Below are 125,000 nucleotides of genomic sequence, written 5' to 3' on the forward strand. Positions count from 1 at the left end.
TTTGAAGACACTGTTTTACGTGTTAGTGGTTTGAGGGAGTGATTTGAAGACACTGTTGTACGTGTGTCAGTGGTTTGAGGGAGTGATTTGAAGACACTGTTTTACGTGTGAGTGGTTTGAGGGAGTGATTTGAAGACACTGTTGTACGTGTGTCAGTGGTTTGAGGGAGTGATTTGAAGACACTGTTTTACGTGTGTCAGTGGTTTGAGGAGAATGATTTTCAGAAACAATTTTACGTGCAAAAGTTGTTTGAGGCGAGTGATTTTAAGACTGTTTCACGTGCATAAGTTTGAGGGGAGTGATTTTAAGACACCATTATACGTGCGTTAGTGGTTTGAGGGGAATGATTTTATGACACTATTTCACGAGCACTAGTGGCAGGTTAGGGAATGTTTTAGGGGGGACACTGTTGTATCAAATTGGCTTGTTAGAGAGTGATTTTAAGACACATTTTCTAAATCAAAAATAGTGTCTTACAGTGTTTCCCAAGCAAGTCATTTGTCCACGTGCACTGATGTTTACAAACGGAAGGCCCAAATTAATGTTAAAGTGTGTATCTGTGTGTGAGTGTGTGTGCGTGCGTGTGTGTGTGCGCGAGTGCATGTGTGTTTGTATGTGTCCGTGTGCTCACGCGTGTGTGTGTATATGTGGTGTGCACGCGCGCGGGCGCGCGTGTATGTATATGGATAGATTGATAGATAGATGCGATAGATGTGTGTGTGCACGCGCGCGCGTATATATATATATATATATATATATATAGATATATGTGTGTGCGCGCGCGCGCGCACGCGCTTTTGCGCGTGTGTGTGTGTGTCATCTAACGGTGCACGGCTTGCACGTGCCTTGCAGGTGGACATCACCAACAGGACGACAGACGTGGACCTGTCTAACTACGTGGTCAACGGGGAGTGGCAGCTGGTCTACATCCGGATCGTCCGCAACGTCGTCCGCTATGCCTGCTGTGACGAGCCGTTCCCTGACGTCACCTTCCACATCAAGTGAGTGTGACGTCACTTCTCTCGTCAAGTATGTGGGCCGCGCTTCGTTTTGATGTCACGTTCTGTATGTGGCGTGATTGACCTGGTTCATGACGTCACTTTACACATCAAGTATGTGGGCCGTTTCCTGTTTAAAAAAAAAAATCGAGCACATTACCTTGACATTTGTATTGGTTACATGAAACATGGAACATGTTGATGTGTCCCCACGAGGTTTCCTGAAAACACACGTCTTGTCCTTTCCTGACGTCACGTGTTATGTACGTGGAGTGTGTGACCCGGTTCATGACGTCAGTTTCCTCATCCATTATGTGGGCCGTTTCTCGATGTCACGTGCTCTGTACGTGGAGTGAGTGACCTGTTTCATGACGTCGTGTTCGTGACGTCACTTTCCATATCACTGTCCATTTCCTGACGGCATTTCCTGCATTCAGTTGGCGCCCATTTCATGACGTCACGATTTTCATTGAGTAAGTGTCCGTTGCTTGACGTCGTGTTCCTGATTTACTGACGTCTTGATTTGTTTTTCGGTATGACGGGAGCAACAGCCGAGTGGCTAAAGCGTTGGACTTTCAATCTGAGGGACCGGGTTTCGAATCTCGGTAACGGCGCCCGGTGGGTAAATGGTGGGGATTTTTCCGATCTTCCAGGTCAACATATGTGCAAACCTGCTTGTGCCTGAACCCCCTTCGTGTGTATACCGCAAGAAGAAGATCAAATACGCACGTTAAAGATCCTGTCATCCATGTCAGCGTTCAATGGGTTATGGAAACAAGAACATACCCAGCATGCACACACTCTAAAAACGGAGTATGGCTGCCTACATGGCAGGGTAATACAGGCATACACGTAAAAGCCCACCCGTGTACATGCGACGGGAGTTGCAGCCCTCGAAAGAAGAAGAAGTTTACGGCATGTTCTGTTGAAGTAAGAGACGTGCTGTTCGGCATCAGTGTTCTCTGCTGGTTCCTTTCCTTCATCCATGTCACGTGTGTTTTTGCTGCTGTCATATTTTATCTTTTGCTGGGAATCTACTTCACCTGACGCCTTTTTTTCACATGGATTAAGTCGTCATTGGCATCATATACATATCAGGTAGAACTGCCATGTATTCATGTCGTTTTCATGTATGTTGAATCACCATTTTCCGTGACTCAGTTATGTTGATTAAATCAAATGTGGGCCTGCTGACATAACTTCACAAATCTCGTTTCGTGTCATTTATTAGTGTAATTTTCCAAAATAAATAAATCACATTCCTTGACATCCGAATCCATTCCATGGAAGCCGTCATATTTATGGACATATTTTTCGTCATCACGAAAAAGTATCATTTCTTACACTGACTTTCCACATTACATCGAAATAACATTCCACATCAAGAAGAATACCAAATTCTTATATAATAATCCGCGTCAAGTGTTTACCATATCTTGATATCTCTTAATTTCCATGCCAATTCCCAGGGTCAATTTTCACGTTGATTGAGTGAACATTTTTACATCACTAAATTTTCACAGTCAAAGATTTTCTAAGGATAACTTTCCGCGCTAATATAAAAAAAAATAATTACCATTAGTAAATTGCAATTTCTGAATTTAGGTAACTGAATATCCATTGTACTTAGGCTTTGCAAGTATTACCATCCATTTCAACATGTCATGCCCATTATTTTCCGGACCTGCAGAATTCATCGCGGACCTTGTAGTGGGAATTCATACACAGCTGTTGTTTGTGAAGGACTGTGACACAACTGTGAGGCAGGATTGCACTGACTCTTAGTGCTGCAGCCCAAGACCGACTGTCCTACAACCCTCTTGGCCGAGAGAGTGGGGATGTAACTTGGACACGACACTATCCACCATAATCAAATTCTGACCCATAGAGTCGGGACAGCAGTTACCTCCCCTGCTTGTTGTGGTGATCACAGTCGGGCACGATTGACTATCATACAGATACATGTAACTTTCCATTTGAACCGAGTCATTCACCTTTTATTGTCCTGGAGGAAAGTGGCAGAATGGTGAAGACGCTGTCCGCCAATACAGACAGTCCGTCAGTACAGACAGTCCGTCAGTACAGACAGTCCGTCAATACAGACAGTCCGTCAGTACAGACAGTCCGCCAATACAGACAGTCCGCCAGTACAGACAGTCCGTCAATACAGACAGTCCGTCAATACAGACAGTCCGCCAGTACAGACAGTCCGTCAATACAGACAGTCCGCCAATACAGACAGTCCGTCAATACAGACAGTCCGCCAGTACAGACAGTCCGTCAATACAGACAGTCCGTCAGTACAGACAGTCCGTCAATACAGACAGTCCGCCAGTACAGACAGTCCGTCAGTACAGACAGTCCGCCAATACAGACAGTCCGCCAATACAAACAGTCCGTCAATACAGACAGTCCGCCAGTACAGACAGTCCGTCAGTACAGACAGTCCGCCAATACAGACAGTCCGCCAATACAGACAGTCCGTCAGTACAGACAGTCCGCCAATACAGAGAGTCCGCCAATACAGACAGTCCGCCAGTACAGACAGTCCGTCAGGGTCTGCCTTCCATTCCCGCCATCGCCCTTTCTGCCATCTTTGGATAATTGAACTCAGCGACTAGTCGTTCGGATGAGACGATAAACCGAAGTCCTGTGTGCAGCAGGCACTTTGCGCACTGAAAAAGAACCCATGGCAATGACAGAGTTGTCTTCTGGAAAAATTGTGTAGAAGAAATCCAGTCTAATAGGTACACAAATATATATCTGTCTGCACTCAAGACCTGACTAAGCGCGTTGGGTTATGCTGCTGTCCGGCAGCTGCCTGTCGGATGAGGTGTTAGACGTATATGGATTTGTCCGAACGCAGTGACGCCAGCTTGAGAAAGTGAAAAGTGAAACACTGAAACTGTCCCCAACGTGCAGGATTCGTCGACGAACCCTGTACTACATGTACAACGTGGTGTTTCCCTGCGTCATGATGTCGGCCCTCACCCTGCTCGTCTTCTGCCTGCCCCCGGACTCCGGGGAGAAGATCGCCCTGGGCATCACCGTGCTGCTGGCCTTCTCCGTCTTCATGCTGGCCGTGGCGGAGAACCTGCCCGAGACCTCGGAGTTCGTCCCGCTCATCAGTGAGTTGTGGGGGGCCTTCTGTAGGGAGGTCCCTCCACGGTTACTTGTTTGTTTCTGTGTTGGTTTTTTCATCCACAGACATGGGCACATACACAGTCACAGACACGCACACGCACACACAAACACACACACGCCCGTCCGCGTGCACACACACACGCATACACGCGCGCACTCACACACACGTACACAAACACGCGCGCACACATGCACACACGCGCGCGCGCGCACGCACACATACACAATCATACGTGTACACGCACCTACATATGGAACACACCCCCCCCCCCTTCCCACTTCCCTCAGTACACACACACACACACACACACACACACACACACACACACACACACACACATACATACACACGGGCATGTCTACATTATCAACATGCAGACCCCCCTCCCCCCTCTCCCCCCCACACACACACAACCAACCCACCCCGCCAACACACAGACGCTTTGGTTTGCATTTCCTTCGCCCTTGGTCTTCACGATAAGCATGCAAAGCTAATGGACTTTCTCGTTTAGGCGGGGGTGGGGGGGGGGAGGGCTTGTTTTGTCATTTGGATGGGAGTGGCGGGGTATGGGGTGGAGGTGTGGGGGGTTAATAGGGATCCTGCAGGTTGCTGCTGTTACTGCTCTGTGTGTGTGTGTGTGTGTGTGTGTCTGTATGTCTGTGTCTGTGTGCGTGTGCTAGTGTGTGATGGAACAAAGAGCAGGGCAAGTCGGAACGAATAAAACTGTTAGCAGATATATACCACTGTCGGCACTTGAACAATGTACGCGGACTAACGCCCTGGTACACTCTCTCTCTCTCTCTCTCTCTCTCTCTCTCTCTCTCTCTCTCTCTCAAATTAATGTTTATGTACATGACAGTACAAGTTTCTGTTCAGAAGCGATGTTATCACCAGCTGATTAGATCTTAACAACTAACAACAGTGTGATCGGGTATATGTCATCACGCTTTAACTCACTAAAAAAAAAAAAAAAAAAAAAAAAAATTATAAAAAAATAAAAATAAAAAACAACACTGTGCAGGTATTTACCTGACCATCGTCATGTCGCTGACGTCAGTGTCGGTCATCATGACCGTGTTCGTCCTCAACCTCCACCACCGCGGCCCCAACAAGCGTGCCATCCCCGTCTGGCTCCGCAGCCTCTTCCTGGGCACCGTGCCGTCCCGGGGGGGCTCGCTGCTCGGGGCCAGGGACCCCTGTGGAGGCTACACCCCCCACTCTCTGGCCGCCACGGGCACGGGGGACGGGTCGCACGGCTTCATGCGCAACGTGTCGCTGAAGGTGACGCTGGAGAACCTGGCGCACGAGCTGCGCGAGGAGCTGCACCTGGAGAACGGGGGCGTGCTGGAAGGCCGCCGCGGGGGCACCACCACCAACTCCTCGGAGCCCCCGTCTGCATCCCCCGTGCTGTCGGCGCAGCAGCAGCAGCATCACCAGCCTGGCTCCCCCCATCCTCCTCCTCCTCCCCCTACTCCTTCCGCACCTCCCAGTTTGTTCGTCGCCCCGCCTCCTCCTGCTCCTCCTCATCCACCAGCCTCTCCGGCTCCCTGCGGTAACATGACCAGGTGCGTGGACTTTTCTCACTTAGAGACCGGTGGTGGGGGTGGGGGTGGGGGCCACGCCCAACAGCCCCCTCCCTCCCCCAACTTTAGCACGCCGGAGGCCCTGGCCAGTCACATCCTGCACCAGGGGCTGGGGATGGGTGGAGGTGGTGGAGGAGGAAGTGGTGGTGGAGTGAAGTCCCCCCACACCCTCTCCTCCCAGCACGGTGGTGGGGGCAGCAGCGTGAGCGGGCGTGCGCGGAAGAACAACTACAGCTACGAGGACGTGCTGCTGTCGCTGCTGCGCATCCTGGAGCGGAACGAGCGGGAGGAGAAGGAGTACGAGGCGGTGCAGGACTGGCGTCGCTTGGCGCAGACTGTGGACCGCATCCTCTTCTTCTTCTTCCTCTTCCTCACTGTGGGCTCCACGCTCGCCGTGCTGGTCGTCTGGCCCTCCCTGCAGGAGTGACCTTCACCTTGCACCGGAGTGGCCCTCAACTTGGTGACGTCATCGCGTGGGTGCTGGTTGGCTCGTGATTATTTTTCTCCAGCCTGACTGACAAGAACGAGGATATTGCCAACATGGCGACGTAATCGTGAGGCTGCCGGTTCCTTTACCTGTCTGACAAGAAGGAGGGTAGGCCAACATGGCGACGTAATCGAGAGGCTGCCGGTTCCTTTACCTGTCTGACAAGAAGGAGGGTAGGCCAACATGGCGCGCCGTGGCCTGTGTAAAGAATCAGCGTTTTGGTTTTGTGAAGCGGGTGACACTCGGCATGATGTGTGTAACCTCAACGCCGTCCTGTTTTGATAGATGGGTGTTGGTTAACTCGCACTGTTGACAACTCATGCGTTGTGTTAGTGAAGTGACGGAGACAGACCTGACCACACTGTACAAGTCTTGAGCGTACTGACTTCAGTGCCAAAGTTAAAGTATCTATGACCGAGGAAACTCTCAACGAAAACAACATGAAAGGACATTGGTAAAAGTGGCATCACGGAACTGCCAGATTTGTAACTCAGAGTGCATAGTTCATGGCCCTTAACGAGGATCATTTTGAAATGATGGGGGCGTGGCTAACTCATGGTGACATTCCTCGATGACCCATGATGACATAATAGATGTTGAAACGTTGTGTTGTTGTTTTTCTTATTGTGTTGATGGTTCAATGTCCAAGCTGGCATACTAGCTCTTTACAAAAAGCCCTTCTTGTGCAGTTTTCTGTTATCAAAGTGTTCGTGTTCGTTTCTTGAATCAGTCTGGCATTGTAACTGGGCATCATTTGCGTCACTGGCCCTAGCTTGTGAAGAAGACATCTTTGCACTGACAATCTTTGAAACAGGCAAGAGGAGAATCAGACATGCCGACAAACCAGTGCTGTGTGCATGCATGTGTGTGTGTGCGTGTGTGCGTGATTTCACAAGGGAGTCTGGTGATACAGACATTGAAACTGAACTTCCAACGGCACGGCGATGATCCGATGACAAACACCCAGCATGACAGGGAGAAGGACTGATGGAATGTCAGTTCAGAATGGTACCCAAGTGCTTGCCCAGTGGCTGGAAACGTAAGAAATTAAACGGTGAGATCGGAGACACTGGAAAGAGGCTACAAAATACTGTTTCAGAATGCGCCAGAAGTTGAAGAGAGTACTAAAACATAGCGTGTTATGTACGTATCATGATCAACTACCTGGGGAGGAGGCGCTCTTTATTATGCATAATTAATCAGAACAAACTTCATGCAACACAAAAATCCTGTAAACATGTACAATCAGAACGAATGACATGCAGAAACAGTCTCCTTCAGAATATCCATAGCTGCCTACGCTCAACTATCAAAATACGCGATTTACTTTTGTGTTAACGGTTTAGAAAACAATGAACCGTTTCTCACTTTCCTATAACCACGCTTTCCACGAAGCCATGTGACGAGTGCTGAACTGCGGGGAAAAAATCAAGCTGTGGAAATGAGATGCTATCGAAAGATCTTGGGCACTTCGTATCTGGAACAGACATCACCAACAAGCAAGTTCACCAGACCATCACTCAACATACAGGGCCACACGACGACCTGCTGACCATCACTCAACATACAGGGCCACACGACGACCTGCTGACCATCACTCAACATACAGGGCCACACGACGACCTGCTGGCCATCACTCAACATACAGGGCCACACGACGACCTACTGGCCATCACTCAACATACAGGGCCACACGACGACCTGCTGGCCATCACTCAACATACAGGGCCACACGACGACCTGCTGACCATCACTCAACATACAGGGCCACACGACGACCTACTGGCCATCACTCAACATACAGGGCCACACGACGACCTGCTGACCATCACTCAACATACATGGCCACACGACGACCTGCTGACCATCACTCAACATACATGGCCACACGACGACCTGCTGACCATCACTCAACATACAGGGCCACACGACGACCTGCTGGCCATCACTCAACATACAGGGCCACACGACGACCTGCTGACCATCACTCAACATACAGGGCCACACGACGACCTTCTGACCATCACTCAACATACAGGGCCACACGACGACCTACTGACCCTCGTGAAGAAACGGAAACTGAAATGGTATGGTCATACCACAAGATCAAACGCCTTGCCAAAGTCATCCTCCAAGGAACGGCAGAGGGGCAGAGAAGAAGAGGCAGACAAAGGAAGAAATGGTCTGACACAGACAAAGGAAGAAATGGTCTGACAAACAAAGGAAGAAATGGTCTGACAAACAAAGGAAGCAATGGTCTGACAAGCTTGAAGAGTGGACAGGGCACTGTCACTCACACATGATGGTCCAGAATGGAGGTCAGTGCACGAGTCAGCATCGCGCTGCCCCGACAGTTCCCCACGGAGCTGAGGGTCCATGCAAGAACAAACGGCCAGACTGAAGATAGGGATTTGTCATTGGTGCACGCAGACATTCATCATCATCCATAAGTTAACCATTTGATAATGTAAGAAACAGAAACGACAGTGTGGAGTTTTCCTGTCACTAAGACGGGTGTCTTTTGTTTTCATAAAACAGAAATGGTTTTGCTTCTCTTTTTTTACGAGTCCACAAGGTGATGATGGGAATGCTTGTGAATTTGCCTCTTCATCCTGTGTTTTGCCCTCCATACTCATTACAACACATACACAGCCACAGTAAGGTACATGATATCACACCTCATTACAACACATACACAGCCACAGTAAGGTACATGATCACCTCATTACACATACACAGCCACAGTAAGGTACATGATATCACAACATTACAACACATACACAGCCACAGTAAGGTACTTGATATCACAACATTACAACACATACACAACCACAGTAAGGTACATGATATCACACCTCATTACAACACATACACAGCCACAGTAAGGTACATGATATCACAACATTACAACACATACACAGCCACAGTAAGGTACATGATATCACACCTCATTACAACACATACACAGCCACAGTAAGGTACATGATATCACACCTCATTACAACACATACACAGCCACAGTAAGGTACATGATATCACAACATTACAACACATACACAGCCACAGTAAGGTACATGATATCACAACATTACAACACATACACAGCCACAGTAAGGTACATGATATCACAACCATTACAACACATACACAGCCACAGTAAGGTACATGATATCACACCATTACAACACATACACAGCCACAGTAAGGTACATGATATCACACCTCATTACAACACATACACAGCCACAGTAAGGTACATGATATCACAACATTACAACACATACACAGCCACAGTAAGGTACATGATATCACAACATTACAACACATACACAGCCACAGTAAGGTACATGATATCACAACATTACAACACATACACAGCCACAGTAAGGTACATGATATCACACCTCATTACAACACATACACAGCCACAGTAAGGTACATGATATCACACCTCATTACAACACATACACAGCCACAGTAAGGTACATGATATCACAACATTACAACACATACACAGCCACAGTAAGGTACATGATATCACACCTCATTACAACACATACACAGCCACAGTAAGGTACTTGATATCACAACATTACAACACATACACAGCCACAGTAAGGTACATGATATCACACCTCATTACAACACATACACAGCCACAGTAAGGTACATGATATCACAACATTACAACACATACACAGCCACAGTAAGGTACATGATATCACACCTCATTACAACACATACACAGCCACAGTAAGGTACATGATATCACACCTCATTACAACACATACACAGCCACAGTAAGGTACATGATATCACACCTCATTACAACACATACACAGCCACAGTAAGGTACATGATATCACACCTCATTACAACACATACACAGCCACAGTAAGGTACATGATATCACAACATTACAACACATACACAGCCACAGTAAGGTACATGATATCACAACATTACAACACATACACAGCCACAGTAAGGTACATGATATCACACCTCATTACAACACATACACAGCCACAGTAAGGTACATGATATCACACCTCATTACAACACATACACAGCCACAGTAAGGTACATGATACCACACCTCATTACAACACATACACAGCCACAGTAAGGTACATGATATCACACCTCATTACAACACATACACAGCCACAGTAAGGTACATGATATCACACCTCATTACAACACATACACAGCCACAGTAAGGTACATGGTATCACAACATTACAACACATACACAGCCACAGTAAGGTACATGATATCACACCTCATTACAACACATACACAGCCACAGTAAGGTACATGGTATCACAACATTACAACACATACACAGCCACAGTAAGGTACATGATATCACACCTCATTACAACACATACACAGCCACAGTAAGGTACATGATATCACACCTCATTACAACACATACACAGCCACAGTAAGGTACATGATATCACAACATTACAACACATACACAGCCACAGTAAGGTACATGATATCACACCTCATTACAACACATACACAGCCACAGTAAGGTACATGATATCACACCTCATTACAACACATACACAGCCACAGTAAGGTACATGATATCACACCTCATTACAACACATACACAGCCACAGTAAGGTACATGATATCACACCTCATTACAACACATACACAGCCACAGTAAGGTACATGATATCACAGCTCCCGAGAGAACAGTGATCACGGAGTTGTCAGCGTCTGGTCGTCCGAAGTCCACCTTCCGAAACAGACCCTGCCCTGCACATGGCTCACTTCAATGATTTTCTGCAGTAACTAAACAGAAGCAGGACACCACCCTGTCAGCCTCAGACGATGGTCTTTCCCTGTACCTACCACATCCAGAACTGGCGACGTGTCACTGCATTCCTGTGAGAAATGCCCTTTAGTAAAAACAGGACTCCATCGTGGATAAGGGTTCCAGTCCCGGAAGTTTCCACGTGCGGGGTTCCCTTTGAAGGAGTTCCCATGGAACCAGTGGTGGGCTGCTGAAGGGAAACATGGGAACGGGTAAATGTCTGCCTCTGAGCTGTCAGCGTGTAGCGTCTGTGGGAGGGGGCTGTCTGAAGTGGACAGCTGGACAGCAGACACCATCACATGCTGAACGTCACACGATCGTGCTTTGGTAACATCATTTACATAGTTGTCAGTTTGATTGTTTGGAGTTTGTTTGGATTTCCTTTTCTCACCCTCTTTCCTTTTCTCAAAATAATATTCTTACTGCTCTCTTTCGTACTAAACCTGAATTCATACTGGGTTTACACACAAAAATAACCTCATTAGGTCTTTCGATTTTTTTCCTGTTTATTAAATCAATAATTTGATTCCTTTTTTTTTCACTTGTTGTTTTGATTTTGTTTGTTTTTGTTTTCTCGTTATTAACTGACATGCACTTTTCTGCAGGACGTTATTTCTGTTCTCCCATACACTCATTGCGATCTTCAATAGGTTTGTTTTTGTTGAAGTTTTTATTGTAAACTGACGTTAATTTTCATAAAATGAGTTAATTTTGCTCAGTCTTTGTGTGTGTGTGTGTGTGTGTGTGTGTGCGTCTCTGTGTGTGTGAGACTGGGTGATGGAGAGATGAGATTATATTTAAAGGAAAGCGTGTTCAACTACCAGTGAAACAAACAAAAATCATTCTTCAAAATCAGTCTCGTCGTACAACATCGTTTACTGCCTTCAAGTTAACGTGATACGGAAAGATTTTTCTGTGTAAAACCAATTACATGCTCCACAAATCATGTGGAAGAAGTCACACTGATCAGAAAAAGCGAACAGTTTAAAGTATGTAAATAGCTTTATTTTCACGTGCTCTGTTCGGATAAGAACACAATTATTTCCGAGTTGTCACTTGAATGGCGTCATCCACAGTCTTCACTTTGAGTTTCCCTCACTTCTTCGCGAACGCACGCAAACACACACACACACACACACACACACACGTGCAAGGTGCTATCCAAAACGCATTCAGCAACACGGCACAGCAGCTTTGAACTCTTTCTCTGTGGCTGAAAATGTGTGTGTGTGTGTGTGTGTCTGTGTGTGTGTGTGTGTGTGTGTGTGTGTGTGTGTGTGTGTTTGTGACGTAAGAGCACAATGAATCATACAGACACAGTGTGACACAGACAAGCTCCACCAAAAAAACTGAATCAGATGATCATACATTAACAAGTGCAGATGTTTAAAAAAAATGTGGCAAAGGTGTGTTTTTTTAACTCGACCTTAATGTAATCGAAATCGCGTAAGTGTCGGGGCATTTCATTTATCATTTTTAAAGACTCATGTTCACAAATCCCTCTGCAGTTCTGGACACAAGCATTTCAAGGTATCAACAGAACAGCTGCAGCGAAGAGCACCGCAGTAAGGGTTTTCAACCCCTTTGGACAACAGATATATCCCGGCAGCACAATGCAGTGATTTGGCCAGCGCCTGCATGCGTTGTATTGTATTGTGTTGTCTTGTCTTGTATTGTATTGTATTGTATTGTATTACTCTTGTCACAACAGATGTCTGTGAAATTCGGACTGCTCTCTCAAGGGACAGCGGTTTAATGTGTCATCCGAATGACCAGCATCACACCACTACTCAATGTCTATCATGGAGGGACCAGCATCACACCACTACTCAATGTCTGTCAGCATCACACCACTACTCAATGTCTATCATGGAGGGACCAGCATCACACCACTACTCAATGTCTATCATGGAGGGACCAGCATCACACCACCACTCAATGTCTATCATGGAGGGGAAGGAAATAGTGGCTCGTGTGGGAACCGAACCACTTCGCTCAGATTCTCTCCTTCCTTGGCGGACGAGTTAACATCATCCCAACACTTCGTACTGCACAACATGCAGAGCGTGCAAATCGTGATTTACATGACGTAGCTGTCGTTGGGTGCACTGGAAGACGGTGGTGGGATTTACATTCAGCAGGGCTGGATGTGTGGAGCAGTGTGTGCGGGCAAGTGATTGGTCAGAGTAAATGCATACACGCTGTTTTCTAACCAATCAGCTGTCTGGTTTCATTCGTGTGTTCAAGCAACATTCAGTTTCTCACCAGGCCTGAACGCGACCGTTAGCTGGACAATGGACTGAACACACACTGACCACGATTTGTTTCTGTGCAACAGCAAAGCAGTAAGTGAATGGTTTCAGCATCACAAGTTGTCTGGTTTAAAAATGTCTTCATCATCGAACGCAGTGACGCCTCCTTGAGCTACTGAAACTGAAACTCATCAAACATGAAAACCAGGTAAACAGCAAATCCAGAGAGGGTTTGTGCAGGCTATTCACAACACTGCAGGCTGCCCTTCGTCTGAACAGGAGACCGAAGACCAAGGGAAGAGTTGGGCGCTCGCCCCTTTCTCCGGAAGACGTCACAGCCCAGAGAGCACGGCGACTCTGTTGGCACAGGTGAGCAGGGTGGTGGCACGCTGGTTCAGTGACTGCTTAGCATCAGAAGTGAGCATAGTATGGTACAAAATGAGTCGAAATGCACTGAAAATGGGTTATAACATCTAATAGTAATATCGTTTCATACATGCACAAAAAGGTGCGATGATTTAGGATGCTACAATGGCACTTAACCAGTTGGTTACTTCGCGAACAAAGGAAAGGCAGAATACAGCCTACTTCCTCACTCTTTGCAGCACAAGTTCAGATTTGGTTACACATTTGAAACGGCATATTTTCCATGTGTGTGTAAGCATGTGCGCGCGCGCGTGTGTGTATGTATATGTGGTTGGGGAATACTGTTCAAGGCAATGTTACAGTGGGATACCCTTTAGTCGACACTCCACTGGACAGTGATTTTGTGTGGAGATTGGTGTCAGTCAGTCATGGATGTACCGACATCACAGTAGTTTTACACTGTACGGCGGTTTACGTCATGTATAAGTCTGGGAGAGAGAGAAACTGCTGTTTCTGTGTGAATATGTGTACATGTTTGTACGTATGCGCGTAAGTGCGTGTCTGTGTGATAAGTAATCACGAGGTCGATACAAAACGCGCACGTACGTGTGTGTACTCATTGTGTGATATAATCAAATACATGTCTATTTTTATCAGCTCTATTTTTATCGTATAACATCTATTTTCAAGGGGGGGGGGGAGGGAGAAAAAAAAATAGTATGTCTTGAATTAATTGTTTTAGGTGTGGTTGAAGTTTAGGAAGTTTTTGACCTTGGTGGGTTTGTTTTTGTTTGTTGTTGTTGTTTTTTGGGGGGTTGTTGGTTTTTGTTGTTGTTGTTTGTTTGTTGTTGTTTGTTTTTGTTTTGTTTTTTTGGGAGGGGGTTCTTGTTTTTTGTTGTTTTTTGTTTTTGTTTTTTGTAACGAAACTAACTTGACCTGCCGACCCCTCCGTGAAACCCGAGCCAGGCACGCCCTCTTGTGACCTTGCCCAGATTTCCGTCAGGGGACATAACGCCAGAGCAGATTGTCAAGAAACCATGCTCGGCACAGTTGGGTGAAAAGTGGCGGTTAGGAAATGAACTGGACTTGGTTGGGATGACAAAGGGTATGACAAAGGGATAATAAATGCTTGACGATGACTTATCCGTGTGTGTGGATGAAGCTACAGCGTCCACTTAGATGAAAGTCGGGATATGCATTGACCTATATCCGTTTGTCAAATTAGTCTTTCAAAGAGCACTCTTGGTCCGGTAATGAAGAAAGGTGTCGACTGACGTGAAAGTCGACTTAAAGCAGTAGTTGACTTAATAGTATCGATGTGCATTCTGAAGTTCATTTTGTATGAGCGCAGGACATAGAATAAGCTTCCTGACATCCTGGTTAAGTGGTCATAACATCAGCAATACAGTCCTATAAGCCTGCAAGATTAACTAATGGAATGTCTTCCTTTCTTTCCCCCACCTTTCACTATTTGATCAGTGATTCTGCCATTGTAGTAACGGTGTTAACGGTTAATGAGAGCGGAGATAGCCACCCGGAAGATCAGTGATTCTGCCATTGTAGTACCGGTGTTTCCGGTTAATGAGAGCGGATATAGCCACCCGGAAGATCAGTGATTCTGCCATTGTAGTACCGGTGTTTCCGGTTAATGAGAGCGGAGATAGCCTCCCGGAAGATCAGTGATTCTGCCATTGTAGTACCGGTGTTTCCGGTTAATGAGAGCGGAGATAGCCTCCCGGAAGATCAGTGATTCTGCCATTGTAGTACCGGTGTTTCCGGTTAATGAGAGCGGAGATAGCCTCCCGGAAGATCAGTGATTCTGCCATTGTAGTACCGGTGTTTCCGGTTAATGAGAGCGGAGATAGCCTCCCGGAAGATCAGTGATTCTGCCATTGTAGTACCGGTGTTTCCGGTTAATGAGAGCGGAGATAGCCACCCGGAAGATCAGTGATTCTGCCATTGTAGTACCGGTGTTTCCGGTTAATGAGAGCGGAGATAGCCACCCGGAAGATCAGTGATTCTGCCATTGTAGTAACGGTGTTAACGGTTAATGAGAGCGGAGATAGCCACCCGGAAGATCAGTGATTCTGCCATTGTAGTACCGGTGTTTCCGGTTAATGAGAGCGGAGATAGCCACCCGGAAGATCAGTGATTCTGCCATTGTAGTACCGGTGTTTCCGGTTAATGAGAGCAGAGATAGCCACCCGGAAGATCAATGATTCTGCCATTGTAGTACCGGTGTTTCCGGTTAATGAGAGCGGAGATAGCCACCCGGAAGATCAGTGATTCTGCCATTGTAGTACCGGTGTTTCCGGTTAATGAGAGCGGAGATAGCCTCCCGGAAGATCAGTGATTCTGCCATTGTAGTACCGGTGTTTCCGGTTAATGAGAGCGGAGATAGCCTCCCGGAAGATCAGTGATTCTGCCATTGTAGTACCGGTGTTTCCGGTTAATGAGAGCGGAGATAGCCACCCGGAAGATCAGCGCGAAATACCAGGTGCAGGGTGGGCGAGGAATGGGGAACTGGCGAAGGAGGGGGGGGGGGGGGGGTACATGGGCAGTGTGGGGGTGAAGTGGACAACGGGTATCATTACATCCGAGATTGAAGCAGATCTGGAGAACGACAATCTCTCGCATAACAGGAGAGCTGACTGATGTGGCATTTTGGCAGGTTGTGGCTGGTATACCTAATTCTGAAGGAAATGGCTACGTCGGCCCTCTCATAAAAGTGAAGAAAGGTTTCATTAGCTGATGTAAAACTGTTTGTTATAAAATAATCCCTTACAAGAAGTAGCAAAACAAAATCCATTCTCATACTCACTACCCACCCATATTTGGGAGAGAGTAGGGTGGGTGAATTGGCAAAGGGAGGAAACATTCGTGTTATGTGTTTGACCACCTTCCTCCACCAGCTCCATGCCCTATTGAAGGTGACAGCTGCTGTCCCTGGTCATGTTACGAAAACGGTGGTTTCCATTTGAACTTTCTCTATTCTCTTTCTTTGTGGGGCTTCTATCCGGGGAAAAAAAAGTTGCCTTTTTCCCCATATCTGTAAGATTTCTGGAGCTGTTCATGACGGCTGTTCAATATTTCATTCTAGAACAGTGTACGACATCGCGAGTCTTCTGTATTGCATTTCATAAAGCGAATATCTCTTTTGTTCAAAAGGAAATTCTTTGGTGTTGTCATTCTCCTCTCTTGTCCTGTTTCTGGTTGTTTGCTGTTTAATTCCCACCTTACAGGAAAAATGACGGTGGAAGAGTCGGGTGGATGACGATACAGAACGTTCAATACAGCTTATATTAGGCTATTCACTGTCAGCTATAACTGGGTTAACACAAATGCGTGTTTTTAATACGCCCTCTTTCTACTTGTAAGCTCACGATATGTGTGCATATATACGTCTTCAGATCCTCTGCTGTAAGTGCCATTTGTGGGTGGTGTGCTGGCTGTTCGAGCTTTCCGACAATTCAGGATGGCAGAGGGGTCACTCGGGAATCATGGCTTTTGAAACGTCCAAAGTGCCCTGTTTCAGTGAAGCTGCTTTCAAAGAATTCAGAACAAAAAATAATGATAGTAATAATACTACTAACAATAATAATGATAACGATGATGACTTTTACAAAAAGGTGCGTGAAAGTGTTGTGTGTTCTTGCATGTGTTTGATACCAAACGTACCCACTTCGTCAGAGTTCAGGTATTCCATGGGCCATTATTCCATTTTGTTTTAGAGAGTGCAATAGAGACGGCAGTCTCAGAGATGGATGGATGCTGACTTCTTTTCCACACTCAAGGTGGATAGAACACACACTGCTGACTTCTTTTCCACACTCAAGGAGGATAGAACACACACTGCTGACTTCTTTTCCACACTCAAGGAGGATAGAACACACACTGCTGACTTCTTTTCCACACTCAAGGATAGAACACACACTGCTGACTTCTTTTCCACACTCAAGGTGGATAGAACACACACTGCTGACTTCTTTTCCACACTCAAGGTGGATAGAACACACACTGCTGACTTCTTTTCCACACTCAAGGACAGAACACACACTGCTGACTTCTTTTCCACACTCAAGGTGGATAGAACACACACTGCTGACTTCTTTTCCACACTCAAGGACAGAACACACACTGCTGACTTCTTTTCCACACTCAAGGAGGACAGAACACACACTGCTGACTTCTTTTCCACACTCAAGGAGGATAGAACACACACTGCTGACTTCTTTTCCACACTCAAGGAGGATAGAACACACACTGCTGACTTCTTTTCCACACTCAAGGAGGACAGAACACACACTGCTGACTTCTTTTCCACACTCAAGGAGGATAGAACACACACTGCTGACTTCTTTTCCACACTCAAGGAGGATAGAACACACACTGCTGACTTCTTTTCCACACTCAAGGAGGATAGAACACACACTACTGACTTCTTTTCCACACTCAAGGAGGATAGAACACACAATGCTGGAAAGCAAACTGGATTTCTGAATGAACGCAGGTTCTTTTCACAGCTTCTACAACCCACTTGAAAAATAAAACATAACCTTCAGTGTTTTTAACGCCGACGTAAACCGTAAAGAAAAGATCTATGGCACAGTCACCAGCGCTCTGTCATGATCTAAGATCTCTACAAGTCACAGTGTGAAAATGAAACAGTTTGTAGAATGGGGAGGTGAAGGGTGCAGTCGGGGGGGAGGGCTAAGGGGGGCTATGAAAAATAACAGAAGCCGGGAAAAGGTGGTGTGGCCGGGTTGTCAGATGGACACATCCTGCACAGCCCCATCAGCCCCTCACCTCACCACCACTTTCACAAGGGAACGGCGCCGTCTTTCATGTCACTTCAGTGACCACCATGAGAGTCAAGACCAGACAGACAGATCAAAAGACACCCCCAGGAAGTCTGTCAACATTTTGTCATTTCAGAAGTCGGTGACATATTACCGATCATCGTAACTGAAGACACGCCGAGACCCGAGCTTCAAATTGCCGCTCTGAGAACAAGGTCAGTCTTTACGTCCAACTCACTGCAGACTTTTATTAAAGACTGTGACTGACAATGCGGCCATTTTCGATGTAAACTAACATGCATAATGGATACAACCTGCTAAAATCAGTCTGAGAACTGACATTTTTCAGTGCGAATCACATCGCTTGTCTACGGACATCCCGAGTTTTAATCAATTATGTAATATTTCCCTTCATAGTAAATGTTTGTTTTTGTTTTGTTTTGGGGTTGTTTTTTGTTGTTGTTGTTGTTGTTGTTTTTTTGGGGGGACTTTGATTATACATGAGAAAGAAAATGGAAAATTTTCAACAGACATTTCAAACAGAACAGAAAAGAACCATCATTGTTGTGCAGTATGTCTGGGGGAAAAAACTGGGGAGGGAGAGGGTACCATCTGGTCACCGCTAATCATGATAAAGGGTGTTTCTTCGTGTGAAAAGGGTGACATTGCAAATAGCAAATAAGCACACACGTTTCGGAAAAAGTGAAAGTTTTGTACTCACTGATTGTCGCGAGATGGATTACATTTTTTTTACCTTTTTCCTATTTCATGTGCCTGTGTGGGGATGGATTTGTATAATGTATAAACTTCGAACGCCTGTTGTTTTTGTGTGCTTGAGTTTCATATAGTGTCATTTCTTGGGATTTCACGTGCTGGGTTTTTATTTTTCCATTAAGCTGTACTCAGGGCAGCATCAGCTGAATTTTTAAAACTGGTTTTTGGAAGTCAGACGCGCGGCAGAGCTCTCAAGAGTAACATCCATGTGGATGTTCTGGGTGTGGCAATATGTATTGCCCAGTTGTGTATAACACCTGTGTGTGTTGAGGTCGGGTTTTCCTGACTAGCCAAGTCCACCAGGGGAACAAGTTGTTCCATGTAAGTAGCCAATATTTATCTTCAGTTAAACGCTTAAATGTTCTCGTTCTTTTTTGTGTGTGTGAATGCTACATTGGATAAATAGGAAGGGGTCTCTTTCGAAATGATTCTGTAAAGTGTAAAAGTGGTTGGCTAGCTTGATGTTATACGTGGTTAATTGATTTTCTTGCTGCACTGTATTAAATCATTACTCATCTTAGTATTATGGGGGATTTTGAGTAAAATTCATTGTTGTAATTTTTCCCGTATTGTAATAGGTCTCGGATAAGTTCATTTCCTAAGTAATGGTGGTGGTAGTGCCAGCAGAAGTGGTAGTGGTGGCAGTAGTGGTAGTAGTAGTTATTGTTTTGCATTTGGTTGGGTTTTATACAAACCACTTATTGGAACTGAGCCGTGTTTGCCAAGTGCAGTGATTAAAGCAGATTTTCTTATTACGTAATTGAATTAAGTCTTAAAATCGTTATTATGATGTTTATGCTAGTTTGTGATATTACTGTCATAGTAATATTGGCCTTTTAGGCCTGTCCCTGTTCCTGTCCCTGTTCCTGTTCCCTCCCTTTCCCGCCTGAGTCCGCTGGGACGACAGACTGGCAGCATCCCTTCGCCAGAGTCCAATAGCATCCTGGGTTGAGCGTGGACGTTACAGCCCAGCTATTCCCTTTCGTCCCTTTTCCCTTGTTTCCCTTTCCCAGCCCAGTTGCGTCCTTCGACCCTTCCCGAACATCACCCGTTCGTCCATCTTCTCATCGTCGCCCCTCGTCGCAGCATCGTCGTTTATCATCTTGTGTGGAACTTCATCACTCCAGCTTTTCCGCCAGCCCCCTCAACAGTGCCGCTCACCGTTTGCGGTAGGGGTAGGTGGGAGAGGTCAAGATTTGTGTTTGTCCCCTCCCCTTCTTTCCCTCACGTTCCCAGAAGGGACATCGACTTTAATCATTCGTCATCACTTGAGATCCAAGTTTGTGTGTGTGTGTGATCATGAGTATGTGTGTGTATGTGTGTGTGCGCGTGCATGTGTGTGCTTTGATTGCATGAGGGTTGTATGCCATAGTTTGTGACAGTATACTTTTTGTTTGGGGGGTTTCTTTATTGTCATTTGTTTGTATTTGCAATTGTTTGTCGTGTAATAAAACTTTATTTACCCTTTCAAGTTCCTGATTCCTTCTGTGTGAGAAGGTAGGTCCCGTCCCAGGAGGGTCGGGGCGCGACACTGATGAAAAGAAAACATTGATACCCAGAGACGAAAAGGCGACACGTTCCGTATGTCAGTCACGTTCAGCGAATTTCGTACCTTCTCATTTATCAGACTATCAGAATGTTCTTGTTCCTAGTTATGTGAACCAAATTATTTCGAACGACACTTAAGCATATACTCCATTCCGTTTTCTGATTGTGCTAAGCACTGGGAAAAATAGACAAATATTTTAAAACATTTAGGTCACACCCAGGCATGTTGAACAGGAAAGCTGGCTTTGTTTTGAAATTGATTCCTTTTGGGGATGGTTGTTTTTCCGTAACTGGATTTTTGTTGTATTTCTTTAGCTGGTTTCTGTTTGTTCTGCTGCACAGTATACTTCATGGCGCTACTCAACGGGAATCCCCATTGCACAGACACAACACACAAGCTCACCTGCTGCAATCCCAGTGAGAGGAGACCACGAAGAGCTGTTAGCGTAAAGTCACCACTGGGACACCAGAGGAGACCCTGCACTGCTGCTGAGTCACGTTGTGGTGAGTAGTGCTAGTTCTGATTCAGCATACTCGTGAAACTGGCCAAGAATCACCCACTAATAGTATGTATCGTTTAGTCACGGTGATTGCCTCCCATGTATCGTTTAGTCACGGTGATTGCCTCCCATGGAGTGGAGACCAGCAGCTCCCACCAGACAACCACGGATTTTCCGACATCGAACACTTCGACACACAGACCAGAACATTGGAAATGGGATTTTCCGACATCGAACACTTCGACACACAGACCAGAACATTGGAAGTGGGATTTTCCGACATCGAACACTTCGACACACAGACCAGAACATTGGAAGTGGAATTTTCCGACATCGAACACTTCGACACACAGACCAGAACATTGGAAGTGGGATTTTCCGACATCGAACACTTCGACACACAGACCAGAACATTGGAAATGGGATTTTCCGACATCGAACACTTCGACACACAGACCAGAACATTGGAAGTGGGATTTTCCGACATCGAACACTTCGACACACAGACCAGAACATTGGAAGTGGGATTTTCCGACATCGAACACTTCGACACACAGACCAGAACATTGGAAGTGGGATTTTCCGACATCGAACACTTCGACACACAGACCAGAACATTGGAAGTGGGATTTTCCGACATCGAACACTTCGACACACAGACCAGAACATTGGAAATGGAGAGGAAATTGGAACTGAGTACGCCGAAAAATGTTGCATGGAATGAGGATATGGGTCGATGTGTTGTTTTGTTTAGTTGTTTTGTGTTTTTGGTGTGTTTTCGTGTGTGCGTGTTTTGTTTGGGGTTTTTTGTTGTTTTTTCGCCATGGAGAAGAAAGATGACTGTGCAGTAATAGAGATTCGTTGTGGGATGTAATAATGATTTTTTTTTTTTAATTGGCGAGGCTTTGCTGTACTCTTTGTTCAGTTGGATATTATCAGATGAAGCGTGCGTTTTTGAAACTATACGTAATGTTTTGTTGGTGTGTTGTTTTTTTGTTGTTTTTTAATAAGTATATGAAAGAAAGAGGTTAACAGAAAGATTGAAATATGAATGTATTCCGAGTCCAAATTGTGATTCTGTGGAATATGTTCAAGAAAATGGTTTAACAAATTGATTTTGTTTAAAACTCGGGGTTCTTTGCGATCTACTTTTTTTTTAATCTCTCAGATGCGATGATACTAGCCAGAGCAATATGAAATCATATTAGAGAAGATTATTAATTTAAAACAAGCAAAGCAATGTTTTGGTATAAATTAGATAGCTTCGGGACAGCTGATGAAACCAAATTTCTAAACATACTGAATAATTGATCCAAACCTGGACTTGATTAACCAAGTTAGTCGAAATCTTTGGATATTTTGACGAAAGGCCGTAAATATTAGATTAGCTGAATAGCACCACTGGAAACAGACCGTAATCAACCGCAGTTCTTTCATATACAAGAAGGAAAAGACTTGCAAAGAGCACGTTATAACTGAGATTTTCAAAAGGCTGTGAAGCCCATAAACGACCATGCTATGATTTTAAATCATGACAGAACAAAACATGCACGTAAAACTGGAGACATGTGAAACTGGAGAGTACATCGCCGAATAATGATATCATAAATAATTTGCTGTATGTGTGACACGTATTTAATGTTTATCAGATCAATTATCGATGGATGATATAGCTGAACAGTACATAGCGATCATGTTGATTCCCTACATGGTAGACGTAGTGATCTACCCAAAATTTGACTCAAAATCAAGAAAACAAAGGAACTAATCAATTTGGCAAACCTGAGCTTGGTAGATAAGAAATGTGTGGGTACATGGTTATCTGGATAGGTGCTGTTCTCGTACACTACATAAGGCACGTGCAGCAAGTCGGCAGACTACTGTCCTTCGCCTGTCTCGCCCCCCAACCCCATCAGAAGGGAAAAGAAAAGCAAACCGTAACTGGTATCAGTAGTCAATGGTGACTATTTCTGTGCTCTTTTTGGACTCCCTCACTGTTTTATCCACCCCCGACGTTCTCATTGATTAGAAAACCATACACCACTTCCCCCTGCCTCCGGTGGTTCAGCGGCCAACCAGCAGACCCCGAAGTGTCTTCTGTACAGCTTCGTTTTGCTTTCATCATGAGGAGGCTGGGGGGGTGGAGAAGGTGGTACCTCCCTTTGGAAAACCATTAAAACGGATCAGGGATTCGCAATGTCCTTGCCCAAGAGGCCGAAAGTGGCAAGGCGATCTGTTTTAGCGCGGCTGATCAGATTTGCTCTGCGACGATGGCTGTGGAAAGAGAAAGGGAATCCGTCTAAACGGGACGTAATTCACTTCCTCCGGACAGAACCATTTTAGTCTTTCTCATTAGACTGACACGTGAGATGGTTACTGAGAGATCCAACAGTGACTGCCACAGGAAAGAGATTTTCGTTTTTTCTCTCTGATGTCAGCAGCTGTAAGAAGGAATTCATTACTGCAGTAGACTTTCGACGATCGTTCTGTTTTGGTTTTTCAGTATCGTTTTGACATATTTTCATTAATTTACTGTGAAAAGACTTGTACGGATAGAGACGGAAAGAAAACATGGGAAAGGCAAGTTAGGGAGATGAAAGCGAAGAAATGTATGTGTGCGAGTGTGGGTGGGTATGTGTGTGTGTGGTGTAAGTTTGTGGCGTCAGAGCTATTCTGATTTTGATATGTAAAAGGATATTTTGGCGAAATAAATATGTATATGGTGTACCTTTGTAAAGAACATTACCGATTTTGATAAAACCATGGGTAACAACGAACATGAGGACAGCGTATTGTTAGATATTGAAGAAACAGTTGGACAGTGAGGGAGTTTGTAGTCTGATGACCATCCGATTCACAACACCAGTTATTTATCCTAAAGATTTCATTTGGTCAATCTAAGTGTACGCGACAATTGAAGTTTATGGTTACCCAGTGCCCAGAACTACAACAGATACTTATGATTGTGTATGTAGTAACCCCCCTTTTCATGGATGGACGTGCAGATGTCAGACCAAGGACTGTTTGCCTTGTTGGCATTGTAAAAATGAGTAGACAGAATTGATCAAGTGAGAATAGTCTTGTATTACTAAAAGTCATATCCCGTCATCGATCGACATTCAAAACTGCAAACAAGGGAGATAATAGCACGGAGAAAAATACATGCACACGACTTGTGAAATTTGTTGTATAATGGATGCTAGCCAAAATTTTAAAAATTGACAGAGGCTGAGATTATTTTTTCAGAAGGTATTCAGCGTCGTTTCAATGAGTAGAAACGTTTGACAAACTTTAGCGTCGTTTCAATGAGTAGACACGTTTGACAAACTTCAACGTCGTTTCAGTGTGTAGAAACGTTTGACGAAGTTCAGCGTCGTATCAATGTGTAGACACGTTTGAGAAACTTCAACGTCGTTTCAATGTGTAGAAACTTTTGACGAAGTTCAGCGTCGTATCAATGTGTAGATACGTTTGACGAAGTCCAGCGTCGTATCAATGTGTAGACACGTTTGAGAAACTTAACGTCGTTTCAATGTGTAGACACGTTTGACAAACTTTAACGTCGTTTCAGTCTGTAGAAATGTTTGACGAACTTTAACGTCGTTTCAGTCTGTAGAAACGTTTGACAAACTTCAACGTCGTTTCAATGTGTAGACACGTTTGAGAAACTTAACGTCGTTTCAATGTGTAGACACGTTTGACAAACTTTAACGTCGTTTCAGTCTGTAGAAATGTTTGACGAACTTCAGGGTCGTTTCAGTGTGTAGAAACGTTTGACTAACTTCAGGGTCGTTTCAGTGTGTAGAAACGTTTGACAAACTTCAGGGTCGTTTCAGTCTGTAGAAACGTTTGAAAACTTCAGGGTCGTTTCAGTCTGTAGAAACGTTTGACAAACGTCAGGGTCGTTTCAGTCTGTAGAAACGTTTGACAAACGTCAGGGTCGTTTCAGTCTGTAGAAACGTTTGACAAACTTCAGGGTCGTTTCAGTGTGTAGAAACGTTTGACAAACTTCAGCGTCGTTTCAATGTGTAGAAACGTTTGACAAACTTCAGGGTCGTTTCAATGTGTAGAAACGTTTGAGACAAACTTCAGGGTCGTTTCAGTGTGTAGAAACGTTTGACAAACTTCAGCGTCGTTTCAGTGTGTAGAAACGTTTGACAAACTTCAGGGTCGTTTCAGTGTGTAGAAACGTTTGACAAACTTCAGGGTCGTTTCAGTCTGTAGAAACGTTTGACAAACTTCAGCGTCGTTTCAGTGTGTAGAAACGTTTGACGAACTTCAGGGTCGTTTCAGTCTGTAGAAACGTTTGACAAACTCCAACGTCGTTTCAGTCTGTAGAAACGTTTGACAAACGTCAGGGTCGTTTCAGTGTGTAGAAACGTTTGACAAACGTCAGGGTCGTTTCAGTGTGTAGAAACGTTTGACAAACTTCAGCGTCGTTTCAATGTGTAGAAACGTTTGACAAACTTCAACGTCGTTTCAGTGTGTAGAAACGTTTGACAAACTTCAGCGTCGTTTCAGTGTGTAGAAACGTTTGACTAACTTCAACGTAGAATGTTTGACAAACGTCAGGGTCGTTTCAGTGTGTAGAAACGTTTGACAAACGTCAGGGTCGTTTCAGTGTGTAGAAACGTTTGACAAACTTCAACGTCGTTTCAATGTGTAGAAACGTTTGACAAACTTCAACGTCGTTTCAGTGTGTAGAAACGTTTGACAAACTTCAACGTCGTTTCAATGTGTAGAAACGTTTGACAAACTTCAGCGTCGTTTCAGTGTGTAGAAACGTTTGACAAACTTCAGCGTCGTTTCAGTGTGTAGAAACGTTTGACAAACTTCAGGGTCGTTTCAGTCTGTAGAAACGTTTGACAAACTTCAGGGTCGTTTCAGTCTGTAGAAACGTTTGACAAACTTCAGTGTCGTTTCAGTGTGTAGAAACGTTTGACAAACTTCAGGGTCGTTTCAGTCTGTAGAAACGTTTGACAAACTTCAACGTCGTTTCAATGTGTAGAAACGTTTGACAAACTTCAGCGTCGTTTCAGTGTGTAGAAACGTTTGACAAACTTCAGCGTCGTTTCAGTGTGTAGAAACGTTTGACAAACTTCAACGTCGTTTCAATGTGTAGAAACGTTTGACAAACTTCAGGGTCGTTTCAGTGTGTAGAAACGTTTGACAAACGTCAGGGTCGTTTCAGTGTGTAGAAACGTTTGACAAACGTCAGGGTCGTTTCAGTGTGTAGAAACGTTTGACAAACTTCAGCGTCGTTTCAGTGTGTAGAAACGTTTGACAAACTTCAACGTCGTTTCAATGTGTAGAAACGTTTGACAAACTTCAGCGTCGTTTCAGTGTGTAGAAACGTTTGACAAACTTCAGGGTCGTTTCAATCTGTAGAAACGTTTGACAAACTTCAGTGTCGTTTCAATCTGTAGAAACGTTTGACAAACTCCAGGGTCGTTTCAATCTGTAGAAACGTTTGACAAACTTCAGGGTCGTTTCATTGTGTAGAAACGTTTGACAAACTTCAGGGTCGTTTCAGTGTGTAGAAACGTTTGACAAACTTCAGGGTCGTTTCAGTCTGTAGAAACGTTTGACTAACTTCAACGTAGAATGTTTGACAAACGTCAGGGTCGTTTCAGTGTGTAGAAACGTTTGACAAACTTCAACGTAGAATGTTTGACAAACTTCAGCGTCGTTTCAGTGTGTAGAAACGTTTGACAAACTTCAACGTCGTTTCAATGTGTAGAAACGTTTGACAAACTCCAACGTCGTTTCAGTGTGTAGAAACGTTTGACAAACTTCAACGTCGTTTCAATGTGTAGAAACGTTTGACAAACTTCAGCGTCGTTTCAGTGTGTAGAAACGTTTGACAAACTTCAGGGTCGTTTCAGTGTGTAGAAACGTTTGACAAACTTCAGTGTCGTTTCAGTGTGTAGAAACGTTTGACAAACTTCAGGGTCGTTTCAGTGTGTAGAAACGTTTGACAAACTTCAGGGTCGTTTCAGTCTGTAGAAACGTTTGACTAACTTCAACGTAGAATGTTTGACAAACGTCAGGGTCGTTTCAGTGTGTAGAAACGTTTGACTAACTTCAACGTAGAATGTTTGACAAACTTCAGGGTCGTTTCAGTGTGTAGAAACGTTTGACAAACGTCAGGGTCGTTTCAGTGTGTAGAAATGTTTGACGAAGTTGGAGGTTCCCCCACAGCGTCCGGACTTGCCCAGTGTGACATTTCCACGCACTGCACTGCTTCCCACTCACTCTCAAGCTTGGTGGTGACTTCATTTATCACGAAAGGCCGAAGAACCAACGACACCTGGGATGGTGCAAACGAAACGGGGCTCATGCCCTGTTCGGGGAAGTGACCTTTCACCTTCCCTCTTTCCTCACCTCCTGGTCCCCCCTCCACACACACACACAACACACACAACACACCACACACACACACACACACAACACACCACACACAACACACACAACACACCACACACACACACACACACACACAACACACCACACACACACACACACACACCACACCACACACACACACACCAGCACACAAAGAACACACACACACCACACACAAAGAACACACACACGCGCGCGCAGCACATATAATTCACATAGCTCCAAGTTCAATTCACTGCATTAGTGATATCATTACCGCCTTTACCGAGAAAAATAAAATATTGCGGATCGATTTACGTTTTGTTGAAAGGTTTAAAGATTCAAAGAAATTTAATCCGTTTGCCCCTTTTTGGGACGTGGAGGATACAGTAACAATGTGTACACAGTGAATCACAACTGCTGGGTGAGCTGACGACTTCATCTAGTTCCCTGTACATTTTAGTATTGTGTTGTATTACACTTTGACGCAACGTATCTCTCTCTGAAATTCTGCTCTCCCCTGGCATAGCGCGTCGCTACAGTGCCTGCAAGTGTATTTATTTTCCTATCATTGTGTATGTATGTGAGAAGGTGTGAACGATTTTCCAGGCCTGACAGAGCCTTAGCGATTGACTGAGCGGACTGCAGAAGCTGTGCAAGGGAAATCCCATGTTACGCTGAGCGCGGACCTACACACGACTTGGTTCAGCAGCGCAAAACGGCTGTGGGGTGTGATTGCTCTTTGCACCCGCCTTTCACAGGCCCTTCTGTCGTGTCTCGGGGCTCAGTGAGATCAGTCTCGGGGCTCAATGAAACCAGGTACTGAAATCAAACTGCAGCATTGATATTATCCCTTCTGTGCAGTTTTGACTGTCGACTGATGACGAGATACATGTATGCCTTTTTAGTTATACACATGACTAATATTCTCACTTGATCACAACTGTCTGCTCAATTTTTTTTTTCAATGTCAGCTAGGCAAACACTCCTTAGCCTCACACCTGTGCAGATCGGTCCCTCCACAAAAAAGGGGGTTACTTCATACACAATCAGAACAAGTTTTTGATTATCACGATTTTACAACTTGAAGAAAGTATTTTTTTTTTTATAAACAATTTAAAAAAAAAAAGGGGGGGGGGAGCGGAATACGTATGTATAGATAGTAATTTCTGAATACCGGCCCTGCTCACTGTGTCCATGTCCTTGCCCAGCTGTGGCAGGCAGGTAGTTTTGCGTCATGTTCCTAAGTCTGCGTCGCTGATTGGGAAATAATCGCGGTCTCTGTGTTTTGGAGAATGTTCTGTCAGGAAGAGGGGTGCGGGGGAGGTAATTGCTTTAGGTCTAAATGTGAACAACACAAAACAGTTTTGTTGTTGCTGTTGTAAACTGAATGAGTAGTGGCAGTAGAGTATGGTAACCAAAATCTACTCCTATGCTTGCTCAAGAAAAATGACATCATACTGCGTAATCATGCTTCAGAGATATTTTCAGTACTCGTGCACAAAACAGGAACGTCAAACCCACAACACCTGCACAGAGTGAATTTCACTGTGGCTGAAGTGAGGGGGAGGGGTGGGGGGCGGGGGTGGTAATAGAAGACTTAAGAGCTCTTGCACAGCTGAAAGGAACAGAACTGATGAGTTTGGTTAACCAAGGTCACACTAAGCAGGACAGGGGGGAAGAAAACCGCAGAACAGAATAGAAAGCTCAGATGAAGTGGTACCTCTTCCAGGACACAGCTGACAATGGCTCACCTCTGTATCTCTCTGCATTGTCTTTAAAATCATTCAGCCAAGAACTGTTTCAGTTTCGTCTTTCAGGCACAGTCTGCATTCATTCCCCTCCCTCTCACATAAATAAATAAAAACTTGAGAAATAATTTCACAGCAGTAAGATTTATTTCATAAATTATAAACATTTTAAAAAATACATTTAATAAAAAATTGAGGTGGACACTACACAAGAATAACGTACATTTTTATTCTCTTGAATTTCTGCAGAAACTAACAGGCATTACACACATGTACATGGGAAAAAAAAACAACCGCCCCCACCCCACCCCCTTCTACAAATCAGAAATGACTGGACCTCTCCAGGAAAAAAAAAAGACATACCACCGGTCTCAATCCAAGAAAATAGTTACTATCAGCCAGAAGTGGTAACTTGATATAAACATGATTATCACATTCTGGTATACAGCAGTTCTAACAAAAAATGGAAAGAATCAAAACTGGAAACTACACTGAACAAACCACAGTTCCCAGTTTCAGCTTGTGCTCTGTGGCCTTGACACTTCAGGACATGTTTTTTTTTTTTCATCACATTCCTGACACATTCTATATGTGGTTAAGGAAAGTTCAACAGCACAATGTTATTGTCTTACAGTTCCAGCATTAGCAAACTGCATGCATGTGATTGAAGCTGGCGAGGTCTGCATTCAGAGGAATGTCTAGAAAAAGTTTTCTGCTTAAACAGTTGACCCCTGGGCTGAGCTGCATGGAAATCTTTGCAGTGCAAGGTTTGCTTCATGTTCAGAACATTCCTAACATCAAACAAACATTGTGCTCATGCAACCCAGGCTAGTTTCTCAGATTTGTTGCAGTCCTGTGACACAATCAAATATATGAAAACAGTTTCTACTTTGTTTTATTATAAACACAGCAGACAACAACAAAAAACATGATACTTATATGAAGTAAAAAAAGTGACAAATATTCTTTGCTTGTAGAGTAACACCATTTCCAATTGTGATCAGTATGTAACAGTTTTTTCCATTTTTGATTTGATTGTACGTATCATAACGCAACTCATTCACATTATCCAATTTAAATATTTTCATACTATGAAAATTCCACTTGGAGATAAAGCGTGGACTGCAGGGGTGACGCAGTAGTGTTCCAGACAGTATGTAAATGTTCCCATGAAATCAAAATGCACATTTTTTTTGGGGGGGGGGGGTACAAGGATCAGTATTGTTTTTTCATTCCCAGCATCGCACTGTATTGTCTGCCTGGTTACAAGCAACAAAGAGTACACTCAAAATCGGAATCATCCACTGCCGAGAACTTATTTCGCACTTTACTGGTGACTTCTTTTTTCAGTATTGGTTGTGATTTGTTTTTACAAAATAAGAATAAAAAAAAAAAAATATATAAAACAACGGGGGAATTGTCAAGGCTTCAAGTTGCATCGCGAAAACAAAAATGACAAAATAATCCTTTAACAAAACTCTTATGACGAAAACAGCAATTCTGCATAGTTTGAACAGATTCATGGGCTACAATGGAAATTCTTTGCTAAGTACTTTACCTTTGAGACCTTTCCTTGTCAAACTTTGATATACATAAACGCACATCAAGAAATGTTCACTGTGATGCAAGGACATCTTTGGCGACATTTATCACAGTAACGGCTCCCCCTCATTCACCAGCACGTAACACATTAAAAAATACATTTACTGACATTACATATTTTCAAGTATTTTTCATTGCCCTAAAATCGAGTGAACACAAGTCCAGAAACACCCCTCCACTACTGTTCAGTCAGGAGATTGTCCCACAACATGATCACAAATTTCTGCACCAGTCAAGATGAAACAATGATTCTGCAGCATCCATACATACCACACATTTCTGCTTCACTCACACCCCAAAAGATGAAACACATTTCTGCTTCACTCACACCCCAAAAGATGAAACACATTTCTGCTTCACTCACACCCCAAAAGATGAAACTGATGAAACATATTCCTGCATCACTCACACCCAAAAGATGAAACATTCCTGCATCACTGTCGATATGATCACACTTTGTCAATTGAGCAACAGTGCACTAAACATGTACTGGGAGCAATAGTACAGTTTATAATGGGGGGGGGGGGGGGGAACGGTCAGAATGCAATGGTCATGAGGGGGGGGGAGGGAACGGTCAGAATGCAATGGTCATGGAGGTGGGAGGAGATCCTCTCACCAAGCATCATACAAACACTTGACATCTTGTGGAATGCAATACATATATAAATTGCCAAACGGTTCTGAACAAGTCCACAGAAAGACCACATCCCTTAGTTCAGTCATTAAAAAAAATATTGTAACAAGTGGTCAAACACTTGTCATCCATAAAATGCAGATATGCAATCGGGATTTCTTTCTTCCACTCTTGAAAAATCCTGCAACCAATGCTGCCTTAATCAATAAACGTGCAACGCTAAGCTTTTCTAACTTGGAGAAAAACAAACAAAAAACGATCCAATGTTGTCTGTTCTGTAAACTTGTTCCCTTCTTACTGTGCCCATGACTGAACTGTTCACGTCGTGACACTCAAATGTAGGCACTTTCCTTCACCACTCTAACTGCACTTCACATGTCTTCAGTATCAAAATGTAAGCCTTTTCCTTGTCCCTTGTTGTCACTGCACTTCACACTCCATAAGGAACCACCACTGGCTTCCTTCTAAAATCTTGCCTGAACATACTGTCCAGCTGACGCAAGCCCAAAGACTGTCCTTGCAGAATGGGCCAACAGACACCCCCACTGTGCAGTCCTCTTCCACTTTAAACATCCCACTATGTCAAAAATATATATATATATATATGAAAGCCTCATCTGCAAATGGATTATACAGAAGGCAAAAAATATTGGGTAAAAACATCTAAAATAACATTTACCAGGCAGTCTCTGTCACCGTTCACATGAACAAAAATATTTACAACAGAAAAAAGCATTCAGAAAGAGCTGTATTAAAAACAAAGTGGAAAACGTGGTTACAGGTTCAAGAAAAAGTAAAGTCTACACATGCAAACATTTCATACTATTACTACAAGACCTTGTAAGAAAAAAAAAAAAAAAAAATAGAATGCAACGGAACCCGTATTTTTTTGTGAATGAACTTGTCATGACAACTCTTATCCATAGTCATTCATAATTCATGACAACTGTCACAATATAATGACAACTGTCATATCCAAAATTCATGACAACTGTCATGTCAGATGAAATGGAGTATCAGCCAGTGACAGAGACAGCCATCAAAGAATCACCTTAACAATGCTGAACCACATGTGGTGACAGAGACAGCCATCAAAGAATCACCTTAACAATGCTGAACCACATGTGGTGACAGAGACAGCCATTAAAGAATCACCTTAACAATGCTGAACCACATGTGGAAATATCCCCCAGTACAGAACCAACACCAAATGTACCACAGTTGAAAACATTCCATACAGCTCCATGGCTTTGAATGCTGACAGATTACAGTGATCTAACAAACTGTCAACCTTCCACATGAAAAATCTCCAAAGAATCATGCCAATCTTCTGGCCCTTTATTTTCCCCAATCAACAACTGGCCCACTACAACCAAGAGGACAGGGAGACGATCATCATCGGAAGGTGGTGAAAATGGACTGGGCACACCGTGCAAAGAGACGAAGGTGACATCACCTGAGCACCTCTTCAGCAGACACCAGAAGGTAGAGGCAAGAGAGGAAGGCCAAACACCTGGCACAGAACAATCCAAAGAAGGTAGAGGCAAGAGAGGAAGGCCAAAGGAACACCTGGCACACAACAATCCAAACAATTTGCCACCCCAAAGTACATTTCTCCCATTCCGGGTCTGGCCCGAAACAAACAACAGTAGCAGTTCTTTGTTGCTACCTGAAAGGGCGTAACGGGCAGTCAGTCAGTCATACCCAAAATTCATGAGAAACTGGCAAGTCTCCCAAACACCGGATTCACATTTAACTTCTTACAAGCAGACAACAAAATTTCTCCCTATCAGATCCAACAGTACAATGACTAGAATGACACTATCACATACCAAACACAAACAACGCACATTCATTTATGAAATAAACAGCATGCAAGTTAATTTTCATTTGGAAAAAAAAAAAAAAAAAAGAGGACGGACAGGTCATATCAAACTGAACCATGAGAAAGGAACCAAAAAAAGTGTAACAATTATTGCGCAGCAGACCAAAACTTGGTCTGATTCCTGATTCTCTTTACTGTGCAAAGAAATACAACAGTCGCTAATTTTAATTATTTAACGCTTTCGATGCTGTAGACTATTTTTCATGTTGTCACTTGAACAGTGATTACCTCCCTTGATTTCTGTTCAGTGTGGGAAGGTGACAGGGCACACAAAATGTTTCCAGTGTCTGAGGCAGACAACCATAACTAAGCTGCAACCAGCTCAAAAACAATTATGCCAGGCACCTAAAAAATGAAGCATCATTTCTGACTGTCTCAATGTACTCTCAATAACAATTCATGCATCACATTGGAGCCCTGTTGGAGCACGGCAGATAAAACCTGAGATAAAACCTGAACAGTCTGGTTAAAAGTTTTTATTGCTCGTTTTTCTTAAATCATTTTTGAACGATAATCCTTGAACGATCATGAAAAGTTTGTCTGGCTATGTTTTCCTTGCATAATTAATCTAGGTATTTTCTACACTTAATTACCACCCTTAAAAATAGTCAGTAAAATACCAACATTAAGAACCTACTCTCTTAGTTATACTGACATCAACGAAAAGAACTGGTCCATGAGAAGTCTTACTTTGACACGTGTGAGAGTGATGACAAGACATTTGAGAATCATGGTAATGAGACAGACGCAGCTGCACTGACCTGTATTATTTACACTCAGACCAGACATGCTTCCCTTCCATGATCCTCACACCACATGTTTCATCATCCCTTCCATGATCCTCACACCACATGTTTCATCATCCCTTCCATGATCCTCACACCACATGTTCATCTTCCCTTCCATGATCCTCACACCACATGTTTCATCATCCCTTCCATGATCCTCACACCACATGTTTCATCATCCCTTCCATGATCCTCACACCACATGTTCATCTTATGTTCATCTTCCCTTCCATGATCCTCACACCACATGTTTCATCGTCCCTTCCATGATCCTCACACCACATGTTTCATCATCCCTTCCATGATCCTCACACCACATGTTCATCTTCCCTTCCATGATCATCACACCACATGTTCATCTTCCCTTCCATGATCCACATGTTCATCTTCCCTTCCATGATCCTCACACCACATGTTTCATCTTCCCTTCCATGATCCTCACACCACATGTTCATCTTCCCTTCCATGATCCTCACACCACATGTTTCATCATCCCTTCCATGATCCTCACACCACATGTTTCATCATCCCTTCCATGATCCTCACACCACATGTTCATCTTCCCTTCCATGATCCTCACACCACATGTTTCATCTTCCCTTCCATGATCCTCACACCACATGTTTCATCTTCCCTTCCATGATCCACATGTTCATCATCCCTTCCATGATCCTCACACCACATGTTTCATCTTCCCTTCCATGATCCTCACACCACATGTTTCATCATCCCTTCCATGATCCACATGTTCATCTTCCCTTCCATGATCCTCACACCACACGTTTCATCTTCCCTTCCATGATCCTCACACCACATGTTTCATCATCCCTTCCATGATCCTCACACCACATGTTCATCTTCCCTTCCATGATCCTCACACCACATGTTTCATCATCCCTTCCATGATCCTCACACCAAATGTTTCATCTTCCCTTCCATGATCCTCACACCACATGTTCATCTTCCCTTCCATGATCCACATGTTCATCTTCCCTTCCATGATCCACATGTTCATCTTCCCTTCCATGATCCTCACACCACATGTTTTATCATCCCTTCCATGATCCTCACACCACATGTTCATCTTCCCTTCCATGATCCACATGTTCATCTTCCCTTCCATGATCCTCACACCACATGTTCATCTTCCCTTCCATGATCCTCACACCACATGTTCATCTTCCCTTCCATGATCCTCACACCACATGTTTCATCATCCCTTCCATGATCCTCACACCACATGTTTCATCATCCCTTCCATGATCCTCACACCACATGTTCATCTTCCCTTCCATGATCCTCACACCACATGTTTCATCATCCCTTCCATGATCCTCACACCATATGTTCATCATCCCTTCCATGATCCTCACACCACATGTTTCATCGTCCCTTCCATGATCCTCACACCACATGTTTCATTGTCCCTTCCATGATCCTCACACCACATGTTCATCTTCCCTTCCATGATCCTCACACCACATGTTTCATCGTCCCTTCCATGATCCTCACACCACATGTTTCATCATCCCTTCCATGATCCACATGTTCATCTTCCCTTCCATGATCCTCACACCACATGTTTCATCGTCCCTTCCATGATCCTCACACCACATGTTTCATCTTCCCTTCCATGATCCTCACACCACATGTTTCATCTTCCCTTCCATGATCCTCACACCACATGTTTCATCTTCCCTTCCATGATCCACATGTTCATCATCCCTTCCATGATCCTCACACCACATGTTCATCTTCCCTTCCATGATCCTCACACCACATGTTCATTTTCCCTTCCATGATCCTCACACCAAATGTTTCATCATCCCTTCCATGATCCTCACACCACATGTTCATCTTCCCTTCCATGATCCTCACACCACATGTTTCATCTTCCCTTCCATGATCCTCACACCACATGTTTCATCTTCCCTTCCATGATCCACATGTTCATCATCCCTTCCATGATCCTCACACCACATGTTTCATCTTCCCTTCCATGATCCTCACACCACATGTTTCATCATCCCTTCCATGATCCACATGTTCATCTTCCCTTCCATGATCCTCACACCACACGTTTCATCTTCCCTTCCATGATCCTCACACCACATGTTTCATCATCCCTTCCATGATCCTCACACCACATGTTTCATCATCCCTTCCATGATCCTCACACCACATGTTCATCTTCCCTTCCATGATCCACATGTTCATCTTCCCTTCCATGATCCTCACACCACATGTTTCATCATCCCTTCCATGATCCTCACACCACATGTTCATCTTCCCTCCATGATCCACATGTTCATCTTCCCTTCCATGATCCTCACACCACATGTTCATCTTCCCTTCCATGATCCTCACACCACATGTTCATCTTCCCTTCCATGATCCTCACACCACATGTTTCATCATCCCTTCCATGATCCTCACACCACATGTTCATCTTCCCTTCCATGATCCTCACACCACATGTTCATCTTCCCTTCCATGATCCTCACACCACATGTTTCATCATCCCTTCCATGATCCTCACACCACATGTTCATCTTCCCTTCCATGATCCACATGTTCATCTTCCCTTCCATGATCCACATGTTCATCTTCCCTTCCATGATCCTCACACCACATGTTTCATCATCCCTTCCATGATCCTCACACCACATGTTCATCTTCCCTTCCATGATCCACATGTTCATCTTCCCTTCCATGATCCTCACACCACATGTTCATCTTCCCTTCCATGATCCTCACACCACGTTTCATCATCCCTTCCATGATCCTCACACCACATGTTTCATCATCCCTTCCATGATCCTCACACCACATGTTCATCTTCCCTTCCATGATCCACATGTTCATCTTCCCTTCCATGATCCTCACACCACATGTTTCATCTTCCCTTCCATGATCCTCACACCACAAGTTCATCTTCCCTTCCATGATCCACATGTTCATCTTCCCTTCCATGATCCACATGTTCATCTTCCCTTCCATGATCCACATGTTCATCTTCCCTTCCATGATCCTCACACATGTTTCATCATCCCTTCCATGATCCTCACACCACATGTTCATCTTCCCTTCCATGATCCACATGTTCATCTTCCCTTCCATGATCCTCACACCACATGTTTCATCTTCCCTTCCATGATCCTCACACCACATGTTTCATCATCCCTTCCATGATCCTCACACCACATGTTCATCATTTACACCAAACAGACAAATCTTTTCACTTTTCTGTCTTCCCTTCCATGATCCACATGTTCATCTTCCCTTCCATGATCCTCACACCACATGTTCATCTTCCCTTCCATGATCCTCACACCACATGTTTCATCATACCACATGTTTCATCATCCCTTCCATGATCCTCACACCAAATGTTTCATCATCCCTTCCATGATCCTCACACCACATGTTCATCTTCCCTTCCATGATCCACATGTTCATCTTCCCTTCCATGATCCTCACACCACATGTTTCATCATCCCTTCCATGATCCTCACACCACATGTTCATCTTCCCTTCCATGATCCACATGTTCATCTTCCCTTCCATGATCCTCACACCACATGTTCATCATCCCTTCCATGATCCTCACACCATATGTTCATCATCCCTTCCATGATCCTCACACCACATGTTCATCATTTACACCAAACAGACAAATCTTTTCACTTTTCTGTCTTAAAAGTTTAAAAAGCGCTGTGCCGTTTGAATTAACCCCTTAACAGCTGAATGATCATGAAATGAGATCAGTTCGAAGTGCAGTTATTGCTTTTTGTGGGCTTTTTCAATGATATGAACCAATTTTGTTGAACGAACAAAATAAAACAATACTGCAATCCATGGAGGAAGAAGGCAAGGCAAAGGCCAGCAGCTGTCATCCTGACCTGTAAGTTCCGGTCTCAGTGAGGCCACACAGCCAGTCACAGACAAGCACTCACCATCAGCAGTCAAGGGGTTAAAACGCCTATTCACATCATGTGAGCTGTGCTGTCCAGCAGAGTGAAGAACAAGTTGAGCAAGTTCAGGAGGGGGGGCAGGGGGGGGGGGGCTTTTGGGCTTGTTTTTTTTTGGGGGGGGTGTGGGGGCGGGGGGGTGTGGGGGTGGGGGGGGTTTCTGTTTGTGCTGGCCAAACACCTGCCCCCTGCTAGTGGTGGTCATCACTCCCACTCCGCCGCTCATCTCCAGCCCCCCCCCCCCCCCCCCCCCACCACACAGCAGCCACACCTAGGGGGAGGAGCTGTGGGTGGGTGTGGTGTGCTGGGGGGGGTGCCTGGAAAGCTTGGGCACCACGGCCATGAAGGAGTCGGCCAGCGCTTTCTCCACCATCTCCACTTGCCGCAGAATCCTCATGTCCACGTGCATGCAGTTCATCATCTCGTCCTCATACCTGCCAACAAAACCAGCACCACCATCAACAATAACAACAACAATAATAAAGTTCACCATACCGTCCTCATACCTGCCAACCAACCAGCACCACATTCATCAACAACAACAATAATAAAGTTCACCATACCGTCCTCATACCTGCCAACCAAACCAGCACCACATTCATCAACAACAACAATAATAAAGTTCACCATACCGTCCTCATACCTGCCAACCAACCAGCACCACCTTCATCAACAACAACAACAACAACAACAACAATAATAAAGTTCACCATACCGTCCTCATACCTGCCAACCAACCACCACCACCTTCAACAACAACAACAACAATAACAACAACAATAATAAAGTTCACCATACCGTCCTCATACCTGCCAACAAACCAGCACCACCTTCATCAACAACAACAACAACAACAATAATAAAGTTCACCATACCGTCCTCATACCTGCCAACAAACCAGCACCACCTTCAACAACAACAACAATAATAACAACAATAATAAAGTTCACCATACCGTCCTCATACCTGCAACAAAACCAGCACCACATTCATCAACAACAACAATAATAAGAGTTCACCATACCGTCCTCATACCTGCCAACCAAACCAGCACCACCTTCATCAACAACAACAATAATAAAAGTTCACCATACCGTCCTCATACCTGCAACAAAACCAGCACCACATTCATCAACAACAACAACAATATATAATAACAACAATAATAAAGTTCACCATACCGTCCTCATACCTGCCAACCAACCACCACCACCTTCAACAACAACAACAATAATAAAGTTCACCATACCGTCCTCATACCTGCCAACCAATCCAGCACCACATTCATCAACAACAACAATAATAAAGTTCACCATACCGTCCTCATACCTGCCAACCAAACCAGCACCACCTTCAACAACAACAACAATAATAAAGTTCACCATACCGTCCTCATACCTGCCAACAAACCAGCACCATCTTCAACATCAACAACAATAATAACAACAATAATAAAGTTCACCATACCGTCCTCATACCTGCAACAAAGCCAGCACCACATTTATCAACAACAACAACAATATATAATAACAACAACAATAAAGTTCACCATACCGTCCTCATACCTGCCAACCAACCAGCACCACCCTCATCAACAACAACAACAATAATAAAAGTTCACCATACCGTCCTCATACCTGCCAACCAAACCAGCACCACCCTCATCAACAACAACAACAATAATAAAAGTTCACCATACCGTCCTCATACCTGCCAACCAAACCAGCACCACCTTCATCAACAACAACAATAATAAAAGTTCACCATACCGTCCTCATACCTGCAACCAAACCAGCACCACCCTCATCAACAACAACAACAATAATAAAGTTCACCATACCGTCCTCATACCTGCAACCAAACCAGCACCACCTTCAACATCAACAACAACAATAATAAAGTTCACCATACCGTCCTCATACCTGCCAACCAACCACCACCACCCTCATCAACAACAACAACAATAATAAAAGTTCACCATACCGTCCTCATACCTGCAACCAAACCAGCACCACCTTCACCAACAATCACACAGGGGGGCTCCGAGCGGCTGACAATTAACCCCTAGAGTGCTGTATACTTGTGACTATAATTATGTGTACTGACGTCACTGATAACATCATCAAAAGAATGGAAATAATTCTTGAACACTGAAAATTCACACATCTGATCTGGAGTGATATATCTCCACATCATTTTCTCAGTTTTTGGCAGAGTGTTCTGAATATTCATTTTTGGCTTGAAACACCAATGTCAATTCTCTGTTTTTCCCTGGGACTCAAAGGAATAACATCAATGTGGGTGGGTGGGTGGGGGGTTACAAAAATCAACACCCACAGTGCTCTCTAATCCACAAACAAAACAAATCAAATTGTGTCATTGACAAAGAACACACACACACACGCACGCACACACACACACATACACACGCCAATGCCTGATTTCAATGAAAGCAGATTTTGTATAAGATACCCATGAAGGTGGATTTGTACAGATGTCTGGAGACCAGATCTGTAGTGAGATTTTGTTTCAGCACAGCAAATCTGCCAGGGAAGTCCATTCCATATGACAGGACCATTGCATGGAAAGACATGCTGTCTTTGTAACTTCTTTACGACATGGAATACAGAGAATGCATCAAAGAGCAAATGATCGCAGCTCGTTATCAGAACCAACTAAACACAAGACAAAATAAAGGACAATAGTTAACATTTTTGTCTAGATTAGTCCCCCAAATTTTTGTCTAGATTAGTCCCCCCCCCCTCCCCCAACAAGAATCCACATCAACACAAAAGCTGTCCCTGGCAAAACTTGATATAAATATCCACAAAAGGAGACAATTCAACATCCCAATACAGACAAGAAAAAACACGTAACTGCACTGTGGCCGAATTATAACAACATAGTCTCCCACTTTCGTTTGACATCGGCAACCTCCTTCATAGCAAACATTTCACAATGATGTATGTGATCCAAAACAAATGTTTAAATATGTGACCCGATGATAACATTCACTGGCACAGACAGCAGATCTGATGGTAGTGGTTCATCACTCTTGTGCTTTTCCTGTTTCATGCTGAGAGAGAGAGAGAGAGAGATACATGTACATTGCATTACATAATTTAAATGGTGAGCCATGTTCATTCATCCAAAGCTATCCACTCTCCACAAAAGAGACAGGTGTAAATCAACCATGCCACAAGCAAAGGCATTCATAAAACTGTACACAAGTGCAAGTACTGTTCTTGTGGTTGAAAACAGAAAACAAATGATATGAAGGACTGATGAACTAATGTGACAAAATGTGGGGAGAGGGGGGTGGGGACAACAACAACAAAGAAAAAGATAACTGCACAAACACCCCAAACTTACAATGGAATCTTAGCCTGCATGCAATTAAGGTTCAAAAAAACAAATTTTATTGCACATTACATGACAACCAATAAATACATCTAACAACTAAATAATGTTCAACAGGCATCAAATACCAATACAACTCTAGGGCAGAAATAGTGAAATTCATCACATTTTCATTAACTCGAAGTCTGCCTTGGAACGTGTGACTTACCCTTTTGTTGTACATTTGTATTGCCACAGGACTTAACTCTCACGGCCACAGGACTTAACTCTCATGGCCACAGGACTGAACTCTCAAGTCCAAGTGTCATCAACAATTCATGGTTCATTGTTAAAGGGAAACAACCTACTTTGTTTCTCCCTGTCTTCAAGAATGTTTGAAGATTGTTTACGTCCCTTGGACTTAGCATCTTTACTGTGCAACTCAAAGGCAGTGGGAAATACCAGAGTCAGACACAGTTGTTCAAAATGGTGTTGTCTAGCAAAGATAAATCTCAGCTCATTTCTTTAATGTTAACAGCCTTAAAGTGGCTATGCAAATAGTGGAAGATATGGAGAGAGGGGAAGGAAATGTGTGTGGAGGTAAGGGTGGTGTTTGAGGTTCAGATCTGGCGTGCGATGACAGCAGTCACAACCCACTTCCTGACACACCGTGAAAGAAAAAGTGATGCAAGACTTCTGTCTGAGACTGGTCAGTCAACATGTGTGAAGCACAGCCAGGATGAACTCATTCTGGACGAAGGGACCCACACGGGGCCCTACTGTTTACAACTGTTTCAGACAAAGGGACCCACACGGGGCCCTACTGTTTACAACTGTTTCAGACAAAGGGACCCACACGGGGCCCTACTGTTTACAACTGTTTCAAAGGGCCCCAATCAGGGCCTTTGACAGTTTGCAATTTTTGGAGTGGCACCTAATTTCCATAATGACGTCATACGCTAAGAATATCTCAGCGACCTTTCTGCTCTCCACTGCAAACAATAAATGCAGTGTGTGTTGCTGTGCTCGTTGGCAGACAAGTTTATTTCCATGGTGACTAATTCATGTGAACAGTGTGTGTCAACAATGGTGTCTGACCCAGTTTTGTCTCAGTCACAAGAATTAGAAGGGGCTCTATCGTGGCTATATAACATTCTGAATTTCATCTGTTTCAAACTCTTAGTGCTTTCCTGAATTTGTTTACAAGTCACTGGTGTGTGCAAATTTCAAACAAATAATATGGATACTTTCATCATCTCACTATATGATAGCATAAGAAGGGAGGAAGTTTTTTGGGGGGTTTTTGTCCCCAACTAACTCATCACATTACTGATCAGTTTGGAAGTTTTCAGTTCATAAATTCTAACATTTGTTTTTTGGGGCAATTTTATTTCTTACCCAAACAGATGGGTTGTCTGTAGAGAAAGTCCTGGGAGAAACTGGCACTACTGAGTTAGTTAAAATAACAGTGAACATGAACCAGTTGTTGCTGTCACTCCACATCATGTGTAGGCTGAAAGAGAAGGGGGCTTTATTTCATGGAAATTTTCTTTGACTCAAGACTGAAAACAACAATAACAACACTTACGAACAGGAATTATAATAACTTTATCACCTACTTAGTACAATGTATAAGCAATCATAATGCAAAATTTCAAGTAGTGGATATTTCTTTGCACTTAGGTGGAGCCCTGAGTTTTTCCTTGCCACACAGGAATGACAGAATTGTTAAAACATTTGGCAGGCAGGGGTTTATAACAAAAACGATAATGAAAAGTAACCACCAGTTGTCTTACTTTGTAAAGAAACTGACTTTCATTTCCATTTCTTTTTTCCATCCCCATGGGGTCGACTTATCCATAAACAACCATATACTGGCCCCAACAGGGCGTGTCTGGTATCTTTCCACTTGTAGATTTCAAGACAGTGTTAAATTAAGACTGTTGTTTTTCTATAGTTCTGGTATACTCGTTTTTGAGATATGTTTCCTTGACAAAGGAGTAGTCCCTGGTGAGCTATGTGCAGTTTTCTTCCCTTGAGTAAGTGGTTTCTCTCTGCTCAGCACTCAGGATCAGTTAGCAAGCATTTCTCTCTGCTCAGCACTCAGGATCAGTTAGCAAGCCTAAAGAGCATTACACAGTGCCAAACAGCTGTCCCTTGCTGTGCATACCAACCTTCCTCTTCAAGGTACATTGGGACTAATATGAGCGTCAGTGAGAGCTTTTTAAAACCATTACCCCACCCCAAAGTTTTAAAGGTGAAAAGTTTAACCAAGACTGTTTTTTGTGCTGCTTTGCTTCTTCCACTTCTTTATGGAAAATGAAGACCTCTGGTCTGGGATTTATTATTCAATATATATATATATATATATATATCTACATAGACAGACAATCGTTGTATCATGAATCAGGAAGTGGAAACAATTTACAACATTCACAGTAACATCACAGCCATTCCAAACCAATCAATAATATCAATAATTATAGTAAAGAAAAGAGAACTGGAAACTGTTCACGACAACTGTCATTTCACACTAAGTAGCCTTCACAACCAGAAACAAAAGAAAACACAACTTCATTTAGCCAGGGGTAGTGAGTAAAGCAAATGTAAATGTTTTCTTCCCACCGAGCCCTGAAATGAGAGGGACTGGCAGCAGCCCTGCAAACAGCCACAGCAGACAGATACTCACAAGAAGAAGAAACGCGTGCAGACATGGGCAGCATTGGTACACAACCAGATGTCGGCATTCTTCTTCACCAGCTCATCGGACTTGATCACTGACAAAACACAGAAAGGTCACCCTATAATAACCAAGACAGGCTTCACCAGCTTCAAACATGCTGTTGAGTAATGTCCAATTTTTGTAACCTAAATTCAGGGACCTATTCAATATCGACTTTCATACAAAGATGAAAATATATAACCGTTAGTAGATATTCTAACTCATTCTTAGTGGGGTTTTTTATTGTATTCTAAGGGTTTTTGTTATCAATTCTGATACTGACTGCTTAACTCAATTCTTCTTCTTCATGGCATTCACAGCTGCACCATCAGTCCAGCTCTTGCGATGAATGACGTCGTTTTCTCCAGCTCTTGGTGGCTGCCATGTAGTTTGATGGTGAGTGGAGTGTCTACAGGCCACACATCTGGTCTTGCTTGTTTGAACAGGGGGCAGCTTTGGAAATCATGCTCCACTGTCTGGTCTTTCTGTCCACAAGGACAGGTCAGAGATGGCACCAGCTTCAGGTTTTGGTACATGTGACAGTTGAGTCTGGTGTGACCAGTGTCAAGTCTCACCGGGACCCTTTGCTGCTCTCTGGGTAACGTGTGGTGGTCATCTGATTGCTGTGGGCACCATCAGTGCCCTGATGATGGACTTCATCTCTCTGGGTAACGTGTGGTTGTCATCTGATTGGTGTGGGCACTGTCAGTGCCCTGACGAGGGACTTCATCTCTCTGGGTAACGTGTGTTTGTCATCTGATTGCTGTGGGCACTGTCAGTGCCCTGATGAGGGACGTCATCTCTCTGGGTACCGTGTGGTGGTCATCTCTGATTGCTGTGGACACTGTCAGTGCCCTGACGACGGACTTCATCTCTCTGGGTACCGTGTGGTCATCATCTGATTGCTGTGGACACTGTCAGTGCCCTGATGATGGACTTCATCTCTCTGGGTACCGTGTGGTCATCATCTGATTGCTGTGGGCACTGTCAGTGCCCTGATGATGGACTTCATCTCTCTGGGTACCGTGTGGTCATCATCTGATTGCTGTGGACACTGTCAGTGCCCTGATGATGGACTTCATCTCTCTGGGTACCGTGTGGTCATCATCTGATTGCTGTGGGCACTGTCAGTGCCCTGATGATGGACTTCATCTCTCTGGGTACCGTGTGGTTGTCATCTGATTGCTGTGGGCACTGTCAGTGCCCTGATGATGGACTTCATCTCTCTGGGTACCGTGTGGTCATCATCTGATTGCTGTGGACACTGTCAGTGCCCTGATGATGGACTTCATCTCTCTGGGTACCGTGTGGTCATCATCTGATTGCTGTGGGCACTGTCAGTGCCCTGATGATGGACTTCATCTCTCTGGGTAACGTGTGGTCATCATCTGATTGCTGTGGACACTGTCAGTGCCCTGATGATGGACTTCATCTCTCTGGGTACCGTGTGGTCATCATCTGATTGCTGTGGGCACTGTCAGTGCCCTGACGAGGGACTTCATCTCTCTGGGTACCGTGTGGTGGTCATCTCTGATTGCTGTGGACACTGTCAGTGCCCTGATGATGGACTTCATCTCTCTGGGTACCGTGTGGTCATCATCTGATTGCTGTGGGCACTGTCAGTGCCCTGACGAGGGACTTCATCTCACTGAAGTTGACGCTGATGGGTTCTCCCCTAAGGTGCCCTTCTTGGCCAGCCCATCAGCTTGCTCATTCCCAGGGACCCTGCATTGGGCCGGGATCGACTGGAGGACCGCCCTTCTGCTTCTCGCCACTCTCTGTAGCACTGCCCACAAGGGTTGGAGCTGCTTGTTCTGAAGGGCTCACAGCACTGACCAGCATCTTTCAGGAAAACAACTTGGTTGCAATAGCTGTTGGAGTCCTGAATCATGGAGGCAGCCTGCATGAGTGCTTCAGTCTCTGCATGATCAGTTGGTGCAGTGTTTGCCTGTGATTTTTCCCACTCCAACACTCTCTCGTACCTCCCCATCCTCTTCTTTATGTCTTTTGATTTTCATCAGTTTGGTCACATCCCTCTCCCTCCCCCAAAACTTACAGGTATCTGGAAACATATTACTCTGTGTAGCATGAACGTAAGTTCATACACACACACACGCACGCACGCACGCAGGCACCCACACACACACACACACACACACACACACACACAAACTGACACAGGGTGATTACTCAGACTTTTCAGTGTTTACAAAGACCCAAACGCTTACACATGTATCTCAAATCATGTCATGCTGCTGAGCAGAAGTGTATGTGCACATCAACTAGGTGGTGCATGAAGAAAGAAAACCAGCAACAGTTTGGCAGACTGGGGAATTGTCCAGGAGAGTTTCCTCTGAAAATCGGCCAGGGTCCTGGGGATGCTTTAGGCCAAAAACAAAATTAGGGATTTTTAAGAGGTTTGGGGGGCCTCTCCTGAAAGCTAAAACAATAATTCACAGTTTCTTTTCTGATACCAAAAAACTTTTTTTTCCAACCATTTGGTAATTTTCTTCCTTTTTTTCCCCCCCTCTGTAAACATTTTTTTCCCCTCTGAAATCAACTGCTCTTCCACTGAAAATAGCTGATCAGCTGAGAGCTCCCCAGCCTGAGTTTGGACAGATAAATATTACACAGAAGAAAAATCTCCTGACAGGTGCAATAAAGATCTCACCTTAAACACATCAAATCTTCCTGATTTAGTATAATGAAAACACATCAAATCTTCCTGATATTGCATAAAAATGGGCCACAAACTTCTGTGTTTGTGATCACATCAGCACAAAATCTTACGAAATTTTGACTGTTTCTTTCCATCCTCACTATCTCCCCTGTGAATTTGGACAGGTGACTGTGATTCTGACCTACAAGTCAATTTTCTGTTTTCTTTGATATTTGCTGACGGGCATGATGTGAGCCAACAGATAATTTTTTTTTTGGTTGAAGCAGACAATAAGTATTTTGAATTGAATTGAATAGAATACTGAAAACACATCTATTACATGAGACAGAGTGTTGGGTTGGGTCTTGCATTCACTTGTGAGAGAAGAATCACCAAATTTGAGGCATACATCTACAATCAGATAGATGCTGACAGAATTAACGTTCACTTTTCTTTTCCTCTTAGTCTAAACAAATGTACAGCTTCAACTAGTAACCCTCAAAACAGTTTGCCTTTTATCAGAAGACAAGAAATGACAGAAATGACACTTGTTTGTAAAGCGCTTAGAGCTTGGTCTCTGACCAAGGAGAGGTGCAACATAGACTATCCAAATGGTATCAATCCATCAATTAAAAAAACAAAACGAACCATCCATAAAAAGGTTTCTTTCAGTTCCACTTACCTTCACACAAGGCTATGCACATGACGTTTTTCCCCTGAAGAAAACGATTCATCAAATCCACCTGGCCCTTGGTTTGTGGAGGCTGTCAGGGGAAGAATGAAAGGAAAACTGAGAGGACTGGGTGGCACCTACAGCAAGTGCACTGTGCTGATTCTGTGCACTAAGCAGCTGTTGTTGCAAACTGTGCATTTGTACAAAGAACAACTGTGTATTGAGGATCTGATTCTGCAACCATACCAACATATTTCAAAGGTTAAAAGTCCCACAGGCATTTACACCCATCTGGGCAGTCTATTCATATCAACTGTCTAGGAGGTCTATGGCCTTTTTACTGTCATCTAGGCGATGAATTCACATCAGCTGTGTCCAGGTCCTACAGCTTTTCACAGTCACTGGGGCAGTGCTGTGTGTGCATGTGTGTCAACAGAAATATTGATGACTCTTCAACTATTAACTGGACTGCAGTCACTGGGGCAGTGCTGTGTGTGCATGTGTGTCAACAGAAATAGTGATGACTCTTCAACTATTGACTGGACTGCAGTCACTGGGGCAGTGCTGTGTGTGCATGTGTGTCAACAGAAATAGTGATGACTCTTCAACTATTAACTGGACTGCAGTCACTGGGGCAGTGCTGTGTGTGCATGTGTGTCAACAGAAATAGTGATGACTCTTCAACTATTGACTGGACTGCAGTCACTGGGGCAGTGCTGTGTGTGCATGTGTGTCAACAGAAATAGTGATGACTCTTCAACTATTAACTGGACTGCAATCAAAGTTCACAATATTAGTGTCATGTGAATAAACTACCAGTCTGCTATATGTTGGTGATTACGGAGACAAAAAGTAACTGTTTTTGTGATAAAATAAAGCAATTTGGAAACAAAAAACACAAGCATGCATTTCATTATAAAACTGTGAGACATAAGAGTAATGTGAAAAAAAGCAAAACACAATAAACGTAAAAGAAATTTAACTTGTAACAATGTAATCCATGCAAAAAAAAGCTTGCACTGAACTTATTTTGATGAGCACTGTCAATTAACGCAAAGCTCACCACACAGTGTACCAATGTTCCACTCCAAACAATGCTACTCATCATTCTTTCTTGTACAATTCAGTACCACTGTTCTACTCCAAACAATGCTACTCATCATTCTTTCTTGTACAATTCAGTACCAATGTTCCACTCCAAACAATGCTACTCATCATTCTTTCCTGTACAATTCAGTACCATTGTTTCACTTCAAACAATTCTCCTTATGATTTTTCTGGTACAATCCAGTACAAATGCTCTACTTCAAACAAATTCTTCCAATTATTCTATCTTATACAATATAATACCAATGTTTCACTTCAACCTATTCTACAGATGATTCTGCCTTGTACAATCTAATACCAATGTTTCACTTTAACCAATTCTACGATGATTCTGCCTTGTACAATCCAACACCAATGTTTCACTTCAACCAATTCTACGATGATTCTGCCTTGTACAATCCAACACCAATGTTTCACTTCAACCAATTCTACGATGATTCTGCCTTGTACAATCCAACACCAATGTTTCACTTCAACCAATTCTACGATGATTCTGCCTTGTACAATCTAATACCAATGTTTCACTTCAACCAATTCTACGATGATTCTGCCTTGTACAATCCAACACCAATGTTTCACTTTAACCAATTCTACGATGATTCTGCCTTGTACAATCTAATACCAATGTTTCACTTTAACCAATTCTACGATGATTCTGCCTTGTACAATCTAATACCAATGTTTCACTTTAACCAATTCTACGATGATTCTGCCTTGTACAATCCAACACCAATGTTTCACTTCAACCAATTCTACGATGATTCTGCCTTGTACAATCTAATACCAATGTTTCACTTCAACCAATTCTACGATGATTCTGCCTTGTACAATCCAATACCAATGTTTCTTTCACTTCAACCAATTCAACTAAAGATTCTTACACAACCTTACAATAATGACTTAGCAGTGAAAGCAAAAAACAAAAGTACCGTACCTTTGACACTGCAGCTGGAAGAACTCTGTGGGAGCCATGTCCCATCAGAGCGTAGTGTGCAGACAGAGTGGCAACCGGACTGAGATAGATTCCTTTCCCATGAAAAGCTCCATTCATCTGAAAACACAAGATTTTTTTCCTTCTCCATGGCAAGCAGCGGGAAACAAATGTCCTTTTTCAATATTATAAATATACAGGTAAAAAAAAAAGAAAAGAATGTGAGGCAGGCAAACAAACTGGCCAAGGGACTGAAATATACTCCTGCACTCAAATTCATCTCAAAAAAATTTTTTTCCCTTCTCCAAGGCGCAATGGGAAACAAGTGTTATTTTTAATTGCTACAAATCAAAAGAAAAAAAAAAGAACAATAAAGTGAGAGGCAAGGGAAACAGGCACTGACTGTCTGGGCCTGAGTACGTTACCACTATCTTTCGCCTGTCAACAGCACCTGGATGAAGCACAGTAAACTACCTGCACAGCACTTCCATGTAGGCCACCTGTACTCCCCTCTCTGCCCAAGAGGTGAAACAGACCACAGACCACCTGACCTATCCCAGCACTACAGGGACCTAAGAGGTCTGAGGAGAAACAGACAACAGACCACAGACCACAGGACCTATCCCAGCACTACAGGGACCTAAGAGGTCTGAGGAGAAACAGACAACAGACAACAGACCACACGACCTATCCCAGCACTACAGGGACCTAAGAGGTCTGAGGAGAAACAGACAACAGACAACAGACCACAGGACCTATCCCAGCACTACAGGGACCTAAGAGGTCTGAGGAGAAACAGACAACAGACCACACGACCTATCCCAGCACTACAGGGACCTAAGAGGTCTGAGGAGAAACAGACAACAGACAACAGACCACAGGACCTATCCCAGCACTACAGGGACCTAAGAGGTCTGAGGAGAAACAGACAACAGACCACACGACCTATCCCAGCACTACAGGGACCTAAGAGGTCTGAGGAGAAACAGACAACAGACAACAGACCACAGGACCTATCCTAGCACTACAGGGACCTAAGAGGTCTGAGGAGAAACAGACAACAGACCACACAACCTATCCCAGCACTACAGGGACCTAAGAGGTCTGAGGAGAAACAGACAACAGACAACAGACCACACAACCTATCCCAGCACTACAGGGACCTAAGAGGTCTGAGGAGAAACAGACAACAGACCACAGGACCTATCCCAGCACTACAGGGACCTAAGAGGTCTGAGGAGAAACAGACAACAGACAACAGACCACACGACCTATCCCAGCACTACAGGGACCTAAGAGGTCTGAGGAGAAACAGACAACAGACCACAGGACCTATCCCAGCACTACAGGGACCTAAGAGGTCTGAGGAGAAACAGACAACAGACCACAGGACCTATCCCAGCACTACAGGGACCTAAGAGGTCTGAGGAGAAACAGACAACAGACCACAGGACCTATCCCAGCACTACAGGGACCTAAGAGGTCTGAGGAGAAACAGACAACAGACAACAGACCACACAACCTATCCCAGCACTACAGGGACCTAAGAGGTCTGAGGAGAAACAGACAACAGACAACAGACCACACGACCTATCCCAGCACTACAGGGACCTAAGAGGTCTGAGGAGAAACAGACAACAGACAACAGACCACACGACCTATCCCAGCACTACAGGGACCTAAGAGGTCTGAGGAGAAACAGACAACAGACAACAGACCACACGACCTATCCCAGCACTGCAGGGACCTAAGAGGTCTGAGGAGAAACAGACAACAGACAACAGACCACACAACCTATCCCAGCACTGCAGGGACCTAAGAGGTCTGAGGAGAAACAGACAACAGACAACAGACCACACAACCTATCCCAGCACTACAGGGACCTAAGAGGTCTGAGGAGAAACAGACCACAGACAACAGACCACACGACCTATCCCAGCACTGCAGGGACCTAAGAGGTCTGAGGAGAAACAGACAACAGACAACAGACCACACAACCTATCCCAGCACTGCAGGGACCTAAGAGGTCTGAGGAGAAACAGACAACAGACCACAGACCACACGACCTATCCCAGCACTGCAGGGACCTAAGAGGTCTGAGGAGAACAAGCTGTATGGACCTGTGCAGTCTCAACAGAGGACCATCCCAAGGTTCCCACAGATGTTGCCAAACAAATTCCCTTTTTTTCCAGACCAGACTGAAAATATTCCATACCAAAAAACAAAACAAAACTAAATGTAAAAAATAGTAATAAAAAAATAAATCTGCTGATGGGTTTTGATGGGACAGTCCATGCTGACACAACAGTAGTGTCTTCAGTACCACTGTGATGGGACAGTCCATGCTGACACAACAGTAGTGTCTTCAGTACCACTGTGATCTGACAGTCCATGCTGACACAACAGTAGTGTCTTCAGTACCACTGTGATCTGACAGTCCATGCTGACACAACAGTAGTGTCTTCAGTACCACAGTGATGGGACAGTCCATGCTGACACAACAGTAGTGTCTTCAGTACCACAGTGATCTGACAGTCCATGCTGACACAACAGTAGTGTCTTCAGTACCACAGTGATCTGACAGTCCATGCTGACACAACAGTAGTGTCTTCAGTACCACAGTGATCTGACAGTCCATGCTGACACAACAGTAGTGTCTTCAGTACCACTGTGATGGGACAGTCCATGCTGACACAACAGTAGTGTCTTCAGTACCACTGTGATCTGACAGTCCATGCTGACACAACAGTAGCATCTTCAGTACCACTGTGATCTGACAGTCCATGCTGACACAACAGTAGTGTCTTCAGTACCACTGTGATCTGACAGTCCATGCTGACACAACAGTAGTGTCTTCAGTACCACTGTGATGGGACAGTCCATGCTGACACAACAGTAGTGTCTTCAGTACCACTGTGATCTGACAGTCCATGCTGACACAACAGTAGTGTCTTCAGTACCACTGTGATCTGACAGTCCATGCTGACACAACAGTAGTGTCTTCAGTACCACTGTGATCTGACAGTCCATGCTGACACAACAGTAGTGTCTTCAGTACCACAGTGATCTGACAGTCCATGCTGACACAACAGTAGTGTCTTCAGTACCACTGTGATCTGACAGTCCATGCTGACACAACAGTAGTGTCTTCAGTACCACAGTGATCTGACAGTCCATGCTGACACAACAGTAGTGTCTTCAGTACCACTGTGATCTGATAGTCCATGCTGACACAACAGTAGTGTCTTCAGTACCACTGTGATCTGACAGTCCATGCTGACACAACAGTAGTGTCTTCAGTACCACTGTGATCTGACAGTCCATGCTGACACAACAGTAGTGTCTTCAGTACCACTGTGATCTGACAGTCCATGCTGACACAACAATAGTGTCTTCAGTACCACTGTGATGGGACAGTCCATGCTGACACAACAGTAGTGTCTTCAGTACCACTGTGATCTGACAGTCCATGCTGACACAACAGTAGTGTCTTCAGTACCACTGTGATCTGACAGTCCATGCTGACACAACAGTAGTGTCTTCAGTACCACTGTGATCTGACAGTCCATGCTGACACAACAGTAGTGTCTTCAGTACCACTGTGATCTGACAGTCCATGCTGACACAACAGTAGTGTCTTCAGTACCACTGTGATGGGACAGTCCATGCTGACACAACAGTAGTGTCTTCAGTACCACTGTGATCTGACAGTCCATGCTGACACAACAGTAGTGTCTTCAGTACCACTGTGATGGGACAGTCCATGCTGACACAACAGTAGTGTCTTCAGTACCACTGTGATCTGACAGTCCATGCTGACACAACAGTAGTGTCTTCAGTACCACTGTGATGGGACAGTCCATGCTGACACAACAGTAGTGTCTTCAGTACCACTGTGATCTGACAGTCCATGCTGACACAACAGTAGTGTCTTCAGTACCACAGTGATCTGACAGTCCATGCTGACACAACAGTAGTGTCTTCAGTACCACTGTGATGGGACAGTCCATGCTGACACAACAGTAGTGTCTTCAGTACCACTGTGATCTGACAGTCCATGCTGACACAACAGTAGTGTCTTCAGTACCACAGTGATCTGACAGTCCATGCTGACACAACAGTAGTGTCTTCAGTACCACTGTGATGGGACAGTCCATGCTGACACAACAGTAGTGTCTTCAGTACCACTGTGATCTGACAGTCCATGCTGACACAACAGTAGTGTCTTCAGTACCACAGTGATCTGACAGTCCATGCTGACACAAGAGTAGTGTCTTCAGTACCACTGTGATCTGACAGTCCATGCTGACACAACAGTAGTGTCTTCAGTACCACTGTGATGGGACAGTCCATGCTGACACAACAGTAGTGTCTTCAGTACCACTGTGATGGGACAGTCCATGCTGACACAACAGTAGCATCTTCAGTACCACTGTGATCTGACAGTCCATGCTGACACAACAGTAGTGTCTTCAGTACCACTGTGATGGGACAGTCCATGCTGACACAACAGTAGTGTCTTCAGTACCACTGTGATGGGACAGTCCATGCTGACACAACAGTAGCATCTTCAGTACCACTGTGATCTGACAGTCCATGCTGACACAACAGTAGTGTCTTCAGTACCACTGTGATGGGACAGTCCATGCTGACACAACAGTAGTGTCTTCAGTACCACTGTGATCTGACAGTCCATGCTGACACAACAGTAGTGTCTTCAGTACCACTGTGATCTGACAGTCCATGCTGACACAACAGTAGTGTCTTCAGTACCACTGTGATGGGACAGTCCATGCTGACACAACAGTAGTGTCTTCAGTACCACTGTGATCTGACAGTCCATGCTGACACAACAGTAGTGTCTTCAGTACCACTGTGATCTGACAGTCCATGCTGACACAACAGTAGTGTCTTCAGTACCACTGTGATGGGACAGTCCATGCTGACACAACAGTAGTGTCTTCAGTACCACTGTGATGGGACAGTCCATGCTGACACAACAGTAGTGTCTTCAGTACCACTGTGATGGGACAGTCCATGCTGACACAACAGTAGTGTCTTCAGTACCACTGTGATCTGACAGTCCATGCTGACACAACAGTAGTGTCTTCAGTACCACTGTGATCTGACAGTCCATGCTGACACAACAGTAGTGTCTTCAGTACCACTGTGATCTGACAGTCCATGCTGACACAACAGTAGCATCTTCAGTACCACTGTCACTTTGCTTGCTAATACTAGCATCAACAGCAACACTATCATCATCATGTCATAGACAGTGGATTTAATGTTAAGATTTTAATTTTCTTTTAAATTCTAATTCTAAAAAATTGTTAACTTCACTACTGATAAAAGAGACTGGACGATATCCTGGTATCACTAAATTTTCATCACCTTGTTTTTCCAACTAAGTTTGTTGGGTTTTTTAAATTCAGTAACCACTTTGTTGAATGAAATGGCTAAGGGCTTTATTAAGGTTCCAATATTTTTCTAAGGGCAAAACATGTTTTTCTGAGACTTCTCCAGCCCTGAAAATGGTTCTCTCACTTTTCCAAGACATTTCAAGACTTGATGACTGTATGAACTATCCTTTTCAAAACTAATCTTCAAATTTAATCAGCGAACAAAAAAAAAAAAAACAAAAAAAAAAGTGAAAAAGACAGAGGGCACACACACACAAAAGAGAAGAAAAATGTGAAATGAAAAAACCAACAATTGATAGTGATGGGGAGGAATACACTTGGGAAAGGAATGGGAAACACTGAAATGTGTACAGACTCATTCATGTTTGTGACAACTCAGGGAAATAAACCACTGTTACAATAACACGCTCCTTTGCGACGTCAGCATTATCTTCACAACTTTTGATAAACACTGTGCTTTGTCTGTTCATTGTGCACACACACACACACAAACGTGCACACACTCACACACACACACACACACACAAACGTGCACACACTCACACACACACACACACAAACGTGTACAAACTCACACAAAATATTATTAACAAAAATGAATTTTTAAAAAAGAAAAAGGGAGGGCAGTCTTTCGACAAACAAATACATTATGCACAGATTTCATCTGACCTGAAATTTGGTCCCTGTCGCCACAATCAGACCGTGTCTGACAATGGAATGCCAGTTCTCTATCCGAGACCCACTGCAAGTGATTATTTCATCATCATTACCGTTAATTCAATGAGGACACATTTCATTTCATCATGATTACCGTAAATTCAATGAGGATGTAAATTTCATTTCATCATGATTACCATTAATTCAATGAGGACACACATTTTATTTCATCATGATTACCATTAATTCAATGCTGTGTGACTACACACTCACTGCAATGAGTGACTGCTGTGTGACTACACACTCACTGCAATGTGTGACTGCTGTGTGACTACACACTCACTGCAATGTGTGTCTGCTGTGTGACTACACACTCACTGCAATGTGTGTCTGCTGTGTGACTACACACTCACTGCAATGTGTGACTGACTGCTGTGTGACTACACACTCACTGCAATGTGTGACTTCTGTGTGACTACACACTCACTGCAATGTGTGTCTGCTGTGTGACTACACACTCACTGCAATGTGTGTCTGCTGTGTGACTACACACTTACTGCAATGTGTGTCTGCTGTGTGACTACACACTCACTGCAATGTGTGACTGCTGTGTGACTACACACTCACTGCAATGTGTGACTGTCTGCTGTGTGACTACACACTCACTGCAATGTGTGAGTGGTGTGTGACTACACACTCACTGCAATGTGTGACTGCTGTGTGACTACACACTTACTGCAATGTGTGTCTGCTGTGTGACTACACACTCACTGCAATGTGTGACTGTCTGCTGTGTGACTACACACTCACTGCAATGTGTGACTGACTGCTGTGTGACTACACACTCACTGCAATGTGTGACTGCTGTGTGACTACACACTCACTGCAATGTGTGTCTGCTGTGTGACTACACACTCACTGCAATGACTGACTGCTGTGTGACTACACACTCACTGCAATGTGTGACTGTCTGCTGTGTGACTACACACTCACTGCAATGTGTGACTGACTGCTGTGTGACTACACACTCACTGCAATGTGTGTCTGCTGTGTGACTACACACTCACTGCAATGTGTGTCTGCTGTGTGACTACACACTCACTGCAATGTGTGTCTGCTGTGTGACTACACACTCACTGCAATGTGTGTCCGCTGTGTGACTACACACTCACTGCAATGTGTGTCTGACTGCTGTGTGACTACACACTCACTGCAATGTGTGACTGCTGTGTGACTACACACTCACTGCAATGTGTGACTGCTGTGTGACTACACACTCACTGCAATGTGTGTCTGCTGTGTGACTACACACTCACTGCAATGTGTGACTGACTGCTGTGTGACTACACACTCACTGCAAGGTGTGTCTGCTGTGTGACTACACACTCACTGCAATGTGTGACTGACTGCTGTGTGACTACACACTCACTGCAATGTGTGACTGCTGTGTGACTACACACTCACTGCAATGTGTGTCTGCTGTGTGACTACACACTCACTGCAATGACTGACTGCTGTGTGACTACACACTCACTGGAATGTGTGACTGTCTGCTGTGTGACTACACACTCACTGCAATGTGTGACTGACTGCTGTGTGACTACACACTCACTGCAATGTGTGTCTGCTGTGTGACTACACACTCACTGCAATGTGTGACTGACTGCTGTGTGACTACACACTCACTGCAATGTGTGACTGCTGTGTGACTACACACTCACTGCAATGTGTGACTGACTGCTGTGTGACTACACACTCACTGCAATGTGTGACTGCTGTGTGACTACACACTCACTGCAATGTGTGTCTGCTGTGTGACTACACACTCACTGCAATGTGTGTCTGTCTGCTGTGTGACTACACACTCACTGCAATGTGTGACTGCTGTGTGACTACACACTCACTGCAATGTGTGACTGTCTGCTGTGTGACTACACACTCACTGCAATGTGTGACTGTCTACTGTGTGACTACACACTCACTGCAATGTGTGTCTGCTGTGTGACTACACACTCACTGCAATGTGTGACTGCTGTGTGACTACACACTCACTGCAATGTGTGACTGACTGCTGTGTGACTACACACTCACTGCAATGTGTGACTGTCTGCTGTGTGACTACACACTCACTGCAATGTGTGACTGTCTGCTGTGTGACTACACACTCACTGCAATGTGTGACTGTCTACTGTGTGACTACACACTCACTGCAATGTGTGTCTGCTGTGTGACTACACACTCACTGCAATGTGTGACTGCTGTGTGACTACACACTTACTGCAATGTGTGTCTGCTGTGTGACTACACACTCACTGCAATGACTGACTGCTGTGTGACTACACACTCACTGCAATGTGTGACTGCTGTGTGACTACACACTCACTGCAATGTGTGACTGCTGTGTGACTACACACTCACTGCAATGTGTGACTGACTGCTGTGTGACTACACACTCACTGCAATGTGTGACTGTCTGCTGTGTGACTACACACTCACTGCAATGTGTGACTGTCTGCTGTGTGACTACACACTCACTGCAATGTGTGAGTGGTGTGTGACTACACACTCACTGCAATGTGTGTCTGCTGTGTGACTACACACTCACTGCAATGTGTGTCTGCTGTGTGACTACACACTCACTGCAATGTGTGACTGCTGTGTGACTACACACTCACTGCAATGTGTGACTGACTGCTGTGTGACTACACACTCACTGCAATGTGTGTCTGCTGTGTGACTACACACTCACTGCAATGTGTGACTGACTGCTGTGTGACTACACACTCACTGCAATGTGTGACTGACTGCTGTGTGACTACACACTCACTGCAATGTGTGACTGTCTGCTGTGTGACTACACACTCACTGCAATGTGTGACTGCTGTGTGACTACACACTCACTGCAATGACTGACTGCTGTGTGACTACACACTCACTGCAATGTGTGTCTGCTGTGTGACTACACACTCACTGCAATGTGTGACTGCTGTGTGACTACACACTCACTGCAATGTGTGACTGTCTGCTGTGTGACTACACACTCACTGCAATGTGTGACTGCTGTGTGACTACACACTCACTGCAATGTGTGACTGCTGTGTGACTACACACTCACTGCAATGTGTGACTTCTGTGTGACTACACACTCACTACAATGTGTGTCTGACTGCTGTGTGACTACACACTTACTGCAATGTGTGTCTGCTGTGTGACTACACACTCACTGCAATGTGTGTCTGCTGTGTGACTACACACTCACTGGAATGTGTGACTGCTGTGTGACTACACACTCACTGCAATGACTGACTGCTGTGTGACTACACACTCACTGCAATGTGTGTCTGCTGTGTGACTACACACTCACTGCAATGACTGACTGCTGTGTGACTACACACTCACTGCAATGTGTGACTGCTGTGTGACTACACACTCACTGCAATGACTGACTGCTGTGTGACTACACACTCACTGCAATGTGTGACTGCTGTGTGACTACACACTCACTGCAATGACTGACTGCTGTGTGACTACACACTCACTGCAATGACTGACTGCTGTGTGACTACACACTCACTGCAATGTGTGTCTGCTGTGTGACTACACACTCACTGCAATGACTGACTGCTGTGTGACTACACACTCACTGCAATGACTGACTGCTGTGTGACTACACACTCACTGCAATGTGTGACTGCTGTGTGACTACACACTCACTGCAATGACTGACTGCTGTGTGACTACACACTCACTGCAATGTGTGACTGACTGCTGTGTGACTACACACTCACTGCAATGTGTGACTGCTGTGTGACTACACACTCACTGCAATGTGTGACTGACTGCTGTGTGACTACACACTCACTGCAATGTGTGACTGTCTGCTGTGTGACTACACACTCACTGCAATGTGTGACTGACTGCTGTGTGACTACACACTCACTGCAATGTGTGTCTGCTGTGTGACTACACACTCACTGCAATGTGTGTCTGCTGTGTGACTACACACTCACTGCAATGTGTGACTGACTGCTGTGTGACTACACACTTACTGCAATGTGTGTCTGCTGTGTGACTACACACTCACTGGAATGTGTGTCTGCTGTGTGACCACACACTCACTGCAGTGTGTGACTGTCTGCTGTGTGACTACACACTCACTGCAATGTGTGACTGACTGCTGTGTGACTACACACTCACTGCAATGTGTGACTGCTGTGTGACTACACACTCACTGCAATGTGTGACTGCTGTGTGACTACACACTCACTGCAATGTGTGACTGCTGTGTGACTACACACTCACTGCAATGTGTGACTGCTGTGTGACTACACACTCACTGCAATGTGTGACTGCTGTGTGACTACACACTCACTGCAATGTGTGACTGCTGTGTGACTACACACTCACTGCAATGTGTGACTGCTGTGTGACTACACACTCACTGCAATGTGTGTCTGCTGTGTGACTACACACTCACTGCAATGTGTGACTGCTGTGTGACTACACACTCACTGCAATGTGTGACTGCTGTGTGACTACACACTCACTGCAATGTGTGTCTGCTGTGTGACTACACACTCACTGCAATGTGTGACTGCTGTGTGACTACACACTCACTGCAATGTGTGTCTGCTGTGTGACTACACACTCACTGCAATGTGTGACTGTCTGCTGTGTGACTACACACTCACTGCAATGTGTGACTGACTTCTGTGTGACTACATACTCACTGCAATGTGTGACTGTCTGCTGTGTGACTACACACTCACTGCAATGTGTGACTGCTGTGTGACTACACACTCACTGCAAGGTGTGTCTGCTGTGTGACTACACACTCACTGCAATGTGTGACTGTCTGCTGTGTGACTACACACTCACTGCAATGTGTGTCTGCTGTGTGACTACACACTCACTGCAATGTGTGACTGTCTGCTGTGTGACTACACACTCACTGCAATGTGTGTCTGCTGTGTGACTACACACTCACTGCAATGTGTGACTGTCTGCTGTGTGACTACACACTCACTGCAATGTGTGTCTGCTGTGTGACTACACACTCACTGCAATGTGTGACTGTCTGCTGTGTGACTACACACTCACTGCAATGTGTGTCTGCTGTGTGACTACACAGTCACTGCAATGTGTGACTGCTGTGTGACTACACACTCACTGCAATGTGTGTCTGCTGTGTGACTACACACTCACTGCAATGTGTGACTGCTGTGTGACTACACACTCACTGCAATGTGTGTCTGCTGTGTGACTACACACTCACTGCAATGTGTCTGCTGTGTGACTACACACTCACTGCAATGACTGACTGCTGTGTGACTACACACTCACTGGAATGCAAAGGTGCTGCCGTACTCTTCCTTGGCTTCCTGGAAGGATTTCTCCTGGGCCGGGGGACTGCTGAGCAGAATGAACTGATGGGGAGTGGCCATGCTGTGCAGTTGCTGCAAGTGCAAGACGCACACCACCGTCATTGACAAGCCGTCAACTCATGATAATAATAACTGTTTATATAGCGCTGAATCTTGCGCACAGACAAAGCGCTTACAAACCGGTCAGTCACATACATGCACAACTTGTCATTCACATAAATAAATAACATTTTAAAAATTTAAAATTAATGAAAACAGAAAGTCAAACTGTAGATCAGGAAGAGGCAGGACTGGAAGGGGAAGGGGGGGGGGGGAATGGAGATATTTTTTTGTGAGTTTTACAGTCAGACTTCAAAGAGCCGAGTGCACAGCCATTGCAATTTCCTCATGTCCAACAGTGCTTTCCACAAAGTCATGCATCGAAAAACAGGATTTTCATACTGTGTTCTAAGTCCTCTCCTATCAAACATGCCTACCCACAAGATTTTACCATCAGGAACTGATGATTTAAAAATCACAAACTCATATTTTTTCAAAATCGTTTAAGAACAAACTAGAACTAAGTTTTTCTTTTTTGATTCAACACTGACGATCACAATCATTAGGGCCACCATGACCGATGGAGAATTCACACTTGCAGAGACGCACAAACTAAAGATTTCCCTTTCAGAATTTGGGAATTAAAATATGCATGTACACATGTACACATGCACGCACACACACACACACACACACACACACACACACACACACACACAAGTCTGTATAAAATGACTCAGTCTTGTCCCACCCTCAATCAAAAGACCTTTTCAAGTGTAATTCTTTTTTTTCTTTTTTTTTAATTAAGGAAAAAGGAAGCCTACAAAAACAGACATCTTACACCAAAACATTTCACCTTGCTAACATTTCCATACTGACCTTTTCGGGTGGCAGTTTTACAATGTGGGAACGGTTACTGTAGATGATCCTGTTTAAAGGAAAAACAAAGCAAACAAAGCAGGAATAAATTAGAATAAAAAGAAAAAAAAATCTAAAGAATTTGCTTGAGAGACTGCAGACACCAATGCCACATTTTTTTACAGATCAGTATGGCAAATTCTTGTCGGACCAATATACACAAACTGTGTTTGCATTCATGATAATACAGTTCAGCAAATTCCTGTAGAACTAGTTCAGCTGTGTTTGCATTTATGATAATACACTACAGCAGATTCTTGTTCGACACATTCTGGATGTGTTTGCATTTATGATAATACACTACAGCAAATTGTTGTGGGACCTGTACACAAAAACTGTGTTCACATTCCTGATAGCACAAAACACTACAGCAAATTGTAGGACCTGTACACAAAAACTGTATTCACATTCCTGATAGCACAAAACACTACAGCAAATTGTAGGACCTGTACACAAAAACTGTATTCACATTCCTGATAGCACAAAACACTACAGCAAACGGTTGTAGGACCTGTACAAAAAACTGTATTCACATTGCTGATAGCACAAAACACTACAGCAAACGGTTGTGGGGCCTGTACACAAAAACTGTATTCACATTCCTGATAGCACAAAACACTACAGCAAATTGTAGGACCTGTACACAAAAACTGTATTCACATTCCTGATAGCACAAAACACTACAGCAAATTGTAGGACCTGTACACAAAAACTGTACTCACATTCCTGATAGCACAAAACACTACAGCAAATTGTAGGACCTGTACAAAAAACTGTACTCACATTCCTGATAGCACAAAACACTACAGCAAATTGTAGGACCTGTACAAAAAACTGTACTCACATTCCTGATAGCACAAAACACTACAGCAAATTGTAGGACCTGTACACAAAAACTGTACTCACATTCCTGATAGCACAAAACACTACAGCAAATTGTAGGACCTGTACAAAAAACTGTACTCACATTCCTGATAGCACAAAACACTACAGCAAATTGTAGGACCTGTACACAAAAACTGTACTCACATTCCTGATAGCACAAAACACTACAGCAAATTGTAGGACCTGTACAAAAAACTGTACTCACATTCCTGATAGCACAAAACACTACAGCAAATTGTAGGACCTGTACACAAAAACTGTACTCACATTCCTGATAGCACAAAACACTACAGCAAATTGTAGGACCTGTACAAAAAACTGTATTCACATTCCTGATAGCAAAAACACTACAGCAAACGGTTGTGGGGCCTGTACACAAAAACTGTATTCACATTCCTGATAGCACAAAACACTACAGCAAATTGTAGGACCTGTACACAAAAACTGTATTCACATTGCTGATAGCACAAAACACTACAGCAAACGGTTGTGGGGCCTGTACACAAAAACTGTATTCACATTGCTGATAGCACAAAACACTACAGCAAATTGTAGGACCTGTACACAAAAACTGTATTCACATTCCTGATAGCACAAAACACTACAGCAAATTGTAGGACCTGTACACAAAAACTGTATTCACATTCCTGATAGCACAAAGCACTACAGCAAATTGTAGGACCCGTTTGCACAAGCTGTGCTGGGTTCATGATAAACAAGATTTCAGCAAATTCTTGAAGAAAGAACAGCTGTGTTTGCATTCATGATAACACAATACAGTACAACAAATACTTGTAGGACCGATATGCACCAGTTGTGTTTACATTCATGTAAAACAAACATGACAAACAATACTGTTACAGCACAGCAAATGCTTATATGACCAGTACACGTGTTTCCTTTCATGGTAACACAATTGACATCAACAACCTTCAAATTCTTGTATGACTAGTACCCACCAGTTCAGAAGGGGGTAGAGCAACTTGTCCTTAGCGTTCAACGTCTTCTGGAGATTGGTGCATGAAGTGCTCAGCAGAGTTTTCATGGGGGGAAGTGCCGTCAGCAGAGTTTCCAATTTCCTGAAATCTTTTACCTGCAAACCAACCACAGTGTACAAAATAACAACTTAGGACACAGCGAAAAAAACTTGTTCCCTGCTTCTCCAGTTCATGTGTTGTCAATCCTGTAGTACTTGATATGTTAGTACAGCAATGAAATCAGTCGTGGATGACTAAATGTTCTTTTTCAATTTCCATAACATCAAAACAAATCTAAGTGCCAAGAGCAAAAGACATGAGAGGTGTGAGCTATTGAAATATTTCATTATTATTGTTGTTATTAAACACACCAAAGAAAGAGACAGGCCATGTGAGGAAACCCACCTCCTCATTCATGGCCAGTTTGTCTGTTGTAGGGAAGTGTGGGTCCACAGCACACACACACACACACACACACACACACATCGTCCTCCACTCCCCTGCCCACCCCCTCCCAGGTGACCCACCCTGTCAGAGAGGGCCAGTCTTCCTGGCTCCGGGTGGTCTGGGTCCACGATGTTGGGGTATGGACTGAAGATAATGGCTTTGCGTGACGAGAAACACGCCGCTTTGGCAAACGTGATCAGCAGGTCCACCACCTGTGTACACATGCAGCACATAACCACATGATGGCACACATGTTACGATCATTCTACACACACACACCAACATACATGCGCACACACATAACATGTACACATACACACATCTACACACTCACGCACTGTGGCACACACACACACACATGCGTAACGATCACATTGCTATTTATTTCTGCATACACATGTAACGATCATATTGCTATTCATTTACACACACACACACACACACACACACACACACACACACATCTACAAACACATGCACTGTGACTTACACATGTGTGTAACAGTCCCATTGTTATTCATTTCTGGACACACACACACACATACACACACACACCCAGAGTCTATGTAAGCATGGTAAAATGTGATGAAATCAGGTGATGAAGTGAGCCACACCAACAGTTGATGCAGTTAAAGACAATCGACATATCTCCAATGAAGTGAGCCACACCAATGGTTGATGCAGTTAAAGACAATCGACATATCTCCAATGAAGTGAGCCACACCAACAGTTGATGCAGTTAAAGACCATCGACATATCTCCAATGAAGTGAGCCACACCAACGGTTGATGAGTTAAAGCCGATCAACATATCTCCAATGAAGTGAGCCACACCAACGGTTGATGCAGTTAAAGCCGATCAACATATCTCCAATGAAGTGAGCCACACCAATGGTTGATGCAGTTAAAGCCGATCAACATATCTCCAATGAAGTGAGCCACACCAATGGTTGATGCAGTTAAAGACAATCGACATATCTCCAATGAAGTGAGCCACACCAACAGCTGACATAGCCTCAGCAATAAGGTGTGGTGGTGGGGGAGGAGGGGGGAAGCATTGACATCACATTCTATGAAAGTTCATCTTCAGTCACGAATTCTTCAGAGACGAATGTGGGTGGCGCTTCTTACCATTTGCTCTGTGTGTGTGCATGTGTGTGTGTGTGTGTGTACATGTGTGTTTAAAGTTTCGTGGTGTGCAAAATCGTAGCTTTTCTTAACTCGGCCGTAGTGCTGTTGTCTTTGGGCTTGAATCATAGAAATGACAGACAAATCATAGTAGCGGGCAAGTTACACACACACACACACACACACACCTCTAGTCAACAAATTATCATTTTGATTTCCATGACTACCATCGCTGTTATTATTGTTGTTATCATTACTGCTACTACTGCTATTTTTCCAAACTACGCTATAGACCTTTCATCTTCTCCAGGCATACTGTGACACTTTTCTGTGAATATCCGTAACCTGATCTGATATTCATAACTATCTTTGGTCTTGCCTAATTCCACTGTTCACAGCCCCAGAAGTAGGACCTATGGTCAGAAATAACTTTCCTGTCAAATTTGGTCTTATTTCACCACCCACCTTGTATTTTTGGGTTTTTGTATTTCTACAGACTTTCCTCCTTTGTCAGTTTTATATTCTCAACAGTCATTTTCTGTTGTATCTTCTGAACAAACCATGGTTTATTCATAAATAAAAATTTTTTTTAAAATGACAATATACGAAAAACAAACATTAAAAAATAAAGGAAAAACTGACTTCAGCTCCAGTGGCAATGTCGGCCATGGAATCTGCCATCACCCCAAGAGTTTGGAACGAAAACAGGCACAGTTCGCGTGAGCAAACTGAAGGCTGAAACAAACCAAAACAGTTATGAGAATCCTCAATCACTGGTGGATATACACAGTCAGGGAATAGGATTCAATATCACATTCTGTGTACAGTGCATGCGTGTTCATGACAATCTATCTATCACATACACTAAAGCTAGTTTCAACTGATTTCAGTTCCTCCAAACTCATTTTCTCACACATGATTACACACACACACACACACACACACACACACACACACAAAGCACAGAACCACCTAGTAATTGCCCAATACTATCATGTATCCATACAGTATACTAACACAAAAACAGCAGGCATGCTGAAGGTAGATATTGAAAAAAAAAAGGAAATATTTCTGGCTTCTTTATTACTGATGGCGCCCTTCCCAGAAGTGCAATGTCATCACAATCAGAAAGCATGGAAAAGGACGGTTTTCAAGCCAAATTCAGTGTCAACAGTCTGAAGTATTTCCAGAGAAAATGAACTCGCTAAAGTTAACTACGGACACATACACACATACATACAGACAATCAAAACACAGGGTTATCACATAGACTTGCGCTGTGTGAGCACAAACATGACAGACTCATCAAACAAACAAGAACACAACTACGAAGTAGAGTAACTCAGTTTACCATCAACATGGCTCCACTGGCATGAAAGACGTGGGAACGATCGCAGACAACGCAGAACTCATTTACCGTAGGAACTCTCTGGAGGACGTATCTGTACAGCTGCAACCATTCAATGAATGTGTGTAACAGTGCACACTGTGAGGAACACAAGAACATATGTGACATAACCCCATACCGCTACAGAAGGGCAGGGGAGGTGGGGGGCCTGGGGGGGGGGGAGGACTTGGGGGAAGGGGAGGGAGAGAAAGAAACAGTCACCATGGTTGACAAGTATTTTTTTTTTAACTTTATAGGAGTAACTAACTACCTTTATGATAAAAAGGCAAACCAAACAAAAACATAACTCCAAAGTCTATCAGAATTTCCCAACCATGTACACAAAGGTAGCATCTGTGTCACACGATCCTGGCTGAAGGAAACATGGCTGTCTTATGAAAGGAAGTACAGCACGCCATCCTGGCTTAAAGGAAACATGGCTGTCTTATGAAAGGAAGTACAGCACACCATCCTGGCTGAAGGAAACATGGCTGTCTTATGAAAGGAAGTACAGCACACCATCCTGGCTAAAGGAAACATGGCTGTCTTATGAAAGGAAGTACAGCACGCCATCCTGGCTTAAAGGAAACATGGCTGTCTTATGAAAGGAAGTACAGCACGCCATCCTGGCTGAAGGAAACATGGCTGTCTTATGAAAGGAAGTACAGCACACCATCCTGGCTAAAGGAAACATGTCTGTCTTATGAAAGGAAGTACAGCACACCATCCTGGCTAAAGGAAACATGGCTGTCTTATGAAAGGAAGTACAGCACACCATCCTGGCTTAAAGAAAACATGGCTGTCTTATGAAAGGAAGTACAGCACACCATCCTGGCTTAAAGAAACATGGCTGTCTTATGAAAGGAAGTACAGCCCTGTGTGAAATCACCTCATTTTTTTTATGCATCATTAATTGAAAAAAAAAAACATGCACACACGCACACACACACACACACACTACTGAGATCAATCTATCTATGAAATCACATCATATCATTGACATTCAACAGAATCGGAATCATAATTCATTAAGGCCAAAGCCCCGAGACTTGCTTTTAAAATGAAGAAATTCAATTAATTCACACCTAAACATGAAAATATAAATATCAACTTGGATGTCACATAGGCAGTGATTATTTGTATTCCACAGTGTGATTACACAGTATCATGGTGACACCATATCATTTGTATTCCACAGTGTGATTACACAGTACGATGGCGACACCGTATCATTTATACTCCACAGTGTGATTACACAGTATGATGGCGACACCTTATCATTTATACTCCACAGTGTGATTACACAGTATGATGGCGACACCGTATCATTTATATTCCACAGTGTGATTACACAGTATGATGGTGTCCCACAGTGTGATTACACAGTATGATGGTGTCCCACAGTGTGATTACACAGTATGATGGCGACACCGTATCATTTATATTCCACAGTGTGATTACACAGTATGATGGTGTCCCACAGTGTGATTACACAGTATGATGGCGACACCGTATCATTTATACTCCACAGTGTGATTACACAGTATGATGGCGACACCATATCATTTATACTCCACAGTGTGATTACACAGTACGATGGCGACACCGTATCATTTGTATTCCACAGTGTGATTACACAGTATGATGGCGACACCGTATCATTTATACTCCACAGTGTGATTACACAGTATGATGGCGACACCGTATCATTTGTATTCCACAGTGTGATTACACAGTACGATGGCGACACCGTATCATTTATACTCCACAGTGTGATTACACAGTATGATGGCGACACCATATCATTTATATTCCACAGTGTGATTACACAGTATGATGGCGACACCGTATCATTTGTATTCCACAGTGTGATTACACAGTATGATGGCGACACCATATCATTTATATTCCACAGTGTGATTACACAGTATGATGGCGACACCATATCATTTATATTCCACAGTGTGATTACACAGTATGATGGCGACACCGTATCATTTGTATTCCACAGTGTGATTACACAGTATGATGGCGACACCGTATCATTTATATTCCACAGTGTGATTACACAGTATGATGGCGACACCGTATCATTTGTATTCCAGTGTGATTACACAGTATGATGGCGACACCATATCATTTGTAAAGAACTGACAATTTCTCGTCCCTTGAATGCTTGATATACCAACATTACACAAACAGAAAGGAAAAGACACCACTGACAGGGAGAGAAGGGAGAGAAGAGAGAAGGGAGAGAAGTGGAGAGAAGGGAGAGAAGAGAGAAGGGAGAGAAGTGGAGAGAAGGGAGAGAAGAGAGAAGGGAGAGAAGTGGAGAGAAGGGAGAGAAGAGAGAAGGGAGAGAAGAGAGAAGGGAGAGAAGTGGAGAGAAGGGAGAGAAGAGAGAAGGGAGAGAAGTGGAGAGGAGGGAGAGAAGAGAGAAGGAAGAGAAGTGGAGAGAAGTGGAGAGAAGAGAGAAGGAAGAGAAGTGGAGAGAAGGGAGAGAAGAGAGAAGGGAGAGAAGAGAGAAGGGAGAGAAGTAGAGAGGTGGAGAGAAGAGAGAAGGGAGAGAAGTGGAGAGAAGTGGAGAGAAGAGAGAAGGGAGAGAAGTGGAGAGAAGTGGAGAGAAGAGAGAAGGGAGAGAAGTGGAGAGAAGTGGAGAGAAGTGGAGAGAAGAGAGAAGGGAGAGAAGTGGAGAGAAGTGGAGAGAAGAGAGAAGGGAGAGAAGGGAGAGAAGTGGAGAGAAGAGAGAAGGGAGAGAAGTGGAGAGAAGTGGAGAGAAGAGAGAAGGGAGAGAAGTGGAGAGAAGTGGAGAGAAGAGAGAAGGGAGAGAAGGGAGAGAAGTGGAGAGAAGAGAGAAGAGAGAGAAGAGAGAAGGAAGAGAAGTGGAGAGAAGAGAGAAGTGGAGAGAAGAGAGAAGGGAGAGAAGTGGAGAGAAGGGAGAAGGGAGAGAAGAGAGAAGGGAGAGAAGTGGAGAGAAGAGGGAAGGGAGAGAAGTGGAGAGAAGAGAAAAGGGAGAGAAGGGAGAAGGGAGAGAAGAGAGAAGGGAGAAGGGAGAGAAGTGGAGAGAAGTGGAGAGAAGGGAGAAGGGAGAGAAGAGAGAAGGGAGAGAAGTGGAGAGAAGGGAGAGAAGAGAGAAGGGAGAGAAGGGAGAGAAGTGGAGAGGAGGGAGAGAAGTGGAGAGGAGGGAGAGAAGAGAGAAGGGAGAGAAGTGGAGAGAAGGGAGAGAAGTGGAGAGGAGGTAGAGAAGTGGAGAGAAGGGAGAGAAGTGGAGAGAAGGGAGTGAAGAGAGAAGTGGAGAGGGGGGAGAGAAGTGGAGAGGAGGGAGTGGAGAGAAGGGAGAGCACTGCTCACCATCACCAGGAACCCCTCCTCCAGTGAAGGCATCCTCTTTGCGTGGAGAAAGCTGGACGACTCGATCACGATGGGATTCTCTGACCCCTCCGATAAGTTGGGCTGCGTCTGTGACATGCTCATGCTGCGAGTGATGCTCTCACTCTTCTTGCTCTGGAATGTCTCGGGGGTGGACAGATGGCGTTTTGAAAATCTGGGTGCTTTACAAGGGTTTCTTAGAAAACTGGATGATGCCTTCTGTGATTTTTCAGAGGCATCTTTGGACTCTTTTTTGGCTTTTGTTTTTGGTAATGGTGTCTTACTTTGAGAGGCAGTGCTGGAGTCGTTTGTAGCTTCATCGCTGAAACACACACACACACACACAGTATAGAAACAATGACAAAAATACATGATACCTTGGTTATATATTATGCTGGTTGTTTTTGGTTTTTTTGTTTGTTTTTGTTTTTCTTTTTTTTTCTTTTTTTTTTCTTTTTGTTGTTGGTTGTTTTGTGTGTGTGTGTGTGTGTGTGTGTGTGTGTGTGTGTGTGTGTGTGAATATGTGGACATAACCTGTATATCTTATGCTTGTCCACATCAACACATCTTCCTGTAGCGTCACACATAGCTGGTGATCTATGTCAAGATGGGAGGCCTGGAGTAGCGTCACACATAGCTGGTGATCTATGTCAAGACAGGAGGCCTAAAGTAGCGTCACACATAGCTGGTGATCTATGTCAAGACAGGAGGCCTAAAGAAGCGTCACACATAGCTGGTGATCTATGTCAAGACGGGAGGTCTGGAGTAGTGTCACACATAGCTGGTGATCTATGTCAAGACAGGAGGCCTAAAGAAGCGTCACACATAGCTGGTGATCTATGTCAAGACGGGATGTCTGGAGTAGCGTCACACATAGCTGGTGATCTATGTCAAGACGGGAGGCCTAAAGTAGTGTCACACATAGCTGGTGATCTATGTCAAGACAGGAGGCCTAAAGAAGCGTCACACATAGCTGGTGATCTATGTCAAGATGGGAGATCTGGAGTAACGTCACACATAGCTGGTGATCTATGTCAAGATGGGAGGCCTAAAGTAGCGTCACACATAGCTGGTGATCTATGTCAAGATGGGAGGCCTAAAGTAGCGTCACACATAGCTGGTGATTTGTGTCAAGATGGGAGGCTTTGGAGTAGCGTCACACATAGCTGGTGATCTATGTCAAGATGGGAGGCTTTGGAGTAGCGTCACACATAGCTGGTGATCTATGTCAAGATGGGAGGCCTAAAGCAGTGTCACACATAGCTGGTGATCTATGTCAAGATGGGAGGCCTAAAGCAGTGTCACACATAGCTGGTGATCTATGTCAAGAAGGGAGGCCTAAAGTAGCGTCACACATAGCTGGTGATCTATGTCAAGATGGGAGGCCTAAAGCAGCGTCACACATAGCTGGTGATCTATGTCAAGAAGGGAGGCCTAAAGTAGTGTCACACATAGCGGGTGATCTATGTCAAGACAGGAGGCCTAAAGTAGCGTCGCACATAGCTGGTGATCTATGTCAAGACGGGAGGCCTAAAGCAGCGTCACACAACTGTGGGTGCAGAGCATGTCTGAGACTGTCACTCTTCCCCTGGCCCTGAAGCCTGAGCACTTGGTGTTGTGGACCTGCAGGTCCAGGTGGCTGGATGACTCAGACTGATGATATTCAGACTGCATGGATGGTGGAACAGCAACAACTCCCCCCCCCCTCCCCCCATCCCCTCCTCCCCCCCAATCACCTCCAAAAAAACAAAAAACACCCTAAAATATAAGAGGAAAATTCAAATGAAATCAAATTAATGTTGCTCAGAGACAAGCTGACCACAAAAGGAGCCATTTCAGGGCTGAAATCAACACGGTGAATAGCAACAATCCTGAGAACAACCCACCTGCTTGCCATGTTGGACAGCATTATGGAGGCCTCCATCAGGTTGTTGCTGTTGAGCAGCAGGGCGGAGCGGGACTCCATCTCCCCAAAGCCCATCTCCTGCAGGTGCTCCAGAGCTGCCAGGTTCACCCCGTCCTCCGACATTGCCGCCCTGAAAAACATCCACACTTTTACTATGCTCATGGTAGTGGTGCTCAATGGAGCTGTGCTCAGTGGCAATGGTGGGAGCTGTGCTCAGTGGCAGTGGTGCTCAATGGAGCTGTGCTCAGTGGCAGTGGTGGGAGCTGTGCTCAGTGGCAGTGGTGGGAGCTGTGCTCAGTGGCAGTGGTGCTCAATGGAGCTGTGCTCAGTGGCAGTGGTGGGAGCTGTGCTCAGTGGCAGTGGTGCTCAATGGAGCTGTGCTCAGTGGCAGTGGTGCTCAATGGAGCTATGCTCAGTGGCAGTGGTGGGAGCTGTGCTCAGTGGCAGTGGTGCTCAATGGAGCTATGCTCAGTGGCAGTGGTGGGAGCTGTGCTCAGTGGCAGTGGTGCTCATGGAGCTGTGCTCAGTGGCAGTGGTGGGAGCTGTGCTCAATGGCAGTGGTGCTCATGGAGCTGTGCTCAGTGGCAGTGGTGGGAGCTGTGCTCAATGGCAGTGGTGCTCATGGAGCTGTGCTCAGTGGCAGTGGTGGGAGCTGTGCTCAATGGCAGTGGTGCTCATGGAGCTGTGCTCAGTGGCAGTGGTGGGAGCTGTGCTCAGTGGCAGTGGTGCTCATGGAGCTGTGCTCAGTGGCAGTGGTGGGAGCTGTGCTCAGTGGCAGTGGTGCTCAATGGAGCTGTGCTCAGTGGCAGTGGTGGGAGCTGTGCTCAGTGGCAGTGGTGGGAGCTGTGCTCAATGGCAGTGGTGCTCAATGGAGCTGTGCTCAGTGGCAGTGTTACCACTCCCTCATCAATGAATCGCCCGGAGACCAGGCCTTCTATATGGATCAGCGGAGACAAAGTGGAACCCACAACCACCACCACCAGCAGCGGAGCCAAGGCCAATGTTTGACTTCCACCATGCAGAATCAGGGTAAACCTTTATGCCAAGCAGAACCAAGGCTTATGTTGATTCCCACCATGCAGAATAACGGTAAATTCTTATTCCCACCACACAGTATTTCAAAACATTTCTTGGGGAGAAAATGACCCATCACCACCTAAAAGAATGGAGGCAAATCTGTATTCCCACCACACAGTATTTAAACACATTTCTATAGGAGAAAACGACCACCATAGACAGGCTAAACAAACAGACTATTGTTGCACAACAGAAAACACTCAAGAATGTTTGGTAAGACCATAATTCTTCTGAAACACAGCTGATGATATGTCTGTTTTAAAGATTAGAAAAAAAAGAGTATTCTTAACAACCATATTCTTTCATTTCAGACTTTTATGTACAAAGGCTAACTCTATCTGTCAATTATTGTTTAGGTGCATAAGAGATTGCAAGGAAAAAAGAATCTGTGGCACATATGCCAGAATTCATAACACCCAGGAGGCACATTTGATATGAAGCAACAGGAGACATCAATAATGCTGCACAGTTTCTCACAGACAGAAACCAATCACAAAGAAGTAGTTAGCATTAAGTGTTCTTTCCAATGTATGAAGTCAAATCACTGCAAACTCATTATTTCAATTGGTACACATATTAACTCTTAACCCATACATTTTTCCATGTGCTCATAGGGGAGATGTAGTTTACAGCAACAGCAACAAACCTGGTTGGTTCCCTGTGGTGGAAGGTCTCCACATCACCCATCACAACCTCCTGAATCCTATCCCCCCAGAGGTTAACTTCATGATTAATTCATAGACAGGGAAGCAGAATTCAGACACACAAAAGCCTCTGTACATCACGCCATGGCAGCACTGCACAGCACAGCACAGATAGACGTTAAGGTGAAAGATGGAAAAACTAGATAAACAGTTTTGGTATCCTTGATTTTGAACATGCTGAGCAAGAAAGCAGTCATATCACATCTCAAAGTATGTACACACAGGAGCTGGAAGCTGCACACTGCTCAGAAAGAAAGCATGCCATTGACAGCTGGGCAGAGGAGAGAGAGAAGAAATGTGGCAAACCAGCCACAAGAGGGTGATGCTGACATGGAGGAAAAACAAAAACATCCCTAGCAGTCCAGAACTTGAGCCAGTTCTCAAAGACACATCCACAGAATGGATGACATTTTAAAGGTTTTAAGTCTTCTTATCTATTCCTATTGCCAGTCTCCTCTAGGTAGAAACTATGCTAGGCTGAAAAAACCAAAAAAACTCAAAATGATAGACTGCTGATGGAATCTAAACTGAGAGCGTTCTGGTCGGGAGTCCATTACTCTATATCAGCAGTGACAGGAAACAAAAAGACCTGAACTGGTATAACCTGTTCCATACCTGCCAATTACAAATGTTTATGCCACAACTGGAGTTCCCTAACCTGGCAACTGCAGATGTTAAGACCTGAACTGATGTTCCTTTCCTGGCAGTTATAAATGTTAAAGCCTGACCTGAGTTCCCTAACCTGCCATTTACAGATGTTAAGATCTGACCTTGAGTTTGCTAACCTGCCATTTAGAGATGTTAAGATCCGAGTTGGAGTTCGCTAACCTGCCATTTACAGATGTTAAGATCTGACCTGGAGTTCGCTAACCTGCCATTTTCAGATGTTAAGATCTGACCTTGAGTTTGCTAACCTGCCATTTACAGACGTTAAGATCTGAAACAGAATTCCCTAACCTGCCAATGACATGTGTTAAGATCTGAAACAGAATTCCCTAACCTGCCAATGACAGATGATAGGATCTGAAACGGAGTCGAAGAAAGCCTGACAAGCAAAGAAAGGCCGATAAAGTGTGAAGTGTCCACATGCCAGAAATGCTGACTGTCAGAGAGTGCCATGCACCAGCCCTTTCCAGTGTGACCTCACCTTTTCCTTGTGTCCTCACCACTGAACAAACGTTTCAATCGCTTCACAATTGATGGTTTGCCTTTCTTTTCTTCTGTATGTCTGTCAAACATTGACACACAGCAGTGAAAAAAAAAACCTACTACTTTTTTTTAGTAACATCCACAAGGAGTTTCTCAAAAGATCTGTCCCATTCAATGTGAACCTTGCACACCCTCCAGTTTTTTTGTTGTTTTTTTTCTATTTCCACTAACAATACAGACACAGCAGACTTAAAAATGATAAACAAAACTGAAAAGTGAAAACTGTAAAGAAACAAACTTTTGTTCTAGAAGAAGTCTGAGAAATTACTCACAAACAGACTGAATAAGCATGCACCCACACAATCCATCGATCCATTCACACGCGCTTTTCATCCAACAAAAAAAACAGAAAATTCTGACTCCTTAAAATCACTGACAAACATGGAGTAGACAGAATCTGAGCATCGACGGATCAGTCCCTACTGCTGCCATGACCATTTCTGCACCTTCAGCTAAATACAGTGTCAAGGCCGTGACATCATCATCAGAACGCTTTCCACATATGTGTCATCTCCTGGCTTGTCTCAGTCTGCTCGGTCAGTCTCCTACATCTTGTATCCATTCGTGACTGCTTTAGTGGAAACTCACTGCCAGGCTGACAGCCTTCAGGCAGTGATGTGAACTGCTTTCATTCTGATCATTGGGAAGGTTTCATTCATTTTCATGCCACAAAGGTCTTACTTCCTGATTTACACATCAACCTTGATACACTTCTGATTCATGACATCATTTCCACAGATTCTGCCCAACAATTTGGTGCACTGTATATCATAGGACACATGGATGGAAAATGATGGGAAATGGATCTTCTTACAGTCTGTAAAATACAGTTCTGTCAAACACTGAAGTTTCTGTGGCAGTGAACATTCTCACCTCACAGGCTCTGTCAACCTCCTTTCAAAATAAGAAAAATGTAAAAATGTACCAAAGCAAAAAATTATAAAAAAAGTACCAAAGCAAAAAATTGTAAAAATGTACCAAAGTAAACTACACAATTCTAACAGTAAACAAGTCAACACTAAAAACCCTGATGTACTGATAAGCACACAAATCAACTTCAGTTCTAAGCTGAGGGCATCAGCTTGCTGGGTATCATTCTCCACACTCCCTGTGGGGACACACGCTTCACAGTATAGAAGCTTTTATTTTTTCGCTTTCAACCAATCAAAAAAGAGAGAATTCCAAGTGACATACAAACTTTAACGTTAAATCCTACAATGCCACTTGCAAGCTAGATGGAACATCATTTTGGACTGGTCAATCTATTTGAGGAAAATGACATCACTGTAAAACCCCAGACGATTCTGGAAACCACACAGAGGGACTAGCAGGAAAGCTGTCCAGAAGCATGGACTGAACAACCTGAATTTAAAATTCTACATAAAAACATTCTTGTTTCGATGGAAATTCCATGATGGCTCAGAATCCAAATCACTCTTTGTCGCTTGATGGAAGAGTCACAGCGAGGTGTACGTCACACCTACGATACCTAACGGATAATGATGTGCTGTGCCATGATCTGTGGAAATCATCAGTAAACACACATGTGGCTCTGTCACACCTACGATATCTAACGGATAATGATGTGCTGTGCCATGATCCGTGGAAATCATCAGTAAACACACATGTGGCTCTGTCACACCTACGATATCTAATGGATAATGATGTGCTGTGCCATGATCCATGGAAATCATCAGTCAACACACATGTGGCTCCAGAACCCAACATCCTAAGCACAGAAACAGCTGCAGGAGGAGTATGGAACACAAACAGCAGAGCACCACAGGGGCAGACAGCTCTGCATCATTCATCTCCAGCAGCTGCAAGGTACTGGCAGTAGTCTCCCTCAAATGTCCTCACTGCAGTGTTGTTTGGGCATGCCAGCAATCTGTCAGCAGCATACATATATATATAGTAACATATATAAGAACACACACTAACTTACCCTGCAGCACTGCTGAGGTCACAGGGCATGCTACCACACTTCTTCAACTTTGACTGCAAAAAGTCGTTGGTCAACTTGGGCCATATTTCACCCAGGAACAAAGTTATAATGCTGCAACAAAGGCAACAAAACAAATGAAGAATAATCAAGCAGAGGGTATTCAGTCTGGTCTCTGACCAAAGACAGATGCAATATAAGTATCCATATCATCATCATCATCATCATCATCCTCATCACAGAGTGGAAGGAGTTCATGTCTCCAATTTATGATGTGTTGCAACACCATGGTCCAGTGCCTGTGACCAGACAACTTCAATGCAATTGTGAACCCAGTTTACTGGCATCCGGTTCAGTCCAAGCCTTTCCTGTTTGAGTGTTGCTGATGAAGGTGGCAAGAAACCAAAACAAGACAAGCAAACTGAAACTTTCCATTCCTAGTGAAAGAAACTTCCCACGAAATCAATCCAAAATCAGGGAATCTTTACCAAAGAATGAATTTGATTATTTGGAATATCACGTTTCCGTGTTTCTCTTTCAGCTATTCTTCAATAATGTTCATTTCCGCTATGTAAGTAATGATATACATCTGTGGCCTGTGCACCAGAGTGGCCTGTAAATAACAACAAATTTACATTTCAGGATACGTACTTTTTCAGCTGGGGGCCGATGTTATTGTCCTTCTTGTGGTGCTGGAACACATCAACCCTCGGAACGCCTGTTTTGATTTGAAAAATATATAAACAGTAAATCAATTTTCTTTTAAAAAAAAAGAAAAAAAAGTAAGCTTTTTTCACAGCATCTTCCTTCAACTCCTTGCCTGCTGAGCCTTGGTGAAGAGAGATCAACCTGGCATGACTTGTATACATATGCAATTAGGATATTTTTTGTGCAAATATTACATTTCATCTAACATACTTCCCATGACTCAGTGGTGCAGACCCTGACAGAGAACGGACTCCCTGTCCCGTGCTGTGCAAACTATGGTGCAGACCCTGACAGAGAACGGACTCCCTGTCCCGTGCTGTGCAAACTATGGTGCAGACCCTGACAGAGAACGGACTCCCTGTCCCGTGCTGTGCAAACTACCCCGCTGAAGGGAAGATAACTACAGTAAATGCCACAAGTTACCTCCCCTCAGTGTATCACCTCCCCTGTACCTGCCTGTACAGCGCCCACTTCTCATAGCATTTAGCAAGGAGCCGCACAGTATACAGAAAAGAGGAGCGGGTAGGATGAGAGGGTTATTAATGCCGGTCACTGTATGTTAGATTTAACGTAATGTGGTGCTGGTTTTTTTCCTTTTTGATTACACATGTCATACCATGGCCCACTGGTGCAGAATGGCACAACAAGATAGGCATGAATTGTAAGTGCAATTTCTACTTATATGTACCTTGTAGCGTTAATTTCGCTAAACAAAAGTAATCTAGTCCCAAAAGGAAAAAGTCCAAGTAGATAACAGTGACTGACATCTTGACCTGTAAAGCAAAGTCTGTCCCAGATAACTGTCCTCGTGTGTGTGTGTGTGTGTGTGTGAGAGAGAGAGAGAGAGAGAGAGACACACACACAAACACACACAGAGTGTGTGTGTCAGTGAGAGTGAGAGAGAGACAGAGAAAGAGTGTGTTTCTGTGTGTCTGTGAGAGAGACAGAGAGACAGAGACACAGAGAGAGTGTGTCTGTGAGAGTGAGAGTGTGTGTCTGTGAGAGAGAGAGAGACTGTGTGTCTGTGAGGGTGAGAGAGAGAGAGACAGAGACACAGAGAGAGTGTGTCTGTGAGAGTGAGAGTGTGTGTCTGTGAGAGAGAGACAGACTGTGTGTCTGTGAGGGTGAGAGAGAGAGAGACAGAGTGTATGTGTCTGTGACAGTGAGATAGAGAGACAGACAGAGTGTGTCAGTGAGAGTGAGAGAGAGAGTGTGTGTGTGTGTCTATAAGAGAGAGAGACAGAGAGTGTGTGTCTGTGAGAGTGAGAGAGAGAGAGAGACAAAGAGAGTGTGTGCATGTCTGTGAGAGAGAGAGACAGAGAGAGAGAGTGTGTGTGTAAGAGTGAGAGAGAGAGACAGACAGAGAGAGAGTGTGTGTGTCTGTGAGTGAGTGAGAGAGACAGTGTGCAGTTTCACACTAACATACCTATAAGTACTTGTTCCAGTTCGGTGCAAACTACCTCTGTCGTCTACACAGTGCCAAATAAAGATTCATGTACAGTTTCACACTAACATACCTATAAGTACTTGTTCCAGTTCGGTGCAAACTACCTTTGTCGTCTACATAGTGCCAAATAAAGAAACGTGTAAAACCAAATAATAATCAGACACACACACACAAAAAAAAAACCATCAACAACACTCTTGCAATATCCATGCAGCAACACTCTGGAAACAAACTACTGAAAACCTTCGTCACTCCCAGATCAAACAGACTTTCTGTTATGTTACCAACCCCCCCCCCCCCATCCCCCCAATCCCAGTTAATAAAGATATGAACCAACCATTCACATGCACCTATTTAACACCCTCCACCCACCACCACCACCTCCATCCCAGGACCACCCCCTTCTCCCCGTAGCCCTTCTTTTCCTCTGTTTTAAATTTTTTTTTTTCAGTGCATACCTGGGACATTCAGGTAGTGTTTGGACGACAGGTTGATGCGTACCACCAGATGCTCGTTCAAGCTCAGCCCCCATGCATGGGCCAGTTGTGGCTGCCCACACACACACACAAAGACAAAGACACACAGCTATCAGCACAGCTCTATAGTCATCACTACATTCCAGGAATATCTTCTTACACATCACAGCTGCTCGCTTTCACCATCTACTCTATATCTCTATCAAGATATCACTAATTCCAGGATTATCACATTATTATATAACAACTGCCCACTTTCACTGTCCACTCTATATCTCTATCAAGATGTCACTAATTCCAGGATTATCACATTATAACAACTGCCCACTTTCACTGTCCACTCTATATCTCTATTAAGATGTCACTAATTCCAGGATTATCACATTATTGCCCACTTTCACTGTTCACTCTATATCTCTATTAAGATGTCACTAATTCCAGGATTATCACATTATTATATAACAACTGCCCACTTTTACTGTCCACTCTATATCTCTATCAAGATGTCACTAATTCCAGGATTATCACATTATTATATAACAACTGCCCACTTTTACTGTCCACTCTATATCTCTATCAAGATGTCACTAATTCCAGGATTATCACATTTTTATATAACAACTGCCCACTTTTACTGTCCACTCTATATCTCTATCAAGATGTCACTAATTCCAGGATTATCACATTTTTATATAACAACTGCCCACTTCACTGTCCACTCTATATCTCTCATCTCTATCAAGACATCACTAAATTCCAGGAATATTTCATTATATTACAAATACAACTGCCCACTTTCACCATCCATTCTATATCTCTATCAAGACATCACTAAATTCCAGGAATATTTCATTATATTACAAATACAACTGCCCACTTTCACCATCCATTCTATATCTCTATCAAGACATCACTAAATTCCAGGAATATTTCATTGTATTACAAATACATCTGCCCACTTTCACCATCCATTCTATATCTCTATCAAGACATCACTAAATTCCAGATTGTCACATTATTATATTACAACTGCCCACTTTCACTATCCACTCTATATCTATACCAAGACATCACTAAATTCCAGGAATATTTCATTATATTACAAATACATCTGCCCACTTTCACCATCCATTCTATATCTCTATCAAGACATCACTAAATTCCAGATTGTCACATTATTATATTACAACTGCCCACTTTCACTATCCACTCTATATCTATACCAACATATCACTAAATTCCAGGATTATCTCATTATTAAATAACAACTGTCCACTTTCACTATCCACTCTATATCTCTATCAAGACATCACTAAATTCCAGGATTATATCATTATAATATTTCAACTGCCCACTTTCACTATCCACTCTATATCTCTCATCTCTACCAAGACATCACTAAATTCCAGGATTATGTCATTATTATATTACAACTGCCCACTTCCACTATCTACTCTATCACAATAACACATTCCATGCCAGTCGATATTGTCTCAGTGAAGGTAAACAAATGAAAGTCTAAAATACGGCGATAGATTTCTTTGGCATGGTACTTTTTTTTATATATATAAACCACTACAATATTTCAATGGAGAGAGAGACAGAGAGAGAGAGAGAGAGAGAGAGAGAGATAAAAGCTAACGATAAAATTAAAAACAAAAAACTGCAAAACAAGATCTCATTATCTGGCAGGTTTTGAATATTACAGTATATAAAACTGTACATAAATACCTTCTTTATAAAAACATTATAAAACTAACTAACCACCAGCAACACATGTGATAATCCTGCTGAATATAACATACTTACAAATACAATGCGATAATCTTGCATACTTCAATATCAGAGTTATAATCTGAAGCACAACAAAACATTTTTGAAACATAAAAAGACACCACAGTTTCACATGATCTGTACATCCAAGATTAATCAAAGCAGCTAATCCAGAGAGGCAGTTAATGAACACGGCATAATTGAGAAAATAAGTCCCCAGGTTGTTCTGCCAATAAAAAAACAGATCAATGCCATGAAACAAGATCATGAAGATTCAAAGGAATTCAATCCTGCCCCCTCCTGGAATGTGGAGAATACACCACCACTCCTTGAGTGGATCAGGATGCACACACACACACACACACACACACACACACAGTCACACACACAGTCTCACACACACACAGAGTCTCACAGACACACACACACAGACACAGACACACACACACACACACACAGAGTACAGAGTGACACAAAGAGTAACACACACACACACACACACACACACACAGCCCTCCCACACACACACACACACACACACACACACAGCCCTCCCAAACACACACACACACACACATACACACACACACAAACCCCCACATGTATACAAAACCACCACCACCACACACATAATTGTATAGTTCAGATTCTCACCGACAGGTCCAAGGTGTTGACGGGCACATGGATATCACAGTCCACTTCCTCCAGGGCTTCAAGCAATCTGTCATCACAACGCACACCCACACTTCTAGTACTTCTAGTAGTACACTATAAATAAATAAAAATGTATACACACGTTATCTGAAGTTTCTGAATCACTTCTTCCACACTTCCTGAAAAACAAAAACATCTAAAAACACTGGGATTTATATGACAAGAAATGCTGTTCAAAACCAACCTTGTCACAGATGATAGAATGTCAACTGAAACATGTGTAACTGGACAAGCCCTTCCATACATTTGAAACACATGTGAATACACAACTCAAATTGTCTACTAGTTTAACTTTCACTTTCAGTTTCAAGTAGACTCAAAGCATGTGGACTGATCCACATATGCTACACCAAATATGCCTTTTTTTTATATAAGAAAAAAACTACATGGAAGCATGTGCCTGACACAACGCACTGGTCAAGCAGGAGTCCACACAACAGAACCATGGATAACACTGCAGTGTAACCTGGTTTCACATGCAACTACCGCATCCCAACCAACACCCTTCTATCACTTCTTTGTTCAGCACCAAACTTTGGTCAGCACAAGCAGATTGAACTTTGTGCCATCAAATCTGGGTCAGACAGACCACCGCAGCTCTACAACTTGCAGAAGACTGGTTTTCAAAATTAACAATGAGTTCTTCTCAGAATACCCTTTCTTTCTGTGTGAAGGTACTGATGATGTTCAGAAACACAATGTAAAACTTATGTGGCAAAACCAGCTAAAATTTGTTGGAAGATGAAGTATCCCTGGCATTACTTCAATCTGAAATTAATTTTGTATTTTTTCATCATGACTAAAAATCTCATAATAATTGATATTTACTTCTATTATATCAAGAGGAAAAAATAAAACCCAGTACCAATTAAGTTCAATCTATAATAGCTGTGGTGGAAAGAAAGGTGACACACTTAAAACAAATCAAAACTGCTGTATAAATTTCACATACATGGTGATACGCACTTAACCCTTTGAGCTCTGACCACTGCTTTACCGGTGGTACAGAAAAATGACATAATGCCCAGCCACCGGCTGAGTGCTGCGTAAACACTTGTGTCGTGTTTTGCTATTGGTTGACTTATATTCAAGAGCCAATCAGAAAAACCGTAATATTCTGACGTCAGCATGGCCACGCCTTTTCACTGTGTTTTGTTCATGTGCTTTGGATAAAAAAGATTGATTTCAATATAAGTCAACCAATAGCAAAACACAAGTGTTTACGCACCGCTCAACCGGTGGCTAGGCATTGTGTCATGTTTCTCTACCACCGCTCAACCGGTGGTCAGGGCACTCTTTTTATATCTGCTGTGACACAGTTCAGTTTCAGTTTCAGTTTCAGTTTCAGTAGCTCAAGGAAGCGTCACTGCGTTCGGACAAATCCATATACGCTACACCACATCTGCCAAGCAGATGCCTGACCAGCAGCGTAACCCAACGCGCTTAGTCAGGCCTTGAGGAAAAAAAAAAAGGTGAATAAATAATAGATAAGCTTACACAAATAAATAAATAATTAAATAAATAAATAATAACTATAATGTAAAAAAAAAATAATAATAAATTTTTAAATAAATAAATAAATAAAATAAATAAATAAATAAATAAATAATAAAATAAAATAAATAAATAAATAAGATAACAATGATGATAAATAAGCAAATAGATGTAAAACATGAAGACACACATTCACATATACACCCACACATGCATTAAATACCAACTATTTGCAAATTTTGGCTCAGGAGCTCAGGCAGAAGTGTTAAAATTGCTCAGGAACTCAGGGCTCAAAGGGTTAAAATGAATGCATTTATAAACAACACCTGTGACAATATACACATATTATCATATGTATATGTCCAGTATATATGAAGCAAACTATAAAACTATGTAAAACCATAAATTAGAACATCAGTCAGACTACACAAAACAAACTGAAACACAAACAATAGCATGCATCATTTCCCGCAGAATTTACAAATAAATTCACAAGACAGGCATTTAGCACATTTCATTTCTTTCAACTGTGTGTGAGCAGGTGTAGTCAGTGGCAGGTCAGTCAGTGGATGGAGTGGGAGGGTAAAGGGGGTGGGGGGCTTAGCATGACATGAAAGATATTTGATATCCAGAACGTAGAAGCCAACAAATCAATACGATCCTCTCCATCTCTTCTGCACTCTCCCTCTCTATCTTTCTGTTTTCTTATCCTTTTTTTTTCTCTTCTCCTGGATCGTAAACTAGTACACAGGTTTTCACAACCTCTATGAAACTTCAGAAGTAACCAGATGTTGGACATGTGTTAGAAAACAGAATGAGAAAGAAAAAAAAAAAAAAAGTCTTCAGTTTCTTCAACAGAATAATAAGAAGACAGTATAGTCTCAACCACAAAACATTCAAACAGCACAAACAAACAAAACAAAACTCCAATACTTACCTCACACCCAGAAAGGGGTACATCTTTTCAGTGGAGGGACAGGTGCCATCTGACAACTGCCTCCGGGACCGACAACCATCCACTGGCTCGTACAAGTCTCGGAAGACTTGTATGTCGTGACGTAAGAGAGGATGTACCCTCCTCAGATCCTGCACCTCCTGTAAGTGGGTGATCGACCAAACCCACCATGTATTTCATTATTATCTTTCTTTTGTTCACCCCATATTGGAAAAAAACAACTTATGTCTCTCAAATGTTTGAACTGATAAAAAAAAATTTAAACAGACACATTGCTTTGTAATTAAACTCTTTTAACACCAGTTTGTGTGTGAAAAACACTCCCCAGCGCCAGATTTTTAGGACATACTCCCTGACCCAGTCCATTGTTTGTTATGACATGAACCAAAGACTGACAGAATATTGTATCTAAAATATTTGGTTGTTTTTTCTGATATATATATTACTGGCAAGATATAGGTTGTTGTTTTATAATACATTTTTGTGGTAAGACATAGGTTCGGTTTTTTTTTTAATACATGACACATTTTACCCCCTTTACTTACCTGATCTTCATTCACTTTCTCTGCTTCTCCACTGAATAAGTTCTCAGGATCAAAATCATAAACTTCATCATCATCTGACTGCCAATCTGAGCCAGACTGACAGTCCACAAACTCCAGGTCGGAATCTTCCGAACACTCCGCACCACTTGTGTTCAGAGGACTGGCGCTGTCAGCAGCTAGTTTTGTTGCTGCGTCCCCCACTGCTTCCACCTCCTCCTGGTCTCCTCTGTCACTGCTGCGTCGGGTGTCCGTGTCCACTGGGCTCTGTTTCTGGTCTCCTCTGTCATTGCTGCGCCGGCTGTCCGTGTCCACTGGGCTCTGTTTCTGGTCTCCTCTGTCACTGCTGCGCCGGGTGTCCGTGTCCACTGGGCTCTGTTTCTGGTCTCCTCTGTCACTGCTGCGCCGGCTGTCCGTGTCCACTGGGCTCTGTTTCTGGTCTCCTCTGTCACTGCTGCGTCGGGTGTCCGTGTCCACTGGGCTCTGTTTCTGGTCTCCTCTGTCACTGCTGCGCCGGCTGTCCGTGTCCACTGGGCTCTGTTTCAGTGTCAGTTCCACTGGGCCCTTCTCCCCGCTCTCCATCACTGTCCTCTCTTGATCGTGCAAGTCTGCAGCACAGTAGCAAGCACCCAGATACACCCAAGCCCACACACAGACACACCACACACTCACATACACATCACGCACACAAATCACACACACACACACACACACACTCACTCACACAAACTTCACAATTTATTATGTCATAAAAATTAGGGAAAAATTCCCGCAAACATGTAAGAATGCAAAATACAATCATAGACATACCAACACATGCCCCTGCCCTCCTCCCTTTCTCTCTTCCCCCACACCCACACATAGTGAATACACAGATCACACTTTTATAGCACACACACACACACACACACACACACACACACATAATATAGCATGATGTGCGACAACCCTCCCCCACCCATCCCTGCATATTGCTGTCACACCAAATTACCATTTGAACAAAAACAGTGACCTCTTTAAATAAAGTTAAAAAAAAAATTTTAACTATCAAAGACCCTAAAATTTACACCAAACAATATACACGCACACTCAATCACAGGCTCACCGTCACAGGCTCAAACATGTTAACACATGCAATTTAAACCCAACAATGCATGCACACTCACAGACTCAAACATGTTAGCTCATGCAATTCATACTAACAAGACACACACACACTCACAGACTCAAACATGTTAGCTCATGCAATTTATACTGAACAAGATACACACACACACTCACAGACTCGAACGTGTTAGCTCATGTAATTTATACTGAACAAGACACATGCACGCTCACAGACTCGAACATGTTAGCTCATGTAACTTCATACTGAACAAGACACACACTTTCACAGACTCGAACATGTTAGCTCATGCAGGGAGACAGGCAACAAGAGAGAGAAATGAGAGACATAAAAATGCAATAAACCACCCACATGAACAAAAAGCATCAACAGACTTTACAAAACTGGTATAAAATACAATAATTACAGAACATATACCTGTTTAAATTCTAGTTTATAAAAATAAATGGAATTTACACCAAACAATGCATGTGCACTCATATTCATGGACACAAGTATGTTGACGGCAAAGCCAGAAACATCTTTTGGTTTTTTTCTGCTTCTACAGCAATAGTCATTCATAATTTAATTCAAACATAGCTCTGGGTTAACAAGCAAAACCAATGTTCCATGATATCGATCCACAAATGTTTTCACCTTTATGTTGGAGCATAACTCATCAGTTTCCTGCCTAGGTACCTACCAGGTGAAGCGTGGCGCACTGTGCTTGTTTCAGAGTTGAACTTCAAGACAGGAAATTTATTGATTCTTTTCTCTGTGTGTGTGTGTGTGTGTGTGTGTGTGTGTGTGTGTGTGTGTGTGTGTGTGTGTGTGTGTGTGTGAGAGAGAGAGAGAGAGAGAGAGTGTGTGTGTGAGAGAGAGAGAGAGTGAGAGTGAGAGAGTGTGTGTGTGTGTGTGTGTGTGTGTGTGTGTGTGTGTGTGTGTGTGTGTGTGTGTGTGTGTGTGTGTGTGCTGTCTGCTGAAAAACTATGTAGGAATATAGGTTCTCCCCCCCCCCCCCCCCCAACCTCCCCTGTGTGTGTGTGTGTAGCTACTGATATCTCTGTCTATCCATTGTCTCCATTTCTGTTTCAATAACACACAAACACACACACACACACACACACACACACTGACAGAAACGTACTGAAACACTGTGACTTTTAAGACCAAAAATATCAAAAATACATTATACAACCTGTGTTACGTTAACACTGTCTTACACTAAATGATGGATAGACACATTTTTACAAATTAATTTTATGCAAGATGATAACTTTATAGTCTTCTTCAACTCGAACATTCACTCGTATGTGTGAGTGGGCTTTTACATGACCATTTTTAACCCACCATGTAGGCAGCCATACTCTCGTTTTCAGGGGTATGCATTCCTGTTCTTGTTTCTATTGTTCACCCAATGCTGACATGGATTACTGGATCGTTAACGTGTTCATTTGATATTCTGCATGCAAATACACTAGCAGGTCTGCACATGTTTACTAGGGTGATAAAAAAAATCTCTGCGCAAACTCCAGAATCCAGTGCACTAGCCAAACACCTAGCGATTCAGGCACATTTCTCACCATTCTTATTATCAGAGGCAGTCTTAATGTTAAACTTTTTTTATGGTTTTTCTCCAAGTTTTGTGAGCTGTTAATCTTATAGTTTAGAACCAAATAAAAGATGTTCTATTTAAGTTCATCTTGCACTTGCTTTCGTGGTTATGCATTTGTAACAGTAAAATTAATCTTGAACTTAGCTGAAGTGTCCAATTCCAGCTGACTTGTACTGTCTGTAATGAATGTTGATGTCCATATCATTATCGAAGATTTCTTCGATTCTTTTTTTTCCCCTGTTGCTGTTTTGTTTTCTTTGTTTATTTGTTTGTTTGTTTCGACTTTTTCATTATGTGTGAAAAACTGAACATGTGGAGACATATGTAATGTTGTATCTAAGCGATTACTACTGAAAATGTTTGAAAAGCCAGTAAAACATCAAACTGGATAAATCCTGCTGAGAAACTAGCTCAATTTCAATTCTAAATTTATTACAGTGATGTTGATAAATCACAACATGGGAGAGAGTGTATTAATGTTAATTTCTTACAACTGACATCCCATTTGCAGAAGTCTAGATTACTCACACCACCACTCTCACTCCAACCCCTCCAGTGCAAATCAGTTTTTAAGACTAAACATTGAACCAAGGCTGGTTTTTGACACCATTTCTCCTTTATGGAAAACAAAGGTTTGGATTTATTATTCTCTGTCTCTGTCTCTCCCTCATCTTCTCTCTCTCAGTCTCTCTCTGGACTATATATATATATATAACTCCAGAATCCAGTGCACTGGATTATATATATATGCAGCAAACAATTCATCAATTTGATGTCCACAGATTTTTTTTTTTTTCCAAATGCAAATAAAGGAACTCATGCCGTTTTAATTCACACATACCTTTTCCAAGCACTGGAAGAAGTTTCCGAAGAGGAAGTATACAATCAATAGGCTCCTGCGTCCCAAACTTCCGGTAGAGTAAGCTATTGCCTGAAGCAGTGAAGGACACAAAGACACACTTATCTTTACACATCCTGTTCTGAATGCAGTGGTGTTAAACATACCTGGCCAGGAAAAAACACCAAGTCCTCTAATTGAACATGAAACACCACAAACAATACTGAATATTCAGAATGAGATTAAATTTGTTCATGAGATCAGATTTGTTTATGAGACCAACCTCCAGTGAAAAATGGGCAGCATCGTACAATGGCCGGAAAGTGGTGAAACTGATCTCATTCTGAAAGGCAGCAGTTTCAACATTGCTTTGGTAATTTTCCATCCTGTCCTGGCCAGTTCAAGATCTACCATGAGCTGAATACACCAAGGACTGAAACAGGAAGACCAGTACTACTCTGCACATGTCAGGTGCCACCACTTCATGAACGCATGTTTAAAACACAGTTGAAGGAGAATGCCCTGGCTGATGCCATGACATACAATAAAAAGGTTTGTTAAAAAAAAAACTACAGGGATGTGTCATGTGGTCTCAAATTAACTGCCTACATTTAGTTGGTGTCCACAGTCAGGATCTCTGCTTTGGAGCTGAAAGAAAGTCACTTGATCATTCAATGATTTATAACCATAACAAAAGTATATAACTAATACTATTTGAAATTTAATTTCTAAAAAAAAAAAAGGGGGGGGGTCATCACTATTATTATTATTAGTGATGACTCTTTACACACACACACACACACACACACACACACACTCACACACACACACACACACACACATACAGAGAGAGATCTATCCACAGCAAATGCTTGCCCCACTAATCATTCAATGATTTATAACCATAACAAAAGTATATAAATAATACTATTTGAAATTTAATTTCTAAAAAAAAAAAAGGGGGGGGGGGGTCATCACTATTATTATTATTAGTGATGACTCTTTACACACACACACACACACACACACACACACACACACACACACACACACACACACATACAGAGAGAGATCTATCCACAGCAAATGCTTGCCCCACTAATGGATGTTAAATAAGTGGAGTGGTTGTCTAGAGGTAACGCGTACTAGAGGTAATGCTAGTCATTTGGATGAGACGATAAACCGAGGTCCCATGTGCAGCATGCACTTAACGCTCATAAAAGAACCCATGGCAACAAAAGGGTTGTCCCTAGCAAAATTCTGTAGGAAATCCACTTCGATAGGAAAACAAATAAAATTGCAGGCAGGAAAAAATCTTTTCAAATGGATGGTGCTCTCAGCATAGCAAGGCACTCTCCCTTGGGAGAGCAGTCCAAATTTCACACAAAGAAATCTGTTGTGACAAAAAGAATAATACAATACAATACTTACGGGGATAATCTTCTGATGCAATGTAGTTAAGAACACAACTGTTCTTTGTAGTTAATGAAGTCCACTTGAATTCCAGGGTATGTTCTTCGAGGTGCAGCACAAAATCTGAAAAATATATATGGTAAAACTTGATAAGTCTTTGGTATTTAAATTCACGCTTTCTACATTGGATCAAACCACATAATTGTATGCTCCTACAATGTACACAAAAACATAAGTCACACGCAAGTGCACACACACATGCACACAACATCACCCTTCACTTGGGTTAAATCTTCTTTCCAACTGCACTCAAAGAGTGTTCATCAAAGTTCTCATTCTAAATCCAGACCTCTTCCTGTTCAGTAAGGTGTTCCCCAAGGTTCAGTTCTTGGTCCAATATCATTTAGTCTGTACACTCAGACTCTGTCAGATATTATCAGCAAACATCAATGTGATTTTTACATGTTTGCAGATGACACCCAACTCACAAAAGCTTCTTCCCCTAGTTCTTTTGCTGTCCTTTGTAAAAAAAAAAAAAAAAAAATAGAGAGAGAGAGAGATGTGCACTGTTGCAGTGAAAGAATGGATGCTGGCCAATAAGCTCAGACTTAATGACATCAAGACAGAAGCCATACTATGATATTAGATCTGTGCTTAGTCATGTTTCAGATATACCTTGACTCTACTATGCTGAGTCGGTTTTCAAAATTCTGTCAGAAACCTGGGTGCATATTTTGATTCAGCTCTGTCTATGCATGACCATGTCAGTAATTTATGTAAAGTTCTCAAACTGCAAACTTCCAACTGAGAAAAATCCATAACAATTGACCATATCTGACTGTTGAAGCAACCATTCAGCTTGTCTGTTCCTTGATCCTCAGTTGCATTGACAACTGCAATTCACTACTCACTGGTTTGCCCTCTTATTTGATATCACGCCTTCAGATGATCTTGAACAATGCTGCCACAGTCGTTCTCAAAAAGTCAAAAATGGATCATGGTGCCCCTCTCTTGTGTCAACTACATTGGTTACTCATCCAGTACAGAATTCAGAACAAAACTGCCACACTGGCTTGTAACCACTTCAAAGGTTCTCTCCCATCTTACCGATCTTCTGTCCTTCATATTTACACTCCTTCCTGTTCTTCTTCCAGGTCTTCTGGAGAAAAGCTCCTTCGAGTCCCCAAAGCATCTTCAGACATTCAGTCAAAGACATTTGGTCAAAATCATTTGGTCAAAGGACTTTTCAGTATCAAGTACCTTCTGTGTGGAACCCCCTTCCTCTAGACGTTACTCATCAATTCTGTCCTCTTTCAAACTGAAACTATTCAACCTATTCCAAATGACAATTGGATGACAAAGCATAGTTGTCTCCTCCCACCATCTACACTCCCCCTGTGTGCACCCCCACCCCACCCCTACTGACTGGGGCCTATTTTCATGAAGCATGGATTTACTAATTCAGACACCGGGCAATATGCCCCCAGCCCTTCAAGTTAACTAGTTAGCACATGCACCCCACCCCATCCATACATAAATATATGCATGCATGCCTAGGAAGTGAGAGAATCTGAGCGCACTGGTTCAAATCACACCAGCAGTCGCAAGCATTTTCTCCCCCTCCTCTAGACCTTGAGTCCACGGTGGTTTGGACGCTAGTCATTGGATGAGACAATAAACAGAGGCCCTGTGTGCAGCACGCACTTAGTACACATAAAAGAACCCATGGCAAGAAAAGGTCTGTCCCTGGCAAAATTCTGTAGACAAATCCACTTTGATAGGAAAACAAATAAACTGCAGGCAGAAAAAATAAGAAATAAAAAACAATGGGTGGAGCTGTCAGTGTAGCGATGTGCTCTCCCTTGGGAGAGCAACCCCGAATTTCACTCTTTATTTTTTATTTTGTACGTTATTTTACTCAGTTTTGATACAGATTTTGTTAGTAAACTAACACATGTTCCACCATCTTGCTTTTTCCGTTCCTGGTCACACAAGGTTAATGATAAACCATAAAAATGTACCCAATACTGCAATAGGTGCAATAATTTAGGACTCTAAATAGGACATTACCCCAAAAAAGGCAAGGAATAAGACCCGACAGTCTTTATTGATACATTACAATCGATAAAAAAAATAAATAATAAAATCATCTGAAGCTGTCCTTGTCTTCATCTCTCACTGCTTACGCAGTTGTCCTTTACAACTCGCAAACCTTCAACAAATTTTATGAATGAACTACCGCAGTAGCGATTCCAAAGGTACCTGGAGAATGACTGCCGATGTTGCAAAGAAAATTAGCGATGAAATGAGCACGCTGAATGAGGCTAGTCAACTTGATGAAGTAAAAAAAGAATCACATGTTCCCTAATCATTCGAACATACCATTGTATAATTTTGTTCAACTGTCTTCATTCATTTCGTGACCAACCTGAAAATACGAAGTCTGGCGAAGTTTCCCGGGTGCCTGCGTCTATGATATGTACGGCATCTTCTATGAAAGTGTCTAAGCGAGTTAAAAAGTTACTCATTGTCTTTGTTTATCGTCAACATGAAATAGCCTTCCTGGTCTGCACTCGTTCTCATGAACACTTTCGCTTTATAACAAGGCAATGTAATATCCCAGAATGCTTTCCAACGGAAGTTGTCAAAGTCAAGCACTTCAAAAATATCTATTTACCGCAACAATTTCAGAAAATGACGTCCGGGACCGATACAAAAATGGTCCAAATGTCTGTCAACGAAACAATAATAAAAACGTATTGATCACAGTGATAATATAACGTTCACCACTGTAGGCGGTCGGGATCACAGTTAGATTTTGATTTTAAACAATTTTTATTCACACTTCTGACCGCGTGCGCCCACCATAGAAAAAGAGCCGCGGCGAACAAAAAGCATTGAAATCACTGATGTCACGTTTTGCGGCCCGACACGTGGGAGGGGGTGGGAGAGGGGGAAGCATGTTTGATCAGACACAAGGAAAGTCAGCGCGAGACAGTGACAGCCTGTGGCGACTGTGGCGCGCTCGGCAGCCATAGCAATCCCTCAAATTCAGTGAGCAAGAAAGCCGGCGAAAAGCATAATGATTGAGTACAATGCCCTATTGTGCTGCCATGAATTGCTCCAGAAAACCTGTCTGTCTGTCTGTGTGTCTGTCTGTCTGTTTCTCTCTCTCTCTCTCTCTCTCTCTCTCTCTCTCTCTCTCTCTCTCTCTCTATATATATATATATATATATATATATATATAATGTATATATATATATATATATATATTACTTGATATGCTCTGTTTGAGCAGAATATAAAGTTTTAGTGAAATTAAATTATAGTTAAGTGAATTTATATATAGTTAAGTAAATATAGATGAAGACAAATTGAGCTTAAAGCAAAATGAACAAATTGATACACTCATCAAGCCATGCTCTCCCATCACTCCTTGCAACGATAACCTGCAACTGAAGGTTCCTGCAACTGAAGGTTCCTGCAACGTATCGTTCCACATTCCACATTCTATATATATATGACATATATAATGTAGTATTGTGTAGTGTAGACCCTGTTTCAGGGCGGGGACTGGATGTAAAAAAAGCACGCCAGAGCTTAACTATTATTCTCGAAAATAAAGAATTTTGTCCTCTCTCTCTCTCTCTCTCTCTCTCTCTCTCTCTCTCTCTCTCTCTCTCTCTCTCTCTCTCTCTCTCTCTGCACACATATAGAAATTATGGAACTGAATTCAATTATTCATATCACCTTAAGTTCATGTAAAATGTGTGTGCGTGTCAGTGTTTGTGTGTGCCCGGCCCGCCGGCCGGTGTGTGTGCCCGCCGGTGTGTGTGTGTGTGCGTGCGTGCGTGTGTGTGTGTGTGTGTGTGTGTGTGTGTGTGTGTGTGTGTGTGTGTGTGTGTGTGTGTGTGTGTTCAAACGTAGTGGAACATAAAGATTCGTGCATGTGGTTTGATTGTATTAAGCCGGGGATGTATAAGTATTAAGCCGGGGATGGTTTTCACGACAAAATAATGTATCAACAGTGCCTTATCTGATGTGTGCAGAAAAGGCGGAGAGGGGTAACAGAAATATCAAAATCTCTGAAAAGATTAAATACAATCGATATTCACTTTTTTTTGCGGAAAACTTTTTGACAAGGAAATCGGACCAATGTTAACACATGCAGCAGAGGTATGGGGTTTACAAGAGGATGGTAAACAGATAGAAAAAGTGCACACATATGCGGTCAAAAGATTCTTGAATGTACCATTGCATACACCAAACAAACTTGTCTATGGAGAAACAGGGGAAGTATTCTTTATGTATCAGAACAGTAACAAAATGTATCAAATATTGGCGAAAACTGACCAGATTGCCCATGTCAAGATTATGCAGACAGGCCTTTGATATGCTCATTTTTGGCAACATGAATCTGGTCGTTTTAACTGAGTCTCAAACGTGCAAAAGATCTTATGTAAAAATGGTTTTTGGTATTGTTTGGCAAAGCCAGGGTTAGGTGCGACTACAGCTTTATAAGTGAGTTTAAAGAATGGCTAATCTCATGTTAAAAGCAAAACTGGCATTCAGATTTATAAGAGGTTAACGACAAATAAATATGGTTTTATTCCTTCAAAACTGTTTTCCAGGCAGAAAAATACTCATCATTTGTCAAGTTGCTGATAAATGGAACAGGGATAACTTAATTCGCGCGATTCAGGTTGAGGGTAAGTGTTATGTTTAGTACTGTGCCTAACTCTGACTGAAAAATTGTAAGTGATGGTGAAAATTCTTCGATCGATTTTATTTGTCCATGATGTGGAAATGACCAAGAAAATGATTTGCTTTTTTGTTTTTCATGCACTGCCTATGCAAACAAACGTAAAAACTGCAATGTAATGTGACGGGGTGGTAAGGTGGTGTTGGAGAAGGTGAAGACAGGTAGAAGGTGTTAGCAGAAGAGAGCCGCAGCCAGGCAAGGTAGACTCGGGAAGGCAGTGCGCTGGTTTTCTTCTTTTATTCTTTCATTCTTCCAGACCAGGAGAGTTCTCTCTATGTCTGGCACTCGCTCACTCCTTATATTCTGTTCCGCCGAACCGCAAAGCCAGCGCCGCGAAGCGACTCACGAAACCGGCCCTCCGCGAGCCTTGAGGGGCCAAGCTTGTGTTTGTTTGACCAAATTTAGCGGCTTCTGACTTTCGGCTCGGGGAACTAACATAGACATATTATATATCACACAAAACTACAAGAGACGAGCATTTTCTTAAGCTAAACCATTTTCTACATAAATAATGTAGTTAAAAACTGTAAATAAAAAGAGTCACTGAATGAACGAGCTTTTAACGAGTTCATGTATCATTTTTGTACATTACAACAATTAATACGTCGCGATATGTAATATAATTGTAACAATTAAGTAACTGAACATCCTGAATTTCCAACTATATAAAAATCATCTATAAAATCTGCTTCTAGAGTAAAGATTTTTTATGTAAAAATTCAAGAGAAAACTCAGCGGATAGCTCCCGTGTCGGCACCGCTTGGCGGTGCTTTTGGCACTTGTGATCGACAATGAAATACTTCGTTTAAACCAACTACAACACAATTATACATGCACGATACTAATCAGATTGATAACAGAAATGCAAACATCTGCAAGACACGATATAAAAATGTGTAGGTATTGTAAAAACGTATTTTGCTCAAATCGGCACTGACGAATTCCAATGGCTTGAAGAAGAGATAGTTTTGTGGCGCCGAAATGCCGTCAGACATTTCGTACCATCGCATGCCTATAACTTAGGTGTACACGGAAAGCAGTACACGAGAAGAAGGCTTAATCATTTACATTTTAATGCACATTCTAAATTCCACGGTAACTATATCGATTTATAGAAAACGAAGGTATTTTGTATGTTTCAACTGAGTGGATTTCGAAGATCGCGCCAAAACTCATTCACATAAATATTAGTTTAAAAATGTTATAGGCTTTCTGGTCAAATGATATCATTATATTTGAAAAGTATGATTGTTCTGAAGTCCCATAACATAAAACTATAATCTCATCTATAAGGAAGTGTTTATAATTTAACAAATTGATGAAAATCATCATACGGTTCCCATGTAAAGGGAGATAACTTGTGACCGATTTACAACTTCCTTAGTAACCTTCGGCGAGTCACAAACGTCGTCTGCTAAGCTGGCCCAACGAAGATCGTAGCCAACCCGGCTACATCCCCCCCTACTCTGTTACAACCAGCGTCCTCGCTGGCACTTTTCATGACTACATAAAAGGGGGCCTAAATCATGCACTAATACACCCATTCAAACCAACGAACACACAATACATTATCTTAAGTGGAAATCCCAAGACACTGAGTTCCAAAAATCGGAAAAATGCAAAATCCATTAAAATCTCAAACAATAATCAGTAACCCTCGAGGAACGTTATTTTGAGCGCGAACCCTCAGAGTAAGATTTTCACAAAATGTATAGCCCACGTCAGGGCAAAACGGTTTGCCCACACTGAATTCTTAAAGGGGCATCATTTTAAATGTAGCCCTTAAAGTTCAGTATATACTTAAAATGCACACGGCAATCCAGTGGGTAGACTCTAGTCAAATGCTCTTGAGGGGCGTTATTTAAAATGCAAACCCCCAAAACCAAACCTAGTACAGGTTATAAGGGGAGGTGTTGTATTAACAGTGTTCCCAATATAACAAAATAAGTCCCAACAATGTTAATTGTCTGAAATGTATATCGGCATATTATACACTGACTGTGGGAAAATAGTTGTATAAACACATAATTCCTTTTCATCAGCTTCACATCCGTATTGACTAGAGAGAACCTGAAACAAAATTCCTCAAGGTGAAGTACCTGAAGCGGCCCAACGAAGACTAGAAAGGAGTTGTCATTTTTTAACAAACGTTTCCTTTGAGTCATTTTTTTTTCTCTGTCTCTCTCTTCTTTTTGACCAACTTATTAGCACCAATAAAACATATTTGCAGTTCAGTGAACAGTTTCATCAATACAATTTGATACAATTATCAACCAAAAATAAGTGAGCATTCAACAGCTTTGCTTGGGAAAAAAGTCAATCTTTGAAAAATTTAAACTGCTCAATGACAAAAAAACAAAAGAATAATCCCACACATTGTCCATCATTAACCTATCATGTCTCCTCAAATTTCTAGTGAGACGGCAACTAAGCAAAGTCACTGACCAACGTAAGGAACACCAGATGTGTACCGTGTTACTGGCTTCGTCGCCAGACGCAGAGATCGCCGTGGCGCTGGCGTGGGTGGAGTGACAGCTTGTGCTGGGTTTGGGGCTGCAGTTGGCCCGTAGTGGTCAGCCCTCCCTGGCTCCAGTAGAGGAGCCATCTGTCTGCGCGGTGGGCCACAGATCAGTTCGTCTTCACTGTCTGAGTCAGAGTCAGAGGTGGCTGGAGATGGTGCCTCTGACTGACAACCATCCTGCAGGTCCAAGGGGGCACTGGCTGGCAGCAGGTCTTTCCGGTTGACTGCTCGTTCAGGACCCCCTGCCAGGGGCTGCACTAAGTAAACATGCAGGCCCTCAAATGGTCTTGAAGTCACACGGTGAAGGTCAGGTCTCCAGAAGTCTTGGATCTTTCTGCGGCCCACACCCCGGTTACGTAGGTAGACGTGGTCACCCACTTGCAGAGGGTGGTCAGAGGCCCTCTTATCTGAAAGCTTGTCTCTCTTCACTGCAGCTTGTTTCAGCTGGTTGTAGGCCTTCTGGTGGGCTTCTTGCAGGCGGAGGCGATGCTGGTGGACCCAGTCTACAGTGCCAGCAGCTACAGAGGTGGTGTGTCCAAGGAGGCTGTCGACGGGGAGCCTTGGTTCCTGGCCGAACAGCAGGAAATGCGGGGCGAAGCCTGTTGACGCATGAGGGGTGTTGTTGTAGGCCTGCACGAGCTCTGGCAGGTGTACAGGCCACCTGGGCTTCTCCTCTGGGGGCAGCGTGCGCAGGAGGTCGTGCATGGAGCGGTTGAATCTCTCGCACTGGCCGTTCCCTTGTGGATGGTAGGGTGTGGTGTGGGACTTCTTTATGCTGTAGATGGAGCACAATTCTTGGATCAGGCGTGACTCAAAGTCCCTGCCCTGGTCACTGTGGATTCTCTCTGGGACCCCATACCGCTGGAACCATTCATGCACCAGGACCTTGGCGACAGTCACTGCCTCTTGGTTTCTGGTTGGTACTGCTTGTGTAAATTTGGTGAAAACGTCTGTCATAACGAGGACGTTCTCTCTGCCATCACTGGCTGGATCCAGCTTGGTGAAGTCAATGGCCAGGACCTCCAGTGGTCGGGAAGCAAGGAGGTGGCCAGAAGTGGTGTTGAGGGTCGGCCGACGCCCCATCATGCACCTCTGGCAGGAGCTGATGTAGTTCTTGGTGTCCTGGTGCATACCTGGCCAGTAGACTCTGGACTGCAAAAGACTGAGGGTGCGTTCAAAACCTTGGTGGCCCATCTGGTTGTGGAGTGATGCCAGGACATCAGGTCTCATGGTGCTGGGTAGAACCAACTGCTCTATGGGTCCTTGCTGAGGGTCTTGGATGCGGCGATATAGGACACCTTCTTTGCAAGAAAGGCGAGGGTACTGGTCACACAGCGCCTTCAGCTTACGGTTTCTACCAGTAGGGGGTTTGGCTGGCCAGTGGTCCAGGACTGGGCCAATGACAGAGTCTTGCTTCTGGAAGAGATGAATTTCTGGAAGGGACTTGGAAGGATAGGTAGGGTCAGACTGGACCTTGGGTTGGACTTCGTTTGGGGCAATGGGGTCAGGTTCAGCCAGGGCCTGTCTTTGGCAGATGGTCTCCTGTGCCATCGCGAGCTGTGGAGGAAGGGATGTAGAGACTGGTGTGGTTGGTGGACACGAAGGGAGTCTGGAGAGAGCATCTGCTGGGTTGGTCTTCCCTGGTCGGTACTGTACTTCGAAGTTGAACTGTGCCAGCTGTGCGGCCCATCTTTGTTCCAGTGCCCCAAGGGCAGCACTGCGGAAGTAGACAAGGGGGTTGTTGTCTGTCAGGACTGTGAATTTGGCACCGAGGAGATAGTCCCTGAATTTTTCAGAAATGGCCCACTTCATCGCCAGGAACTCTAGTTTCATGCTGGAGTATTTAGCTTTGTTCTTTTCTGTGGGACGAAGGCGGCGGCTCGCGTATGCCAGGACCCGACGTTGCCCGTCTTGATCTTGAGAGATGATGGCGCCAAGTCCATCGTGGCTGGCATCTGTTTCTAGGACGAAGGGCTTGCTGAAGTCAGCGGAGAACTGGGGAGAGCAGCATGACACCACAGACCTTGCCACTGCCTTCTTCACTAGGCAGCAGCAGTCCAAGGAGACGATTGCAGTGTACGCGTCCCATCTTCGGTACCTCTGGACCAAGGTCAACAAGGCTGAAGATGGGATGATGCAGGTGCCAGCGACCATTCTCCGCGACGCCTTCGCCAGAGGTCTTCAGCCAGCTGCACTCAGGCGCGATGTCAGGCGCTTCATCAGAGACCACCCTGACACCACCTTCGAGGCGGCGAAGAAGGAGGCCCAGCGATGGCTGAGGGAGGACAGCGACGCTGACGACAGTCACAACGCCACTGTTGCCTGCCTACAGGCCCAGCTGGCTACATTGACGGCTGAAGTAAACAGTTTGTGACAACAGCAGCAGCAGTTCCCCATGCCAACACCACCTTACCACCCCGTCACAGTAATAAACATACTTTTTCAACCCTCTTTTGAAAAAGCACAATTTGGACACAAATCAGCCAAAGAACTATAGACCTGTTTCTAATCTTTCTTGCATTTCTAAAATCATTGAAAAAGTTGTGTTACATCAGCTCCAGGAACATCTTGATGAAAACGGCCTGCTTGAAACTTGTCAGTCAGCTTATTGGAAAAGCCATATCACAGAAACAGGCTTTCTTTCGGTCACAGATAGTCTCCTCTCAAACACAGACAAAAGACTTACATCTGTAGTGGCATTGTTAGATCTGTCAGCGGCATTTGATACAATTGACCATCAAATTCTTATCAATCGTCTTAGCACTACCTTTGGCATTAAATCTACTGCTTTAAAATGGTTTTTTTCATATCTTTCAAATCGTCAACTCAAGGTTAAAGTAAAACATAGTACCTCTAAAGTAATTCCTCTTGTGTTTGGTGTCCCTCAGGGATCAGTCTTAGGGCCTGTCTTGTTCACTTTGTACACTCAGCCTTTGTCTAACATCTTCAAAAGGCACTCATTTGGTTACCATAAATATGCAGATGGCACAGAATTACAAAAAGCCGCTCCACCATCTGATTTTAAAACAGTCATTACTGAATTGGAAGCTTGTGTAGCTGATGTAAAAACATGGATGGACAAAAACAAGCTACAGCTCAATGAAGACAAAACTGAACTCTTAGCCGTTGGAGACCTAACTCGTCTTAAGGCAGCAGAAAAGGACCCAGTTACGTTTGGCCCTGCTTCAGTAGTATTTCAAACATCAGCCAAATACCTGGGTGTATATCTCGATCAAACATTGACTATGAACAACCAAATTTCATTCTTATGTCGCTCATGTAATTTTCATCTCCGAAGGCTAGCCTCAATCAGACTCTACATAACAGAGAAAAATATGGCTCAGTTGGTTTCCTCTTTTGTCCTGTCCAGACTGGATTACTGCAATTCCACTCTTGCAGGTTTACCATCTTCCTCCATCAACAGATTACAGAAAATTCAGAACAATGCTGCACGACTGGTTCATTGCCAAAAAGAAATCTGATCATGTTACACCTCTGCTGAATCGGTTACACTGGCTTCCGATTGAGTCCCGCATTCACTATAAGTTAGCAACACTGACTCGCCTTCAAACATTTTGACAAGTCTCTTCCATTGTATCTCTCCTCTGTATTGGAAAAATATGAACCGCACAGAACATTAAGATCCAGTTCTGAAAAGCTGCTTAAAGTTCCAAGGACTAATCTCAAAATGCGCTGGAAATAGGTCTTTCAGAGTTCCCCAAGTGTGGAACTCTCTACCTTCATCTCTTAGAAATGCCTCTGATCTAAATTCCTTTAGGTCACTCTGAAAACTTACCTTTTCCGTTAGCATTTTTGTTCTGCCTGCATTTGGTATGCCTGTTAATAAATATCTAGTATTTTTGTAGTCCTGTTTTAATGCATTGTGTATTTTATCACAGTGTAGTTTTGGTCTTGAGATGTGATGGCATATTTTTCTATCTGGTTATTTTTAATGGCGCGCGCGCGCGCGCGTGTGTGTGTGTGTGTGTGATGTGCGTGCGTGCGTGTGCAGTGCGTGCACTGATGTGTTTTGAGGGTACAGTGCTCTGGTACGCGTATGTAAGTGTGTAGGCATGTTAGTATGTCCGAACAGAATTCCATGTTAGAAAATAAGAAATATCTTAATGCTTATGCAATTTTGTTTTTGGTGCAGTTGACATGGCAGCGTGTGTGTGTCTGTGTGTGAGTGTGTGTGTGCAGTGTCTGTAAGGGAGGGACATCTATATATCACGGCAGTTCACCCTCTTCTGCAATCGCACGTCTCCTTGTTGGAGTCGACCTATTGGCGTCTACACCCTTAAGGTCAAGTTTGTTCGGTTGGACTGAGACCAAAATCGCACGTTTAGCCCTGGCTTCTTTATATATCATGCACACAGCTTCCTGCCTTACCCGTTCTGCCACAGTGCACTTCACGCGGCACGCTGTTTCTAGCCGGGTCACAACTTTGCTTGACCATTGCAGTCTATTTTGGCTGTGCATTCATGTGTACACGCTGACGACATGTCTTTTCCTGATGTGCTGAAGTAGTTGTTTGGATCATGTATGGTGCTGAGACTGTCACAGTGTCAGAGAGCCAGTTGACAGTCAGTGAGTTTTTTCAACACTGTGATAAGTCAGTGGAGTGGTGGTGTGTCCATCGAGATCGATGATGACCATCGTTGTCATCCAGATGGGGGATGGGGGGAGGGTGGTGGTGTGGTGGGGGGAAGGATGCTCATGAATCTATCTGTGAGTGCGCAGATGGCTGAATAGTCCAATCTGCACACGAAATGTTCGCTGACAGTTGGGGCAGACAAAGACAGGCATATCATTGTCAGGGAGCTTGTTTGCCCGTGACTTTCTGGCCTGCCTCTTCTCAACAGCTGCAGCAGTCCTGTTGGCCTCGCACAACCTGGCGCCTTTGTGCACAGCAGCGCGCCATTTGTCACGGTCCACTGCAGATTCCTCCCAGGAGTCAGGGTTGATATCAAACGCTTTAAGAGAGACTTTCAGAGTATCTCTGAAGCGCTTCTTCTGACCTCCGTGTGATCTCTTCCCTTGTTGCAGCTCGCCATAGAAGAGCCTTTTGGGCAGCCGATGGTCTGGCATGCGCGCCACGTGTCCAGCCCAGCGAAGCTGGGACTGCATCAGGATGGTGAAGATGCTGGGAAGGGTGGCTTTTGCGAGCACCTCTGTGTCTGGGGTCTTGTCTTGCCACTTGATGTTCAGTAGCTTCCTTAGGCATGTTGTGTGGAAGTGGTTCAGCTTCTTGGCATGTCGTTGGTACACTGTCCAAGTTTCGCAGGCGTACAGTAGTGTGGGGAGAACTACTGCTCTGTAGACCTTTAGCTTGGTCTCAAGACTAATGCTTCTTCTGTTCCAGACATTTGCATTGAGTCTACCAAAAGTTGCGCTTGCTCTTGCAATCCTGACGTTCACTTCATCGTCGATGGTCGCATTTCGTGACAGTGTGCTGCAAAGGTATGTGAACCGCTCCACCGCACTGAGTCTCTGACCATTGACTGTGATGTTGGGCTCAACGTAGGGTTTCCCTGGGGCTGGCTGATGGAGAACTTCAGTTTTCCTCGTGCTGATGGTAAGGCCGAAGTTCCTGCTGGCAGTGGCAAACTTGTCGACGCTGAGTTGCATGTCAGCTTCAGATCCAGCGTTGAGGGCACAATCATCAGCAAACAAAAAGTCTCTGATGATGTTTGTCATGACCTTCGTTTTTGCTTGAAGCCTTCTGAGGTTAAACAGCTTGCCATCTGTTCGGTACTTTAGGCCGATTCCAACATCGCCATCTCTGAAGGCATCAGTAAGCATTGCAGAGAACATGAGGCTGAACAGCGTTGGAGCCAGGACGCAGCCTTGCTTGACACCATTTGTGACAGCAAAAGGAGCAGATGTTTCACCATTGTCCTGGACTCGAGCCTGCATGCCTTCATGGAATTGGCTGACCAAGGAAATAAATTTCCGAGGGCATCCGTACTTGGCCATGATCTTCCACAGTCCCTCTCTACTCACGGTGTCAAAGGCCTTAGTGAGGTCGACATAGGTGGAGAACAGATCAGCATTTTGCTCCTGACATTTCTCTTGCAGCTGCCTTGCAGCAAACACCATGTCAGTGGTTCCGCGCTCTTTCCGGAATCCACATTGGCTCTCAGGCAAATGACCTTGGTCAAGGTGTGCTGTGAGGCGGTTAAGTAGGATCCTGGCAAGTATCTTGCCTGCGATGGAGAGCAAGGAAATGCCCCGATGGTTATCACAGGCTTGCCGGTTCCCCTTTCGCTTGTACAAGTGAATGATAGATGCATCTTTGAAATCCTGGGGGATCGTCTCTTCTTTCCACATGAGTGAGTACAGCTGATGAAGCTTCTCAGTCAGCACAGTGCCTCCATCCTTGTAGACCTCTGCTGGTATGGAGTCTGAGCCAGGTGCTTTGCCACTGGATAGCAGACGGATTGCTTTCTGGGTCTCAAGAAGTGTTGGCGGATCGTCCAGTGCTTCGTTGGTGGGGACTTGTGGGAGACGGTCTATGGCTTCATCATTTATGGAGGAAGGGCGATTTAAGACACTGTTGAAGTGCTCAGCCCATTGTTCGAGAATGTTCTCCTTCTCGGTGATCAAGGTATTCCCATCTGCACTGAGGAGGGGGGATGATCCTGAGGATGTGGGGCCGTAGACTTCTTTTAAGGCATCATAGAACCTCTTCATATCGTGCCTGTCAGCATATCCCTGGATCTCATCAGCTTTGTCACTCAGCCACTTATCCTGCATCTGGCGTAACTCATGTATGGTGCTGAGACTGTCACAGTGTCAGAGAGCCAGTTGACAGTCAGTGAGTTTTTTCAACACTGTGATAAGTCAGTGGAGTAACTCAGTACATAATCAACATCATAAAATGGCACCATTTGGTGAGTACAATAATGCATGCATGCATGTATGCATGTGTTTTGTGTGTGCGTGAGTGTGTGTGTGGTATCTGGTTCAAGATGGCTAACTGCGTGGTCGGCCTGACTGAGCGTGTGATCCTGGTTGTTGCCTGGCCAAGTTTCTTGCGTGTGCTGGTACTTTCTTGCTGTTTGGATATTCGTGCGTGTGCGTTTTCAAGTTGCCGATAGAACCATGGTAACGGTTGTTCTGACTATTCCAAAATAAGATTTGGCAGTGCTCATTGCTGTTGTAATATTATGGAAAATTTTATAAAGTACAAATTAACAACATAAGAACAGCTATGAACATTTGTTTTAAATTGATCCAGATTTGTCATAGCTGCAAAGAAACTAAAAATTATATTCCGATATGGTTAGAGATTATAAACCCTGTCTCGCGCGACCACGTGGTAATTTAATTGGATTTAACGATTTTTTTCTTATACAAATAAGATGTCACAGAAAATTGTATTAAACTTGGTCTGACTCGTTAATTGAGAAAACGAAAATGAGACCTGGCGCAACTATGGATAAATATACATCAGGCCGTCCTTGACACGGCCCTGGCCGTCCTTGACACGGCCCTGTTCGCCGGTGCCGCGAGCAGGCCTTCCGAGAGGATTTTAATTTACGAATCGGGGAAAATGGTCAATGAAAGAAATATTAGTAACATACAAAACACAAAATACATTCACTTTGTGGAGGTGTTACATGTTGAAGATGTTCTTTATTATTCATTAGAACGAAAATTAATGTGTGTGGTTGCATTCTAGCCGTGTAAATTACTTTCAAACTTTTCCTGTGTTGGGCTTGTTTTATAACTTTGTACAATGATATACAGCTGTACAGTTTTTGCAGCGCGAAGCGAGGGTCCCTTCTTTTCCTCTTTCAGCTGCGGCTCACGCTCGGCCGCAGCGGGAGGGAAGGGAACGGGTGAGATGCGTAAACAAACTTGACAAGCTTGACAAGGCCGAGCTAAACTATCCTTGCAACAGCCGTAGATACGATATAGAAGAACTCAACCTGATTACTGTTTTGTTTGGTGTTGTGGGCGATGGCGTGGTTGTGGGCGTGACGGGGGTCCTGTTTGAGGGGGAGTAGTTGCAGGGGGAAAAAAAGGCCACGTTTGTCGACTTTTTGCGTCGTCGACGAGCTGGTTTGACGTGCACAACTCACAGTTTTACGTCACGTCAGTCATCGTCATAAAAGTTTCCTTTGACGGAAAGATCTTATCTTTAGAATAGAAGTTACATCGGCATTTTTAGTATGTGACTTGTGCTGATGATTCCAGGCGGGTACATGAACCAAGTCCAGCACAAAGTGTCGGTCTCATTGCTGGCTCGCGGCTGGTTCCGGAGGGAGGACAAATAGGGAGGACTGAGACACGTGTGGAAACGACTAAGACCGTCCAGAGTTTGCAACGTCATCTCCCAGAATTGCCGGATGCCCCCGTCAGCATCGATTCTCCACATGTACCAATCCATAAACAGATCTATCACTCCGCTACTTCATGTATGTTGTACTTACTTTTCACCGTCCTGAATTTGCTACATTATCTTCGTGCCTTGTTGTGTTTTTGGTTTTCCCCAGTCAGCAATGAACTATGTCAAACATAAGATACCACTGACCGCAGGTCTAGTTGCTGACACACGTTTCCCTAGGTACTTTTTCACAAACGGTCCGCATGACAATTTAAAATGTGACAACAATATTCACTAAATTACGCGTCGCCGGCCTTGTTACCGACTTGGGCCAGCCTGATCCTCAACATTTAAACGTCTGTGATAATGAACGAGATTCACAGTTCCCAAGTTATAACATTTGAATGCTGTTAATTTTACAGACGTGATATATTGGTGTGCCTGATGTAGCGTTTGTAGTGCTTTGTGTATTGAGACGAGCTAAGGGAAATAACTCCGGTTAATCTGAACTTGGCGGAATAAACGTGGCTTACACAGAAGCACTCTGTCTGGACTCCATTTGTCCCTTTACATAATATTACATGGTGGCAGCGGTCTCATCGACCCCAAAAACATGGCAGAAAATCAGCAGGCAAGTGACAACAACGATCATCGACGCCTCAATCTCCCCACTCCCAAACCGTTTGACGGCACGCCAGCGAACTGGCTGAAATGGCGCCAGCGTTTCGGAAGATACTGGACGGCGTCCGGACTGATGAACAGATCACGAAGTGAACAGGTGAGCACCTTTCTGTACACCATGGGAGAAAGTGCTGACGACATTCTTGCCACCCTACGTGTAAACGAGGACACAACTGAATTTAAAGACTTGCTGCAGGCTTTCAATGGTTACTTCAACGTGAGAAAAAATATCATTGTAGAAAGAGCAAAATTCAACAAACGTTCACAGGCAGTCGGAGAAACCATTGATGCATTCATTCAAGACCTCCACAAATTTGCTGACGAATGCAATTTTGGTGACTTGAAAGAAGAGTTAATAAGAGACAGAATCGTGGTTGGTGTTATCGATGACACTCTATCAAACGAGCTACAGTCGAAAGCAGAACTGACACTGGCCCAAGCTGTCCAACTCAACAGGCAGGCAGAGGCCAGGAAAGAAAGCCAGCAGCTAATCAGAGGCAGTCCTTCAGTCAACCTGGTAGACAGGAAACCACCTGCCACTTACAACCAACACTTCAACTCCAGGAGTCAGTACCAGCACCACAAGGCCAGCAGTGCTGCTGGCAACATTTGTGGTTATTGCGGCAAAGAGCCACACAGCCGAGACAAATGCCCAGCTAAGAACGCAACATGCAGCAAGTGTCACAAACATGGACACTTCCAAGCAGTATGCCGCAGTAGCCAAGCTCCTCGACACGCCCATCGCCCAAGGGCAGTCCATGAGCTGTTTGAAGACGAGGAAGAAAACAGGGACAATGACCATGACAGCCATTTCCTGGGTCATGTCTACCATCTGCAGGATGAAGACTGCTGGTCAGCTGAAGTCCTTGTCAATGGCTGTCCTCACACCTTCAAGCTGGACACGGGGGCATCAGTGACAGTGGTTGGAGAAAAATGGGCAGCCTCACATACTTTGACCAATCCCACCAAAACCCTGAAGGGACCAGGAAATACCAAACTGAACATACTCGGCACCTTTCAAGCACAGCTGCAGCACAAAGAAAAGACAACAACAGAAACGCTATATGTCATCAAAGGACAGACATGCTCCCTCCTCAGCAGATCAGCCTGCACCAAGCTTGGCTTAGTTGCACACATCCACAATGTGACACAGACAACGGATTTCAAGCAAGAATTCCGTCAACTTTTCACTGGCCTCGGGCTGCTGCAAACCCCTTACTCCATTTCCCTCAAGCCAGAAGCCCGTCCAACATGCCTGTATGCCGCACGCAAAATTCCCAATCTACTCGTCCCAAAAGTCAAGCGTGAGATCAACAGAATGATGGAAGAAGGAGTCATTTCCCCTGTTACTGAACCCACCAGCTGGTGCTCGGGAATCGTCATCGTTCCAAAACCAAACGGGGCAGTCCGCATCTGTGTGGACTTGACACAGCTGAACAAAGCCGTGCAGCGGGAAGTTCACCCCATGGCATCAGTGGACGAGAGCTTGGCTAAGCTGTCACAGTCCAAAGTCTTCACCAAGCTTGATGCTAAAAGCGGATTTTGGCAAGTACCTCTAGACCCTGGTTCAAGGCTCTACACCACTTTCGTCACGACCTTTGGGCAATTTTGCTTCAATCGCCTCCCCTTTGGCATCAGCTCAGCCAGTGAAGTGTTTCAGCTCCTTATGTCTCAGATCCTGGAGAATATCGAGGACGTCATCTGCCACATGGACGACATCCTCGTCCATGCAGAGGACCAGCAAACACACGACCAGCGCCTGAGGACAGTCCTGCAACGACTCCAGGAAGCTGGCCTCACCCTGAATGACAAATGCGAATTCGCAAAACCATCAATCAGGTTCCTAGGCCACATCATCGATGCAAATGGCATCCACGTGGATCCAGCCAAGGTGGAAGCCATCACTAGCTTCCCACCTCCCACCAACATCACGGAGCTCCAGCGCTTCCTTGGCATGGTAAACCAGCTAGCGAAGTTCAGGCCTAACCTTGCTGACATCACCGCACCACTACGGGGCCTACTCCGCAAGGACACAGCATGGACATGGGGCGACCAACAAGAGGCAGCCTTTCAACAAACAAAATGCCTCCTCACCTCTACACCAGTCCTTGCTCACTACAGCCCTGACCGAGAGACAACCATTGCAAACACAAGACAATGGCACACGACGACCCATCTGCTTCATTTCAAGATCACTCACAGATGCAGAGAAGAATTATGCAGTCATCGAAAAGGAAGCCCTGGCAGCTACTTGGGCCTGTGAGAGACTGAGGGAATACGTCTTGGGACTGAAGTTCACCCTGGAAACAGACCACATGCCATTGATCCCCTTGCTCAACACAACAGAACTGCACAAGATGCCATCACGGATCCAACGTTTTCGCCTCCGTCTCATGCGATATGACACCAAAGTCACCCATGTGGCAGGAAAAAATCAGATCACAGCAGATGCGCTGTCACGCGCACCAGTCTCGCTACCCGACAAAAATGACATCATCTTATTGATGATAGAACTGCACATGCCCAACAGTGCATCAACATCCTCCCAGCATCAGCCGAAAAGTTACATCGAATACGGCAGTCACAAACAGCTGACCCAGAAATCACCGAAATTCGCAAGTACTGCACCAATGGCTGGCCCGTCTACTTACCTCACTCTCCACTCCTCCAGCAATACTGGACCAACAGACAGCACTTCACAGTCGTCGATGACTTGCTACTCTTTGACGATCGCATCGTCATTCCCCGTGACATGAGAATAGACATCCTCAACCACCTACATGAAGGACACCAGGGCATCACTAAAACCCGTGCTTTGGCCTCATCTTCAGTTTGGTGGCCTTCCATCTCCTCCGAGATAGAAGAAATGGTCAGCAAATGCCACACCTGCGCAATACACAGGCCAGCCCAAAAAGAGCCATTACTTCCCTCTTCCTTCCCCGAACGCCAATGGTCCAGAGTCGGGATGGACCGCTTTGAACATGATGGCAAAATGTACATCATCATCATTGACTACTATTCTCGATGGATTGAGATTCGACCCTTAGAAAAAACATCAAGCGCTCACACCATCGTCAGGATCAAGAGTATTTTTGCAGCCCATGGCATACCAGACGTTGTTATTTCTGACAACGGTCCACAGTTCGCCAGCACAGAATTCAGGGCGTTTGCAGCAGATTACGGCTTCACCCACACCACGAGCTCACCACGGTACCCCCAGAGCAGTGGTGAAGCAGAGCGCGCAGTCCAAACGGTGAAACAGATGCTCAGAAAATCCAAAGACCCCTATGCAGCCCTACTTCTCTACAGAGCCACTCCATTGCGCAACGGTCTCTCCCCCAGCGAACTCCTGATGGGGAGGAAACTTAAAACCAAACTTCCTATCCTACCCTCCTCCCTCTGCCCATCAGCTCCCGACCACTCTCTCATCCAAGAAAAAGAGAATGACATGAAATCAAAACAACGAGCACTCTTCAACAAACACCATGCTGCACGAGAGGCACCTCCGCTCAAAACAGGAGAGTCTGTGTTTATTAAAGACATGAACAAAACCAGACAGGTTGTAGCAGAACACCACAATCCACGCTCCTTCATCGTGGCAACAACGCAGGGCACGATCCGCCGTAACAGGTCACACCTAGTGGCCATGCCTGGTGAAGCCCCACCAACACTGCAGACAACCACTGCCGCAGGGAACGCCACCTCTTTGGGTTCTCTTCCACCACCATCACCACCTCAACAGATCCCCTCACCGCCCAGACAGCAGCCGCCCATACAGATTGCCACGCCCAGAGCAACACCCACGGCCCTAGGATCAGCTGTCAACAACACACCAGGTCAACTCTGTACGAGATCAGGCAGACCAGACAACAAACCGGCGAAGCTGAATCTGTGAAAGTGTACCCAGCAGATCTGAGAAAGGCCCTTATGGCTTATCTGTACTGGGAAAACAAAGTGTAGGAAGTGCAAATGTGCTCCCATACAGGTCTGAGAAAGGCCCCTATGGTTCACCTGTCTTGGGGAAAACAAAATATTAGGTTGAAAACTTCACCAGCACAACAAACTTACTTCACCCCATAATCATACCAAAGTGTGGAACACAGTGCAACATTGACATATATATTCTTGTGTGTGTACATGTACATTGCTTCTGAACACTTACCAGTAACCGCTGATCTAGTCATATGTCATCATCAAACGCACACTGGTACCAAACCCAAAACCCACACAAGTATGTTTAACGTGTTGTGTTTGTTTTTCACGACATTTTTTTTTCTTTTCTCCTTTTCACCACAAAAATCTCTTGTCACGAAAAGTTTCAAAGCATATCCCATGATATGTATCCACCAACAAGCCATAATTTCCTTATTTCTTTGGAAGGAAACTATACTGAATTGATTGACATTGTTACGAATCAGTAGAAGGGGGAAGAGGAGAGAAGTGAACAGACTCTCACAAAAGAAGCTCAGTGAGACTCGTAGTGCATACTGCATGATCTGCTTTAAATTCATTTTTAGTTCATTGTGTATCTAGATGGAAATGAACAGTACCCCACACAAAAAAGGGGAGTTGTAGTATGGTGCATGCGTTTGTAGTGCTTTGTGCATTGAGACGAGCTAAGGGAAATAACTCCGGTTAATCTGAACTTGGCGGAATAAACGTGGCTTACACAGAAGCACTCTGTCTGGACTCCATTTGTCCCGGTACATAATATTACACCTGTGTATGTTGAAGAGAAGACTATGACATGTTGAGGCTATATCAGATTTATTTTCGGTGAAAATAAGTAGGGTTCTAAATTAGTATTATAAGCTAGCTTTCCTATCACCAAATTTAGTTTCAGAATGTAATTCTAACATTCAGCAAAGTTAGGTAGAGATATTTGTGACAGTGAAGATTATTGCAGTATTACCTTTTACTTTATTATTAATAATATCAATCTATTCGTGTATTCATTTTGCTTGTTTGTTTCTAATACATGTTGCAGTGATGTCAAACGTCACAACCTTCCAACCTACGGTGCCTTCCTGGAAAACCCAGATCTGTTAAATCAGACCAAAGTTTCTCAACTGAAGAAACTATCTTCAGAAAATAATCTCCCCAAACATGGGAGGAAAAAACGTCTGATAAACAGGTTGAAATCATTTTTCATTGAAGAAATCCTCAAAGAGAGATGAACATGTATCTGTGTCCAACTCATCATCGTCATCATCTCCATCGTCCCCACCTTTTTCATCCAAATCAGAGGATATGTTCTGTAACAGGGAGACCATGTTGTCATCCTGGCCTCCAGTGTCAAATGAAACTTCTGTTTCATTTCAATTTCCAGGCCTTTTGGAGGACACTAAAAAGGGTTCGGCCACGTTGAGTGGTACTGGAATCCTCAGTAAACAAAAAAAAAAAAAAAAAAAAAAAAAAAAAAAAAAAAGAGGAACAACACTGTTGGTCCCATCCATGGTCAAAAACAGCTGTCATCGGGTAAGTGGCTGATCGGTTGTACTACTGCTGATCAGCGAAAATCACTTCTGAAATGTGAAAGTTTGGCTCGCATAACTATCAAATGGACCGTACATGAGGTTTTTTTTACTGAAGGGGTGATAAAGCCCATTCCCCTGGAAACCAATCCCTTAGAACTTCAAAGAGAATTTACAAATGTTAAATCTATGAAAAGACTAAAAAATAATAATAATGATAATAAGGATGGTAGCGAATCACACGCTGTTAAAATTACCTTTTTGACACGATGCAAATTTCATTAGGGTATCAGTCATTTGCGGTGAAATCCTGCGTCCCACAGGTATTTCCATGCACCCGCTGCAACCGTTTGGGACACCAAAAAATGCGTGCCGAGCCAAGCAAGTATGCGGAAGATGTGGTCTCCCTGGCTATGATGCTCACACCTGTGAGCATTTCAAAACTTTTCCTGGCTGACCCGAGTACTTGCCAGTAAAATATAATCGTTCAGTCATATGCCATATGTTGAAGCCATTGCTCTAGCCCGGGCACAGTCAGTGAACCAAGACGAAGACAAGCGGTCTCAGCGGATGTGGAAACAATTAAATCTACCCCTACTAATCCAAAGTCATATGCTTTTGCACTAAGAAATGGCATCACTAAATCTCCAGTCAGGGATATCCCACCAACAGTAATTTTCAAGAACGTGCATGGAAAATTACTGCATGGACCCAAACACCCGTTGGAGACAGACAATACAGACAAAGACGGGGTTACTCTGGAAAATAGAACAGACAACACACAAGAATATAATAAATCTGGCAAATCATCTAGATGTTCAGAACAGTCAACACCATTACGGGAATATATCAACTCACAACAATCTGCATCTGACCAAACATCAAGCTGTTCAGAACAATCAACACCATCCTGCAAAACCCCTGTCAATACACATCAACCAACATCTGTGAAGACCAACCCCAATCAGAGAAAAGAATCAATCTCACCAGTGTCTGCAATTTCCGACCCTTCTGATTTTGTACTTGGAAGTATAATCACGTTTTTGGAAAACCTTACTTCTCAGTTTGTCAGCATTATGAAAAACAACGGACGTCATCATGTCCTCAATCTCTGAACCGAAATCAATATTGTCAAATTGCTGTGTGAATTCCAAATGAATATATGCAAGGTAAATATGTCTTCATCTTTTCTTCTCTTGAAGTACATTCAACAGATACTTTTTATTCTATATATCTATTCACTAATGCAGACAGCAGGATGTGATGATGATGGGTGTGGCGCAGGCCTATTTCGCTTTTTGCAATGGAACTGTAAAAGTAAGTGTAATTTTGACTATCTGATGCATTTTCTGCAAGATCACAACTTTCATATAATTGCCCTCCAGTCCCTCAATTGTTACAAAAGCAATCTCCCTAAGTTAGAGGGTTACTTCTACCCTCCAGTTATTGATGAGACAGAGCGTAAAGGAAAAGTTTAAAGTTGCAACTTATATTTCAGATTCAGTCATATATAAAGCTAGAAAACCACCATGGCATAGTATAGACAAACGTTTGTATTCTTCAAGTATTGACCTAGTTCGTTAGAAAAAAAAATTGGAGCAATTTGCCCTTGATTAAGCTGGAAACAGAATTCGTGGGGAGTCTCTAAAAGCGAAAGTTGCGACTTCATCGATTGCATTTGTGTAAATGCTTCAGAATGGGTCTGGGGAAAACGGGAGGAAAGAAGTACTGTGTGCGCTGTTCGAACTTCAAAGGAAAAAAGGTGACATCGCAACGAATACCAGCCGCGAAGTGATTGCATAGAGCGTGGCGAGCTCAGAATCACTTCATGAACTGAAAAGGACCGCACCCTCAGTGGCGATGATATTCCTTCACTTTTCACGAAAAGGTCTTCAAAACAAGCATGGTGTGTGATATTTTGAATCGAATATTCATTTTTTATGTTTCAAAATATATTTGTTTCAATTCAACAGCCAAGCCTAAGAATGTTTTGGGTCTGATTTCTCAAAGAGGGATAATTAAACTGTCTTCATTTCTCACACACTTATCTGTCTAATGTTTGAATCCAAAAGCACAATTTAACCTTTAAAACGGAGAATTACAGTACACCAGCTGACTGGTCTTTTTCAACTTCCTGTCACCAGTGTTGTATCATTCAACTGGATTTTTGTGTGTGTGTTTGTTTGTTGGTCACATTCTTAGCTGTGATATTTATTCAGCACAGATATATGCATCTCTGACACATAGTACAAAACTGACTAGTGTACCCCTGAAACAAAGATGACACAGAATTTCCTCTGTACAACATTTGTCAGCACATACTTCTTTCAAGCGGAAATGCTTGCACATTTTCAGAAAGTGCTCTAACAATGATACTGAGACAGTGAAATCGTTGTTACTTCCATGTGCAATGTGAATGTTTACACACACACACACACACACACACACACACACATACAGATAAAGCATTGTTATTGTTGCAAATTTAAACAACTCACTGGCTTGAGATTCTGCACATGCGTTATGCAGTGAATAGATCTGACACATTTTGGGGGTTGTATGGAGTTTGACTGAAAATGTGTAACTAAACCAAATGTCATATCATTCAAGCTATAATTCTATATTCTTTTCTTTTTTTGTCACAACCGTCATATGTACAAGTCCAAGAAGACATCACTGCTACTTCTGCATCAGCAGTGGAAACCAGTGCTGCTGACAGTAAATTGAGTTATTTTACAAAATTTAACAAATTTGGAAGTAAAAATATGTAATGATCTGACAGCTTTGCTTCCCCCTTTACACCAATCCGACACTGATGACACAGTGAAAGATGACTTATTAGGGCCTGAAGACTGTTTTGTCAAAAAAATTAGACTGAAGGGGGGTTACAGTAGTGGGTGTCAATTTGTAGTGTGTGTGTTAGTTGAGAGCGGATTGATTCAGGTGGATCATTGGTACTGATAAATTGTGTAAGACAGTCAGATTATTATCTGTGTATAAAGTTTTTTTTTTAAGCTTTCTTCTTGGGGAATGTGGAGTTTGAATGCACCTGATTTTTTTTTTCATACTGATGTGAACAATACTGTTTATATTTATCTGATATAATGTTGATTTATATGCAATGTATATATCACTTGTGGCGACAGGCGAGCGACGAAACGACAGGTGTGGGTGCACTGGCAGTCGCAGCCGCAGACCTGCACGCAGGCGGTTCAGGCCATAGGGTCGTTCTTCATCGACAGGAGCAGCGATGGAGCTCGGCAGCCGTCTGAGCGTCTGAGCAACCCTCTTTAGGAATGCACTGCTCACCTCCCTGGCATGAGGAAGGGGCTAGAAAAGGTGCCCTAAAAATTGCCTGCTCCATATCACCCTGGCCAGCATACCGCGGCTGGCGGGGACCCTACATCAGCGGTCGAAACCAGAAAGAAAAGAAAAAAACAAGGATCGTTCCTCTCACCATTGGTGCTTGGAACATAAGGACTCTCCTGGACAGAGATAACGCGGACAGACCCCAAAGGAGAACTGCACTAGTTGCATCCGATCTCGCCAGATACAACATCGACATCGTAGCCTTGAGTGAGACTCGGCTTGCAGGCGAAGGCGAGCTCAATGAACGGGGATCTGGTTACACCTTCTTCTGGAGTGGACGAGGAAGTGAAGAGCGACGTGAGGCTGGCGTTGGTTTTGCAGTAAAAACAGCACTTGTCAGCAAGCTAGCTGGAATCCCAAAGTGAGTCAACGATAGGCTTATGACCATGAAAGTCCCACTGGCATCTGGCCAGAAGCACCTCACCATTGTCAGTGCCTACGCCCCAACCTTGACCAACCCGGATGGAGTGAAGGCAAAGTTCTACGAGGACCTTCACTCTGTTATTGCTGCTATCCTGAAAGCATACAAGCTCATCCTTCTTGGGGACTGCAATGCTAGAGTTGGCTCTGACTACATCTCCTGGGATGGAGTGATTGGAAAGCACGGCGTGGGCCACTGCAACCCAAATGGATTGCTTTTGCTTCAGACCTGTGCAGAGCACGAACTGCTTATAACCAACACAGTTTTCTGCCTCCCTACCCGTAACAGGACGTCATGGATGCACCCTCACTCAAAGCATTGGCATCTCATCGATTACGTCATCGTCAGGAAAAGGGATAGGCAAGATGTATGTGTGACAAAGACCATGTGCGGCGCCGAGTGTTGGAGAGACCATCGCCTTGTAGTCTCGAAGCTGAATATTCGAATCCAACCCAAGAGACGCCCCCAAGGCCAGAAGGCTCCAAAACGGCTCAACATCGCTAAGCTGAAAAACATCACTATCAAACAGACCTTTGTGGAGCTGCTTGAAGATCGTCTGGAATCCGCCTCTCTGGCCAACCAGAATGTGGAGTCTGACTGGAGGACCCTGCGCGAGCTGATCTCTCCATTGTCTTGGACTCGGGCCAGCATCCCATCGTGTAGTTGCCGTATGATGGTGATGAACTTTCTGGGACATCCATACTTTGCCATGATTCTCCAAAGGCCATCTCTGCTAACAGTATCGAAGGCCTTGGTCAGATCGACATAGGTGGAGTAAAGGTCGGCGGTCTGTTCCTGACACTTCTCCTGGAGCTGCCTGGCAGCAAACACCAAGTCGATAGTCCCGCATTCTTTCCGGAAGCCACACTGGCTCTCTGGTAGGAGACCTTGCTCAAGGTGCGCTATGAGACGGTTGAGTAGCACTCTGGCCGGAGTCTTGCCTGCGACAGACAGCAGGGATATTCCACGATGGTTGTCACAGGCCTAACGATTTCCTTTGCGCTTGTACAGGTGTATGATGGAAGCGTCTTTGAAGTCCTGTGGAACTGCCTCATGCTGCCAGATGAGCTGGAACAGCTGATGAAGCTTCTCAGTCAGCGCCATACCACCTTCTTTGTAGACCTCAGCTGGAATGGAGTCTGAGCCAGGGGCTTTGCCATTGGATAGCTTTCTGGGTCTTCTCCAAAGTTGGAACAGCATCCAACGACTCACTGACTGGCACCTGGGGGAGTCGGTCGATGGCTTCATCATTGATGGTGGAAGGGCGGTTCAGTACGCTGCCAAAGTGTTCAGCCCATCTCTCAAGGATCCCGTCCTTCTAAGTGATTAGGGTAGAACCATCGGCACTGAGGAGTGGAGCAGATCCGGAGGTGGTGGGACCGTAGACTTCTTTCAGGCCGTTTTGAAGTTCTTCATGTTGTTCCTGTCTGCAAAGCCTTGGATCTCATCAGCTTTGTTGCTCAACCAGGAATCCTGCACCTGCCGCAGCTTCAGCTGGATGGTGCTGCGTGCGCTCTTCGGTATGTCTTTCTTTGACTGTGACTTGGGATCTTCAATGTGGGCTCTGTAGGCTTGGCGTTTGTCTTCCAGCAGCTGCTTGATCTCAGCGCAGTTCTCATCAAACCAGTCTTTGTGCTTCCTGACAGAAGGCCCCAGGCACTCCATGGCAGTGTTGTACACCATCTCATGCAGTGCGTCCCATGCTGCCTCCACATTCTGGTTGTCCAGCACGGTGGACTCAAGGTGTTCCTCCAGGGTGTTAGCAAAGCTCTGCTTGATGTTGCCTAGCTCCAGCTTGTTGACATTCAGGCGTTTGGGTGCTTTCATGCCCTGAGGCCATCTCTTGGGCTGGATGCAGAGGTTGAGTTTGGAGACAATAAGGCACATGGCCCTCGTGACTCGCACGTCCTGCCTGTCCCTCTTCCTGACAATGACAAAATCGATGAGATGCCAATGCCCAGAGCGAGGATGCATCCATGACGTCCTGTTACGGGTAGGGAGGCAGAAGATGGTGTTTGTGATAAGAAGGTCATGCTCGGCACATGTCTGGAGAAGTAGTTGACCATTGCTGTTACAGTTGCCAACCCCATGCTTCCCAATCACGCCTTCCCAAAGGTGCTGTCACAGCCAACTCTCGCGTTAAAGTCACCAAGAATGATCTTGTCTGCGTTGGGAACAGTGGTGATGACAGCGTTCAGGTCCTCATAGAACTTGTTCTTGATCTCATCCAGGTTGGTCATGGTGGGCGCGTAGGCGCTGACAATGGTGGTAAACTTCTTCCCGTTGCATATAGGGAGTTTCATCGTCATCAGGCGATCGTTCACTCCTTTTGAGGGGCCAGCCAGCTTGCCAACGAGGGTTGTCTTCACTGCAAAGCCTACTCCAGCCTCACGTCTCTCCTAAGGTCCGCGACCACTCCAAAAGAAGGTGTAGCCTGTGCCTCGCTCACAGAGTTCGCCTTCTTCTGCCAGTCTGGTCTCACTTAAGGCAGCGATGTCGATGTTGTACCTGGCTAATTCACTCGCAATGAGTCCTGTGCATCTCTGTGGTCTGGCTGAGTCGCCTCTGTCCAGAAGCGTACGCACGTTCCATGTGGCAATGGTCAATGGGGTGCTCCTTGTTTTCTTCTTTCTTTCCTTTGTGTGTCGACCGCTTGAGTAGGGTCCCTGTCAGCCGCGGTATGCTGACTAGGGTGGTGTGGAGCAGGCAATGTTTAGGGCACCTCTTCTAGCCCCATCCTCATGCGATGGAGGTGAGCAGTGCTGTCCTGAAGAGGGCTGCTCAGCCGCTCAGGGGGCTGCCGATCTCCACCGCTGCTCCAGTCGGTGAAAAACGACCCTATGGCTGTGCAGGTCTGCCAGTGTACCCACACCTGTCGCTTCATCGCTCGCCTGTCGCCACAGGGCTTGGGGAAAATGATGGTATGGGATGAAGGATGACTGATGACTTGCGCGATGGCCTTGTTTATCCACTGGATCCAGTCTTCACATGCTTGGGTAGAAAAGCCCAAAACTCACCGAGGGTTTGAGACCCGTCGGCTACCCTCACCTAGTTAAGCCAGCCTGTCAAAGCCGTTGCCCGGGGGTTGGGTGCTGCCGCATGCTAGCAGCTTCTAGGACCCTAAGTGAGAGCTGGGTGCCGGTGGGGACCAATAGAGGACGAACCACCCCCGGAAGAGCGTGACAAGCACCCCCTCTAGAGGTACTACCCCTCCCGTGCACCCCCTAACCCCCGTTGGCTCTGTATCATAGGTGTAGAGTGCGAGTGCCGTATATGAGTTCTGTATTTTTGTTTTGTCAGTGGAATTATATCCTAGTTTTGCATTTTTGAATGTGCTGTACATTTTGTGTTCATCGTTAAAGATAGTATTATTCAGTACGGGGGGGGAACATTCCGAAATGTTCCAGCTCTTGCTGTGTCCTGGGTTCCGGGCTTTTTGTCTGGTATCCCAGGTCTTCGTCCCCTCCTGCCCTGTGACTGGTGTCCTGGGATTTTGTCCCCTCCTGTCCTGTGACTGGTGTCCTGGGACTTCGTCCCCTTCTGTCCTGTGACTGGTGTCCTGGGACTTCGTCCCCTCCTGTCCTGTGACTGGTGTCCTGGGACTTCGTCCCTCCTGTCCTGTGACTGGTGACCTATGACTTTGTCCCCTCCTGTCCTGTGACTGGTGTCCGGGGACTTCGTCTTTCCTGTCCTGTGACTGGTGTCCCAGGTCTTCGTCCCCTCCTGTCCTGTGACTGGTGTCCTGGGACTTCGTCCCTCCTGTCCCGTGACTGGTGTCCTGGGACTTTTTCCCCTCCTGTCCTGTGACTGGTGTCCTGGGACTTCGTCCCTCCTGTCCCGTGACTGGTGTCCCAGGTCTTCTTCCCCTCCTGTCCTGTGACTTCGTCCCCTCCTGTCCCGTGACTGGTGTCCTGGGACTTCGTCCCCTCCTGTCCTGTGACTGGTGTCCTGGGACTTCATCCCCTCCTGTCCTGTGACTTGTACCCTGTGACTGGTGGTCCTGGACTTCGGGTCCCCTCCTGTCCTGTGGACTGGTGTGTCCTGGGACTTCATCCCCTCCTGTCCTTGTGACTGGTGTCCCTGGGACTTCGTCCCCCTCCTGTCTGTGACTTGTGTCCCTAGGGATTCGTCCCCTCCTGTCCCTGTGACTAGGTCCCCTCCTAGTCCCGGTCTAGGTCCCCTCTCCTGTCCTGTGACTGGTGTCCTGGACTGTGTCCCTCCTGTCCCTGTGACTGGTGTCCTGGGGACTGTGTCCCCTCCTGTCCTGTGTCTGGTGTCTGGGACTTCGTCCCCTCCTGTCTGTAGCTGGTGTCCTGGGACTTCGTCCCCTCCTGTCCTGTGACTGGTGTCCTGGGACTTCGTCCTTCCTGTCCTAGGACTTCGTCCCCTCCTGTCCTGTGACTGGTGTCCTGGGACTTCGTCCCCTCCTGTCCTGTGACTGGTGTCCTGGGACTTCGTCCCCTCCTGTCCTGTGACTGGTGTCCTGGGACTTCGTACTTCCTGTCCTAGGACTTCGTCCCCTCCTGTCCCGTGACTAGTGTCCCCTCCTGTCCCGTGACTAGTGTCCCCTCCTGTCCTGTGACTGGTGTCCTGGGACTGGTGTCCCTTCCTGTCCCGTGACTGGTGTCCTGGGACTGGTGTCCCTTCCTGTCCCGTGACTGGTGTCCCCTGCTGTCCTGTGACTGGTGTCCTGGGACTGGTGTCCCCTTCCTGCCCCGTGACTGGTGTTCTGGGTTCCGGGCCTTTTGTCTTGCAGCCTGGGCCTTTGCCTGGCGCTGTATCCCGAGTCCAGCACCTGGGCCTTTCGAATGAAAGCTCTTGCCTTTGGTCGGACTTCTGCGCCACGTGCCCGCCGACGTTCGTCTGGAGCCGAGTGTCAATGTTTTATTTTTAGTTATTTTTTTGTTTTGATTTGAAAGGGAAGCTTCCTGAAGCTACGACCTACACTAAAGCACGAATATTTGTGTGCCGGTTTGGGTTTGGGATGGTTTGTTTTTCTTGAGTGTGTGTGGAAAAACGTTCTTGAGAACCTCTAGGAAAAGCGAGGGGGTTTTGCAAGTGACTTCTGTTCGGTTTTGTTTTTTGTTTTTTTAGTAATGATATATGTGGTTTTGCTGGGGGTTTTTTGTTTGTTTTTTTGCAAGTACCGTATTAGCTGTGTGTGTGTGGTTCCGTGAGCGGGATAGAGTGGAAGAGAATAAATTTTGTGTGGTAGAGAAATATCTGTATTCTGTGTTTGTGTTGTCGGGTGAACTGGAGTGGGTGTTAGGTTTTAAAACATTTCTCGACCTCTTCCTTTGGGGGGTCGTGACATATATATTCAAATGGTTGCGAAAATATCAGTACAACAAAAACTTAATCTGACAATAAATGGTTTCAGTCAGTCAGTGTGTGTGTGTGTGTGTGTGTGTGTGTGTGTGTGTGTGTGTGTGTGTGTGTAAATATACGCATGTTACAAGCACTTCATGTCTGTGGCATGCAACATGCACAACATTATCTCTTTTTAAAGTAAATGGCATAATAATTCCAAATGCATGGTACAAGCATTCCGCATACAAAGTATGCTACAAGCACCTCAAATGTATTTTTGTGTGTGTTAATGTGTGAGTATTACATTCTTCTCTCTCTCTCTCTCTCTCTCTCTCTCTCTCTCTCTCTCTCTCTCTCTCTCTCTCTCTCTCTCTCTGTCGTGTGTGTGTGTGTGTGTGTGTGTGTGTGTGTGTGTGTGTTATTTTACCATGCTTATGCCATTATGTAGTATAGTATTCGCATTCTATGACCTTATGTAGCATTGTGAAGTGCATGCAATGACATATATAACGTAGTTTTGTGTAGTGTAGACCCTTCAGGGCGGGTAGTGGACGAAAAGAAAAAGTGCGCCAGTGCTTATCTGTTATCCTTGATAATAAAAAATTCAGTTGCCTTGTCTTGTCTTTTTTTTCCACTGTTTTGTACAAATGCGCGTTAGTGCTTTGTCATTCATTTTCACTCGTGTTTTCCACATTTCAGCATGTCACTTTTTGGAACCTGTTAAAAAACAATTACACTCACCTCTCTCTCTCCCTAAAACAAAAAATAAGTAATAATAATAATAATAAATTTCAAAAAAGGGTGGCGAATTTCAGCTTGTACAATGAACAGGAATATAGTCATGTGTGTCAGGAGGGGCGTGGGGTGATATAGATATAAAAGGTGTGTGTGCGTGCGTGCATGCGTGCGTGTGTGTGTGTGTTAAACAGTGGGAAGGGGATGTATGATTGGGTTTGGTTTGCTGTCATGCTTGCTATCTCTATGATGTATCACATACTTCTCAAAGTTAATTTGTCTTGTCAGAATCATGCATTTATTCTGATACTGGTGGTGGTGTGTCCATCGAGATCGATGATGACCATCGTTGTCATCCAGCTGGGGTATGGGGGGAGGGTGGTGGTGGGGTGGGGGGGAGGATGCTCATGAATCTATCTGTGAATGCGCAGATGGCTGAACAGTCCAATCTGCGCACGAAATGTTCACTGACAGTTGGGGCAGACAAAGACAGGCATATCATTGTCAGGGAGCTTGTTTGCCCGTGACTTTCTGGCCTGCCTCTTCTGAACAGCTGCTGCAGTCCTGTTGGCCTCGCACAACTTGGCGCCTTTGTGCACAGCAGCGCGCCATTTGTCACGGTCCACTGCAGATTCCTCCCAGGAGTCAGGGTTGATATCAAACGCTTTAAGAGAGACTTTCAGAGTATCTCTGAAGCGCTTCTTCTGACCTCCATGTGATCTCTTCCCTTGTTGCAGCTCGCCATAGAAGAGCCTTTTGGGCAGCCGATGGTCTGGCATGCGCGCCACGTGTCCAGCCCAGCGAAGCTGGGACTGCATCAGGATGGTGAAGATGCTGGGAAGGGTGGCTTTTGCGAGCACCTCTGTGTCTGGGGTCCTGCTTGCCACTTGATGTTCAGGAGCTTCCTGAGGCATGTTGTGTGGAAGTGGTTCAGCTTCTTGGCATGTCGTTTGGTACACTGTCCAAGTTTCGCAGGCGTACAGAACTACTGCTCTGTAGACCTTTAGCTTGGTTTCAAGACTAATGCCTCTTCTGTTCCAGACATTTGCACTGAGTCTGCCAAAAGTTGCGCTTGCTCTTGCAATCCTGACGTTCACTTCATCGTCGATGGTCGCATTTCGTGACAGTGTGCTGCCAAGGTATGTGAACCGCTCCACCGCACTGAGTCTCTGACCGTTGACTGTGATGTTGGGCTCAACGTAGGGTTTCCCTGGGGCTGGCTGATGGAGAACTTCAGTTTTCCTCGTGCTGATGGTAAGGCCGAAGTTCCTGCTGGCAGTGGCAAACTTGTCGACGCTGAGTTGCATGTCAGCTTCAGATCCAGCGTTGAGGGCACAATCATCAGCAAACAAAAAGTCTCTGTCATGACCTTCGTTTTTTGCTTTTAGTCTTCTGAGGTTAAACAACTTGCCATCTGTTCGGTAATTTAGGCCGATTCCAACATCGCCATCTCTGAAGGCATCAGTAAGCATTGCAGAGAACATGAGGCTGAACAGCGTTGGAGCCAGGACGCAGCCTTGCTTGACGCCATTTGTGACAGCAAAAGGAGCAGATGTTTCGCCATTGTCCTGGACTCGAGCCTGCATGCCTTCATGGAATTGGCTGACCAAGGAAATAAATTTCCAAGGGCATCCGTACTTGGCCATGATCTTCCACAGTCCCTCTCTACTCACGGTGTCGAAGGCCTTTGTGAGGTCGACATAGGTGGAGAACAGATCAGCATTTTGCTCCTGACATTTCTCTTGCAGCTGCCTTGCAGCAAACACCATGTCGGTGGTTCCGCGCTCTTTCCGGAATCCACATTGGCTCTCAATATATATATATTAATGGTATTTATATAGCGCTGAATCTTGTACAGAGACAAATCAAAGCGCTTTAGCACCAGCCATTCACACGCATGTGTAACTCTAAAACTGTAGAAACTAAAGACAAGGAAGAGGGAGGCTATTTTGGTAAGAGGTGGGTTTTAAGGCCAGACTTGAAAGAGCTAAGTGTGGAGACTTGACGAAGCGAAAGAGGAAGTTCATTCCAATTGCAAGGTCCAGAGACAAAGAACGGCGGCCAACAGTCGAGTGTTTGAATCTGGCTATGCGTAAACAAAGTGGATCCGAAGCCGATCGTAGTGAGCGAGATGGAGTATTGAGGTGAAGGCAGCCGCAGAGATAGGAAGGGGCAGTTTTGTGAATATATCTATAACATAGAGTGCTGATCTTGTACTTTATTCGGTGTGAGACAGGGAGCCAGTGGAGATGTCGCAAAAGAGGAGTGATGTGCTCAGATATTTTATTTCTGAGGACGAGTCGGGCAGCAGCGTTTTGTATGCGCTGAAGGGACTGAATGGTTGAAGCAGGCAAACGAGACATTAGAGTTACAGTAGTCAAGGCGAGAGAATGAGTGAAACAAGTCTAAATGTTGCGTAAGTGGACAGATATTTCCGGACGGCACTGATGCGCCGCAGTTGACAGCAGCAGGACTGACATGTCTGATAAATTTTTGCATGGACAGTGTATTGTCAAGGACAACACCGCGGTACCTGACTGACCTGGAAAGAGGGATGGATGTACTGCCAAGTATAATCACGGTACTGGTATGTATATAAATGTATGTGTATATAATTATGTATATGTATACATGTGTATATATGTATTATGTTGTGTTTTGCTTGTGTGTGTGTGTGTGTGTGTGTGTGTGTGTGTGTGTGTGTATGTATGTATATATGTATATATTTTAAGAGATATATATATATATAGAGAGAGAGAGATTCCCTGATGTGAATGCAGATATTCACAGACACTCCTTCCCTTCTCAGCAGGTGGCCTGTGGCCAGTTCAGTGACAGGCAGCGTGTTATCCAGCTAGTCCTATTCTACAGCGCGCTGTGCATGGCTTTACTCTGTGTGGTTTTTCTGTTCTGCGGCTGTGGGTTATTCATTGCGTCTGGAGTTACCACAGCGAAAAGCTGTTTCGTTACTTCATACCGGTTTTTCGTCTTTTGATAAGTAAATGCCGCCTGCTTGGAACTGAAGTGCAAGGCATAAACTGCCGTGATATATATATATATATATATATATATATATATATATATATATATATATATATATATACATATATATATAGGGGGGGGGGTCGA

At 44.3% G+C, this 125,000-nt stretch overlaps 2 protein-coding genes across 4 annotated transcripts in view; one reads left to right on the forward strand and one right to left on the reverse strand.

Moving 5' to 3' along the window:
* LOC143281853 (uncharacterized) overlaps positions 1–6,153 on the forward strand; it is a 274,512-nt gene extending 268,359 nt beyond the window's left edge. Inside the window, exons 6-8 of the mRNA XM_076587098.1 lie at positions 853–1,001; positions 3,921–4,126; positions 5,165–6,153. Coding sequence (XP_076443213.1) covers positions 853–1,001; positions 3,921–4,126; positions 5,165–6,153 — 1,344 coding nt within the window. The remainder of the gene's footprint in view (positions 1–852; positions 1,002–3,920; positions 4,127–5,164) is intronic.
* Positions 6,154–38,437: 32,284 nt separating this feature from the next.
* Positions 38,438–92,871, reverse strand: LOC143282317 (protein mono-ADP-ribosyltransferase PARP6-like). Of its 3 annotated transcripts, XM_076587918.1 has the most exons (23): positions 92,695–92,871; positions 90,285–90,389; positions 88,857–88,946; positions 85,299–85,903; positions 84,736–84,893; positions 82,245–82,311; positions 79,800–79,890; positions 77,838–77,904; positions 77,190–77,300; positions 75,183–75,263; positions 72,235–72,384; positions 70,331–70,670; positions 66,944–67,042; positions 66,235–66,327; positions 64,546–64,677; positions 64,001–64,134; positions 62,118–62,166; positions 61,159–61,271; positions 55,828–55,900; positions 49,739–49,855; positions 47,707–47,788; positions 44,333–44,420; positions 38,438–38,738 (listed from the first exon to the last, which is right to left on the reverse strand). In XM_076587918.1, the coding sequence occupies exons 1-23, from the start codon at positions 92,792–92,794 to the stop codon at positions 38,576–38,578; spliced, it is 3,108 nt and encodes a 1,035-aa protein (XP_076444033.1). In that variant the 5' UTR covers positions 92,795–92,871; the 3' UTR covers positions 38,438–38,575. The 3 variants fall into 3 exon arrangements, with proteins under 3 accessions (XP_076444033.1, XP_076444035.1, XP_076444034.1); XM_076587920.1 differs by lacking the exon at positions 90,285–90,389; XM_076587919.1 differs by lacking the exon at positions 75,183–75,263.
* Between the last annotated feature and the right edge of the window lie 32,129 nt (positions 92,872–125,000).

Source organism: Babylonia areolata, chromosome 5 (genome assembly GCF_041734735.1).
Source record: "Babylonia areolata isolate BAREFJ2019XMU chromosome 5, ASM4173473v1, whole genome shotgun sequence".
Classification (NCBI taxonomy): Eukaryota; Metazoa; Mollusca; class Gastropoda; order Neogastropoda; family Buccinidae; genus Babylonia; species Babylonia areolata.

Excerpts from the sequence above, each read along its gene's own strand:
- LOC143282317 (XM_076587918.1), bottom strand. The coding sequence starts at position 92,794 with ATGAGTAACTTTTTAACTCGCTTAGACACTTTCATAGAAGATGCCGTA. Across the intron at positions 77,905-79,799 it reads ACACTACCTGAATGTCCCAG|GCGTTCCGAGGGTTGATGTG; the intron begins GTATGCACTGAA and ends AAATCAAAACAG. Across the intron at positions 61,272-62,117 it reads TAAAACTGCCACCCGAAAAG|CAACTGCACAGCATGGCCAC; the intron begins GTCAGTATGGAA and ends TTGCACTTGCAG.